The sequence below is a fragment of the Pleurodeles waltl genome, chromosome 7, assembly GCF_031143425.1.
Source record: "Pleurodeles waltl isolate 20211129_DDA chromosome 7, aPleWal1.hap1.20221129, whole genome shotgun sequence".
NCBI classification, from domain to species: domain Eukaryota; kingdom Metazoa; phylum Chordata; class Amphibia; order Caudata; family Salamandridae; genus Pleurodeles; species Pleurodeles waltl.
The window spans coordinates 1,056,239,341-1,056,383,519 of NC_090446.1; the positions used below are offsets into that span (position 1 = coordinate 1,056,239,341).

General features: G+C 46.2%; 1 long non-coding RNA gene across 1 annotated transcript; it reads right to left on the minus strand.

Moving 5' to 3' along the window:
- Positions 1-8,717: 8,717 nt before the first annotated feature.
- LOC138245912 (uncharacterized) lies at positions 8,718-105,454 on the minus strand. The gene is made up of 3 exons (XR_011194187.1): positions 105,299-105,454; positions 9,905-10,058; positions 8,718-9,270 (listed from the first exon to the last, which is right to left on the minus strand). It is a non-coding gene; the product is annotated as an uncharacterized lncRNA (long non-coding RNA).
- Between the last annotated feature and the right edge of the window lie 38,725 nt (positions 105,455-144,179).

Here is a 144,179-nt window from a genome sequence, read left to right on the forward strand (position 1 = left end):
ATATCTTGAATCCGCTGAGGCGGAGGAAAGGCTCGACTCAATGTTGTATCCAGTACTGCCCCTATGAACAGGAGGCGCTGAGAGGGCTCCAGGTGAGATTTGGGCACGTTCACCGAAAAGCCCAGGTCGAACAACAACTGGGTTGTTGACTGCAGATGATGCGACACAAGCTCCGGGGACTTGGCTTTGATCAACCAGTCGTCCAAGTAAGGGAATACTGCTATCCCCTTCCTTCTGAGCTCCGCCGCAACCACTGACATCACCTTTGTGAAGACTCGAGGTGCTGAAGTAAGACCAAACGGGAGGACCGCAAACTGATAGTGCTGCGACCCTACCACAAACCGGAGATACTTCCTGTGCGACTTGAGTATCGGGACATGAAAGTAAGCATCCTGCAAGTCGACAGACACCATCCAATCTTCCTTGTTCAACGCCAAAAGCACCTGTGCTAGGGTCAGCATCTTGAACTTTTCCTGTTTGAGGAACCAATTCAAGATCCTCAGATCCAGGATTGGTCTCAACTGACCATCCTTTTTGGGAATCAGGAAGTATCTTGAGTAACAACCTCGACCCTTTTCCTGCTCTGGGACCAACTCTACCGCGCCCTTTGAAAGGAGGACTTGAACCTCCTGTTCTAGCAACAGGAGGTGTTCTTCTGAACAATAAGATGGGCGGGGCGGGATGAGGGGCGGGAACTCCCGAAAGGGAAGGGCGTAGCCTTTTCCCACAATGCCGAGAACCCAAGTGTCCGTTGTGATAGACTTCCACTTGTGGAGAAAACGCTGTAATCTTCCCCCTACAGGAGAGGAGTGAGTGGGAAACGGTGGAAGCCTAAGGCTGCTTCCCCTGCTGCACCCCTCCAGAGGACGAGGAAGAGGCAGAGTGCTGTTGAGAGGCTCCTCTGGTACGGACCCCACCCCTCCCCCTCCCTCTAAATGACCTATAGGGGAGGGAAGAGGCGGGTTGCTGGAACCTCCCCCGAAAGGAAGAGGAATAAGAGCCACGCCCAAATCCCCGAAACCTCCTGAAAATTCTAGAAGAGGCAGAGGAAGAAGGAGCTTGCAGTCCTAACGATTTGGCTGTGGCTCTGCTCTCCTTAAATCGTTCCAAGGCTGAATCTGCCTTGGCTCCAAACAGTCTGTCCCCATCAAACGGGAGGTCCAGCAGGGTCGACTGCACATCCGCAGAGAACCCTGAGTTTCGGAGCCAGGCCTGTCTTCTTGCCACCACAGCCGTGCCCATCGCCCTGGCCACCGAGTCGGTCGTGTCCAGCCCAGACTGGATAATCTGGGTCGCGGCAGCCTGGGCGTCCGAGACCACATCCAAAAGACCCTGGGGAAGCTCCGTGAATGAAGACGAAATATCATCCATCAGCGCATGGATGTACCTCCCCAGAATGCACGTGGCGTTGGTGGCCTTCAACGCCAAACTGCATGACGAAAATATTTTCTTGGACTGCGCATCCAGTTTCTTGGAGTCTCTGTCTCCAGGCACCGTCGGGAAGGAACCAGGCGCTGACTTTGAGGAACAGGAGGCTTGCACCACCAAGCTCTCCGGCGTAGGGTGTCTAGAGAGAAAGCCAGGGTCAGATGGTGCAGCTCGATACCTCCTGGCCACAGCCCTATGAACGGCCGAGGAAGACACCGGCTTCTTCCACACCTCCAACACCGGATCCAGCAAAGCCTCATTAAATGGCAAGAGAGGCTCAGCTGCAGCAGAGGCCGGATGCAATACCTCTGTCAGCAAATTCTGCTTTGCCTCTGCCACCGGCAAAGGCAGGTCCAAAAAGCTCGCTGCCTTCCTCACCACAGCATGAAAGGAAGCCGCCTCCTCCGTATATTCCCCTGGAGATGAAAGGTCCCACTCAGGGGAAGTGTCCAGCCCACTGGCTGTATCCAGACCATGCAGTCCGTCTCCAGAGTCCTCAATCTCTCCCTCCTCTAGGACTCGCTGGTACTCTTGCTCTTCTAAAAGACGGAGAGCACGCCTCCTCGAATGAAGTCTCTCCTCGATACGCGGAGTCGACATGGCCTCCGCCGACGTCGAAGAACGGCGCCGATCTCCAGAAGCATCTGACGCCGCGTCCGGCGCCACAGGCAGCTTCGGCGCCGAGGCAGGAGCCGGAGGACGAGGTCTTGGAGCCGATGGACCAACCGGAGTCACAGGGCAAAATCCTGACTTCGACGGAGGGGCAACCTCCGGGGCCGAAACATCCGAAGCCACCGGAGCGGCCACCGACGCCGGCACCGGCGCCGAGCCCACATTCCCAAAAGGGAGAAAGGGCATAAAGGGTGCCGGCCGAAGAGGCGCAGGATCACCCAACGAAAAGGCCAAGGGCCCCGAAGGACCAGCCGGAGCAGCTCCTGGAGCCATCTGCTGAAAGATGGTATACATCGCATTAAGAAACGCGGTACTATCGGCTCCAGGAGTGGGAAAAGCCGGATACTGGGGTGCCTGGATCGAGGGCGACCCCGACGCCGGCCTCGACGTCTGCGACGCCGGAGAAAACACAAGAGGCTGCACCACCTCAATCACTGACGCCTGACCAGGTGAAGTCGGTGACGCCGGAGAGGGCAACGGCGTCGATGGATGCGGCGTGACCGTGGGGCTGACCTCCCAAGTCCTCCGACGCCGAGCCGAAGGTGACCTCGAACGAGACTCCTTGCTGGAGTGACGTCGTGAGTCTCTACGGCGCCGGGAGTCTCGATGACGCCGGTGAGACCTTGGCGAAGAAGACTTCTTATGATGTTTCTCCTTCTTCTTTGACTTTGCCATGAATAACTTGGCCTCGCGCTCTTTGAGGGCCTTCGGATTCATGTGTTGACATGAATCGCAAGTCGAGACGTCGTGGTCGGAGCTCAAACACCATAGACAGTCGGAGTGAGGATCTGTAACTGACATCTTGCCCCCACACTCTCGACAGGGCTTGAAACCCGACTTCCTCTGAGACATTGTTACCGCAGAGAAGACTACGCAGCAGACAATACACTGTAACCACGAAGGAAACAGTAACTCCCTCGAAGATAACCGTTTCGAATGCACGGAAAAAAGGGAACTGTCATCGGCACGTCGGCGAGGACTTCTTATTGCCTGTATGACGTCAGACGGCGTCGCGTGGGCTAGAGTGACGTCCTCGTCGACGTGCAGAGACTAGTAAGAAGATTTCCGTCAAATGCTGGCGCCATGGGAGTATTCATCAGGTGAGGAATCCACAGGTAGTTGTATCCATCAGAACAATTAATTAAAGTGACTGCTGTGTATGTTTAGCTATAGTTGGTCGTTGCACTCAGGGGAGGGCCAAAGTCAGGAAAAGGCATTATGCATGCATGCCAAGACCAATGAGGAGAAGGAATAACGGAGCAACATGGGAGCCAGCAAATCGCTGAAGCCCACTACAGTAGATACAGCATGTCTCTGTTCGAGACAGCACATGCGTGCCGCCTAGAGCCAACACCTAACAACTGCAGGGGCAGTTATGCAAAGGTTCAAATGGTAGACTCATAAGTCTGGTAAGTACAATGTTGAGATTCCAAGATGGTGCAGAGGGAACTGTGGATGGATGTACCCTTTTAAGGCCTTCCAAAAATGACTTAATTACTGCTACTTTAAATAATACGTGTTGCCTGTTCTGTAGATATGCAGCTAAGTGCAGTCGCACTGAAGTATGCACTAGACCACAGATGTGCAAATTAAGTAAGATGAACAATAAATGTTTTGAGCAGTTGCACTGGAAGGGTCAATGTGTTTGTCACAGCAGTAGAAAACAAATCTTTTCCACTTACCCACATAACATGCTCTGGTTGTAGGTTTACATGCCTCCTTGAGAACGGTCATACATTCTTGTGGAAGGTTAAGGTACCAAACTCTAGGACCTCCGGAGTCAATCGCAAGGTAGAGTTGCTTTGGGATGCCTGATTTCTCCATGGTTCTGATGAGAAGATAGAGGTTGAGGGGACGCTTCTTGTGTAGCACTACTGAGAGTTTGAGTGGTTTGGTGAACCATGGTTGTCGAGCCCAAGTAGGAGCTACTAGAATGAGGGTAAATGTTGTTGGCCTGAGCTTCCGAACCACAAATGGAAGAAGAGGGAGAGGTGGAAAATGGTAGACAAATATTCCTGACTAGTTCATCCATAGAGCATTGCCCTGGGGTAGGGGGTGTGGGTGCCTCGAGGCAAAGTTTGGGTACTCTGCGTTGTTTGTGGTTGCAAACAGATCTATGTGTGGAAACCCCCATTTATGAAAGTATGAGAGGATGACTCGGGTGGAGTTCCCATTTGTGGACTTGTTGCTACACCCTGCTGAGGAGGTCGGCAAGGCTGCTGTCCATGCCTGGGAGGTGTTCCACTAATATGTGATTGTGGTGACGTACTGCCAAACGCCAAACCTTCCGAGATAGGCGTGATAACTGTAGAGACAGTGTCCCCTCCCTGTTTTTGTAGATCAAACATGGCTGTTGTGTTGTCGTAGGGACTACTACAACTTTGCCTGTTAGGTGAAATTAGGAAAGCTTTCAATGGTTTTGGGAATGAGGAAGTATAGAGAGTATACTCCTATGCCCTGTTGTTAAATAGGAACAGCTTCTATAGCCCCTTTTTGAAGGAAAGCCTGTACTATTGTTTTTTTTTTTAGCACATTCAAATGTTCTATGAAAAGTTTGTGTTTGTGTGGTGGGATGTTTGGACGCGTTTTGATAAGCTTTAGGCAATAACCATGTTGGATAATATTCAACACCCACTGATCCGTTGTTAAGTTTTAGTTTTACCAAGCTGGAAAGAATTGTTGTAGACGTCCCCCCCAACAAGTGTTAGGTCAGGGTGAATGGAGAGAAACTCACTGTTTAGAGGTGGAGGGAGTGGCGCGGGTGGAGGAGCCTTTCCCATGACCTTTCGAATTGTTACTCTATATGTACCTTAGTAAAAACACCTTGAGGGGGAGGTTTGACACTGCTGTCTAAACTAAGAGGTAGAGGCATCTGATGACATTGGTATGGTGCCATTTATACATGAGGTGCCAAAAGGAAGGGAGTTTGAAGTGCCCAAATAGATTTAGCAACTTCATGATCTTATTCATTTTTTCCTAAAAGTTTGGTCCACTTGTTGGCCAAACAGATGTTTCTGGTCAAATGGGGGATTTTGAAGTCCAGGTGTGTCTATGTAATAAAACACTTGTGTTAACATCCCTAGCGCTGTGTCAGCTGCATCGAGGGCACATCTAATGGAATGGATGGAGATTAATATACCATCCTGAGCAATTTGCTGCCCTTTTTTCCCTATACTTCTCAGGGAGATGCAGGAGGAGTTCCTCCATTTCATCTTAATGGGCTTTATCGTACCTTGCCAAGAGCCCTTGGGTGCTGGCTTTGCGCCAGTGATTAGCTGCTTGGACTGCAACCCTTTAACCATATGCATCAATCAACGTAGATTCTTTATCAGGTGGAGAGGCATCTGCTGATGTTTGGGAATTTGCCCTTTTCTGTGCATTTGATACTACTAAAGAATCTGGAGGTAGCTGGCCCTTGATGTATGGAGGGGTGCAAGGGTGCAGACTTATATTTCTTGTCCACCCTTGGTGTAATGGGTACATGTACTGGATCTCCAAGGCATGGCGTGCCATTCCTTTTAACATAGGCAGATACTGACATGCCCTTGTGGTAGAAGATGTTTTTGAAAAGAAATTCATCCTATATAGGATGTTTATGCAATGGGGCATTTTGGTATGCAGCTGTACTAGCTATAACTTACTGGTATGATGTTGCACCATCCAGGGGTCAGGCTTTAGCTGGGTAGAGTGCCAGGTTATTATCTCCAGGGGAGTCAATATCATAAGTGCCTCATGGATCTGTGGGTGGCTGCTGTATGTTACCTTCGTCTCCCTGATCCCCTATGTAGGATTGTGGGAAGCCTACAGGAGCAGCATCGTATATGAAAGAGGTGGTGGTGAGAGAGGAAGAGGAGATGGTGGAGGTGGCAGAGAAGCAGGCAAAGGTGGATGAAGAGGACTAGTGGCAATGTCCTTTTTCTACTTAGGAGGTATTGGCAGCTCAACAGCCTCCTCAAAATTAAGCTGGCACTTTGATGGAGTAGGTGCCTACTGCACTGCCTTTGCCATAATGAGTCCAGGAAAAGGTTGGATGTGTCTTTTCTTTTATTTTGGGTCGTTCATCTCTGCCATGGTTTCTAGGATTGGTTCTGATGCTAAGACAGAAGTTTTTGATACTGAAGTTGGTCGGTGTTTCGGTACCAAGTTGGTCAGAACCAAAGCGGTGCTGACTGGATTGCTCGAAGTGGAGGAGGTATATGTTTGGCTTGCACCAAAATTGGTCAGCTCAGTACAGCAGGGGTGTGTTTTGGCTTGGCTTTCGGTGCTGGGCCAGAGGGCGGGCATCCTTAGCTGGTGTTTGGTGCCTACCGTAGCCTGTTGGCAGTGGTGGCCCGGGAGCCATAATGTCGGTTGGAACCGAATGTCCCTCTTTAGGCTTGACAGGAGCATTTGTACTCACTGCGCACTGTCCCAAAGTAAGATCTTTGATCTGCATACCAAACTCTACTTTGGAGTCCGAGTCTGGGATGGAAAGGGCTTCCTCTTCTGCTTTCGAGGCCTTGTGCAGTTCCCCTTCCTGTTCACCATAATGGAGCCTGAAGATGTCAGGGGTCTCCTTGAGGTCTTTATGCTGCATCTCCTTTTGTTGCGCTCTGCGAACCTGCAAAGTTGTCTTCGATCGAAAAGACTGACAAGTCCCACAGTTCTCTGTCATGATTGGGAGACAGGCACAGGTTACAAACCTGATGGAGATCTGTGTACGGATATTTTGCGTGGCAGCTGGGACAGAAGTGAGGACTCTATTCCATTATCAGTGCATTGTAGGTCAAATCCTATGAGAAAGAAGACCCAAACAGGCAAAGCCTGAAGGCAATGAATGGAAAATGTCGCTTTGAAGAGTGACGGATTTATTGTATTTTCAAAGAGTGAGATGGAAACGTGAACGAAAATACCGATGGGACTAGTGGTGTAAAACAGACCGATGGGAGCCTGAAAAACTGTCTCGAACCGGAGCACTGAAGAAACACATCTGAACCCGATGGCAGAAAGAAAACAGTTAAACAATGGAGTTGATGACCGTGCACACTATCAGAGAGGAGGAGTTACTATCTTGTGACTCGATAAACTTCTTCAAAGAAAAACAACTTGATCACATTCGGACCCAACACTTGATGGCAGGAGTATGCAGAGCATATGTATCTACAGCCACACATGCCATCAAACCTGATTTTATTAGGAGTTGGAACATTAACTATTGCCAGATTGATGATGGCGAAAAGTGGAAATTGGGGACTACGTCCACGCATGAGGAATGGTGGAGTGAAAACACAGAAGCATATGAACCTGCACTTCAGATATCTAAATTGTGAGGCTCAATTGCCAAATTCCAGAGCATTTGGGGGAAATGAGTTATTAAGTAAATGAATGACTATTCTTTTTGTAAGGAGAATCTTCTGTTTTTTTTTTCTTTAGCATCCTATGGTGCTTTACTGTATATGGTCCTAACTAAAAAAAATATTGAGTCCTGAAAACTAACGCAGCCATGCTATGCAGCTAAGTAGAAATGTTTTGTCCATTAATGTACTGCTTCCAACATAAAGCCAGTGCAAACTACTCTACAAGTAACTGTATTGTTTGAAGCTGCATAAGTGTACATCTAGCAGTGAAAGCAAGCTATTTATAAAACACATGCTGCCCATCTACTTTCAAATTACCAGCCAATAAGGCCTCTATGGACGGTCTTAAAAGGCTAATTTCTCCTAGTAACCACCTATAACTTAATGGAATTTTAATGTTGTCGGTGCATTATTTAGGGCACACTCTACTCATAAAAGTGGTCACAATTACCTTTTTGGACCACATCCTTTGATTGACTTTCACAATAGAGCCACTTTATCTTCTGCACAGACATTACTGAATGGAGATTTGGGTATACCAAGTGGCCGAAGTGGGACCGACTGTTCTGAAAACATTGTTACACATATCATCTGCTTCTGCTTCCAAGACACTGCTTATGAAGCAGTTGATAAACAGCTACACATACTGTTTTTGCACCTTGTAGTGCTTTCGATTCACATGTGACCACCCCACCTCCCTGGATGAAAGCCTATGGAACACGTGTGGCATTTGTTATTTATTTTCAGTTCACAGGCACACTGCTTCAACATTCATATTTCCACTTACCAGCACGGTAAATACGAAATCTAAGGGGAAGCTCTGTGTTCTGGTACATTATGGCTCTCATAGGTATGTGTCAGTCACCTTGAACCCGAAAGCCATTCTTCAAGGAATAAATACAAGTTCTTACATCCCAAGTCCCACAGTAGATGCCAGGAGTGTGCAAAGTCTGTGATCCACAGCTATATATTATGTAAACACCTAGTTTTATACGCAAGGCTCAATATGAGCAGAACTGACAGCATCTGTATTATGTAAACTATTGCCATCTTTTTTGTATTTCCTCTTCAGGGTAATGTTTTTGTGTGAGAAACTGGAATGGAAGGGTGTTTGCCTACAACTCAATCCGCACAGATAAGCAGGCTTCCGTCGGGTAAAGTTGTGATAGTTGGCCTAAAGAGCAAAGCATGTCTCCAAGAAAAGGCAAATAGGTGTGCACAAAACAAAACAATAATACCACAATCGAATAAGTAAATAACTTGAGGTCCACATCAGGTTTTACAAAAAAATGTAAATTTAATGGGAAGAAATAAAATAGAAACGAAGCAAAATTGTTACATAGTTCAAAACATGCGACAATAACTAAACTAACATCAACAAACATTTCATTGCAAAAGACATTGCATTTAAATTTAACAACCTAAAGAATACTGAAACATGCTCAGAAAAACGTTATCTTAAAATTTGATATAAAAAAGCAGCTTCTCAAAATGAATTTGAAAAACAGAAGCACACTAAAATTCATAATAATTCGGAATCATGAAAAAAAATGAGAAAAAACGTTTCCTTATAACTCAGAAACAGAATGACAAAATAGTAACAACTGATAGCAATGAAACTTTACGGTACAAGATACCAGCTTAAATTTCAGTGGCAGACAACGTTAAATACACCCCAGTGAATAACATTACAAAATAAATATATAATACAATGGGAAAAACTAAACGCGATGAAACAGTAAAAAGAACAAAGGAATGCCTTTACGTTGAGCAGGGCCTACCTCCAGGCTCTGTGTTCTGGTCTGCAGAAGGCTGGCTAGCCATAATATGTTTCCTAGGCCAAATACAAAGATAAAGTTAAATATTTTCCAAGAAATGGAGTGAAGGAGCAGAAGGAGAAATCAACCTAAAAATGTTTTACAGGCAAGACCCCAGTGGCTTCTGACCCAATGAATACGAGTCATTGGTCACTAAGATATCTTATATCACCATTATTTGCAATGGCGCTTTCAGGATACATTTGCTACCGTCTTCCCAGAGCCAGGGACTCTGACGACTAAAAATAAAAAATACACTACATGCAGGTCCAGTTTACACTACAACTGCATGCAGCATACTTCGGGGTTCCAGCACTCAGGTTTATTGGATAAGATATGCAGTAAGGGCAGCAGTATCCTCTAGACCAGTGTTTCCCCAACTGTGGGTCACGGGCCGATTTCTGGTGGGTCATAAAAGTGCAAGCAATAAAGATGCCTTTAAATTCTGAACTTACCTTGTCACAGTTGCTGCACTTCAAAGACAGAGGTGTAGTGTCAGTGTGGTAGCTGCTTATATTTATCTACTAATGTGTTGTGCCCATGCTAACTCTGCTGTTCCATCCCATAGAATGTAATACATCTAATGTGATGTCATATAGAACCAAGCATGAATTATCCATACAGACGTGAAAGAAAAACCACTAAAAGCACCTGTATTCCATTTAATATACAGACGACGAATTGAGAGTCCCAGAATATGTTCCAAATTGTTCTTCTTTATTATTTCTTCACTTTCGCTCCAGCCAAGCCAATACGTGTTTCATCTGGCTTATATTTCCCCTTGACTTCCTCAGGACTTTTAAGGCTGTCAATAGTATATACAAAAATATCTATTATCTCTCTTCCTATTCTCTGTTCTATTTCATACATAAACACAACTATAAACCCTCTTATTGGTGCATACAATTTAATTATAGAGTGCCAGGTGGAAATCAAACAAACTAGTGATCTACACAAATTGTTGTGAATAGCCGATTATTTTCCAGTGTACTTAGATCAATACCCTTAGTGATGTGTCAAAACTCCATGTGTTCCAAACATGAACACACAAGTGAAGTCCCTCACCCCAACCTATTTTGTGTCAGTTTCCTTAGTGCTCCTAATATCTAAACTGCTGTATATAGAATTGTGCCTGCTCATATGGAATTCCCAAATTCCTTTTTCTCTATAAGATCAGTTCCAACATAAATTAAATTCCTCCTGTTCCAATATCGTTCCTATATAATTGTGAATCATGTTAATAGATTATTATCTCTAATATTATTTTCTAACTCAAATTCTACCATTTATTATATCCTCATTTGTATTCACTTGCTTACGCCTTACTAATTATTTGTCTGAGTGTTATTACTATTAGCCTGGAAGCAAACTTTCGAGCGCATCCTGTAAAGGATGGCAATGCTCTAGTGATCCCAAAGACCAAGCTGTATCTGTGCCCAACTGTATGGTTTGTAACGTTTCATCAATATTATTGAATACTGTCTCCATCAGCATACCTAAAATGTTTGCCTGCACTACTAGCCTAAAGAAAGTGCTTGGCAGCCAGTTATATGGACTCATTGCTGTGGTGTTACCCATTTGGTAATAATCAACAGCCGCTGAAACCCCTATCGTCTATGAAGGTTGAATAGACCTGCTCACCCTTTGATGATATGCTTTAGTGATGTCGCGCAATCACTGCTGAGGATTTGAATAGTTCAGTTCAAAATCTTTATTCAGCTATACCAAGAGTAAGCCATAAAAGTGCATAATGGAATACAATAGAGCAATAAAACACGAAACAATAAGCTCATAAAACGTTAGAAGTAAAAAAAAAATATATATATTTAAAATACAATTAATACTTAAAACAAATTTTAGTGCAGTAAAACTTTTCCTGACATGAATTGCTTTTAGCATATAGTTTGCCACCCTGTTGCATACATTCGGGGAGTCTAAGGCTAACAGGAGTTCCAGTGCTTCCTGATAAGTTCTTATATTAAGTGCATTAAAAAGCGGCTTAAGATAGGTGATTCTAAGATGTTCATAGAATTTACAGAATAGGACAAAATGCAAAGTGCTTTGTTTGCTAACTGTATCACAAGGGAATCTATCTGACTCTAGAAGGCAATGCCTAGTTTGAGGAAATGCTACTAGGTGGTGAGCTATACCCAGTCTTAGTCTAATTAACACAAACCTATGCTGCATGTTGGTGACCATGGAAAGATAGCCAAATCTACTTACATCCAATGCGTAAAAAAATAAAGACCAACAGTGGTTTTAGTGGAGTCAGTTAGCTTCCTTACGTCAGCCTTAAATACCGTAAGTGTCCTTGATACATTTTTTTTTTTTTTAAATGACAGCACGTCCTCTGGATTATGTTTTTAAAGGAGGATTCAATAAAGGCTACCCAAGGTATACACATGGTGTTATCCAGTTTTATACAGTCTAGTATAAGATCTTTAGTAAAAAACCAGTGGCTTCCTTAGACCATATACTATGCCATGGGAGCAGGGGTCTCACCTGTAGCACATCTTCTAAATATTGTAAACCCATTTCTTGATGCGTAATCCAATTAAGGGCTGATGTGGGTAGACATAACATACATTTTAGAAAACAATTCTCCTCTAATTGTAGGGGAGCACTTTTGGTGTAACCCCACACCCCGGCACCATACGCATCTGTCGAGACAACTCAAGCCCTGTAAATGTCCAACATGGTGCCTACGGGGCGACTCCCTAGTTTACTAGCAAATCTGAATAAAGCACCTGAATTTCTTCTACGTTTGTTCCTACCCGAACAAACCAGCTGGTCCCACTTTCTGTTGCTAGAAAATAATACCCTCAGATAGTTAAAGCAGTTGACAGTACTAATCTCCATATTCTTAATGTAAAAAACCTTCTGCATGTCTTTACCTTCTTGCCACAGGCCAAAGTAAATATTTTGGATTTACTGATTATCATACCCTTAGATGACAAACTGTTTGATCCACACAAACTTCTGGAGCCCCATGGGTGTTCTGGAGATCAGGACAACATCGTCTGCATAAAGTAGGGCGGGCACCGGGCGTCCGGCTACATACGGGGGATTGGTCTGTAAACCCTGCAAATGTTTATCCACCCCATTAATGTATAGAGAGAAAAATAACTAGGCGAGGACGCAACCTTGGCGGATACCTCTACCTATCTTGAAAGAGGTGGTGCATTCTCCAAGTTGGCCGAAACTGACTTTACATGTAAATCTCTATACAGGAGAGCCAAAAAATGTATGATACATCTGGGGGCGCCTAACTCAATTAGAGTAGGCCAAAAGAGAGCATGTTCTACTAGGTCAAAAGCACTACTGAGGTCTGCAAAGCAAAAATATAGAGCACCTTCTTAAGCCTTGGTATACTTTCCTATAATTAGGTCTAGGTTAACACATTGCTCTATGGTTACTAGACCTTTCCTAAAACCAAACTGAACCGGTGAGAAGACCTTATTTTCTACGACCCAGTCATTTCATCTTTCCAATATAATTCTACTACATGCTTTCAAAGAGGAGTCCAGCAAAGAAACTGGTCGACAGCTTTTAGGGACGGCCTTATCTCCCTTCTTGTATATAGGTATAATAATGGATGTATACCAAGTCAGCGGGATATCACCAGATATAGCCAAATTGAATATTCTAGTCAAAATTGGTACCCAAAAAGAGATGTTATATTTAAAGACATCCACTGGAACACCATCTGGTCCTGGGGCCTTACCTTCAGCACCAGCTAAGGTAGCAGAGTGAACCTCATTTGTAATGATCTCTAAAAGGTTTACGTTGACCCAGCTCGATCTGCCCGGTTATATCTACCGACCCAGTCCCCTCCTTGAAAACCTCTGAGTAGTGGGCCACCCATGTTGCAGTCTACACTGGATCCCAGATCTGATGGCATCCATTCTGAAAGGAAGGGGGTACTAATGGTTTCCAAAAACAGTTTGGTATTCTCAGTCTCTGTTGCCAGGTCCAATTTGGACCATGCCTCTTCCCTTAATTCTTTTTTCCTTTGTTACTGCGTCTTCTTGTATTTTATTCTAAGAGACTTAATTACTATCGGGTCTCTAGGGGATGTCTGCAGGGCTAGTTTAAGATTCCTGCTTGCTTTCGTGCAGGCCTGGTCGAACCACACCTTTTTATGCAAAGATAGTCTATGTTGTGGGTTGTATGTCATCAGCCCCTGTATATGAGCAGTGATTGTACCAAAACATCTTAATAACATAGGTACCTCAATAGCCTCCTGTAAACGATAACCAATTTCATGCTGGCAGCACATATAACATCCCGCAGAATATCAGCAGGCACAATGTCTTCCCACTTCCGTCTCACCCCCGTTGTTCTATGCACTTCGATCCGATTTGAGGTAGTGTAGAACACATCCCTTGGTCCCCAGAAGGACATAGGGAGGATAATCGGATCATGATCACTAAGAAGGGTCAGCAAGAAATAGGGTGTGTCGCTACCATTTAGTGCAGAGGATGACAAAATTATGTGGTCTATAACGGAGGATGAATTGGGATCCCCTATGAGTTGGAATAATTTTGTCAGAAACACCATGCTTACGTTCCATAAGCGTTGTCATAAGTGGACAACATCAAATTTACGGCTTCTCCACACTCATTGTGACAAAAATGATCAAATCCTGTCCCATCGGGGTTAGTAAATCCACAGGACTGAGGGGAGGTGCATGTGCATGGCTGGATATTAAAGTCCCCCGGCCAAATAATAATGGGATTGGAGCTGTTGAATTTTAGAAACTAATTTAGGCTTTGATTCAGGGAGGGGGCAACCCTACATCGGGTGGCGTCAAATATATTATAGTAGTTAATTATGACCACATCTGCCTTATTCTTGTGTTTAAGCCACAGAAGTTGAAAGTGTGTGGTCTCCATAAAGGTCTTTTTAACCACTACAGGAAGTTTATTGGAAATAAGTACCATGAGCCCCCCTTGGCCCTCCCAGATGGTGATGGAGTAGCTGGCAGGTGTGAGGTAAATCCATTCACATAGGCAGGTGAGGTACACCAGGTTTCTTGGATGCACGCCACATCTTGTTACTGATTAATGAACCCCACTCTTCAGTCTCAGTTTTGCCACATAGGCCCTGCACATTCCATGTAGCAAGATAATAGCGCCCAACGGTGAAATCGACAGGCTCCTAACTCCATAATTCTTCCGTGCCATAGCTTACTGCATTTGGAGCTACTTCAATTGGTTCTACATCCCCATTGTGAGTTGTATCCCTAATGTCCATGTCATCCTTGTCCTGCTGGGCTAATAATAGCCTGTTAGGGCTCGGATCCATCTTATGTATGGTTGTTTCCTCTGTCCTCAGCCTCATCCTCTCACAGTCTACAGACCCCTTGCTGAACAGTCAGTCATTATTCGACAATAAGAAATGGTTTCTTACCTGTAACTCCAGTTCTCTCGTAGGGGTATTTCCATGATAGTCATAAGCACTGAATAGTTCCGCGCGCCTGCGGGGACCCCGGAGCACTGTTGTGTAGTATATTCTTAAGTGCAATCATCAGCTCCTTGACAAAAAGGTCTGTGAAAAACACTTAAGAATAACAATGTGCAGCCTATGTGAACAGCTACACAGGCCAAATTGTTAGAAGAAAAAAAAAACTGTTGTAGTGTAAATTTCACGTTTAAACCTCTATTTATTCTATAAATACATAAATAAATACATTCTCATATTTTATTTACACCTCTCATGAGAATAAAACAATGTAGGGCAGTGTAGCCCATAGGCTGCCATTATACAGAATGAAAATAGAGCTGTGCCTTTAAGAAAGTAAAGTCTTCCTGTTTCCCATCATGCACAGCAAAAGGCAGTTGCCTCAGTTCTTTTTTGGAGGCTATTAACCTGACATGAAGAAAAAACAAAACATTTGTTGGAGTACCAACCTCCATAATATTCATGTTCTATGTCAACTCCACCGGGGAGGAGGGAGGGTTGCTTATGACTATCATGGAAATACCCCTACGAGAGAACTGGAGTTACAGGTAAGAAACCATTTCTTCTCTCGTAGGGGATTTCCATGTATAGTCATAAGCACTGAATAGAGTAGCAAGCCCATCCCCATAACCGCGGTGGAGTAGATATAAGAATACTGAGAAAAACATGAATCATGCAAACAAATTCTTGAGCAAAGCCTGCCCAACCTGAGCATCTGCCCTAGCGTCTGTATCAAGGCAGTAATGCTTAGTAAAGGTATGGACCGACCTCCAAGTGGCAGCCTTGCATATTTCTGCCAAAGGGACATTTCTCATCAAGGCTACAGTAGCTGCTTTCCCTCTGGTAGAGTGGGCTTTTGGCCTACCACCAAGGGATTTGTTTGCTAACTGATAACATAACATTATACATGAAACAATCCACCTGGATAAAGATTGTTTAGATGTACCCAAACCTGTTCTGATTGGGCCATAGTTAATAAAAAGCTGTTGTGATTTTCGTAAGCTTTTTGTCCTGTCCAAGTAAAATTTCAATACTCTCTTTACATCCAGAGAGTGCAGAGTTCTCTCAGCAGGAGTAGCTGGATTCTGAAAGAAAGTCGGTAATGAAATTGTTTGGTTCACATGGAAGTCGGAGACTACCTTAGGTAAAAATTTTGGATGAGTTCTCATTACCACTTTTGCAGAATGAAAAACCGTGTAGGGTTCCTGAGCGCAAAGGGCCTGGATTTCGCTGACCCTACGCGCTGAAGTGATTGCCACCAGAAAAGCAGCTTTCCATGTGAGATGTTGCAGCGATGCCTTATGTATTGGCTCGAATGGCGGCAGCATCAGACGTGATAAGACAACGTTCAGTTCCCATGGAGGAGAAGGCTTTCTAATGGGGGGAAAAACCTTCTTTAAACCTTCTAGGAAATCCTTAATAATCGGAATCCGAAAAAAGGAAGTTTGTGAAGGACTCTTTCTGTATGCTGTGACAGCCGCCAAGTGAACTTTTATTGACGACAGTTGTAAGCCCGATTTTGCCAAACTTAACAAGTATGGCAGGATAGATTGTTCTCCACAGGAAACCGGGTCAATGTTGTTGTGTAAACACCAAATGCAGAATCTCTTCCACTTGCTTGCATAGGCTGATCGTGTGGAAGGGCGCTTTGCTTCCTTCAGAATTTCCATACAATCCTGAGGTAGGTTCAAGTGTCCATATTGCACTAGCTCAGGAGCCATGCTGCCAAACTCAACGATGAGGGGTTGGGATGAGATATCTGCCCTCTGAACTTCGTGAGAAGGTCCGGACGATATGGTAGCCTGATGTGTGGTTTGAGTGACCGGTGAAGAAGGTCTGGGAACCACCACTGGCGTGGCCACTCCGGAGCAATTAGGATCATTTTGGTCTGAACATTGGACAGCTTCTGGAGGACCGCCGGAATCAGGGGAAGCGGTGGAAAGGCGTAAAGAAATGCTCCTGACCAGCTTATCCACAGGGCATTCCCCAGTGTCCCTGGATGGTAATATCTGGAGGCGAAGTTTTGGCATTTTTTGTTTTCTGGGGTTGCGAATAGGTCTGTAGAGGGGGTACCCCAGAGTGCGAAAATGGAATGAACGACGTCGTCGTGTAGTACCCATTCGTGGTTCTCGTCCATTACCCGACTGAGGGCATCCGCTTGAACATTCTGGATGCCGGGCAGGTGAGTTGCCACTAGTGACAGGTTCCTGGCTAGAAGCCAATGCCAGATTGTCTGAGCCTCTCTGGATAAAATTCTGGACCTGGTGCCTCCTTGTTTGTTCACGTAGTACATAGTGGCCACGTTGTCTGTCTGGAGAAGGAGAGTTTCCGTTCTCAGAGAGGGAAGGAAGGCTTTGAGCGCAAGGTGGACTGCGCGAAGTTCCAGCAGGTTGATGTGATAGAGACTCTCTCTCTGTGACCACTCGCCTTGGACTCGAAGATGTTCCATGTGCGCCCCCCATCCGATCAGTGACGCATCTGTTACGATGGTTTGAGATGGGGGCCGTTGTTGGAACGGAATCCCCACCAAGAGATTGCTGGGTAAACACCACCACTTGAGGGATTGTAGGGTGTGAGGAGAAAGAAGGACTTTGTTCTCCCAATCGTCCCTCAGTTGACACCACTGATCCTCCAGGTTTTCCTGCAATGGTCTCATATGGAGGCGAGCATTGGGAACCAGATGGATACAAGACGCCATCGAGCCCAGTAGAGAAGCTATTATTCTTGCAGTGGCTTGAGGTCTTTCCTGCAGTTGTTTGCACTTCTGGAGAATCGATAACCGTCGTTCCTCCGAAGGAAACACCTTTCCTAGCCTGGTATCTACAATGGCCCCTAAGTAATGCAACCTCTGAACAGGTGTTGCCGTAGATTTCAGGAGATTGACTTGAAGACCAACAGTTGTAGAGTCCATTCGAAATGTTGCTGTGTCTCGAGACAACTGGAGGCCTTTATGAGCCAATCGTCTAGATAGGGGTAGACGAATATTCGCTGTTTCCTCAAGTGGGCGGCTACTACCGCCATGCATTTGGAAAAAGTTCTTGGCGCTGATTTTAGGCCGAAAGGTAGAACTGCAAATTGGTAATGGCGTTTTCCGACAGTGAACCTTAGGAATTTTCGATGTTTCTTGGTTACTGGGATGTGAAAGTAAGCGTCGCAAAGATCTATCGCACATAGCCAGTCGCCCTGACGTAGATGTGGATAAATTTGGTGTAAGGCTAACATCCTGAATTTTTCTTTGCGAATCCATTTGTTTGCTGTCCTCAGATCTAAGATGGGACGAAACTCTTGTTTGTCTTTTTTCGGTACAAGGAAATATCTCGAATAAATCCCCTTCCCTTGCTGGCTGATGGGAACGGGTTCTATGGCTCTTTTTTGCAATAGGATATTGACCTCTAACTGTAGAGCTTCGAGATGGCGGTTGGCTGTTTTGGGTGGAACAGATGGTGGAGGACTGGTGAATCTGAGAGCGTAACCATGTCTCACAATATTCAATACCCAGGCGTCTGTTGTGATGCGTAGCCACTCGTCCAGATGATTTGAGATACTTCCCCCTACCGGAGTGGATAACGGAGGAGGGGGAAGCAAAGATTCAGGGCTTAGACGTGGGAGCCTGTCGAGTTGCCTGAGTTTGAGGTGTTGAACGACCCCTTGTCGACCTTCGCTGAGTAGAGAAACCCCTTTGATACTGCTGTTGTTGCTGTTGCTGGGGGCGCGAAGACATCCAGTGTGGCGACTGATACCGGTGGGTGAAAAGTCGTCGTTGATATGGCCGGAAAACCTTTCTTTGTTCTTTCGGTCTTTCCATCCCTACCGCTTTCAAGGTATCTAGTTCAGCTTTCATTCTAGCCATCTCGTCATCGGCATGAGAACCGAACAAGGTGGAGCCCGAGAAAGGCAGGTTTTGTATTCTCTGCTGCGCTTCAGGTTTGAGTGATGTAAGTCTCAACCATGCATGCCTTCTGAGCGCTATCCCGTGTGCATAATTGTGTGCGGATAGCACCGAAGAGTCAGCTGCAGCACTTATAATTTGGTTAGACACCATGGATCCCTCACCCACGACCTCCAGGAAATCTTCCCTTTTATCCTTAGGAAGATGTTCCGCAAACTGTATTAAAGAGTCCCAGAGGGCACGATCGTACCGCCCTAATAACGCAGTAGCGCTGGCTGCCTTCATCGTGACGGCTGCAGTAGAGCATACTTTTCGTCCTGCAGCATCTATCTTTCTGCTCTCTTTATCTGGAGGTGAAGAAGAAGATGGTGAGGTTGAATGCAGTTTCTTTGCCGCTACTATGACCACCGAATCAGGAACTGGGTCCGACCTCAAGAATAGAGGATCTTGTTCTGGTGGACGATATTTTTTAATAAGTCTGGAAGGAGCAGACTTTGTTGCGGCCGGTGCAAGGAAAATATCCATTGCTGGTTCAAGGAGACCTGGAACCAGTGGAAGCAAAGGTCTGGAAGATGTCCTGTGATGCAAGGTCTCGAAGATCACTGACGTCGATGGGGCAGGTACCGCCAGCGGGATGTTCAGCTTGGTTGCCCCTCGTACTAAGACCTCCTGGAACGTATTCACATCATCTATGGGGGACACTCTCGGGGACGGTGAGTCCGATAGGGTTGGAGAGTAGTCCCGTGTAGACGAAGAAGAACGCCTGTGATGTGAATGCTGAGATCTCTGTGGGTCATGACGGTGTCGAGAGGAAGAAGAGCGTCTAGAGGAATGTCCCGAACGTCTTACAGACCGCGTTGGAGTCCTCAAAACAGACTCTACAGGCGGAGCCGGAAGAGGCGCCGTAGGTGTTACCGGCGTCTGTGGCAATGGTGATTGTCGAGGAGAGAGTTGTGGAGACGCTGGAAGGAGGATGATTGAAGCCGAGGATTCTGAGGTTGTATAAACCCTCCTAGGTCTTTTTGATTGTCTCGACGTCGACACACTCCTCGACGTCGAAGTACGGTGACGGCGAGTGTCCTTCGCCGTCGATTCTTCTCGCCGTTGAGAATCTCTCGACGACGACCCTCGACGTCGCCGTGATGACGGTGAACGTCTACGACGTCGAGCACCCCTCGACGTTGATCGATCTCGCCGTTTCGACGGCGAACCGGATTCAGATCTCCTCGACGTGGAACGTCCTCGCCGTGTCGACGGTGACCCAGATCTCGACGGCGAAAGTCCACGCCGTCTCGACGGCGAAATCGTCGTCGACGGCGAGCGATGTCTCTTTCTCGCCGGCGAACCACTCCTCGACGGCGAGCATGTTGGCGCCGTTCCTTGCCTCGACGTCGACGCCCTCGACGTCGTCGGAGACCTGTGCCGTTTTTGAGCCGGTCTGGTCGGAGTTATAGAGGAACCAGTGTGAGCCCTGGTAGAAGACTGACCTTCTCCTCGCTCTGTGGTAGAATGACCACTTTTCCTCCTGTCCTCTTTCGCCTGGAGTCGGATCTTCTCCCTGTCACGAAGGGTCCTTCTGGAGAAGGTTTTGCAGATGTCACACGACTCCGGTTTGTGGCTGGATGGAAGGCAAATTATGCAGACCCGATGTGGATCTGTTTTGGCCTTTTTTCTGCCACAAGAAGGACATTTGTCAAACAGTGAAGGCATTTCTGAAGTAGAAAAACCTCAAAATTCTGTCAGAATCTAACAGAAAAAAACAGAAAATTATCACTCAATGTTAAAAACGTCGAGTGAAAATGAAATTCAAAAGATTTTAAATGAATTTCTGTCACAAAAGGATTTTGTGAGGTAGAGCTCAATGCTTCAGGGTCCTGTCAGAAAGGAGCCGGAAAAAAGAACTGAGGCAACTGCCTTTTGCTGTGCATGATGGGAAACAGGAAGACTTTACTTTCTTAAAGGCACAGCTCTATTTTCATTCTGTATAATGGCAGCCTATGGGCTACACTGCCCTACATTGTTTTATTCTCATGAGAGGTGTAAATAAAATATGAGAATGTATTTATTTATGTATTTATAGAATAAATAGAGGTTTAAACGTGAAATTTACACTACAACTGTTTTTTTTTTCTTCTAACAATTTGGCCTGTGTAGCTGTTCACATAGGCTGCACATTGTTATTCTTAAGTGTTTTTCACAGACCTTTTTGTCAAGGAGCTGATGATTGCACTTAAGAATATACTACACAACAGTGCTCCGGGGTCCCCGCAGGCGCGCGGAACTATTCAGTGCTTATGACTATCATGGAAATCCCCTACGAGAGAAACTTAATATCTAATATTTATTGCTTAGTAGTAACAGGGCGGTAGAATGTGCATTATTGGTGGGATCGGGCCTGGGTACGCCAATATAGACTGTGGTGGCATACAGGGCACGGATCTTGCCCGGTTGCAAATGTCTATAAAATAAGCCTGGTGGGAACAGTTCCGGGGAGCTTCTATCTTGGGGGCGAAAAGAGGCCCTGCACAAGATATCCCTCACCACGCAAGGGTTTCTGAAATTAATAATTAATCTCCCCCATGATCTTTCCCTAGGGGGCCTACCCACCCTACTCTCCGGGTTAGGATTATCTGGTGGGCATCATTAATTGAGAAAAGATTGTTCTGCGCTAACCAGTGCGTAACCTTGTTCTTTAGATCACCTGGTTGCTCACTCTGATCAGACCATAGAGGGGGGACCTTGGTCATGATAATAACATAGGGACAGGACTCAGGGGGTAGATTAAGAATAGGCAGTTCTTCTCTTATACGTAGGTGGGTGGAGCCCTAGTTTTTTAAGGGGGTTCGAGGAAAAGTGTCCTGGTGCTGCATATCGGTTGTGGGTTATCTGGAGCGAAGCCCAGTGGTCTGTTCTTAGAGGCTATGTGCCACCCACTAGGATGATCAATATTTTGGGCCACCCTTGGCTGCCTAGGATGCACTTATTTAGGGCCTCCCTTACTTGCCCTTGAATAGGGGCCCCAGGGTTAGTGCTCAATACATCTAGGGTATCCTCGAAAATCTAGGGTATCTGTGCCCTGTGATACATGTGAGTGACCTGTCACACTAAGCATAGTATTCTGTACCACAGGGTTCTTATGGTTAGGGGACAGCATTGGCAGGGGGGGATTTCTGGCAGATCTCCAGAATTGTTCCCACCTCCTCTTCCAATTTATCCAGTTTAGTAAGGATAGGTTTAAGCAGAATATCGAGGATGAGTGTGAGATCTTTCCAATCAGTATATACCATATTTTCACCCAAGGGAGAGCCCAGGTAACTATCAGCCCCCCTTCTGCGTCGTTTCTTTTTTTTTATAATGGGTGACTGACTTTGGGGTTTGGGGTTTTTACTTGTGGGGGGTCATTGGATCTATCTGGGAATCTCCATTTATCAGAGCCACTGTGTCAGCTGAAAGGTGAATAACTGATGTATATTCATGTGGTGCTAAAGTTCCCCCTAATGCATCTCCCAAACCTGCTGATCCCAGGGATAAGCGTCTTTCCACAAGGTAAATTTCTTTTGAGATGACCCCTACTGCTCTAACTAGGAAGGAGTCAATTGCCGTGCGGCCGGGTTCCGTATCTACCTTCTGTTCCCCCACCTTCCTCTTGCCCATAATTGGGTTACAGATTTACCGCCTCCTTTAATAGTCGTGTGTTATCTTTGGCTTTGTTACCCAAAACGCCCAAGTTTGTGGTATTGATTCTGACCTGGTTACAGTTCTGTTCTTGCCACACTATATACTAGGTAACAGGAAGGTTTAAAATGTCAATGAATATTTATAGTTATAAAACAAAGGAAAAGGTTAAAAACCAAGAGGGTGGGCCCATCCCAGCCTCTGTCAGGCACAGACGGGCCCGCTCTTGGCCCGTGCGTGTTCCGCGCAGCGGAAGCGCGAGTCCCAATTAAGGCATCTTTGGTGCTTCGGAGCCTCCTCCCTCAGGTTCTGTTGGGAGGTGCGGTTAGGCCCAGCCTTTCACCCCGTGTCCAAGTGCAGAGTGAGGGAGGGATTTGAGTACTTTTATTATGTTAATGCCCATTATGACATTTATAGTCTTGCTCATTGTGTTCCACTTGCATGTTTCTCTATCTGGAGGCATTTTGCAAGGCAAAGTATTTCTTGAACATTGATGTGCTGCAGCTGGGATGAGTGGATCAGTCTTGGTTTGACTTAAAAGACAGACAGGTGTCTCATCAAGAGCCTTGCACTTTCTCGCAAGTCTTGCTATGTCTATTTGTGGGATAGAAATCTCATCATCAAGCCAAAAAGGAAACATAACCAACGTGGAAACTGGAAGTCTGCATTTCTGATGCTCTGTCAAGGAGTGAAAACATCCTAGATCATACAAGGAGATTCTATTGGCACTGCCTCTGTGCTCAATGATCTGGTGTATAAATCTAATTCAGGAGTGCTTGTAGAGGCTGGGTTATTGGTTATCCTTATGACTGTTGTGTCATATTCATCCAAATCACATCCCCCACCATCATCCCCAGGATGCTGATTCTTTAGGGAGTTAGAGGGCCTTTGAGAAGCTACTGGCACCAATAGTTGGGGCAGTGCTAAAAAAATGGTAACAAAGCTAGAGACTGTTGAGGGGTTGATTTATGGGCGTTACAGTGAGGGGCTACAACCAACATACCACTTGCAGAGGATAGTTGCACGCTAATGCTATACTCATATCCTGCAATGTCAGGAGATACAAAGGAACCTGAATTGTAGGAGCACCTACATGTGCCGGTATGCTGGTGAATGCTTGCATTGAGGATATCTTTGCGGATCACAGCTTTGATGCAAATCGTCATCATATTAATCATTTTTGGATGACATTGATGAGAAGTTGGTGCCCACGGTCATCCTGATTGTCATCTTTAATCAACACTCCAATATCAAGCATTGTCTATAACTTCCTGATCCTCATGTCTAGCCACAGGCTCTTGCAGAAGCAAATCCAGAGGGTGTTATGTCACCCTGATTGAAGACACACTCAAAGACTGAACAGGAAGCTTAAAATAAAGTTTAGACTAGTTTGTTAATCTTACACAATGCATTTGAATAAAACATTTAAAAGTCCTACATTTTTTGCAAAGATTTATCAACCAAGGCCAATCTGCACAACTAAAAATGTCATGTTTACCAACAGGTTCATGTCTGCTTGATGAGACATAGCATTATACTTTAGAAATACGTTTTAAAATCCTCAGCACCAGATCTAAATTATTAAACAATCCACCAGTACATGTATGTATGAACATTTACCATTAAAAACACCCACTTTTAAATTTCCCTTATATTTTATTTTTTTTAACTTATCTGCCAATATTGAAAATGAGAACATGACACAAAAAAAAAAAAAAAGTCTGGAAACCTATCCATAGATGGGCACTAGGACGTTCTGAAGGCCCTGCAGAAACTGGTGAGAAAGAACAAGATCAAACTGTAACGGAATACCCAGCAACTGACTGTGCAGGAACAGATGTTTGGACTGATGACGCTCCTATAACCAGCCGTATAATAAATGAATGCCGATTAATGAGTGGAATAACCAGGGGCGGCTCCTCCATTAGGGCGGAGGAGTGTTGCACCCCTTCCCCCCACCAGCAGCAATAGCTGAACAACTTTTACTATAAAACTATAATAAACCCTGTTTATTATCATTTGATAGTAAAAGGGGTTGGGCCATGGGGCTGTGATGGGGACAAGAGGGAGTGCTCAGCACTCCCCCTCAGTACTCATGTATGTTTGACCAGCAGTCTCAGGCCGGCCAAACACACGCAGGGCTCTCTCCAACGCAGCAATTCAGGCACTACGTTGCTGGGTTGGAGATAGAAGGCTGGGCGCTCCGTCCAATCCTGACGCTGTTTTCATGCTGCTAGTTAGGATTGGACACAGGGCAGGCTGGGAGCCTATGCCAGAGTCCAGTGTAGGAGCAGATGGTTGCAGCGCAACAAAAAGTTTTTTGTTTTTTTTATTACATTTCTTTTTGTTTTTTTTGCCCCCATCCCCCACCAAACTACCACCCACACCCACCACGCAGCCCCTTTTCCGTCCCGCGAGCCCCTGCTGGTGATAGCATCGGGAGGTGTAGAAGACAGCAGTGCATACCCACAAAGAGAATGGCACTGGAAATTAGGCAATCAGTTATGCAAGCATAAGCATGGCAGACAAATGAATAGCTGCTGAGGAAAGAACTGCAGTGCTAGATCTGAAGAACCTAGCACCAGCTGCACCATCCCATAAAAGGTTCCACCTGAAGTGATCATCTATCCTGAAGCTACTGCAAATGCAGCAAACAAGCTGGCAAATGACATATTGCTGGCGGAGAAGAACTCAATTTTGCAGTTGATGAGAATGGTGAAGGAGTGTTAAGTTTAAAAAAAAGGGTTTTCTGTCAAATGTAGGAAACCAAGCTCTTGTTAATCTTGTGTGTATGCTTTAAGGGTTCATGTACTATGAGATATGGAAGGCTGAACTCAGTTATTTATCCTTTGGCCCATAAAAAATGTTTTTAAAAAAATGACTGAATCTTAAAGGCAGGCTCAAGGGGTTCCATGACCACAGCAGTCGTCTGCTTAGTGGCTTATGTTTACATGGCATCATGTCTAACAGCTTTTTCTTCAAGAGCAGGATTGGAAGGAGGAGCAGATTTTTCCTACTCGGGGAGCACTAAGGCTAAGCATCTGCCTTGCTCTTCCACAGTCTTCTTTGGAAAGGACACAAACAACAAACTACTTACTTTCGGTAACAGTCATTCTGATGGATACTCTATCCTGTTTTAGATCTTCACCCTCATCTTACAGCGTTCCAGAGAAGGGTCTACTTTCTCACCAAAAAAGGAGAGAGTCATCAAATGACATGTCCATGGATGCCTTGATATCCCCAGAGAAGCCTGTCTATCTCATCTAGGTGTGGCATTGAAGCACCACAAGCATGTCCATTGCTTGATCCAAACAGTTAGTTGTGTCAAAGTCAGATCATATCATGAATTTTGCTGCATTCTGGCCGTTCTGCATGGTTTGGGCCAAAGAGCCCCAAAGACTCTCTGGAACTGCTTGCAGGATCTCACCAAATAAATCCCATAAAGCATGATTGAAGACTCCTAGAAGGACACTGGCACAGACTAAGCACATATTACAAATATATTAACTGGGGGCCCAAAACATGGCTTTGCCTAATAACAGAGGTTTGGTAGATGTATGGCCAGCCTGAAAAAACTCTGCCAAGACATTAGCTGTCACCTCCGTTGCAGAGAGCTGCAGGTCAAGAATCTCCGAAGCCTGTGTCATGACCACAGCAAAAACACCATTCTCCTCAGCCGCAGCACCAGGTTGAGAGAAATGCAGGAAGTGTCCAGACCACTGCCATCCTATATTTCAGTATACCACCTATCCTCATGGTAGAGGCGAATTTGCCTTCATCATAATCATTACTGTAATCAGATTCAAAGTGTTGATTTAAGGTAAGAGCTCTGCTGCACAGTAAAGGCAAGATATTAGCTTCTAAAGAATTGGTTTAAGCTGCAGCCCGAGAGGGCTCGGAGTGTGACCTTGGTTGAGTCAAAACCTGCTGTAAGTCAGAGACCACTCTAGGTAACAGCTCCTTATCTGGCACGCATGAGAACGGAACCGGCAAAGGGATTGGTACAGAAGTTGGCACCAAAGTCGGTGCACAACCCAATGAAGGTTCAAGATGCACACACAGTGCCAAGGTTGAACCCACTTGCAGGAAGACAAATGGAGGAATCTGCAGATCGTTGGGGATCGAAGGCTTTCCACTGGGAGCCAGATGTGTGCTAAATGTGCAACATGACCTCCCTAGAGAACTCTACTTTCTGCAATGCCACCTACGGACTCAAATTTGGGATGCATCCTCAGGAATACAGGAGCAAGATCGAGAGGTATATGCCAACACCCTGGTGTCCACTCTGGAGTTCAAGAACAGCAGAAAGGGGCAGATTCCCACTTCTTTTTAGACTTACCTGAAGTTTTTAACCTCAGTCTTTGACCTCTACGAGAACCTGCAGCTGGAACTACTTTGGGAACAGGGCCCTCCTTTCAACTTCGACCAGTCATGCTGCAGAGCCTTCCAATGCTTTGTGACAGAGCTTCGTCTTGTGGTCTCATATGGCCTTCGGTTTCATCTGGGCACAGATGTTCCAGGTCTTAGAGTCATGCTCTAAACCCAGGCATACCTCATGAGGATCTGTGTCAGACATTCATTTGCAACAACCCCTACATGTTTAAAATCCTGTTGCTTTGGGAGGTGACATTGTGCCTTGCACACTAGAAGAAAAACACTTTAGGGGAAAAAAATCACTTGCCTAAGACAAGAGGAGTAAGCTGGACCTGCATCTGAAGAAGAACATATGTCCGTACACCTGCATGGCACTTATTTATGGGCCACTTGTCACTCCCAGAACAGTAAGATGTCAGCGTGAAACCACAGAACGCCATTTACCAACATACAGAAGTACTGTTTGAGTTTTCTAGATCCAGACTCATGCCTGGGAGAATATTCAGAAGGTGAGTATTATAACGTTAGAAAAATCTATCAAAAAGACAATTTTTTTTAACTGTAGCTTGGATGGAGGCAAGGAAAGTGTGTATGCTCATCTTTCATCTCTATTTTTCTTTTGCTGTAAGTACAATATTTCTCCAAGAGACTGATGCCTATTCTAGCATTACGGAAAGTGTTTGAAGTAAAATGAAATTCTCAAAAGAGGAACACCCAGTAGAGCCACACACCTTTTCTTAAAAAACGGAAGCTAGTACACATCAAAGTAGAAAGAATTCATAATTATCTCATTCTGGAGCAGAGCTGTAAAGATTCCCTCACACAGAACATGAGGATGCAAATCTCGCAGTTGAGTGGAGCTCTTTGTCTCTGCCTCACTGGAAAGATTTTGGGTCACAATGGTGTGGAGAGACTACAAATACGCGATATAGCAATTTATAACACTAATGGAGTTTATGTATACACTGCTATGCGAAAATGGAATAGTAAGAATTCCTAGCCGGACGAATACTAATAACCTTTCTATGGTGTTATGGACCTCCGATCACAATTAAAAATCTGGTTATTCACTAAGGTCTCGTCCTCACTTTGGGTCACTTCCTCAGGCCCTCCGCCAAGTGGGAGGAAACATTTTGGGTAGCAGTTATGCTTTATAAAAGATTTAAATACATATTGATCGTGAGGTCAGAAAGTGCAGCACAGTGGAAATGTATGGTGCAGTAGTTTTGTTGCTGAAACTGATTCAATGACATATTGGTGGCATGCAGTGATTCATGGGGTCGCATCAAACCAAAGATGATATAAAACGTTACCATGAGTAGCAACACTGAAATAAATTCAGAGGGCCAAAACAAATGGTATTTATGTGCAGCACATAAAAAAATTATTTTGATCATAAATGTTGCAGGAAAAACGTTTCTAAGAGCACTCGACAATATACAAGACCTGTGGTGCAAATAGACTGACAGTTACACAGTGAAGATCGTGTGGAACTGTCATTTAACAGTATGGACAAGCAAGTAAATGGAATCATGATCACTAACCTATTACACACACTGTATGTAAAACCTGGTGCTCATCTCAGATCCCAACTCCCTCACCAGCATTTAGCCCAAATCAAATGTTCCTAAATTGAAATTACAATGCTGTGGAACATAGTATAACAAATGCAAAAATGTATCGGCATTAACCAAAATTATGAGCACTATGGCCCACAGGGTTAGTTCCAATAAAGGCAAAATAAGTGTTCCAAAAACTGCCAGTCCAAAAGTGCAAGACAATGAAACCATAAAACCTTCAGAAAATGTGAGGACTTGTTCTTAACTTATTTGCTAACTTATTATTGGGTATTATACATCATAACTTATTTGGGGTGCCCCTCGTGTATCCTACCAGAAATCAGAAATTCAAGCAACACTCCTCCTGCTTGCACACAGATATTTCTACATTTTAAGAGGCACTCAGAGTAAAACAAAAAGTCTGGGGAAATGTTAGCGTTTGTTGAAGCCTCCAGCAAGAAGCAGCCAGGATGTGCACCGTTCTGTGCATTTAAAACTTACAAGAAAGAAATGTTGTCACAGTGAGAAAGAATGCAACAAGTTTCACAAAATCTTGAGGTTTTTCCTCAAGAAATGTCACTTAATTTAACTTATGTTATCAGCTATAGGATTGTCACGTGGTAATCTTTATTCTTTTTGCCCTTTTTTTGTGAAACAATCCCTCAGCACGGCTGCTACTGACTGATCATCAGTGGCTGGGAAAAAAAAAAACTAAAGTCAGGTATATGCAATTTGCTAGGGAAGGAAAAGCTAACACTCTGTCGAGTACAAAACGTATGCATTCTGAGAGATATTGTCCCCATATATGTCTCCTCTTGTCCGAATTTAACAAGTTGATGTGCTCAAAATACCTTAAATTACTGCACATAGTACCCACTAACACCAGAAGACAGAGGACTCATGCTGTTATCTTTGTATTACAAACATGCAGGTGGTCTGGCAAAAGCTACTGGTCTAAATTTCGGGGAGTACGCGAAGTGACAACTATGGTGTTCAACAGCCAATGAGTGAAGAGTGGTGGGTAAAGGGTGGGGAGGCAGGAGTTCTTCCTTTGATATTGGTCCGATTGTCCTTTTTTCTTATTTTGTATTATATAAAATTCCTCCCAGGTTGTAGGCAGTGGGTTTGTAAGCTTTCCAAATAACAGAATAGTTCCATAAAGGCACATGTATCCAATTGGGCTTTGGAAATGATGGCTACTAGGGTAAAGGGGTTGACGCCAGAGGCCCCAGTTTGAAGCGAAATGCTTTATTTCGCTAAAAAACAAATTGCACTTCAAAGCTTTAACTACTTGCTGATGGGATATGTACAAGAGTTAAATCTATAATACTTACAATATGTATAATCGGTCATCAAACTTGGTAGTGTAGGGCAATACTCTTCCCTTACCAGGACAGAATGTTGTCGAACAGAGGGATTAATGCTGATTTTTCGTACAGGGGTGGGGAAGCTGAAAACAAAGGTTAATAGGCCTCCTCTTTTTTGGTTGCTAACTAGCCTCATCCACATATTGCTTTCCAGAGTTCGATCCACCTGAAAGCTGCTATAGCTTTTGAAAGCATCCATGCGCTCTCAAAATGTCAACCACATAGCCCGACCTTTGGTGTAGAGCAATATTTTGGTAAACCTACTTTCAAAATCCATTAAAAAACAAGCTATACTTCCTTACCAAAGAGCGACACGTTCTATACTTTGCATAATTGCATTTGCCTACAAGCAGAGCAGAGTAGGTTTTCTGATCTGAAAACCTTAATGACCTATTGAAAAGCAATGTGGAACTTCAAATTAGGGAACAATAAAGGTGCCAGCAAACCCACTGTACTAAGTCAGTACCTTCCTGATTCAAGGTAGATCAATACCATTGCGTTGGGCTTTTCATCAGTAGATCACTAGGCAGCTCTTCCTTACCTTTACCCACTGGGTTCGATGGCAGAGATATTGGTTCAAGTTTCTCAGCGCTAAGTAAGACAATGAAGTTGAGCCGGACTTGATGGGAGGGAGGCAATCTAGGGCAGGGAGGGCGTAGGGGTATCTAACATGACTGAGCCGACAGAACAGGTGCTACTTTCTCAAGTATTACTGGTCTAATAGTTGATGGAATCTGCAGAAGGCATGGGTTGTTTACCCAAGACATAAATGAGGGACAGCATCCCTCACGCCTTTATGTTTGCAAGTGTTATTATGATGGCCTCGATTCTGGAATGCTAACAAGTAACGGAGGCAGGGTTCAAAACTGATCTGTGGCGTAGGAGCTCAAAGTAGTATTAGAATTCTGTTAAAACCAGGAGTCAAATGCTGTAGCAAGGAACTGTTCAGATTTCAAGATGATGTTTCACAAGTGTTAACAGTTGTGTGTAACAGCTGTGTATTGAATAAAATGGAAAACACCGGCAAACAATCAACCTATTTCTACTAGAAAATCTTGGAATGTTATACCAAATGTGGTATTCATAATGTTGGCAAGTCCTTACTGCACAAAACAATCAAAGTTGTAATTATGATTCTCTAAAATTGATATGTAGGACCACTTTCAATTTTACAAATGTGCATTAAATGCAAAAAGGTTGATCAATTTTGGAGCAAACTGCAGAAACGGTCCACTTTTTGATCAAAAATAGTGGTAAAAAAGCACCACTTTAAGAGCCTCCACTGTGGAAATACTAGACCTGAATGAAAGTACTCTGACATTACTACAGTGTGTTTTAAACTTGGACTGCTTAGCATATTATGGAAAATCACAGCACTAATTGCAATTTCATGACTGTGCATTTAAGCCAGAGAAGTACTAAGGCTGTTTTCCAAACCATTAAATTGGGAGTCCCTTGGCAGGGCAACCTTTTTAAGGAAACGCCGATTCACCAAGAGTTTCTAATGATAGGTTTTAATGTCACAATCCTGCAAAAGAAGATTCTAGACAAAAATGTAGTTGAGAGGATTCCGATTATCACAAATTCAACAACAAGTGCAGAACTGATCAGGCTTGTTCCAGAAGCACTGACCCAGGTTGGGCTGCATACAAACTTCACAAATCATGCTAATGCTGATGGGCTGATTCTGCTACCTGTGGTGACATTTCAAGTACTACGCAGTCTACCACGTTGCCCATAAGAGGATCCACTTTGCTGCACTTTTCAACTAGTCGCACATCATTTCTTTTTATACCTTAACAGGACCAATTTCCACCTCAACATTTGCTTTCTGCTCCTGTGCACAGGAAATTAAGAACATGTCATCTTCCTGGGGAAGAAGTCTTCAAGCATCAGCACCAACAATGTTGGGTGCATTCCTTAACTTAGGAAACTAAGGGCCTCATTCTGACCCGGCCGGCTGAAGCACCGCCAACAGGCTGGCAGTGCTTCATTTCGTATTCCGACTCGCACAGTCGGGTCCGGCGGTTTTCCGCCGGATTTCCCCCGGCTGGGGGAATCCGCGCCACCATGGGGATTCCGACCCCCTTCCCGCCATGGCGGGAACTGGTGTCGTGGGGCCCCCTAACAGGGCCCCACAAGGATTTTCACTGTCTGCATTGCAGACAGTGAAAATCGCGACGGGTGCAACTGCACCCGTCGCACCCCTGCAACTCAGCCGGCTCCATTCGGAGCCGGCTTCATTGTTGCAGGGCCTTTCCCGCTGGGCCGGCGGGCGCTCTTTTGGCGGTCGCCCGCCGGCCCAGTGGGAAAGTCGAAATGACCCCCGCGGTCTTTTGACCGCGAAACGGTCTTTCGACGGGGTAACTTTGGCGGGCGGCAGAATGACCCCCTAAATGAGCTTCAACTGGCTAAAGCTCATGGCATAAACAAGCGCTGGCAAAACAAATAGGTCCTGCCTGTGCGAGGGCTATTGGGTTTGCAAATGTCTTCAGCATGGCTTAATGTATAAAATAAGTGCTATGATGCAGCCAGCACTGGCAGAGACAGTTTTTCCCTGCAAGTGGAGGGTTCCTGCTTGCAACGACAACAAGAAGTGTGGGCAAAGGGCACACAAAACAGGTGGGAAGGAATGGGCAATGAGATGGGGGAAAAAGCAATATGACGCAGCAACACATTTTTCCTTATGATGCGTGGGATGTGGGTAGGGAATAACAGACAATAGGAGGGTGGGAAGAGTGGCAGAAGGGCCCTAATCATGATGTAGCAATCTGTACTAGCTCCGCACAAAAGAAGGCAAAAGGAAGGCAGAACTCTCTGGAAAATTTCAAGGCAGAAAATAAAAGTGACAATGAAGCCAACAAATAGGAAGTAGTGGGTAGGCTCCAAGCCCTTTGTATAACGCAATATCTCACGCATGCAAGAGTGCATGCAAAACCTAAACAAGCTTGGCAAAGCCAACAAGTCTTGACTATGTGATGCTATTGACAGTTGTAATGTGTTTTAGCTATGTTGTACGCCTCTGTGGCTGCAGTTCAGCATGTTAAAAGTTAGTGGCATGGAGTGAGGTAGAACAGCGTGGGTTAGATTGAGGTCAAGTGCAGTAGATCTGAGTAGATTGGGGTAGACTGTAGTGAAGTAGAGTGGGTGAGATTGGAGAGGGGTAGAGAGATAGATTGGGGTAGAGTGTAATAGGGTGGGGTGGAGTGGAGCAGGATATATTGGAATGGGGTGGGACAGATTGGAGGGAGTGGGATTAACTGGAGTGGGGTAGAATGGGCCACAATGGAGTGGGGTAAATTGGAGTAGACCGGAGTATAGTGGGGTAGGTTGGAGTGCAGTAGATTTGGGTGAATGGGGTAGACTGGGGTGGAGTAGACTGGAGGGGGTAGAGTGGGATAGAGTGGAGTGGTGCAGTGAGATGGGGTGGGGTAGACTGGACTGAGTAGGCTGGAGTGGGGCATCCTGGAGTGTGTGAGAATGGAGGGGTGCAGGGTAGAGTGGAGTGGGGGAGATTGAAGTGGAGCAGGGCAGGGTGGGGTGGACATGAGTGGGTGGGAGACTGGAGTGGGATAGATTAGGGTTAGGTAGAGGAGAATGGGATGGGGTAGTATGAGGTGAGTGGGTAGAGTGGAGTATAGTGGGGTAGATAAGATTGGAGTGGAGTAGAGTGCAGAAGGGTAGATTGGGTTGATTTGGGTGTACTGAGGTAGAGTGGGAATGGAGTGAGATAGATTAGGGTGGAGAGGGATAGATTGGGTTGGAGTGGGGTAGGTTGGGATGGATTGGAGGGGGTAGATAAGAGTGGATTAGATTGTGGTAGACTGAAGTGATGTAGATGGGAGTAGACTGGGGTAGTCTGGAGTGGAGTAGATTGGATTGTAGTGGAGATTGGAGATAAGTGGGGTAGACAGGAGTGGAGTACACTGGAGTGAGGTAGATTGGAGTGAAGCAGGTAGGCTGAAGTGTAGTGGGGTAGACTGGAGTGACAGGGGGTAGAGTAGAGCAGAGTGGGGTAGACTAGAGTGCAGTGGGGTAGATTGGAGTGGGGTCGACTGGGGTAGAATCGAGTGGGGTAGATTAGAGGGGGTGACATTGTGTAGACTGAAGTGGGAGTAGATTAGAGTATATAGGTAGACTGGGGAGGATATGAGGGGAGTAGACTGGAGTGTAGAATATTGAGTGGAGTACATTGGAGTGAAGCGGAGTAGATTCAAGTGGACTGGATTGGAGTGGGGTACATTGGAACAGAGCTGAGTAAATTAGAGTGGAGTAGAATGGGGCAGATGTGAGTGGAGGATTGGAGTGTGGTAGACTGGAGAACAGTTGAGTGGGGTGGAATGGATTGGAGTACATTAGGGTGGATTGGAGTGGGTTAAACTGTGGCAGACTGGGGTATATGGAAGTAGAATGTGATCCAGTGGAGTGGGGTAGTTTGCAGCGGAGAGGGAGTACAGTGGAATAGAGTAGACCTAGGTAGGCTGAAGTGGGGCAAATTGAAGTGGAGTGTAGTGGAGTAGATTGAGTGAAGGGGGGGGTAGAGTGGAGTGTGGTAGACTGGACTGGAGTGGGAAAGACTGGGTAGAGTATAGTGGAGTGGGGTAGACTGGAGTGGAGGGGGTGGACTGGAGTGGAGTAGAATGGTCGTGGAATGGAGTGGGGTAGATTAGAGAGAGTTAGGCTGTGGTAGATTGAAGAAGGGTCAGTTGGTGTATACGAGAGAAAATTAGGGTAGATTAGATGGGAGTAGATGGGAATAAAGTATATTGGGGTGGAGTAGGGGGTAGAGTGGAGTAGGGGTAGGGTGGAGTGGAAAATGGTGTAGACTGGAGTGGGGAGGAGTAGACTGGAGCAGTGTAGGGTAGTTTGGAGTGGGGTACAGTGGAGTGGATTGGGATGCACTAGAGTGGGGTAGACTGGAGTGGATTGGGAATAGATTGGAGGAGTGTGGGGTAGTTTGTAGTGGATTGGGATGGAGTGGAATAAAGTGTGGTATATTGGAGCATGGTAGGTTGGAGTGCAATAGACGGACGTTGGGTAGATTGGAGTGGATTGGGGCAGTTTGGGGTGGACTGGGGTAGACTGGGATGGGGTTGGGTGGAGTGAAATGCAGTAGACTGGGTACGGGTAGACTGGAGTGGCACAGACTGAAGTGAGAAGATTGGAGTGGTAGATATGAGTGGGGTAGATTGGAGTGGGGTAGATTGGAAGGGTGTAGATCGAGGTAGACAGGAGTGGGGTAGATTGGAGTGAAGTAGGGTATGTGGAGAGTTTGGTGGAATGGAGCGGATGGAGTGGGGTAGATTGAGATAATTTGGAATGGGGTAGACTGGAATGGGATAGACTGGACTGTTGTAGACTGTTGGAATAGACTGGAGTGAAGTGGAACAGAGGGGGTGGAGGGGTGGGGTGGGGTAGGCTGGACTGGAATGGGGTAGATTGGAGTGGAGTAAAATGAGCTAGACTGGTGTGGAGTGGACTAAGGTAGATTAGAGGGGAGTAGATTGAAGTTCAGTGTATTGTACCTTTAGCAGTTAGGCCACATCCCTTGCACCCAAGTGCCTATGAATACAGAGCATCTGAAAGCCCTTTCAGTGGAATACATGAGAATGAGTTCACAAATCAAGGGAGAGTACCCTAAAATGTTAAAAGGAAAGGGGTAGATATATACCTAGAGAATGGGGGATTCTCTTTTGTGCAACCTACTTAAGAGGGCTATGGGTTTACGCATCAAGAATAACAAATACACCCAAAACAAAGTTATACAATATAGAGCCATATCACAAAATAATTCAGACCATGTGTACTATATAGCTGTGTATAAAACATGTTTTTGTATTCATGAAATACAATCAAGCAATCATGCTTATATTAAAAAACATCCAGCAAATTCTCCATATTCATCACACTATCAAACTTTACAAATAAAACTCTCCTGTCCGTGAATACAAATTCTTCAAAAAGACAAATTCATATACAACAAATAACCATACATATAAATCACAAAAGGTATTTTTCTATATGCACTAGTCACGTGGCGTTTCGGGGGTACTTAAGATGGTTCACCCCACCTTCTTCAGGACACAATATAGTATATTATACACAAGTTCTAAAAATACGAAAAAAACTTCAGTTAGGGTTTTAGGTGGTTGTCAGGCCATGATGATTTCAGTCTTGGCCTGGAGGTACTGCACCTTGCCACCACCTACCAGGTGTCCCAAATACACCACAGTACCCTGCCCAATCTGGCGCTTGCTGGCCTTGATTGTCAGGCCTGCCTGTTGCGGGGCCTGAAGCACCTCTTGGAGGGGATGCAGGTGTTCCTTCCAGCTGGCACTGTAAACTGCTATGTCATCAAAGTAGGTGGCACAGAAAGCCTCTTTGCCAACCAGGAATCTGGAATCTGCCATATATAGGGGTACTTGTTAAAACACTCATCTTCATTTACAGATACGCAACCTGGAGAGGTAGTGGTACGAATTGATGAGTAGTTGTCCGTTCTGCAGTAAGTCTCCTATGGAAGTCTTCTTTAAAACGTATAGTGAATGAGGGCTTGAGAGCGGGAACTCGGATGTGGAGTCAGTCTGGGGGAATTGAGTTAATTTAGTCCCCATCTATGAGTTGGAAGTGACAGGTGTGACCAATTAATAATGGGAACCTAAATCTGAATTTAAACTGACTGAGGTGTCCCTTTGTTTAACTTTTATTGCTGCAAGAAGTCTTAATTCCTAGAGTCTTCCTATAAAGACCAATTTTAACAGTAACCGCACAGAAGAAATCAAAGTGGCCTGAAGGTCTGAAAAGGTAATTGTGGCCACATGTATCTAGGAGGTGGACACGTGGTTGTTAGTATATAAAGAAGGAATATAAATGTATGTGTCCCAAAAGAATAGGTGGGATTGAGTTGGGAAGTTTCGCTGCCTCTACTATGCTATCTTTTAAGTAGGATATGTATATTAGGGAGTTAAGATTGTTCTCAGTAACTATACTGAGTTATAAATATTTAACATGTGGGAGGTTGCTTAAAAGAGCAATGATTTGCACTAGTGCATTATCGAGCTGTAATGATAAATGTGTGGATTGTGGAACACTGGATTAGTGTACTGACTGTGATTTTTTCACATTTTTCGCACTACATGCCACGAACAGATGTACACGGGGTAAGCGACATTTTCTATTCAATGGCATGTGTAGCTGCAGATACACATGCTATGCATAGACTAAAAAGCAGTCCTTCTCCCAAAACAGCAGTGGCTAGCCTGTAGGAGTTGAAGTAGTTTTAAATAAAGTTCTAAGTACAGCTTGACCAACATTGGCCTGTTGCTTTGAAATCTGTCTGCCACTGGTATGTTACCTAGAAAAGCCATGGAGGCACCTTTTTTCCTAGTTGAATGTGCTTTAGGGGTTAGTAAAACTTGTCTTTTTACTTACGATCCATCTAGCTAATCCTTGCTTAGAGATAGGATTTCCTTTATGTGGCTGTTGAAAAGCTCCAGAAAGCTGTTTAGTTTTTCTAAACTTTTGTTCTATCAACATAGTACATTAGAACTCTTAAGATCAAGAGTATGAAGAGCTCTTTCAGCAGTTGAGTCTGGCTGTGGGAAGAAGACTAGCGATTCCACTGTTTGGTTAATGTGAAAGGGAGAAACTACCTTTGGAAAAAAAATTGGATTTGTTTCTAAGTACTACTTTATGTTTGTGTACTTGGAAAAATGGTTCCTCCAGAGTGAATGCTTGTATTTCACTAACTCTTCTAAATGGAGTAATTGCTACTAAGACAGCAACTTTCCAAGTGAGAAATTGAATATCACATGAATGCATGGGCCTCAATGGTGGTCCCATTAATCTTGTGAGTACAATATTGAGATTCCATTCTTGGTGGAATAATACGCTTAAGTCCCTCCATAAAGGCTTTTATGACAGGGACTCTAAAGAGAGAAGTATGTTGTATGGTTTGTAAGTACGCTGATATATCAGTAAGATGAATTTTAATAGAGGAAAAAGCTAAATTTGCTTTTTGTAGATGAAGCAGGTAGCATACAATATCTTGTATCGATGCTTTAAGTGGGTCTATATTTTTGGGCTGCCAACAGTAAATAAAACATTTCCACTTGTTAGCATAGCATTGTCTAGTTGTAGGTTTGCATGCTTGTTTTGGAACTTCCATACATTCTAATGGAAGGTGTAAATATCCAAATTCTATGAATTCAGGAGCCAAATCGCTAAGTTGAGAACATTGGGATTGGGATGCCTGATTTGACCCTTGTTCTGTGTTAGCAGGTCTGACCTGTTTGGAAGTTTGCGATGGGGTACTACTGACAGATCTAGGAGTATTCTGTACCAATGTTGTCGTGCCCACGTGGGAGCTAAGAGTATCATGGTGAGAGAGGTGTGACACAGTTTGTTGACCAGAAATGAAATTAATGGGAGAGGTTGGAAAAGCGTAAGCAAATATCCCTGACCAGTTGATCCATAAAGCATTGGCCTTGGACAGAATGTGTGGGTGTCTGGATGCGAAGTTTTGGCATTTTGCGTTTTCCCTTGTTGCAAAAAGGTCTATGTCCGGTGTTCCCCACATTTCAAAGTACTGTTAAAGTACCTGAGAGTGAATTTTCCATTTGTTGCTGTATCCTGCTAGCTGATTGTGTATCCCTGGGATGTATTCCACTAGCAAGTACATTTTATTGTGAACTGCCCATTTCTATATTGTTTGGGCTAGAAGGGACAGTAGAGATGAATGTGTTCCTCCTTGTTTCTTCAGATAATACATTGTTGTCATATTGTCTGTTTTTATCAAGACTGTTTTTTACCTGAGAAGAGGTTGAAAAGCTTTTAAGGCGAGAAACACAGCTAACAATTCTAAATGGTTTATGTGATAAGTTAACTCTGTTGAATTCCATTCCCCTTGTATGGTAAGGTTGTTGAGGTGAGCTCTCCAACCTGTCATTGATGCATCTGTTATTGTGGTCTGAGGCACAGGGTCCTGAAATGACCGCCCCTTTTTAAATTGTTGTGATTCCACCATTGGAGAGATTTGTGAGTTTGGCGATCTAACACTAGATCCTGCAATTGACCCTGTGCTTGAGACCATTGCTGTGATACACTGTTGTAGTGTCCTCATGTTTAATCTTGCATGCAGTACTATTGCTATGCATGATGCCATCATTCCTAATAGTTTCATGATAAACCTTGCAGTGTAACATTGATTGGGCTGTATCTGTGATAAGTTTTTGAAAAGCCTATATCCTTTGTGATTTTGGATAGGCTAAGGCTTTTTCAGTATTGAGAATAGCACCTAGGTAAGGTTGAACCTGTGCTGGTCGAAGATGAGATTTCTGGTAGTTGACTGTGTACCCTAATGTGTGTAGGGTTTCTATTGTATATTGAGTGTGTTGCGGGCATTGTATAATGTTGCTTGATTTTACTAGCCTATCGTCTAGATAAGGAAAGACATGTATGTGTTGTCTTCTTAGGTGAGCTGCTACTATAGCTAGACTTTTTGTGAAAACCCTTCGAGCGGTTATGCCGAAGGGAAGAACCTTGAATTGGTAGTGCTTTCCTGCTATTACAAACCTTAGGTATTTTCGATGAGCTGGATGTATGGGGATATGAAAGTAGGCATCTTTGGGATCTAAGGCAGTCATGTAATCTTGTCTTTGCAGTAGGGGAATTACGTCCTGCAGAGTTACTAAGTGAAAATGTTCTGACAGGACATGTAGATTTAGAGGTCTGAGATCCAGAATGGGTCTGAGAGTACCATCCTTTTTGGGTATAAGGAAATATAGTGAATATACTCCTGTTCCCTGTTGAGATTTTGGGACTGATTCTATTGCTTCTTTTAGCAATAACGATTGCACTTCTTGCTGTAACAAAATGTTGTGTTCGGGGGACAGTCTGTGAGAGTGAGGGGGAATGTTTGGAGGAGGAGAAATGAGTTCTAGGCAGTAACCATTGCAGATAATTGAAAGCACCCACTGGTCTGCGGTGATGTTTTGCCATTGAGAGTGGAATTGCTGCAGTCGGCCCCCTACAGGAGATGTGTGGGGTTGTGGTATACTGAGGCAGTCACTGTTTTGGGGGAGTGGTGACACTCTGAGGCTTGAAATTTGCCTCTGAAGTGTTGACCTCTGAAAGAGCCTCTAAATGATCCTCTTTCTTTGATACTACATCTGGCTTGGTTTAGCTTGTGAGGTGAAAGCCTCTGTAGATTGGGGCTTAAAACCTCCTCTAAACTGCTGTTTACGAAAGGAGCCTCGGTAAGGTGTAGTGTATAGGGCTCCCGTAGCTTTTGCAGTGTCAGAGTCCTTCCTGAGTTTCTCAATAGTTGTGTCAACCTCAGTTCCAAATAGACATTGTAGGAAGTTGGCTCTGTATGCACTATTTCAAAGTAAGGAATAGTATGCACAGAGTCCAAGGGTTCCCCTTAGAGGTAAGATAGTGGCAAAAAGAGATAATACTAATGCTCTATTTTGTGGTAGTGTGGTCGAGCAGTAGGCTTATCAAAGGAGTAGTGTTGAGCATTTGTTGTACATACACACAGGCAATAAATGAGGAACACACACTCAGAGACAAATCCAGCCAATAGGTTTTGTTATAGAAAAATATCTTTTCTTAGTTTATTTTAAGAACCACAGGTTCAAATTCTACATGTAATATCTCATTTGAAAGGTATTGCAGGTAAGTACTTTAGGAACTTTGAATCATTACATTAGCATGTATACTTTTCACATAAAACACAATAAGCTGTTTTAAAAGTGGACACAGTGCAATTTTCACAGTTCCTGGGGGAGGTAAGTTTTTGTTAGTTTTGTCAGGTAAGTAAATCACTTACAAGTCTCAGGTTTGGGTCCAAGGTAGCCCACCGTTGGGGGTTCAGAGCAACCCCAAAGTTACCACACCAGCAGCTCAGGGCCGGTCAGGTGCAGAGGTCAAAGAGGTGCCCAAAACGCATAGGCTGCAATGGAGAGAAGGGGGTGCCCCGGTTCCGGTCTACCAGCAGGTAAGTACCCGCGTCTTCGGAGGGCAGACCAGGGGGGTTTTGTAGGGCACCGGGGGGGACACGAGTTCACACAAAAAGTACACCCTCAGCGGCACTGGGGCGGCCGGGTGCAGTGTAGAAACAAGCGTCGGGTTTTCAATGTAAATCAATGAGAGATCAAGGGATCTCTTCAGCGTTGCAGACAGGCAAGGGGGGGGCTCCTCGGGGTAGCCACCACCTGGGCAAGGGAGAGGGCCTCCTGGGGGTCACTCCTGCACAGGAGTTCCATTCCTTTCGGTGCTGGGGGCTGCGGGTGCAGAGTCTTTTCCAGCCGTCGGGAAAGGGAGTTCAGGCAGTCGCGGTCAGGGGGAGCCTCGGGATTCCCTCTGCAGGCGTCGCTGTGGGGGCTCAGGGGGGACAACTTTGGTTACTCACGGTCTCGGAGTCGCCGGAGGGTCCTCCCTGAGGTGTTGGTTCTCCACCAGTCGAGTCGGGGTCGCCGGGTGCAGTGTTGCAAGTCTCACGCTTCTTGCGGGGAGTTGCAGGGGTCTTTAAGTCTGCTCCTTGAAACAAAGTTGCAGTTCTTTTGGAGCAGTGCCGCTGTCCTCGGGAGTTTCTTGTCTTTCTTGAAGTCGGGCAGTCCTCAGAGGATTCAGAGGTCGCTGGTCCCTTGGAAAGCGTCGCTGGAGCAGGTTTCTTTGGAAGGCAGGAGACAGGCCGGTAGGACTGGGGCCAAAGCAGTTGGTGTCTTCTGTCCTTCCTCTGCAGGGGTTTTTCAGCTCGGCAGTCTTCTTCTTCTTGTAGTTTCAGAAATCTAAATTCTTAGGTTCAGGGAAGCCCTTAAATACTAAATTTAAGGGCGTGTTTAGGTCTGGGGGGTTAGTAGCCAATGGCTACTAGCCCTGAGGGTGGGTACACCCTCTTTGTGCCTCCTCCCAAGGGGAGGGGGTCACATCCCTAATCCTATTGGGGAATCCTCCTTCTGCAAGATGGAGGATTTCTAAAAGTTAGAGTCACTTCAGCTCAGGACACCTTAGGGGCTGTCCTGACTGGCCAGTGACACCTCCTTGTTATTCTCATTATTTTCTCCGGCCTTGCCGCCAAAAGTGGGGGCCGTGGCCAGAGGGGGCAGGCAACTCCACTAGCTGGAGTGTCCTGCGGTGCTGGCACAAAGGGGTGAGCCTTTGAGGCTCACCGCCAGGTGTGACAGCTCCTGCCTGGGGGAGGTGTTAGCATCTCCACCCAGTGCAGGCTTTGTTACTGGCCTCAGAGTGACAAAGGCACTCTCCCCATGGGGCCAGCAACATGTCTCGGTTGTGGCAGGCTGCTGGAACTAGTCAGCCTACACAGATAGTTGGTGAAGGTTTCAGGGGGCACCTCTAAGGTGTCCTCTGGGGTGTATTTCACAATAAAATGTACACTGGCATCAGTGTGCATTTATTGTACTGAGAAGTTTGATACCAAACTTTCCAGTTTTCAGTGTAGCTATTATGGTGCTGTGGAGTCCGTGTTTGACAGACTCCCAGACCATATACTCTTATGGCTACCCTGCACTTACAATGTCCAAGGTTTGGCTTAGACACTGTAGGGGCACAGTACTCATGTACTGGTGCCCTCACCTATGGTATAGTGCACCCTGCCTTAAGGCTGTAAGGCCTACTAGAGGGGCGACTTATCTATACTGCATAGGCAGTGTGAGGTTGGCATGGCACCCTGAGGGGAGTGCCATGTCGACTTACTCGTTTTGTTCTCACCAGCACACACAAGCTGGTAAGCAGTGTGTCTGTGCTGAGTGAGGGGTCCCCAGGGTGGCATAAGATATGCTGCAGCCCTTAGAGACCTTCCCTGGCATCAGGGCCCTTGGTACCAGGGGTACCAGTTACAAGGGACTTACCTGGATGCCAGGGTGTGCCAATTGTGGAATCAAAAGTACAGGTTAGGGAAAGAACACTGGTGCTGGGGCCTGGTTAGCAGGCCTCAGCACACTTTCAATTCAAAACATAGCATCAGCAAAGGCAAAAAGTCAGGGGGTAACCATGCCAAGGAGGCATTTCCTTACACAACCCCCCCCCCAAACGAAAGAGGATGAGACTAACCTTTCCCAAGAGAGTCTTCATTTTCTAAGTGGAAGAACCTGGAAAGGCCATCTTCATTGGCATGGGCAGTCCCAGGTCTGTGTTCCACTATAAAGTCCATTCCCTGTAGGGAGATGGACCACCTCAACAGTTTTGGATTTTCACCTTTCATTTGCATCAGCCATCTGAGAGGTCTGTGGTCAGTCTGAACTAGGAAGTGAGTACCAAAGAGGTATGGTCTCAACTTCTTCAGGGACCAAACCACAGCAAAGGCCTCCCTCTCAATGGCACTCCAACGCTGCTCCCTGGGGAGTAACCTCCTGCTAATGAAAGCAACAGGCTGGTCAAGGCCATCATCATTTGTTTGGGACAAAACCGCCCCTATCCCATGTTCAGAGGCATCTGTTTGCACAATGAACTGCTTGGAGTAATCTGGAGCTTTTAGAACTGGTGCTGTGCACATAGCTTGTTTCAGGGTGTCAAAGGCCTGTTGGCATTCTACAGTCCAGTTTACTTTCTTGGGCATTTTCTTGGAGGTGAGTTCTGTGAGGGCTGTCACAATGGATCCATATCCCTTCACAAACCTCCTATAGTACCCAGTCAAGCCAAGGAATGCCCTGACTTGGGTCTGGGTTTTTGGAGCTGCCCAGTCCAGAATAGTCTGGATCTTAGGCTGGAGTGGCTGCACTTGGCCTCCACCTACAAGGTGTCCCAAGTAAACCACAGTTCCCTGCCCTATCTGGCATTTGGATGCCTTGATAGAGAGGCCTGCAGATTGCAGAGCCTTCAAAACCTTCTTCAGTTGGACCAGGTGATCCTGCCAGTTGGAGCTAAAGACAGCAATATCATCAAGATAAGCTGCACTAAAGGACTCCAACCCAGCAAGGACTTGATTCACCAACCTTTGGAAGGTGGCAGGGGCATTCTTTAAACCAAAGGGCATAACAGTAAACTGATAATGCCCATCAGGTGTGGAGAATGCTGTTTTCTCTTTTGCTCCAGGTGCCATTTTGATTTGCCAGTACCCTGCTGTTAAGTCAAAGGTACTTAAGAATTTGGCAGCACCTAATTTGTCAATCAGCTCGTCAGCTCTAGGAATGGGATGGGCATCTGTCTTGGTGACAGAATTAAGGCGTCTGTAGTCCACACAAAACCTCATCTCTCTCTTTCCTTCTTTGGTGTGAGGTTTGGGGACTAAGAACACTGGGCTAGCCCAGGGGCTGTCAGAGTACTCAATTACTCCCAATTCCAGCATCTTGTGGACTTCCACCTTGATGCTTTCCTTAACTTGATCAGACTGTCTGAAAATTTTGTTTTTGACAGGCATGCTGTCTCCTGTGTCCACATCATGGGTACACAGGTGTGTCTGACCAGGGGTTAGGGAAAAGAGCTCAGCAAACTGTTGTAGGACCTTCCTACAGTCAGATTGCTGTTGGCCAGAGAGGGTGTCTGAATAGATCACTCCATCCACTGAGCCATCTTTAGGGTCTGATGAGAGGAGATCAGGGAGAGGCTCACTCTCAGCTTCCTGGTCCTCATCTGTTACCATCAACAGATTCACATCAGCCCTGTCATGGAAGAGTTTTAGGCGGTTTACATGGATCACCCTCTTGGGGCTCCTGCTTGTGCCTAGGTCCACCAGGTAGGTGACCTGACTCTTCTTTTCCAGGATTGGGTAAGGGCCACTCCATTTGTCCTGAAGTGCCCTGGGAGCCACAGGCTCCAAAACCCATACTTTCTGCCCTGGTTGAAATTCAACCAGTGCAGCCTTTTGGTCATACCAACACTTCTGGAGCTGTTGGCTGGCCTCAAGGTTTTTGCTTGCCTTTTCCATGTACTCTGCCATCCTTGAGCGAAGGCCAAGTACATAGTCCACTATGTCTTGTTTAGGCTCATGAAGAGGTCTCTCCCAGCCTTCTTTCACAAGAGCTAGTGGTCCCCTTACAGGGTGGCCAAACAGAAGTTCAAAGGGTGAGAACCCTACTCCCTTCTGAGGCACCTCTCTGTAAGCGAAAAGCAGGCATGGCAGGAGGACATCCCATCTCCTTTTGAGTTTTTCTGGGAGCCCCATGATCATGCCCTTTAATGTCTTGTTGAATCTCTCAACAAGGCCATTAGTTTGTGGATGATATGGTGTAGTGAATTTATAAGTCACTCCACATTCATTCCACATGTGTTTTAGGTATGCTGACATGAAGTTGGTACCTCTGTCAGACACCACCTCCTTAGGGAAGCCCACTCTGGTAAAGATACCAATGAGGGCCTTGGCTACTGCAGGGGCAGTAGTCGACCTAAGGGGAATAGCTTCAGGATACCTAGTAGCATGATCCACTACTACTAGGATGTACATATTTCCTGAGGCTGTGGGAGGTTCCAGTGGACCCACTATGTCCACACCCACTCTTTCAAAGGGGACCCCCACCACTGGAAGTGGAATGAGGGGGGCCTTTGGATGTCCACCTGTCTTACCACTGGCTTGACAGGTGGGACAGGAGGTGCAAAACTCCTTAACCTTCTGGGACATGTTGGGCCAGTAGAAGTGGTTGACTAACCTCTCCCACGTCTTGGTTTGTCCCAAATGCCCAGCAAGGGGAATATCATGGGCTAAGGTCAGAATAAACTCTCTGAACCCCTGAGGCACTACCACTCTCCTAGTGGCACCAGGTTTGGGATCTCTTGCCTCAGTGTACAGGAGTCCATCTTCCCAATAGACCCTATGTGTTCCATTTTTCTTGCCTTTGGACTCTTCAGCAGCTTGCTGCCTAAGGCCTTCAAGAGAGGGACAGGTTTCTTGCCCCTTACACAACTCCTCCCTTGAGGGTCCCCCTGGGCCCAAGAGCTCAACCTGGTAAGGTTCCAGCTCCATAGGCTCAGTTCCCTCAGAGGGCAGAACTTCTTCCTGAGAAGAGAGGCTCTCTTTTTCTTGTTGTGTTGCAGCTGGTTTCCCAACTGACTTTCCTTTTCTCTTGGTAGGCTGGGCCTTTCTTCCAGACTCCAGCTCTACTTTTTCACCCTGTGCCTTGCACTGTGCCCTTGTTTTGACACACACCAGTTCAGGGATACCCAGCATGGCTGCATGGGTTTTCAGTTCTACCTCAGCCCATGCTGAGGACTCCAGGTCATTTCCAAGCAAATAGTCTACTGGAATATTTGAGGAGACCACCACCTGTTTCAGGCCATTGACCCCTCCCCACTCTAAAGTTACCATAGCCATGGGATGTACTTTAGTCTGATTGTCAGCGTTGGTGACTGGATAAGTTTGTCCAGCCAGGTATTGGCCAGGGGAAACCAGTTTCTCTGTCACCATAGTGACACTGGCACCTGTATCCCTCAGGCCCTCTACACTTGTCCCATTAATTAAGAGCTGCTGCCTGTATTTTTGCATGTTAGGGGGCCAGGCAGCCAGTGTGGCTAAATCCACCCCACCCTCAGAGACTAATGTAGCTTCAGTGTGACACCTGATTTGCTCTGGGCACACTGTTGATCCCACTTGGAGACTGGCCATTCCAGTTTTAGCTGGAGTGGAGTTAGAAGTGGTATCTTTCTTGGGACAGGCCTTGTCTCCAGTTTGGTGTCCAGACTGACTACAGCTACGACACCAGGCCTTTTTGGGATCAAAGTTTTTTCCCTTGTACTCTGAATTGTTTTGTGAAGAGGCTCTGGGCCCACCCTCCTGTGCAGGTTTTTGGGGGCCTGTAGAAGACTCTTTACTATTTTTGTTTTTGGCTGTCTCACCACCTTTCCCCTGGGGAGGTTTTGTGACCCCTTTCTTTTGGTCACCCCCTGTGGAAGTTTTGGACACCCTAGTCTTGACCCAATGGTCCGCCTTCTTTCCCAATTCTTGGGGAGAAATTGGTCCTAGGTCTACCAGATGCTGATGCAGTTTATCATTGAAACAATTACTTAATAGGTGTTCTTTCACAAATAAATTGTACAGCCCATCATAATTACTTACACCACTGCCTTGAATCCAACCATCTAGTGTTTTTACTGAGTAGTCTACAAAGTCAACCCAGGTCTGGCTCGAGGATTTTTGAGCCCCCCTGAATCTAATCCTATACTCCTCAGTGGAGAATCCAAAGCCCTCAATCAGGGTACCCTTCATGAGGTCATAAGATTCTGCATCTTTTCCAGAGAGTGTGAGGAGTCTATCCCTACACTTTCCTGTGAACATTTCCCAAAGGAGAGCACCCCAGTGAGATTTGTTCACTTTTCTGGTTACACAAGCCCTCTCAAAAGCTGTGAACCATTTGGTGATGCCCTAAGTGCGCCGGGTATGCCCAGACGTGGGTCCCGGGCTCACTGTGCCACTGGATTCAAGCTAGCCTGGCTGATGAGGGGTGAAACCCCGAAACCGGTCCCAGGATGCTTGTTTCCGGTCCAGGGAGAACCTGGCTGGCAGTTCGGGCTGGACTGTTCCCATGAGGAACAGGGTCAAGACTGATTTGCATATGGCTGGGTTCAAACTGGGGTGGCATGGTGAGCAAAATAATGGATGGATTAAACCCAGATCTGTGACTGGGGGTGAATGTTTGATTGGTTCCGCATTCCGTCCATCCAGTTACGCTATCCCACAGCGTTTGTGTTTTGCTTTGCTTTTGCCGCCCTAAGTGCGCCGGGTATGCCCAGACGTGGGTCCCGGGCTCACTGTGCCACTGGATTCAAGCTAGCCTGGCTGATGAGGGGTGAAACCCCGAAACCGGTCCCAGGATGCTTGTTTCCGGTCCAGGGAGAACCTGGCCTGGCAGTTCGGGCTGGACTGTTCCCATGAGGAACAGGGTCAAGACTGATTTGCATATGGCTGGGTTCAAACTGGGGTGGCATGGTGAGCCAAATAATGGATGGATTAAACCCAGATCTGTGACTGGGGGTGAATGTTTGATTGGTTCTGCATTCCGTCCATCCAGTTACGCTATCCCACAGCGTTTGTGTTTTGCTTTGCTTTTGCCGCCCTAAGTGCGCCGGGTATGCCCAGACGTGGGTCCCGGGCTCACTGTGCCACTGGATTCAAGCTAGCCTGGCTGATGAGGGGTGAAACACCGAAACCGGTCCCAGGATGGTTGTTTCCGGGCCAGGGAGAACCTGGCCTGGCAGTTCGGGCTGGACTGTTCCCATGAGGAACAGGGTCAAGACTGATTTGCATATGGCTGGGTTCAAACTGGGGTGGCATGGTGAGCAAAATAATGGATGGATTAAACACAGATCTGTGACTGGGGGTGAATGTTTGATTGGTTCCGCATTCCGTCCATCCAGTTACGCTATCCCACAGCGTTTGTGTTTTGCTTTGCCCATGGGGAGAGTGCCTTTGTCACTCTGAGGCCAGTAACAAAGCCTGCACTGATACACAAACAAAACAATGGGGCACACCAAACAGAACAGTATCTCTACTTAAGAGATAATCAAATATTTTGAAGAGACCAAATGACATATCATGATCAATTTCCCTAAAAATGCTTGTTTGATTCTCTTTCTTCCTTAAATGAAATAAACGATCATAATTCAGACCAGAAAATACTGTATATAGATAAACAACTAACCAAAAAAAATTATATGTCCATACAGGTATAAATTTTAATACACAGAGAATAATTCTTCTTATATACATAAACATATACATATATATACAAAACATAAAAACAACAAATGAATAGCCATCAGCCGACACGATTTTCGTCCTGACTGGACTTCTTAAAGGCTGAGAAAATCACAACAAGCAACAATAAATACATTACAAACATATATATACAATTATTACACAAAAAATGAAAGCATATGTACATTTTATCCTATTATTGTCCAAGATAACCTAACAAAAATGTTCTTTTGGTCAGTTCGGTGTCCAAAATGTTATCATATTTATAATATTAATTTAAATCTATACGAAAGACTGCAAAGGAAGAAAAGAGAACCACCACCACATAGTCTTAGTGGCAAAGCGTTAGTTAGTGTCCAAAGATATAGCATAGAATACTCCCCATATCTTCAAGAATTGGTACATCACCTCCATAGCCAAAGTTCAACATACCACATGCACACCCAAGTGTAAAAAGACTTCTCTTTTGTTGGCATTTTACCATTACATATCCAAAATTTATATCTCGTCAAAAATAGACCGCTTTATGCCTAAAGTGACCCCTCCTTATACCTTGGTGTAAAATAAGTTGTGTACCTTTGCTCACTTCTATGCCCATTATGTTCGTGTCACATCTACCACACTCTATGGTAAGAGGGGAGAAAGAAAGGCCATTCCATTAGTCACCTTTTACTTTATCCTAGGTATTCCTCAAAAATGTGAGAGTTTTTCATAATAATGCCATTACTGACCTGTTTCAAAATCAAAGTCAATCACATCTTTTCCTTCTTCATCATCAATTTAAAGCAATGGACATTGCTAGTTTCATCTATTAGTAAATCGACTGGAATACAAAACAAATGCAATATCTCTAATAACCTTTCTACTAAATCAAATAGCCTTTAATTCCTATCACCATCCAATCACCTAACAAAGTTTATATCCATGTTTCCATAATTTCCAACAATGAAACATACATTTTACTATAGCTCCATTTTTTAAATACTTGCACTAAATACCATTACCAAATTCATACTGTTCACTTACCTAGCCACCCCTCTTCCTAGGCTTTCGTTTTGCTTTCCAAACCCGTTTGTTGATATATCTAGGCAAAGCCCGTCGAGGGAAAATTATGCCTCCTGTGTGCCTTCCGTGAGCCCAGACATCAATGTGAGCCCTTCGCCGGCACTGATAAATGCCGCGTTAGTTCTTAGAAACAAGATTGTTCATAACCGTGACGGAGGGAATCGCGTGCCCCCCGTGAGTCCTCCGATCATTATGTCCTGCCGGAAATCCTCGCGCCGGCATTTAAAATGCCGCGTTGATTTTCAAAGCAGAGTACTAAACATTAAAGATGGACTTACGCCTGTCCGACCAGACTATGGCGGCCATCTTAAAGTGGTGCATTGATCAGGATAGAATTAATGGACAGCAAGGGTGGACTATTTGTGTGTATATATGGCGGCCATTTTGATGTCAAAGTTCCAGTCTCTAAATAAATTAGATCCAAACTCATGCCAAAACGGCAGCCATTACTGAATGGCAATTCAAATGCCTCATGTCATTTTGCTAGTAGACCACTCCAAATAGACAGGAGAGGTTTCGATGAACAAATTATATATATTTCCAAAAAATCACCATCAATAGTAAGCCGGTACATTATTGAAAGTGTTTGGAAAAGTGTCAATTAAATCTATTTGCCAACAAAAGAGATCACTTATCCCTTAGTTTTTAGCCATCACATTCCATGAATTGCAACATAATTAATGCCCTCACGTGTATGCAGACGTATCAACATCAATGCTCATGCAGTGAGAGGAAATGAGGAGTCCCCCCAGTGTATAGAAAAACTAGGGTGAAAGAAGGAAAAATTCTCCCACCAAAATAAAACATGGTAATACACTGTATATCACCAGAGTCAATTGCTCATACATATGTATGTTATTCTACATCAATAGTATACCCAGTGGATACATTCAAAGGAAATGATACAATTCATCATCCAAATTCATGCCCATTTCGATCGTTCGTTCGATCGTTCTCAATTTAATGATCCATTTTGCCTCATTTTTTCGCAAATCCAATGTTCTATTGCCACCCCTAACATTTGTCGGGATATGATTTATACCCATATATTTTACTAATGGGACCTCAGTTCCTGGATGTTTATCATTGACATGCCGTACTAATGGTGATGCTGTATCATAATTTCTTAAGGCTCTGATATGTTCTTGGATTCGTTCCTTTAAGGGCCTGATTGTACTGCCCACATATATCTGGCCACATATACATTCCAATATATATACCACAAATTTTGTATTACAGTTGATAAAGGTGGATATTTTGTATTTGTCACTACCATTATAGCTGAATTCAGAAGTTTTATTTCTTAAGGCTCTGATATGTTCTTGGATTCGTTCCTTTAAGGGCCTGATTGTACTGCCCACATATATCTGGCCACATATACATTCCAATATATATACCACAAATTTTGTATTACAGTTGATAAAGGTGGATATTTTGTATTTGTCACTACCATTATAGCTGAATTCAGAAGTTTTATGCAGTGCCATATATGCCAATAGGGCATTAATTATGTTGCAATTCATGGAATGTGATGGCTGAAAACTAAGGGATAAGTGATCTCTTTTGTTGGCAAATAGATTTAATTGACACTTTTCCAAACACTTTCAATAATGTACCGGCTTACTATTGATGGTGATTTTTTGGAAATATATATAATTTGTTCATCGAAACCTCTCCTTTCTATTTGGAGTGGTCTACTAGCAAAATGACACGAGGCATTTGAATTGCCATTCAGTAATGGCTGCCGTTTTGGCATGAGTTTGGATCTAATATATTTAGAGACTGGAACTGTGACATCAAAATGGCCGCCATATATACACACAAATAGTCCACCCTTGCTGTCCATTAATTCTATCCTGATCAATGCACCACTTTAAGATGGCCGCCATAGTCTGGTCGGACAGGCGTAAGTCCATCTTTAATGTTTAGTACTCTGCTTTGAAAATCAACGCAGCATTTTAAATGCCGGCGCGAGGATTTCCGGCAGGACATAATGATCGGAGGACTCACGGGGGGCACGCGATTCCCTCCGTCACGGTTATGAACAATCTCGTTTCTAAGAACTAACGCGGCATTTATCAGTGCCGGCGAAGGGCTCACATTGATGTCTGGGTTCACCGAAGGCACACAGGAGGCATAATTTTCCCTCGACGGGCTTTGCCTAGATATATCAACAAACGGGTTTGGAAAGCAAAACGAAAGCCTAGGAAGAGGGGTGGCTAGGTAAGTGAACAGTATGAATTTGGTAATGGTATTTAGTGCAAGTATTTAAAAAATGGAGCTATAGTAATATGTATGTTTCATTGTTGGAAATTATGGAAACATGGATATAAACTTTGTTAGGTGATTGGATGGTGATAGGAATTAAAGGCTATTTGATTTAGTAGAAAGGTTATTAGAGATATTGCATTTGTTTTGTATTCCAGTCGATTTACTAATAGATGAAACTAGCAATGTCCATTGCTTTAAATTGATGATGAAGAAGGAAAAGATGTGATTGACTTTGATTTTGAAACAGGTCAGTAATGGCATTATTATGAAAAACTCTCACATTTTTGAGGAATACCTAGGATAAAGTAAAAGGTGACTAATGGAATGGCCTTTCTTTCTCCCCTCTTACCATAGAGTGTGGTAGATGTGACACGAACATAATGGGCATAGAAGTGAGCAAAGGTACACAACTTATTTTACACCAAGGTATAAGGAGGGGTCACTTTAGGCATAAAGCGGTCTATTTTTGACGAGATATAAATTTTGGATATGTAATGGTAAAATGCCAACAAAAGAGAAGTCTTTTTACACTTGGGTGTGCATGTGGTATGTTGAACTTTGGCTATGGAGGTGATGTACCAATTCTTGAAGATATGGGGAGTATTCTATGCTATATCTTTGGACACTAACTAACGCTTTGCCACTAAGACTATGTGGTGGTGGTTCTCTTTTCTTCCTTTGCAGTCTTTCGTATAGATTTAAATTAATATTATAAATATGATATGTATATAACATTTTGGACACCGAACTGACCAAAAGAACATTTTTGTTAGGTTATTTTGGACAATAATAGGATAAAATGTACATATGCTTTCATTTTTTGTGTAATAATTGTATATATATGTTTGTAATGTATTTATTGTTGCTTGTTGTGATTTTCTCAGCCTTGAAGAAGTCCAGTCAGGACGAAACACGTGTCGGCTGATGGCTATTCATTTGTTGTTTTTATGTTTTGTATATATATGTATATGTTTATGTATATAAGAAGAATTATTCTCTGTGTATTAAAATTTATATCTGTATGGACATATAATTTTTTTTTGGTTAGTTGTTTATCTATATACAGTATTTTCTGGTCTGAATTATGATCGTTTATTTCATTTAAGGAAGAAAGAGAATCAAACAAGCATTTTTAGGGAAATTGATCATGATATGTCATTTGGTCTCTTCAAAATATTTGATTATCTCTTAAGTAGAGATACTGTTCTGTTTGGTGTGCCCCATTGTTTTGTTTGTGTATGATTAGAACGGGTTTATTCAAAAACCCGGTTCCACACATCAGGGCAACGATGTGTTTCAATGTTTGAGCACCCATAAGCTTCTTCCTACACAATCAGAATGTGCATTGATTTCAACTAATGAGTTGCCAGTTATTCTTTATTACAAAGCCTGCACTGGGTGGAGATGCTAACACCTCCCCCAGGCAGGAGCTGTCACACCTGGCGGTGAGCCTCAAAGGCTCACCCCTTTGTGCCAGCACCGCAGGACACTCCAGCTAGTGGAGTTGCCCGCCCCCTCCGGCCACGGCCCCCACTTTTGGCGGCAAGGCCGGAGAAAATAATGAGAATAACAAGGAGGAGTCACTGGCCAGTCAGGACAGCCCCTAAGGTGTCCTGAGCTGAAGTGACTCTAACTTTTAGAAATCCTCCATCTTGCAGATGGAGGATTCCCCAATAGGATTAGGGATGTGACCCCCTCCCCTTGGGAGGAGGCACAAAGAGGGTGTACCCAACCTCAGGGCTAGTAGCCATTGGCTACTAACCCCCCAGACCTAAACACGCCCTTAAATTTAGTATTTAAGGGCTTCCCTGAACCTAAGAATTTAGATTTCTGAAACTACAAGAAGAAGAAGACTGCCGAGCTGAAAAACCCCTGCAGAGGAAGGACAGAAGACACCAACTGCTTTGGCCCCAGTCCTACCGGCCTGTCTCCTGCCTTCCAAAGAAACCTGCTCCAGCGACGCTTTCCAAGGGACCAGCGACCTCTGAATCCTCTGAGGACTGCCCGACTTCAAGAAAGACAAGAAACTCCAGAGGACAGCGGCACTGCTCCAAAAGAACTGCAACTTTGTTTCAAGGAGCAGACTTAAAGACCCCTGCAACTCCCCGCAAGAAGCGTGAGACTTGCAACACTGCACCCGGCAACCCCGACTCGACTGGTGGAGAACCAACACCTCAGGGAGGACCCTCCGGCGACTCCGAGACCGTGAGTAACCAAAGTTGTCCCCCCTGAGCCCCCACAGCGACGCCTGCAGAGGGAATCCCGAGGCTCCCCCTGACCGCGACTGCCTGAACTCCCTTTCCCGACGGCTGGAAAAGACTCTGCACCCGCAGCCCCCAGCACCGAAAGGAACGGAACTCCTGTGCAGGAGTGACCCCCAGGAGGCCCTCTCCCTTGCCCAGGTGGTGGCTACCCCGAGGAGCCCCCCCCTTGCCTGCCTGCAACGCTGAAGAGATCCCTTGATCTCTCATTGATTTACATTGAAAACCCGACGCTTGTTTCTACACTGCACCCGGCCGCCCCAGTGCCGCTGAGGGTGTACTTTTTGTGTGAACTCGTGTCCCCCCCGGTGCCCTACAAAACCCCCCTGGTCTGCCCTCCGAAGACGCGGGTACTTACCTGCTGGTAGACCGGAACCGGGGCACCCCCTTCTCTCCATTGCAGCCTATGCGTTTTGGGCACCTCTTTGACCTCTGCACCTGACCGGCCCTGAGCTGCTGGTGTGGTAACTTTGGGGTTGCTCTGAACCCCCAATGGTGGGCTACCTTGGACCCAAACCTGAGACTTGTAAGTGATTTACTTACCTGACAAAACTAACAAAAACTTACCTCCCCCAGGAACTGTGAAAATTGCACTGTGTCCACTTTTAAAACCGCTTATTGTGTTTTATGTGAAAAGTATACATGCTAATGTAATGATTCAAAGTTCCTAAAGTACTTACCTGCAATACCTTTCAAATGAGATATTACATGTAGAATTTGAACCTGTGGTTCTTAAAATAAACTAAGAAAATATATTTTTCTATAACAAAACCTATTGGCTGGATTTGTCTCTGAGTGTGTGTTCCTCATTTTTTGCCTGTGTGTATGTACAACAAATGCTTAACACTACTCCTTTGATAAGCCTACTGCTCGACCACACTACCACAAAATAGAGCATTAGTATTATCTCTTTTTGCCACTATCTTACCTCTAAGGGGAACCCTTGGACTCTGTGCATACTATTCCTTACTTTGAAATAGTGCATACAGAGCCAACTTCCTACATTGGTGGATCAGCGGTGGGGTACAAGACTTTGCATTTGCTGGACTACTCAGCCAATACCTGATCACACGACAAATTCCAAAAATTGTCATTAGAAATTGATTTTTGCAATTTGAACTGTTTTTCTAAATTCTTAAAAGACCTGCAAGGGCCTTGTGTTAGATCCTGTTTAGCATTTCTTTTAGAGTTTAAAAGTTTGTGAAAGTTTGAATTAGAACCTAGAACTAGTTTTAGTTTCTTAAAAAGTATTCCAACTTTTAGAAGCATAATGTCTAATACAGATGTGAATGTGGTGGAACTCGACACCACACCTTACCTCCATCTACAGATGAGAGAGCTAAGGTCACTCTGTAAACTAAAGAAAATAGCAATGGGCTCCATACCTTCCAAACTACAGCTCCAGGAGCTGTTGGCAGAGTTTGAAAGAGCCAACCCCTCTGAGGATGGCAACACAGAGGATGAGTATAGTGACTTGGAGGGTGATTCCCCCCCACCAGTCCTATCTAGGGAGGACAGGGCCTCTCAAGCCCTGACTCCACAAATCATAGTCAGAGATGCTGGTTCCCTCACAGGAGGGACCAACCTCTCTGAAATCACTGAGGATAACTCCAGTGAAGAGGACATCCAGTTAGCCAGGATGGCCAAAAGATTGGCTTTGGAAAGACAGATCCTAGCCATAGAAAGGGAAAGACAAGAGATGGGCCTAGGACCCATCAATGGTGGCAGCAACATAAATAGGGTCAGAGATTCTCCTGACATGTTGAAAATCCCTAAAGGGATTGTAACTAAATATGGTTCACAGCTTTTGAGAGGGCTTGCGTAACCAGAAAAGTGAACAAATCTCACTGGGGTGCTCTCCTTTGGGAAATGTTCACAGGAAAGTGTAGGGATAGACTCCTCACACTCTCTGGAAAAGATGCAGAATCTTATGACCTCATGAAGGGTACCCTGATTGAGGGCTTTGGATTCTCCACTGAGGAGTATAGGATTAGATTCAGGGGGGCTCAAAAATCCTCGAGCTAGACAGGCCGGTAGGACTGGGGCCAAAGCAGTTGGTGTCTTCTGTCCTTCCTCTGCAGGGGTTTTTCAGCTCGGCAGTCTTCTTCTTCTTGTAGTTTCAGAAATCTAAATTCTTAGGTTCAGGGAAGCCCTTAAATACTAAATTTAAGGGCGTGTTTAGGTCTGGGGGGTTAGTAGCCAATGGCTACTAGCCCTGAGGGTGGGTACACCCTCTTTGTGCCTCCTCCCAAGGGGAGGGGGTCACATCCCTAATCCTATTGGGGAATCCTCCATCTGCAAGATGGAGGATTTCTAAAAGTTAGAGTCACTTCAGCTCAGGACACCTTAGGGGCTGTCCTGACTGGCCAGTGACTCCTCCTTGTTATTCTCATTATTTTCTGCGGCCTTGCCGCCAAAAGTGGGGGCCGTGGCCGGAGGGGGCGGGCAACTCCACTAGCTGGAGTGTCCTGCGGTGCTGGCACAAAGGGGTGAGCCTTTGAGGCTCACCGCCAGGTGTGACAGCTCCTGCCTGGGGGAGGTGTTAGCATCTCCACCCAGTGCAGGCTTTGTTACTGGCCTCAGAGTGACAAAGGCACTCTCCCCATGGGCAAAGCAAAACACAAACGCTGTGGGATAGCGTAACTGGATGGACGGAATGCGGAACCAATCAAACATTCACCCCCAGTCACAGATCTGGGTTTAATCCATCCATTATTTTGCTCACCATGCCACCCCAGTTTGAACCCAGCCATATGCAAATCAGTCTTGACCCTGTTCCTCATGGGAACAGTCCAGCCCGAACTGGCAGGCCAGGTTCTCCCTGGACCGGAAACAAGCATCCTGGGACCGGTTTCGGGGTTTCACCCCTCATCAGCCAGGCTAGCTTGAATCCAGTGGCACAGTGAGCCCGGGACCCACGTCTGGGCATACCCGGCGCACTTAGGGCGGCAAAAGCAAAGCAAAACACAAACGCTGTGGGATAGCGTAACTGGATGGACGGAATGCGGAACCAATCAAACATTCACCCCCAGTCACAGATCTGGGTTTAATCCATCCATTATTTTGCTCACCATGCCACCCCAGTTTGAACCCAGCCATATGCAAATCAGTCTTGACCCTGTTCCTCATGGGAACAGTCCAGCCCATGGGGCCAGCAACATGTCTCGGTTGTGGCAGGCTGCTGGAACTAGTCAGCCTACACAGATAGTCGGTGAAGGTTTCAGGGGGCACCTCTAAGGTGTCCTCTGGGGTGTATTTCACAATAAAATGTACACTGGCATCAGTGTGCATTTATTGTGCTGAGAAGTTTGATACCAAACTTCCCAGTTTTCCGTGTAGCCATTATGGTGCTGTGGAGTCCGTGTTTGACAGACTCCCAGACCATATACTCTTATGGCTACCCTGCACTTACAATGTCCAAGGTTTGGCTTAGACACTGCAGGGGCACAGTACTCATGTACTGGTGCCCTCACCTATGGTATAGTGCACCCTGCCTTAGGGCTGTAAGGCCTACTAGAGGGGCGACTTATCTATACTGCATAGGCAGTGTGAGGTTGGCATGGCACCCTGAGGGGAGTGCCATGTCGACTTACTCGTTTTGTTCTCACCAGCACACACAAGCTGGTAAGCAGTGTGTCTGTGCTGAGTGAGGGGTCCCCAGGGTGGCATAAGATATGCTGCAGCCCTTAGAGACCTTCCCTGGCATCAGGGCCCTTGGTACCAGGGGTACCAGTTACAAGGGACTTACCTGGATGCCAGGGTGTGCCAATTGTGGAATCAAAAGTACAGGTTAGGGAAAGAACACTGGTGCTGGGGCCTGGTTAGCAGGCCTCAGCACACTTTCAATTCAAAACATAGCATCAGCAAAGGCAAAAAGTCAGGGGGTAACCATGCCAAGGAGGCATTTCCTTACAGACATTCTCTATCAAAGGGCATATTGAGCACCGCCTGCTGGATTTCTAGTTTGAACCCTGAAGATCTTAACCATGCATGCCTATGGATTGTTATGCTAGTGTTTATGCTTCTAGCTGCTCTATCGGCTGTGTCAAGAGCAGATCTTATTTGATTATTGGTAGCTGCTTTTCCCTCGTCAACAATCTGTTGTGCTCTCTTTTGATGTTCTTTTGGTAAGTATTGTAAGAATTCCTGCATTTCATCCCAATGTGCCCTGTCATACCTTGCTAACAGGGCTTGGGAATTGGTAATACGCCATTGATTAGCTACTTGTGTAGCTACCCTTTTACCATCTGATCAAACTTTCTGCTTTTCTTGTCAGGGGGAGGGGTATCCCCAGAAGATTGGCTATTGGCCTTTTTTCTTGCAGCCCTGACTACAACAGAGTCTGGTGGTACCTGTTGTGTGATATAAACTGGGTCCGTTGGCACAGGCTTGTATTTGTTGTCTATTGTGGGGGTTAAAACCCTAGCCTTAACAGGGTCTTTAAATATGTGATTTGCATGTCTAAGCATACCAGGCAGCATTGGTAAACACTGGTAGCATGAGTGGGTGGAGGACAATGTGTTGAAAAGAAAATCCTCTTCCAAAGGCTCAGCATGCATCTGAACTCCATGGTATGCTGCTGCTCTCGAAATGACCTGTGTATAAGCTGTACTATCCTCTGGTGGAGAAGGTTTGAACGGATAGAGGTCTGGGTCATTTAGTGGAATGGGATCTGGGTCATACAAGTCACAGGGGTCAACTGTATCTCCATGTAAATATGTATGAGAATGTGTTGGTGAGGGCAATGGTGGTGGGGTAGTAGGTGGTGGAGAGAAAGAAAGTTGTGGTGAATGTGGTGGAGAAATCTGTAAAGGTCATGGTTTCTCCTTCCTTTTAAATATATTTGCTTGTGGTAAAGCAGTGTCAAGAGTCTCTTAATACGCCAGCTTTCTCTTGGTGTGTGGAGGAGGTGAAGCAATGATTTTCACCGTCTCCTTTTGGATATGTACCCTTCTTTGTTTGGTGTCCATGATTTCAAGGATTGGCTGAATATCAGAGTCCTCAGAAAGATATTCTCATGTTTTAACTCTTTTAGAGGACTGATCATCAATTGTCTTTGAGCTGTGTTGTAATTAGCTTGAAAGTCCTTGTTCCTCTGAGTAACAAGATTTTTATTGACTCTGAAGTGGTGGATAATTTTTTCGGTCCTGAAGATACAGCCTGTGGTTTCGGCTCCGAAGCTGGACGTTGATTTTTCGACTCAGAAGAGTGTGGACGTCGGCTCAGATGTGGAGCTTTTAATAGACTTGCTTGACTCTAGGAATCGAAAAAGGTGTGGCCTTTTTCGGTGCCGAACCTGAAGGTGGGTCGCTGACAATTTTCTTTCGGGTGGAACCATGGCTCTCTGGCAGTAGTGCACCCAAGGCCTTTATAGGTCTCTTGGAAGTGGGCATAGCGGCAGGTGTACTCACATGCTGAGCTGCAGTGATCGGTTGGCTGTCTTCATCCAAGTCTGGTTCGGAGTCGGTGTGGTGCCCTGAATGGAAACAGCCGCCTGTGCCTGCTCTTCTTCCAAGGTGTCGGTGGACTCTGTATGCTTCGACAACATTTCGAGTCTCCTAGCTCTCCGGTCACGCAGTGTCTTTTTCGACCAGAACGACCGACAAGCTTCACAGTCTTCTACTCGATGTTCAGGAGAGAGACAGATTACATACCACGTGTTGATCGGTGCAGGGGAATTTCGCATGGCATCGAGGACAGAATCAGCATGGAGTCCAAGCCATCAGGCTATGTCATGGTAGGCCTGAATTGGCCCGAGTAGGGTGCGAGTGCCGAAAAGGGCATTTTCTGGTTTCCGACTGTACTATCGGCTCGATTACAGATGGAAACGCGATCGAAACAATACAGACAATAGAATAAAGTTAGTAAAAAGTTTCCTACTCGAAAGTCTCTGAGCAAGAGGATACACGTCCGAACCCGACAACGGACAGAAAACAATCCAACAAAGGAGTCAATGCCCATGCGCACTATGACCGAGAGGAGGAGTCATTGGATTCTGTGACTCCAGAAAATACTTCTTCGAAGGGAAAACAACTTGTAACACTCCGGGCCCAACACTAGATGCCGGACCCAATGCATAGCATTTGTATACGCAGCTACACATGCCATGAACATGTATGTGGCATATAATATATTATATTTATATCCGAGCGTGGACCCGGAAATCCACATACATAAGACATCACATCTTTAAAATAAAAGGAGATGCTCGGACAACGTTTGTAATTGCATACGTTGTTTTAATAAAAAACAAAGCCTCCTAACAACGCGTTTCAGCCATAGCCTTGATCACATATGGGACGGCTATTTGATTTGTATATTAATTATCATTTCATACACAAACAAACAACGGATTAATCACAAACATCTCTACAATAACACGAAAAGGCAGCGGCCATCTTGGAATATCAAGTACCTACTTGTGTTTGCACATTCTCTTAAGGATATCCTCACCTATATGGACAATATATAGTTGTTAAACTTTATATACCTTAATCACAATTACCTGCATAATCCTGCTCTCAACATATTTTATTTCTATAATTATGTTTTTCTTATATTAATTGGATTATGCAGTAATGTTTAAATACACTTATATTGTCAAAGTCACATTTTCACCTTATATTTGCATTTTATATTCTCTCTCCGATTATGCCTACTCCCCAAGTGAGCCATACTCTACTCCAATTGTCCACAAACACATTGACATCCTTTCCTTAAAGTAATCCTATTCTATTTACAAAATCAAAATTACCTTGCCACGCAACACTAACTCTGACAAATCAAAAGAACCGAACCCCAAAACATAAAAAAAGAAGAATCATAAACACCTAATGTGCATCCAAAAAACTCAATAATCAGAGGTCCTAAAAAATCTTATGTCCAACTATACTTATTTCATTTAACCCAAATGTACATTCATTTCTTCACTCAAGTTTAAACCCAAAGGGCTCATGGTATTCAATTTAATGATTAATTTAGATTCCAAAATCCGCAACTTTCTCTCTCTGTTCCCACCACGTATGTTTTGCTTAATCTGATCAATAACTACAAAACTAAGTAGTCTTTCATCCACTTTGTGTGTTGTATGGAAACGTCTGGCCATGGGATAATTATGATCATCGTTGCAGATAGCTCTTATATGTTCTAAAACTCTCTTTTTGGCCTTATGTATTGTGCTCCCCACATAGAACTTATTGCAGGGGCATTTCAAACAGTATACACAGAAATTTGTGTTACAATTGTAATGGCCTTTGATCAAATGTGTCCTATATCCATTATCAATTGGCACCTTCGTGTAATTACTACTATATTTACAGGCCTTACATCGAGTACACCAATAAAAACCAACCGGATTGCCTGAGGGTATTTTTCTACCTTCAATATTTGTGGTAAAACTGTCTTTTAAGGATCTCCCCTTACAGAAAGTAACCAATGGCATGTTCGTAAATTGTGTATCTAAAGTAGAGTCCGTCTGTAGAATATGCCAACTCATTGTAAGGATTTGTTTTAATACGAATGCCTGATTTGAATATGTAGTTATGAATCTCAAACTTTCATCTGATTTTTGTTCATCCACCCTTGCATATAAAAGATCCTCTCTTTTGAAATTGTCTACCTTATATTTGGCTCGTCGAATGGAGTTATTGCTATATATAGCCCCTTTCCTTAAATCTAGTACACATTATCAAACTTTCCTATTGATAGTCTTCCCAAGTACTGCAAATGCGTCTGGCTCTTAATATTTCTCCATACAGAATGCTCTCTACCAGCCTGGGTGGATGTGCACTCCTAGCATTAAGTAAACTGTTCCCAGCTGTAGTTTTCCTATATAGCTTTGTGCTCAACATATCATCCTGAACAGTGATCTCTACATACAAAAATTGGATATGCTGGTTGCTGTGTTCTTCACTCAGATGAAGATTGTACTCATTTTCATTCAAAGCTGCCACAAAAAACTTATGGCACACTGCTCATCACCTTTCCAGATCACAAAAATGTTGTCAATATACCGACACCACATCACTACTTTCTCCTCATAATCCACAATATTGGTGGATACCTGGTCCTCCCACCACCCCATAAACAGATTTGCATAACTAAGTGCAAAGCACGTACCTATCACTGTCCCCTGCACCTGTGTGTACACCTGATCATTAAACAGGAAAACATTATTTTTGAGGCAATAGTTAATCATATCACAAACCAGTTCAGTATGTGACAGATATGATAATGATCTGGCTCTCATGAAGTGTCTAACAGCCCTAAATCATGTTAAAATCATGTATACAGACTTATAACATCCATTGTTAGGAGCAAATACCCTTCCTCCCATTGGAGACCATCAATCAATTTCAGAAAATCAGTAGTATTTTTAACATATGACAGAAGACCTTCCACAAAGGATCTTAAAAAATAGTCTATATATCTTGAGGTATTTTCAAGCATATATGTATATACACGCATATTGGGTGAATTTCATTGAGGATTTTCCTTGTATCTGTCTTCAGGAGACCTGGACATTAAATCCAGTCCATCTAAATGGGTACAAGACATTTCATACACCAGTTGTACAGACTAATCACGGCAGGCCAAAGGGAGGCCTATGCACATATATCTCAAATAAGGCGTGGCTACACAACCCAAAAATGCAAATCACGAAAACCTATTATCAAATGATTGAGTGCAATTTGGATCAGAACACGCACCTAGTACTTATCAACTTCTATAATAATGCAACGCCTAGAGAAGTCCTCAAAATTTTAACAGAGATGGGTGAGGACCTAGAGAAAATATGTACGAGTAATAGACGTGAGACTTTTATTATATGGGGGGGCGACTTTAATGTACATCTTTGCAAGGAACCCACAGGAAAGGTGTGCGGTTGGGATACCGAAGACATCGGCATAGGGCTGCACTTTTCACATACCATCCAAGAAGAGGCAATGAACTCAGTGGCCCAAAAACACAATCTGTCTCTTGTAAATGAATTATTTTTCAAAGAACTACAGTTTAAACCAACCTTTAATGGAAGGGGTGCCAACACAGTTATCGATTATATTTTAATGTCAACACATTTTGCACACTATTTTACTAACTACATAATCCACGACATCGCAATAATTGACCGTTTTCCTCAAAGCCTGGAACTTTCACTAACTCCTGCCACACAGGCTAAACCCGGAGAGGTAATGATGGCAAACGATATTGTACTAGCCCCGGGTAATGGCTACATACTGAGATGGACTCAGACCGACCCACAGGTATTATTAAAAGATATATTACGTGAACATACCCAAGTGTTCCTTGATTGCCTCAGTGATGATACGGCCCCAGGAGAATGTTTAAGTGCTTTCCAACAGATAACCTATGCCGTAAAAGAAGCCCTCACTACTAGGACGGGAGGGGCAGCGGGTAAGAAAAGGGAAACCGTCTGGTTTGACCACGATTGTACGAAAGCGCACACGAGATTAAAAAAAAGCCCTAAGTGCCCCCATAAGATGTCCGACTGAAATACGTACCTGTAGACTGGCATACAAGACAGCCATAAAAAAGAGGAAACTCGCCTTGAGAGGAAAGTCATGGGACAACTTACAAAGAGCTAGTCTAATGAAAGACAATGCCCTCTTCTGGAAAATAATAAATACTCCTGTTCTAGGTGACAATGATACCCCTAGAATGGAAATTGCAATTTCGGAAGAGGACTGGATCATGTACTTTTCTAAGATATATTGCCAACCTAATGACAGAGTTCCTCTGGACCCTTTAAAGGTTCCAGACTTTGAGGAAGATCCACACCTAGCAGTATCACCTCAGTTTACCTTAGAGGAGGTAGTGGAAGCTATAAACACAAGCAAAGCCGGGAAAGCGCCAGGGCCCAATGGTGTTCCAATCGACCTATATAAAGCTAACACCCACTTATGGGGCCCTTTATTGACGCAGGTACTGAGGGCCATTTGCACACAAGGCCCACCATCAACATGGCGTCATTCTATCATTATACCCATATACAAAAAGGGCGATCGCCTTAACCCAGCTTGTTATAGGCCAATTTCTCTCCTCGATACATCAGCCAAATTAGCGGGGAGAATAATTTTAAATAGACTCCAAACATGGGCGGAAGGAAATAACATCCTATCCCCAGTGCAGTATGGCTTCCGCACAGGACTAGGTACAGTGGAACAGGCTCTGAATTTAACTATCCTAGTGGGGAAGTATATGAAGACCAGAGAGGGTAATTTGCACCTGGCCTTTATAGATTTATCCTCAGCATTTGACTGCGTTTTGTATGAGAAGTTATGGGATATTCTAACAAGTATGGGGGTCGAACCAACAATAGTCCATTTCATAAGGGATTTGTATACTGCGTGCAGAGCAAGAGTAAGGTATGGGATGGGATGAGAGGGGAATGCACTAAGGGCCTGATTCTTACCTTGGCGGTCGGCGGAGAGGCGGCGGTCGGACCGCGAACAGACCGGCGGTCCAAAAAATGGCATTCTGACCGCGGCGGTCACCGCCGCGATCGACCGCCACTTCCCCACTCCGACCGCCACCGTCATGACCGACGGGCTGGAGTTCGCACACTCCGGCCCGGCGGTCGACCCAAGACCGCCAACCGTATCATGACCCTGCTTACCGCCGCGGTTTTTGGCGGTCGGGAACCGCCATGCGAACCATGGCGGTAGGCACTATCGGGGCCAGGGAATTCCTTCCACGAGTCCTCCCCCCACACCCTCCACCCCCCTGGCACCCCCCAGAGGTGGTACGAACCCCCTGCCCCCCCCACCCCGACATGCACATACACGCACCCCGACATACACGCACCCCCAACATGCACATATGCACACCCCCTACACACACACATACACAACGGGGGCACATACCCGCACACATACATGCCGACATGCGCACCCGCCGAACTACACACATTGCCCAAAGGCACAGCAGCACCCCCCGCCCGCATGCACGCACTCACACACCCCCTCTACACACCCCCATGCACGCACACATCACACAACACGCCCCCACCCCCTCCCCTCACGGACGATCAACTTACCTTGTGCGTTGGTCCTCCGGGAGGCGACGGGAGCCATAGGGACGTGACCGCCAACAGAAGACCGCCAACAGAAGACCGCCACACAGAAATGTGGGTCGTAATTCTGGGGGCGGTGTTCTGCTGGCGTGGCGGTGGAGGTTGACCAGTCTCCACTTTCCCGCCGACCGCCAGTGTGGCTGCTGGCGGTATTCCGGCGGAACGCTCCCAGCGGTCGGAATATGCGTAGCGGCATACCGCCGCGGTCGGCGGTCTTTACCGCGGCGGTAACTCGGCGGTCTTGCGAAAAGACCGCCAAGGTCAGAATCAGGCCCTAAGTCTTTTGGCATATACAGAGGGGTGCGTCAAGGCTGCGTTCTCGCACCACTTCTATTTTCATTATACATAAACAACCTAGAAAGTGAATTGATAAGCAAATGTAAAGACCTTCCACAAATAGGCAATTGCCCAGTTCCTGCACTCCTTTACGCAGATGATGCAGTACTCATGGCCAGGACACCGCTAGCCCTCCAGAAACTCCTAACCACTTGTATAAACTACATGACAGTCCTGGGCCTCACAGTCAATTGCTCGAAAACTTTCATAATGAACTGTGGCAGGAAACTGAGCAAGTCCTATAATATCACTATTCACAAGGATAAGGTGAAGATAGCTCCCACCTTCTCATACTTGGGCATAATGTTCGACAAACAGGCCACTTGGGCACACTGCGTGAAAACAAAAAAAGATCAGATCATTAAAACAACGGCGGCCTTGAAGATCTTTTCCAAAAAACTAGGGGGGATTTCCACGTCAAACATGGTAAAAATCTACAAAGCCAAATGTATCCCGGCGGCCACTTATGGAGCATGTATCTCGGGGTATACGAACTACCATGCGATTCAGTTAGTGGAAAATGACTTCCTCAGATACCTGCTAATGGCACCAAATAGCACGTCATCATATATTAGCCACGCGGAACTAGGGGTCCACTTTGTAATTGATTTGATTAAGATACAGCCTCTATTATTATGGCATAAAGTGTGGACCTCTGAGTACACTGGATTAAACAAGGCCATACTATCCGACTGCATGAGCCTAACACACTCGCTTAGAGTTCCCTGGCTGAGATATATTATGACCTTTTTTAAAAATATGGGTTGCAAAGACTATTACTAAAACCCACAATCACTGGAAAAAATAACCAGGAGAGAATTGAGGGCTGTGACACTGAAGCACTTGGATGAACAGAGATGGGAAGTGGAATCAAAAAAATCTACAGTAATGTCTAACCAACTAATTCTGTCGACGGATGCCGTCCAGCCTTACCTAGTAAGCGTGGTAAAACCCCGACATCGATTTGTTCTTACAAGATTCCGCTTAAATATCTTCCATCGGCTAGTAACCTTTCCGATCATGAGTGACTGGAGTAGTTTTAAGAGCAGGTCCATGTGATGCGAAAGCTCCCCAATCCACAATGCATGTGGTCCTCTTTTGTAAATTTTATGATATACCAAGAAAACGTTTCTTATTGCCTTTTTTAAGATCGATTAATTTGCGTCAGTGCAACGACGCGGATTTTAGCTTACAGATTTTATCCTCTATTGGAATGTGTGGAATTTTAGCAAACTTTTTATGTACAGTACTCTCTGTAAGGAAGTCTATGGGTGTACTGGATTAATTTTATTTGAACATTTGGAATCTCTGGCAAACTCCTTACTCTCTAGAAAATACTGTAATAGAACTTGATTTTGCACTGATGTAAATTTACCAAGTTTTATATACCTGTCCTTGAATGTATTTAGGATGTGCTTTATTACCTTCCCTCTTTATCTATAATTTTTCTTATACATATTTATTACTAAATGTGTTACTATTTGATACTTTTATGGCTTGTTGAAAGTCGAATAAAGTCTGTTTGATGATATACAGATCTATCTAACTAGATCCATATATATATATATATATATATATATATATATATATATCTTCTCTCTCATGTTTTTTATATATATATATATATATATATATATATATATATATATATATATATATATATATATATATACACACACACACACACACATACATATATGGAAAATATCACTCACCCAGTATACATCTGTTCGTGGCATGAGACGCTGCAGATTCACATGCTGTGCATATATATATATATATACACACACACACATACATATATGGAAAATATCACTCACCCAGTGTACATCTGTTCGTGGCATGAGACGCTGCAGATTCACATGCTGTGCATTATCCTGCCATCTAGTGTTGGGCTCGGAGAGTTACAAGTTTTTCTTCTAAGAAGTCTTTTCGAGTCACGAGACCGAGGGACTCCTCCCTTTCGGCTCCATTGCGCATGGGTGTCGACTCCATCTTAGATTGTTTTCCCCGCAGAGGGTGAGGTAGCAGTTGTGAATATAGTAAATGTGCCCATGCAATGGAGTAAGAATGTATGTACATAATGTGTATAAGAATAGTATTTATTTACAAATTTACAATTTTCATTCAACTTATAACAGCTACAGGCTCCCAGGGAGGTGGGAGGGTGCATGTGAATCTGCAGCGTCTTATGCCACGAACAGATGTACACTGGGTAAGTGACATTTTCCGTTCGATGGCATGTGTAGCTGCAGATACACATGCTGTGCATAGACTAGTAAGCAGTAATCTCCCCAAAAGCAGTGGCTTAGCCTGTAGGAGTTGAAGTTGTCTGAAATAATGTTCGTAATACAGCCAGTCCTACTGTGGCTTGTTGTGTTGTTAACACATCTACACAGTAATGTTTTGTGAATGTATGAGGTGTAGACCATGTGGCTGCCTTACAAATTTCTATCATAGGTATATTCCCTAAAAAAGCCATTGTGGCGCCTTTTTTCCTTGTGGAATGCGCCTTTGGTGTAATAGGTAGATCCCTTTTTGCTTAAATATAGCAGGTTTGAATACTTTTCACTAACCATCTGGCAATGCCTTGCTTGGATATAGGATTCCCTGCATGAGGCTTTTGGAAGGCTACAAATAATTGTTTTGTTTTGCGAAACTGTTTTGTTCTGTCAATGTAATACATTAGTGCTCTTTTGATGTCTAACGTATGTAAGGCTCTTTCTGCTACTGAGTCTGGTTGTGGAAAAAAGACTGGGAGTTCCACTGTTTGGTTTAGGTGGAATGGTGATATAACTTTTGGTAAGAATTTGGGATTTGTACGGAGAACCACTTTATGTTTATGTATTTGTATAAAGGGTTCTTGTATAGTAAATGCTTGTATTTCACTTACTCTTCTAAGAGATGTGATAGCTATCAGGAAGGCTACCTTCCAAGTTAAGTACTGCATTTCACAAGAGTGCATGGGTTCAAATGGTGGTCCCATGAGTCGTGTTAATACAATATTGAGGTTCCACGAAGGGACTGGTGGTGTTCTCTGGGGTATGATTCTCTTTAATCCTTCCATAAATGCTTTGATGACTGGGATTCTAAAAAGCGATGTTGAATGTCTAATCTGCAGATATTGCTGTGAGATGTATTTTAATAGAAGAGAATTCTAGTTTAGATTTCTGTAAGTGTAACTTACAATGTTTTTTGCGGAAGCATGTAGCGGTTGAATTTGATTATTGTGGCAGTAGTAAACAAATCTTTTCCATTTGTTTGCATAACAATGTCTTGTAGTAGGTTTCCTAGCTTGTTTAATGACCTCCATACATTCTTGTGTAAGGTCTAAGTGTCCAAATTCTAAGACTTCAGGAGCCAGATTGCTAGATTGAGCGATGCTGGATTCGGGTGTCTGATCTGTTGTTTGTGTTGAGTTAACAGATCTGGTCTGTTTGGTAATTTGACATGAGGTACCACTGATAGGTCCAGCAGTGTTGTGTACCACGGTTGCCGAGCCCAGGTTGGTGCTATGAGTATTAGTTTGAGTCTGTTTTGACTCAGTTTGTTTACCAGATAAGGAATGAGTGGGAGGGGGGGAAAAGCGTAAGCAAATATCCCTGACCAACTCATCCATAACGCATTTCCCTTGGACAGAGGGTGTGGGTACCTGGAAGCGAAGTTTTGGCATTTTGCGTTTTCTTTGGTTGCGAATAGGTCTATTTTTGGTGTTCCCCAGCGTAGAAAGTAATCTTGTAGGATCTGTTGATGAATCTCCCATTCGTGTGTTTGTTGGTGATCTCGACTGAGATTGTCGGCTAACTGGTTTTGAATCCCTGGGATGTATTGTGCTATTAGGCAAATGTGATTGTGAATTGCCCAATGCCAAATTGTTTGTGCTAAGAGACACAGTTGTGACGAGTGTCCCTCCTTGCTTGTTGAGGTAATACATTGTCGTCATGTTGTCTGTTTTGACAAGAATGTGTTTGTGGGCTATCAGTGGTTGAAATGCTTTCAATGCTAGAAACACTGCCAACAGTTCTAAATGATTTTTGTGCAGTTGTTTTTGTTGAATGTTCCATTGTCCCTGTATACTGTGCTGGTTGAGGTGTGCTCTCCACCCCATCATGGAAGCATCTGTTGTGATCACGTATTGAGGCACTGGGTCTCGGAATGGCCGCCCTTGGTTTAAATTTATAGGGTTCCACCACTGAAGAGAGAAGTGTGTTTGGCGGTCTATCAACACTAGATCTTGGAGTTGACCCTGTGCTTGTGTCCATTGTCTTGCTAGGCACTGTTGTAAGGGCTGCATGTGTAGTCTTGCGTTTGGGGCAATGGCTATGCATGAAGACATCATGCCTAGGAGTTTCATTACAGACCTCACCTGGTAGTGTTGGTTTGGCTGCATGTTTAATATTATATTCTGGAAGGCTTGTACCCTTTGTGGACTTGGAGTGGCAATCGCCTTTTGTGTGTCGAGTGTTGCTCCCAAGTATTGTTGTATTTGGGATGGTTGTAGATGTGATTTTTGGTAATATGTAGAGAACCCTAGTTTGTGTAGAGTTTCCATGACGTATTGTGTGTGAAGAAGACACTGTTGAGTGCTGGTTTTTATTAACCAATCGTCTAAGTATGGGAATACGTGCATGTGCTGTCTCCTTATATGAGCGGCTACTACTGCAAGGCATTTTGTGAATACCCTTGGGGCTGTTGTTATCCCGAATGGTAACACCTTGAATTGGTAATGCACGCCCTGGATTACAATCCTTAAGTATTTCCTGTGAGAAGGATGTATGGGTATGTGGAAATATGCATCCTTGAGATCTAACGTTGACATGTAGTCCTGTTTTTTGAGCAAGGGAATCACGTCTTGAAGTGTTACCATGTGGAAGTGATCTGATTTGATGTAGAGATTCAGCGTTCTGAGGTCTAATATGGGTCTCAACGTTTTGTCTTTCTTTGGAATTAGGAAATACAGGGAGTAGACACCTGTTCCTTTTTGATGGTTGGGTACTAGTTCTATTGCTTGTTTTTGTAACAATGCTTGGACTTCTAGCTGTAACAAGTCTAAGTGTTGTTTGGACATATTGTGTGCTCTTGGGGGCACATCTGGTGGGAAATTTATGAATTCTATGCAATAACCATGTTGGATAATGGCTAGAACCCATGCATCCGTAGTTATGTTTGTCCAGTTTTGGTAGTATGCAGTAAGTCTCCTCCCCACTGGTGTTGAGTGTTGGGGGTTTGTGACATTGAAGTCACTGTTTGGCTTGAGGTATTTTAGGGCTTTGGAATTTCCCCCTTGCTTTTGGGAATTGTCCACCCCTGTATGATCCTCGAAACCCTCCTCTTTGGTACTGCCCCTGATAGGTGGGTCTGGCTTGTGAGGTGGAAGGCTCTGGGGTTTGGGTACGAAACTCCCCTCTAAACTGTGGTCTTCTAAAAGTGCCTCTGCTTTGTGGGGAGTAGAGCGCGCCCATGGCTTTGGCCGTGTCTGTGTCCTTCTTTAGTTTCTCGATTGCTGTGTCCACCTCTGGCCCAAACAATTGCTCCTGGTTAAACGGCATATTTAACACAGCTTGCTGGATTTCTGGTTTAAACCCTGAGCTCAGTAACCATGCATGCCTGCGAATGGTTACCGCAGTGTTCACTGTCCGTGCTGCTGTGTCTGCCAAGTCCAGTGCAGACCTTATCTGGTTGTTGGAAATTGCCTGTCCTTCCTCAACAACCTGTTGAGCACGTTTCTGGTGTTCCTTGGGTAAGTGCTGTAGTATATGTTGCATTTCGTCCCACTGTGCCCTGTCGTAGCGAGCCAGCAGAGCCTGCGAGTTGGCAATCCACCATTGATTGGCTGCCTGTGCCGCCACTCGTTTGCCCGCAGCATCGAACTTCTGACTTTCCTTGTCAGGCGGTGGTGCGTCTCCTGATGATTGGGAGTTTGCCCTCTTTCTGGCCGCTCCCACGACCACCGAATCTGGTGTTAGTTGCTGTGTTATAAACTCAGGGTCCGTTGGGGGAGGTTTATATTTTTTCTCCACCCTAGGCGTGATAGCTCTGCCTTTCACTGGGTCCTGGAACACCTGTTTGGCGTGCTTGAGCATGCCTGGGAGCATTGGCAAACTTTGATAAGAGCTGTGGGTGGATGCCAAGGTGTTACATAAGAAGTCATCTTCTATTGGCTCCACATGCATTGCTACATTGTGGAAAGTAGCTGCCCTTGATAACACCTGCATATATGCAGTGCTGTCCTCTGGAGGTGACGGCCTTGCCGGTTAACAATCGGGACTGTTGTCGGAGACCGGTGCATCATATAAGTCCCATGCATCCGGGTCATCCTGTGCCATCCCCGTGGGTGTTGGTGACTGCATTGGGGTTGTTGTTACCGGGGACAGCTGTGGTGAGTGCAGTGGAGAAGGCTGTGGCGAAAACCTTGGTGGTGGTGTTTTGTCTCTTGCCACCTTTGCCTTTGGCTGCATTTCCGACTCCTGAAATGCTAGCTTTCTTTTTATTTTTATTGGAGGAAGAGTTTGAATTTTACTAGTCTCTTTCTGGATGTGCAGCCTCCTTTGAGTATGGTCTGGCTCTCCCATACTTAATTCCTGCTCAAATCTGTGCTCTTGCATTTGGCTGGAAAGTCCGTGCTCTTCTGTGTAGGAGCCTATTTTCGGCTCCGAGGCTGCCTTTTTCGACACCGAAGGTTTCAGAACAGTCTTTTTCGGCTCCGAGGAAACCTTTTTCACTTTGGGTGTGTCGAACTCTCGGTGCCGAGATGGTTCGGAGCCGGTATCTCGACCGGAGTCGGATGTCTTCGGCTTTTGGGAGGCCTTTTTTGGTGCCGATGGTTGGTCACCGTGTTTTCGGGTTAAGGCGTGGCCTGTTGGCGGTGGCATCCCCTTGGCCTTTATGATTTTGGAGTGAATTTTGGCCGGGGCAGTTTTACTCACAGTTTTTTGCTGTGCCGTCGGTTGCTCACTTTCGGGGTCGTCCGAGTCCGATTCTTGTATGGAGATTCTCTTCTCTTCCTCGACGTCAATCTGTTCGGCCGGTGTCGACGCCATCTGAAGTCTTCTGGCTCTTCGATCGTGTAGGGTCTTTTTCGATCGAAATGCCCGACAGGCATCGCAAGTATCCTCCCTGTGTTCCGTTGATAGACACAGATTACAGACCAAGTGTTGGTCTGTATAAGGATACTTGCAGTGGCAATTCGGGCAGAAGGGGGTCCGGTCCATGAGTTTCGACGATGGACGCGGTCGGGCCAACCAGGCCCCGCTGAAGAGTGGAAGCCCCGAAGGGCTGCCGGAGCACTTCTACAATCGGTGTTGATGTACTAACACTAAACCGGTACAGAGCGCGAACAATACCGTCGAATTTTCAATAATTAGCTAACTTTCCCGATTCGAAATATGGAGCGAAGAGGAACACGTCCGAACCCGATGGCGGAAAGAAAACAATCTAAGATGGAGTCGACGCCCATGCGCAATAGAGCCGAAAGGGAGGAGTCCCTCGGTCTCGTGATTCGAAAAGACTTCTTGTAACACTCCAAGCCCAACACTAGATGGCAGGATAATGCACAGCATGTGTATCTGCAGCTACACATGCCATCGAACATATATATATATATATATATATATATATATATATACACACACACACACAAACACATTCCTATCTACTCAAAAACCCATACCCACCCTAAAAATCCCCTTACCCCCCATACTCATCCCAAAACCTAATAATACCCTTACCACCCAATAACCATTACCCACCCTAACCCATATACTGTTCGTGGCATGTTCCGCTGCAGATTCACATGCTGTGCATATACTTCTGCCATCTAGTGTTGGGCTCGGAGTGTTACAAGTTGTTTTTCTTCGAAGAAGTGTTTGAGTCACGGGATCGAGTGACGACTCCTCTTCGGTTCCACTGCACATAGGCATTGAATCCATGTTAGTTTGTTTTCCCGCAGAGGGTAAGATAGGAGTGATAAGAGTATAAAGAAAAGAGATGTCCATGCTAATTGAATGTTAAATATATATCTATCTACATATGTACAAATGTTGTTAACTTAAACGACCACAGGATGCCGGGGAGGTGGGAGGGTGTGTGTGAATCTGCAGCTGAACATGCCACGAACAGATGTACACTAGGTAAGTGACATTTTCCATTCGATGGAATGTGTAGTTGCAGATACACATGCTGTGCATAGACTACAAAGCAGTTAGTCCTCCCATTAAAGCGGTGGTTAGCCTGTAGGAGTTGCAGTTGTATGAAACAATGTTCTTTGTACAGATTGACCTACTGTGGCTTGCTGTGTTGCTAAAATATCTACGCAACAGTGTTTAGTGAATGTATGTGGTGTTGACCAAGTGGCTGCTTTACATATTTCACCCACTGGTATATTTCTTAAAAAGCCATTGTAGCAGCTTTTTTTTCCTTGTGGGATGTGTTTTAGGAGTAACTAAGAGTTGTCTTTTGGCTTTAACGTAGCACGTTTAGATGCATCTTACAATCCATTTTGCTAATCCTTGTTTTGAAATAGGGTTACCTGTATGAGGTTTTTGAAAAGCTACAAACAGCTGTTTAGTTTTTCTGAATGGTTTTGTTCTATCTATATAGTACATTAGTGCTCTTTTTCTGTCTAATGTATATAGAACTCTTTCTGCCACAGAATCTGGCTGTGGAAAAAAGACTGGCAGTTCCATCGTTTGATTTATATGAAAAGGTGATACTACTTTAGGAAGAAATTTGGGGTTAGTTAGTAGTACAACTTTATGTTTGTGTACCTATATAAAGGGTTCTTCAATAGTGAAAGCTTGAATTTCACTGACTCTTCGCAATGATGTAATTGCGACTAGGAAGGCAACCTTCCATGTTAAGAATTGCATTTGACATGAGTACATAGGTTCAAATGGTGGGCCCATAAGTCGCGTAAGCACTATGTTTAAGTTCCAAGAAGGAACTGGAGGTGTTCTGGGTGGAATGATGCATTTTAAGGCTTCCATGAAAGATTTGATAACAGGAACTCTAAATAAAGAACTGTGCTGTATAATCTGTCAATATGCTGAAATTGCAGTAAGATGTATTTTAATAGAAGAGAATGCTAAATTGGATTTTTGTAAGTGAAGTAAATAGCATACAATGTCTTGTATAGATGTTATAAGAGGGGCAATCTGTTTAGATTGACAGTAATATAAAAAAAAAAAATCAATTTGTTAGCATAGTACTGTCTAGTAGGGGGTTTTCTTGCTTGCTTTATCACGTCCATACATTCTGCTGGTAGTTGTAAATACCCAAATTCTATGACCTAAGGAGCCAAACCGCCAGATTGAGTGTGTTGGGATTTGGGTGCCAGATCTGCCCTTTGTTTTGTGTCATCGGGTCCGGTCTGTTAGGTAGCTTAGAGTGTGGTACTACTGACAGGTCTAACAATGTTGTATACCACGGTTGATGTGCCCACGTTGGTGCTATGAGTTTCATATTGAGTGTGTTTTGATGCAATTTGTTTACTACAAATGGAATGAGTGGGAGAGGGTGAAAAGCGTAAGCCAATTGATCCATAGAGCATTGCCCTTAGATAGGGGATGTGGGTGTCTGGATGCAAAGTTTTGGCATTTTGCATTTTCGCTTGTGGCGAACAGATCTATGTTTGGTGTTCCCTATTGTTGAAAGTATTTTTGAAGTACTTGAGGGTGAATCTCCCACTTGTGTGTTTGTTGATGATTTCTGCTGAGAACATCTGCCAATTGGTTGTGTATCCCTGGAATGTATTGTGCTACCAGGTGAATTTGGTTGTGTATTGCCCATTTCGAAATTTTTTGAGCTAGGATGTAGAGTTGGGACAAATGTGTCCCTCCCTGCTTGTTTAGGTAATACATGGTGGTCATGTTGTCTGTTTTGATCAGGACATTCTTTTAAGTGAGAAGAGGCTGAAAAGCTTTGAGTGCTAGGAAGAGGGATAACAACTCTAAGTGATGTATGTGTAGCTGTTTGTGTTGGGCATCCCATTGTCCTTGGATGTTGTGATTGTTGAGGTGAGCTCCCCAGCCAATCATTGATGCATCTGCTGTAATTATGGTCTGAGGCACAGGGTTTTGAAATGGCCGCCCTTTGTTTAGATTTGTGGAATTCCACCACTGAAGGGAGATGTATGTTTGGCGGTCTATCAACACTAGATCTTGAAGTTGACCCTGTCCCTGTGACCATTGTTGTGCAAGGCACTGTTGTAAGGGCCGCATGATTAGTCTTGCATGTGAAACAATTGCAATACATGATGCCATCATCCCTAACATTTTCATGACAAATCTGTCAAAAGTGTACTGTTGACCTGTCTGTATCTGTGCAATTATATTTTGGAATGCTTGTATTCTCTGCGTATTTGGACTTTCTAGCACTTTTTGAATATTTAGTATTGCCCCTAAATACTGTTGTATTTGCGCAGGTTGTAGTTGTGACTTTTGGTAATTTATTGAGAAGCCTAGGGTGTGCAGGGTTTGCATTACGTAATGCGCATGGTTTTGACACTGTGTATGACTGTTTGATTTTATTAGCCAATCGTCTAGATATGGAAGACATGTATATGTTGTCTTCTTAGGTAGGCTGTGACTACCTCTAGGCATTTTGTGAATACTCTTGGAGCTGTTATTCCGAAGGGTAACACTTTGAACTGATAGTGCTTTCCTTGAATGACAAACCTGAGATATTTTCTGTTCGCCGGATGGATGGGTATATGAAAATACGCATCCTTTAGGTCTAATGTTGCCATTAAATCGTGTTTTTAAAGTAGTGGGACAACATCCTGGAGAGTGACATTTTCCGTTCGATGGCATGTGTAGCTGCAGATACACATGCTATGCACAGACTAAAAGGCAGTTCTCCCCAAAATAACGCGGTGGCTAGCCTGTAGGAGTTGGAGTTGTTTGAAATAATGTTTTTAGGACAGCTTGACCAACTTTGAACTGTTGCTTGGAAAGTGCATCCACACAGTAATGCTTTGTAAATGTGTGTGGTGTAGACAATGTGGCATCTTTGCATATGTCTGCCGTTGGTATGTTTCCTAAGAATGCCATAGAAGCACCTTTTTTCCTACTGGAATGTGCTTTAGGTGTTATTAAAAGCGGTTGTTTTATGTAATGTAGCATGTTAGAATACATTTAACAATCCATCTAGCTAATCCTTCTTTAGAGATAGGATTACCTTTATGTGGTTGTTGAAAAGCAACAAAAAGCTGTTCCGTTTTTTAAAACTCTTTTGTTCTATCCACATAATACATTAGAGCTCTTAAGATCAAGAGTGTGGTGGGCTCTTTCTGCAGTTGAATATGGCTGTGGGAAGAAGACTGGCAATTCCACTGTTTGTTTTATGTGAAAAGGTGATACAACCTTTGGCAAAAATGTTGGATTAGTTGTAAGTACAACTTTATGTTTGTGTACTTGGAAAAAAAGGTTCCTTGAGAGTGCATGCTTGTATTTCACTAACTCTTCTTAATGAAGTAATCGCTACTAGGAAAGCAAATTTCCAAGTTAGAAATTGAATCTCACAGGAATGCTTGAGTTCAAAAGGTGGACCCATTAGTCTTGTGAGTACAACATTGAGATTCCAAGCAGGAACTGGTGGTGTTCTAGGAGGAATAATAAGTTTTAGTCCTTCTATGAAGGCTTTGATAACTGGAACTCTAACAAGAGAGGTATGATGTATAGTGTGCAAATATGCTGATATGGCAGTAAGATAAATTTTAATAGTGGAGAAAGCTAAATTTGACTTTAAAAAATGAAGTAGGTAGCATACAATATCTTGTATTGATGCTGTAAGTGGGTAAATATTTTTCGATTGACAGTAATAAATAAATTGCTTCCATTTGTTAGCATAGCATTGGCTAGTTGTAGGCTTGCATGTTTGTTTGAGAACTTCCATACATTCTAATGGAAGTTTCAAGTATCCAAATTCTATGGCTTCAGGAGCCAAATCGCTAAGATGAGAGCACTGGGATTGGGATGTCAGATTTGTCCTTTGTTTTGTGTTAGCAAATCCGGTCTGTTTGGAAGTTTGTAGTGAGGTACTACTGACAGTTGTAAGAGTGTTGTGTACGATTGTTGTCGTGTCCATGTGCAGGCTTATGAGTATCATGGTGAGAGAGGTTTGACACAGTTTGCTGACCAGCAATGGAAGTAGTGGGAGAGGGGGAAAGCCTAAGCAAATATCCCTGACCAGTTGATCCATAAAGCATTGCCCTTGGACAGAGGGTATGGGTGTCTGGATGCGAAGTTTTGGCATTTTGCGTTTTCGCTTGTGCGAATAAGTCTATTTCTGATGTCCCCCACTTTTGAAAGTACTGTTGAAGTACCTGAGTATGAATCTCCCATTCGTGTATCTGTTGGTATGTTCTGCTTAGGAGATCCACTAGCTGATTGTGTATTCCTGGAATGTATTCTGCTAGTAGATGAATGTGATTGTGAATTGCCCATTTCCATACTGTTTGGGCTAGAAGGGACAGTTGAGATGAATGTGTCCCGCCTTGTTTCTTTAGATAATACATGGTTGTCATATTGACTGTTTTTATCAAGACAGTTTTGTGTTTGAGAAGTGGTTGAAACGCTTTTAGGGCAAGGAATAGAGCTAATAATTCTAAATGGTTTATGCGATAATTTAGCTGTTTTGAATCCCATTCCCCTTGTATGGTAAGGTTGCTGAGATGAGCTGCCCAACCTATCATTGATGCATCTGCTGTTATTGTGGTCTGAGGCACAGGGTCCTGAAATGACCACCCCTTCATTGAATTGCTGAGATTCCACCATTGAAGGGACTTGTGCGTTTGGCAGTCTAACAACACTAGATCTTGCAATTGACCCTGTGCTTGAGACCATTGCTGTGAGAAGCACTGTTGTAGTGTCCTCATGTTTAGTCTTGCATGCAGCACTATTGCTATGCAGGATGCCATCATTCCCAATAGCTTCATGATAAATCTTACAGTGTATTGTTGATTTGACTGCATTTGTGATATGAGATTTTGTAAAGCTTGTATCCCTTGTGTATTTGGACAGGCTAAGGCATTTTGTGTATTGAGAATAGCACCTAGGTAAGGTTGCACCTGTGCTGGCTGAAGATGGAATTTTTGGTAATTGAGAGAGGACCCTAATGTACGTAGGGTTTCTATTGTGTTTTGTTATAGTGTGTTGTTGACATTGTATAAAATGGCTTGATTTTATTAACCAATCGTCTAGATAAGGAAAGACATGTATGTGTTGTCTTCTTAGGTAGGCTGCTACTACTGCTAGACATTTTGTGAATACCCTTGGAGCTGTTATGCCGGATGGCAGAACTTTAAATTGGTAATGTTTTCCTGCTAACACAAACCTTAAGTATTTTCTGTGAGCTGGATGGATGGGTATATGGAAATACGCATCTTTGAGATCTAATGCAGTCATGTAATCTTATTTTTGTAGTAGTGTAATGACATCCTGCAGCGTTACCATGTGAAAGTGTTCTGAAAGGATATATAGATTTAGTGGTCTGAGATCTAGAATGGGTCTGAGAGTGTCATCCTTTTTGGGAATGAGGAAGTATAGTGAGTATACCCCTGTTCCGTGTTGAGATTTTGGCACTAATTCTATTGCCTCTTTTAGTAGTATCGATTAAACTTCTTCTTGTAATAAAACGTGTTCTGGGGACAACCTGTGAAAATGGGGAGGAATATTTGGAGGGGTAGAAATCAATTCTAGGCAATAACCATTGCGGATAATTTAGGGTACCCATTGGTCTGTGGTGATAATCTGCCATTGGGAGTGGAATTGCTGCGGTCTGCCACCCACAGGAGATGTGTGGGGTTGTGGCATGCTTATGAAGTCACTGTTTTATGGGGTAGTGACATTTTGTGAGGCCTGGAATTTGCCTCTGGCTCTGAAGTGTTGGCCTCTCTAAGAGCCTCTAAATCTCCCTCTGGTACTGTTGTTGTTGAACTTGTTTAGGCTGGGAGGTAGAAGCCTCCGTAGATTGAGGCTTTAATCCTCCTCTAAATTGCTGCTTACGAAAGGAGCCTCTGTAAGGTGTTGTGTATAGGGCTCCCATTGCTTTAGCAGTGTGAGTCTTTCCTGAGTTTTTCTATTGTGGTATCAACCTCAGGACCAAACAGGTGTTTCTTATCGAAAGGCATATTCAGTACTGTCTGCTTTATTTCTGGTTTGAATCCAAAAGAACATAACCATGTGTGTCTGCGTATGGTTACAGCAGTATTCACACTTCTAACTGCTGTATCTGCAGCATCAAGGGCAGACCATATCTGGTTATTACTTATTGCCTGACCTTCCTCAACAATTTGTTGAGCCCTTTTCTGATGTTCTTTTGGCAGGTGTTGTAATAGCTCCTGAATCTCGTCCCAGTGAGCTCTATCATACCTTGCTAGCAAGGCTTGTGAGTTTGCAATGCGCCATTGGTTAGCTGCCTGTGTAGGTACCCTCTTGCCAGCAGCATAAAATTTCCTGCTTTGTCAGGGGGAGGGACATCCCCTGAAGACTGACTATTGGCCCTTTTTCTGGTGGCACTAACAACCACTGAGTCTGGAGGTACCTGATGTCTAATGTAAGCAGGATCTGTAGGTGGAGGCTTATATTTCTTATCTATGCGTGGGGTTAAAACCCTAGCTTTAACCGGCTCCTTAAATATTTCATCTGCATGCTTGATCATGCCAGGTAGCATTGGGAGGCACTGGTAACATGAGTGCGTGGAGGATAAGGTATTAAAAAGGAAATCCTCTTCTAAAGGCTCACTGTGCATGAGTACTACGTGGTACGCAGCTGCCCTAGAGATGACCTGCATGTATGCAGTTGTATCCTCTGGTGGGGAAGGTTTTGAAGGATATAGGCTTGGTCATTAGCTGGTATGGGATCTGGATCTTACAGATCCCAAGGATCAACCGTATCACCATGAGAATAAGTCTGTAAGAGAGTTGGTGAAGGCAAAGGTGGTGGGCTACTGGGTGGTGGTGAAAAAGAAAGTTGTGGTGAATGAGGGGGAGAAGTATGCAGAGGTAATAGCTTCTCCTTCCGTTAAAAAATCTTTGCTGGTGGTGGAGCAGTATCAAGGTGTTCCTGAAAAAGCCAACTTTCTTTTAGTCTGTGGAGGAGGTGCAGTAATGATCCTCCCAGTCTCTTTATGGATATGGATCCTTGATTGTCTTTCATCCATGATTTCCAGAATGGATTGAATGTCAATGTCCTCAGAAATGTATTCTGATGGTTTTGATAATTTAGAGGACTGTTTATTATATGGTTTGGAGCTCTGCTTTAGGTGGCTCCAAAGTCCTTGTTCCTCTGGTTAAAAATACTTTTTCGGCTCCGAAGTTTGCAGTTTTTTGAGCCTGAAAATACAGCATGTTCTTTTGGCTCTGAGGCAGGACTTTGAGGTTTCGACTCCGAAGAGTGTGGACGCCGACTCGTCGGAAGTTGAGCTTTTAGTGGATGTGCTCGACTCCGGTAACGAAGTAGGTGTGGCCTTTTTCGGCACGAAACCTGAAGGTCGGTCGCCGAGTATTTTCTTACAGGTCGAACCATGGCTCTCTGGCAGTGCCAATTACTTTTTAGGAGTGGGCGTAGGGGCAGTCGTACTCACGTGCTGACCGGTAGTGATGAGTTAGCTATCTTCCTCAGAGTCGTCTTCGGAGTCGGTGTCCTGAATGGAAACTGCCATCTGCGCCTATTCTTCCTCAAGGTTGTCGATACACTCCGTACTTTAACGCCATTTAGAATCTCCTGGCTCTCTGGTCACGTAGTGTCTTCTTGGATCGGAAAGATCAACAGCCTTCACAATCCTCTTCTCAGTGATGGGTAGAGACACAAATTACATACGAGGTGTTGGTCTGTGTATGGAAATTTCGAGTGCCAGCGAGGTCAGAATCGGAATGGAGTCCGATCCATCAGGCTTCGACGTGGTAGGCCCGAACAGGCCCGAGATGGGTGCTCGCGCCAGAAGGGTGAAAATTGTTTTTAGACAGTACTATCAACTCGACTATAGATGAAAACGCATACGAAACAATACCGACGGTGAAAGAAAGTTATCTAGAGTTTCTGATTCAAAATCTCGGAGCAAGAGGAAACATGTAACAAAGGAGGTGATGCCCATGCGCAGTGTGACCGAGAGAAGGTGTCACTCGATCCCGTGACTCCGAAAAGACTTCTTCGAAGAAAAACACACACACCACTTAATACTTACCTGTACTTATCTTTAAAACATTTACCAAGCACACACCTTTACCATTCATCCCTTAACAAAATTTAAAAAAATACTTACCTTTAAAGCCTTTACCACGCATATATCTTTACCATTTATGCCTTTACAACAAAATTTGTTGTAAAGGCATGCGTGGTAAAGGTATATTCGTAGTAAAGGTATCCATGGTAAACGTGTATGCATAGTAAAGGCATTGCGGTAAATGCATTGTGTTGTAAATTCATCGTTGTAAACAATGTTTCCCAAAATTACAGCTTAGTTTATACCCCTTGCATAGGTGCCAACAGCATCTAGAGCACATCTAATGGTGGCACTAAATATGTGTAATCTCACCCAATAGTTTCTCACTTCTTGTTGCACTCAGCTGGGAGACGTTGTACAAGATCATCCATCCCATCCCACTGAGCTATGTTGTATAGGGAGAGCAATCCCCCTGAGTTAGCAATCTACCTGTGATTGGTGCTCCCTACAGCCACTCTTCACTGCTGCATCATCGTGTTTACTTTTATCAGGAACCTGGCATTTCCTGTTCCCTGTGCTGCAGTGAGTTGGTTTATACTTCCTCTGGACTTGGGGATTAAGTACGCTTGCTTTGATTGGGTCTTTCAAGATCAACAGGTGGTTTGAGCATAGACATTATCATAGGTTAGTATTGAACTAAGCTTTCTCTCCTTGGTAAATTTTCTACCAAAGGGTCATCATCAGGTGTTTCGTGCATATCTACTTTAAAGGCTGCCACCCTTTGGAAGACACTATGGTAGATCATAGTATCAGGCAGGGATGGCTCAATAGGTACATGATCTAGTTTAGTGTTCTAAAGATCAACACTGTAATCTTCCCAAGGGATGTTATGACTATGGCGGTAGTACATGGGCTCCCACAGCCCCTCTTCAGAGGAGTATGGGTTTAAACTCCTTGTGTCGAACATGTGTAGACCCAGTTACAGACTATGAGGTTGATGATGGACTGGACAATGCTGTGGTGGATGAGCCAGTCGCTGGTGGTGGATTAATGACTCAGTGCTACAAGTTTCTTCACTGGTGTCAATATGGCAGACTCCTCCAACTCGAGTCATCTCTTTGTAAAAGTGCTGAGTTTTCCAGTCTGGGGTTAATACCAATTTTACTTTGACCTTTGTCCAAGAATTGATGTAATTTCTTGGATAGAACCCTCCTGCTCCTCGGCAGTCATCCTCAATGATTGTTTCGGTGCCTGCTTCCTTTTCGATGCCGACAACTCCATGGAACCAGTGGGTTCCTTAACCTGTGCCTTACTCCTTCTGTGCCAGCATTTTCAGCACAAGGAATTGCAATGCTAAGAGCTGTGTTAATGCTAACTGGCTTTGACAAAGTCTTCAGCTTCGAGGGTTGTTTCCTGGTGCCATGCTTGGTCTTGTGGCTGGGAGCCTGATCAGGATTGACCGTCGACTCATCCTGTGTGTCAACCGGAACTAGCTGGATGCAGAGCACATGATGTGTGTTCTATAGTCACTGAGCTGCTTGGCTGACCCCGCTATAGGGCATGGCTTTGACACATCCTGTAACCATCTAGAATGTATTTGGGTGTGATGGCCTGAGTACTCACTGCCCTTGGTGTGGCCTTTGTTCTCAGACCAGGTCCCCTTCCAGAATAAGTGACAAGGGCATCGGAGAACACAGACAGCTGTTCTCTCTCACTCTCCTCAATCTCAAGGTCAAGGTCAGACTCTCCTGAGCTGATGGAATGAGAGCTAGATTTAAGCACACCTTCCTCCTTTTCTTTTCCTATTCCTCCGTGAAGACAGGTTCCTAATCTCCAGAAAACTCTGCCATGGCAGCCATCTCCAAGTTAGGAGTAAGGCATCAATCTCTTCAATACCTCAGTGTATTTTTTTTACTTAAACTGCAGGCACTTCGGACAGTCTTTCAGTGTGCTCAGGGGAGAAGCACAGTTTACAGACCTGATGATCGGTAATGTGTAGACTGTGTAGAAATGTTACTTACCCTTTAAGCATCTGGTCTTGGCAATTAGTGCTGCAGATGCAGATGCTGTGCATACTCTGGCCATCTAATGTTGGGCTTAGACGTGTGCAAGTAGTTTCTCTTCAAAGAAGACTTTCGAGTCATAAGGCATAGTGATTTCACCAATGACTGGTGATGCGCATGGCAATGGGCTCCTTTGTTATATTATTTTTTCTGCCAAAAGGGTGAAGGGAATAGAACAGGAAACCTAAAGACTAAGAAGATGATTGCAATATCCAATGGGTTTCAAGAAGGAGGGTGGGAGCATGTGAATCTCCAGCATTACGTGCCACTGACAGATACTTACAAGTTAAGTAACATTTTCTGTTTGTGGCATGTCAGCTATAGATATGCATGCTGAGCACAGACTGCAATGCAGTCTTCCCATAAGCAGTGACTAGCCCTAGCCTAGGATGATGCAGAAGACTGAAAACCTGAATGTAAGACAGCTGTTGGAATGCCAAATCATCCACACAGTAATGTTTAGTGAACTTGTGGGTGGATGGACCAAGTATCTGCTTTACAGTTGTGAACCATAGAAAGATTGCCTAGGAAAGCAACTGAGACCCCTTTAATAGGTTAAGCAGGGCCTGGGAGCTGCAGGCGAAGGTCTTTTAGCTTTAGCATAGCAAAACTGTAAAAATGTAATTAACCACATGCAATACAGGTTTTTGAGAGTGCGCTGCCTTTGGATGCCTTTGTGGTTGTGTCTTTCAAAAAGGCTTAGTCGTATCAATGCTATCCATGAGTACTCTTGACATCCAGAATATGAAGAGTGCGCCCCACTTTAGCTGTGGGTAGAACACTGGTAATCCTATAGTGTGATTCAAATGGAAACTAGGGCCAGATGTAGCAATTTCCGCATTTGCGATTCGGAAATTGTGAGTCAGTACGACTAGCAATTTCCAAATCGCAAATGCGGATGCAAAACGGTGTCTCAGACACCGCCTGCGATTCGCTATTGGGTCGCAAAGACCCACCTCATTAATATTAATGAGGTGGGTCGCATTTTGCGACCCCATAGCGAGTCCCTGCACTCACAGGGATGGTGGCCTGCTGAAGACAGCAGACCTCCATGTCTGTGACTGCTTTTTAAATAAAGCAGTTTTTTTTATTTTATTTTGCAGCCCGTTTTCCTTAAAGGAAAACGAGTTGCAAAACAAAAAAACAAAAAACGAAACCATTTGGTTTCGTTTTTTCAGAGTAGGTAGTGGTCCATTGGACCACTGCCTGCTCTGAAAAAACCTTTTTGGCAACATTCACAAAGGGGAAGGGGTCCCATGGAGACCCCTTCCCTTTTGCGAATGGGTTACAACCAGTGTGACACTGGTTGTAACTGCGAATTGCTTTGCGATCGCGGTCAATTTAGCATTGTGATGCAAGTCGCAAATAGGAAGGGGACACCCCTTCCTATTTGCGAGTTGCATTCACATTTTGCGAGTCGATGCTGACTCGCAAAATGTGAATGAACATTGCGATGAGCATTTGCATGGCGCAAACTGCTTCCTACATCTGGCCCAAAGAGTGATCCGAGCCTCCGGTCCTGACATAGAATTAAATGTATGTTTCGGCTTTTAAAAATAAATTTAGACAGGAAAAAATGTTTTCTATCCATATTTATCTGTAGAAATCAATAAAAACATAAATGCTTCCTACATTTGGCCCCTAGAAACTATTGTGGGAAGAAACCTGGAGTTTGTACTAAGGACATGCCTATCTGAGTGGACTTGGAAGAAAGGTTCTCCTAGGGTAAGAGTTTATAGCTCACTGACACATCTGAGGGAGGTGATAGCTACGTAGGAAAGGACCCTCCTTTTGGCATGGTTACCCCCACTTTGTGCCTGCTGTCAGGACCCCAGTGACTGTGCTCTCTCCCCCCTAAATTTGGTTGTTCCTGACTTTGTACACCCTACGGGTGCCCTCATGTAAGTTCCTAGTATATGGTACCTAGGTACCCAGGGCATTGGGGTACCAGGGGTTCCACATGGGCCGCAGCATGTAGTATGCCACCCATGGGAACCCATGCAAAATATGTCTGCAGACCTGCCATTGCAGCCTGCGTGAAAAAGTACATGCACCCTTTCACTACATGTCACTGCACCAGTTTACTGCCCTCCTAGCCCAGAGCGCAGGGTGTAATTACTTGAGTGTGAGGGCACCCCTGCATGAGCCAAGGTGCCCTACGAACTCCAGCTCCATTTTCCTGGACTTCGCAAGTGTGGGGAAGCCATTTTACCTGTGTACTGGACACAGCTACATAATGGTAACTCCGAACCTGGGCATGTTTGGTTTCAAACATGTCAGAATGATAGCCTAATACTGTTGCCAGTATTGGTTGTATGATTCCATGCACTCTGGGACATCCTTAGAGGACCCCCAGCTTTGCTTCTACCAGTTTGCAGGGTTTTCCCAGGCAGCTGGCGCTGCTACCATCCTACAGAAAGGTTTCTGCCCTCCTGCTGCTTGACCAGCTTAAGCCCCGCAAGGCAGAACAAAGGACTTCCTTTGGAAGAGGGAGGCAACACCCTCTCCCTTTGGAAATGTGTGCTGCATGGCTTGGGAGGGGTAGCCTCCACAAGCCACTAGTATGCTTTAATGGGCACATTTGGTCCACACCGGTTCAGGGACCCCTAGTCTCTGCCCTGGTACGAAAACTGGACAATGGAAAGGGGGAGTGATCACTCCCCTGTCCACCACCACTCCAGGGGTGGTACCCAGAGCTCCTCCAGAGGGTCCCAGAGTTCTGCCATCTTGATTCCAAGGTTGGCAGGGAACTCTGGGAGCATCTGAGAGGACTGGCCAGGCAGGTGACGTCAGAGGCACCCTCTGATAGGTAGCTACCTGGTTAGGTGACTAAGCACCATGTTTGGGCTACATAGAGTGTTCCTCTGGGGTGGGTCCTCAGATTCGGCTTGCAAGACTACAGCAGGACTCCTCTGCAACTTCTGCTTCGACTTCTGGCCTCAGTAACCGCAACTGGACCCTTCAGGAACCTACAAGCTGTAGATCCATGAGGAAGACTCTTCTGCAACACTATATTTGGAATTCCTGCCAACTTTGCAACATTTTCCCGGCTGTCCATCCTAAGACGTTTGCAACTCGTTAGCCTGCAAAAGAAGAAGGAGTCTCACTTGGGGTGAAGGCATCACTCCCCTGTAACTACAGGTACCTGGCTGCATCTATGACCGGCTGGAAGGATCTCCCCTCATACTGAGTGGCGTGGGTCCTGCATTACGTGTGGTGGTCCGGAGAGTCACCCTCGGTCCTCTCTACCTTCTGTCGCACTTTAGTGGTGGTAAGTCCTTTCTACTCCATCCAAGACAGTACCCCCATGCACTGCGTCCTTTAAATATTCCCCTTAAAGCCTGCCATTGGCTTTGGGAGGCTACCCCTACCAAGCAATGTAACACCTATTTCCAAAATGGGCTTGAGCTGTTCAAGCAGCAGGACGTCAGAAACCTGTCTGACGGGTGGCAGCAGCTTGGGCTGCCCAGAAAAGCCCCGAAGGCTGGTAGGAGCGATGCTGGGGGTCCTCTAAGGAGCACCCAGAGTGCACGGAATCATACATCAAATACAAGCAACAGTGTTACTAATATGTGGCTGAAAATAGGTGGTAACTTATGTCCAGTACACGCATAAAATTGCGTCCCCGCACTCACGAATTCCAGGAAAATAGAACTGAAGTTTGTGGGGGCACCGCTGCTAGTGCAGGTGTGCCCTCACACATAGGTACTTCCACCCTTCCCTCTGGGCTAGGAAGGCCTCCCATATAGGTGTCTTACAGGGACCTGTAGTAAAAAAGGGTGCATATACCCTTTCCTGTAGGCTGCAATGGCAGGCCTGAAGAACACTTTGCATGGGCTCCCATGGGTGGAATATTAAAAGCTGCAGCCCATGGGGATCCCCTGGTACCCAAATGCCCTGGTGTAAGGAAATGCCTCTGCTGATGCTAAGTTTTGATTGAAAGTGTGCTGGGACCCCGCTAACCAGGCCCCAGCACCAGTGTTCTTTCCCTAAACTGTACCTTTGCTTCCACAATTCGCACAGCCCTGGCACTCAGATAAGTCCCTTGTAACTGGTACCAAGGGACCTGATGCCAGGGGAGGCCAGGGAAGGTCTCTAAGGGCTGCAGCATGTCTTATGCCACCCTGGGGACCCCCTCACTCAACACATACACACTGCCTCACAGCTTGTGTGTGCTGGTGGGGAGAAAATGACTAAGTCGACATGGCACTCCCCTCAGACTGCCATGCCAACCTCACACTGCCTGTGGCATAGGTAAGTCACCCCTCTAGCAGGCCTTACAGCCCTAAGGCAGGGTGCACTAAACCACAGGTGAGGGCATATGTGCATGAGCACTATGCCCCTACAGTGTCTAACCAAACCTTAGACATTGTAAGTGCAGGGTAGCCAAAAGAGTACATGGTCTGGGAGTTTGTCAAACACAAACTCCACAGTTCCATAATGGCTACACTAAAATCTGGGAAGTTTGGTATCAAACTTCTCAGCACAATAAATGCACGCTGATGCCAGTGTGCAACTTATTGCCCCCTGAATACAAATCCGACTACTAGTGTCCGGCTGACCAGTTCCTGCCACAAACCAGACGAGTTGCTGGCCACATGGGGAGAGTGCCTTTGTCACTCTGTGGCCAGGAACAAAGCCTGTACTGGGAGGAGGTGCTTCTCACTCCCCTTGCAGGAACTGTAACACCTGGTGGTGAGCCTCAGAGGCCTCAGATGCTCACCCCTTTTGTTACAGCGCCCCAGGGCATCCCAGCTAGTGGAGATGCCCGCCCCTCCGGCCACTGCCCCCACTTTTGGCAGCAAGGCTGGAGGAGATCATGAGAAAAACAAGGAGTAGTCACCCACTAGTCACAACAGCCCCTAAGGTGTCCTGAGCTGAGGTAACCCCTGCCTCCATCTTAGTTTTGGAAGACTCCCCCAATAGGATTAGGGATGTGCCCCCCTCCCCACTGGGAGGAGGCACAAAGAGGGTGTAGCCTCCCTCCAGGACAGTAGACATTGGCTACTGCCCTTCCACACCTAAACATACCCCTAAATCTAGTATTTAGGGGCACCCCAGAACCCAGGAAATCAGATTCCTGCAACCTGAACTACAAAGAAGGACTGCTGACCTACAAGCTTGCAGAGACGACGACAACTGCTTTGCCCCAGCCCTACCGGCCTGTCTCCTGAGTCGAAAACCTGCAACCAGCGATGCATCCAATAGGGACCAGTGACCTCTGAAGCCTTGGAGGACCGCCCTGACCCCCAGGACCAAGAAACTCCAGTGAGCAGCAGCTCTACTGAACAGCAACTCTATCTTTGCATCAAAGAAGCAATTTTCAAAGAACTCACTCTTCCCGCCGGAAGCGTGAGACTTCACACTCTGCACCCGACGCCCCCGGCTCGAGATCCAGAGAACAAACACCACAGGGAGGACTCCCCGGTGACTGCGACCCCTTGAGTAGCCTGAGACAACCCTCCTGGATCCCCACAGCGACGCCTGAAGAGAGAATCCAGAGGCTCCCCCTGACCGCAACTGCTGTAACAAGGGACCCGACACCTGGACCAAGCACTGCAACTGCAGTCCACAGGACCTGAAGGAACCAGACCTCAGTGCAGGAGTGACGCCCAGGTGACCCTCTGCCTAGACCAGGTGGTGGCTGTCCCGGGATGCCCCCGTGCCTGCACCGCTAGAGTGACCCCCAGGCCCCTCCATTGTTGCCTATCTAAAACACCACACCATCTTTGTCCACTGCACCCGGCCGCCCCTGTGCCACTGAGGGTGTGTTTTGTGTGACTACCTGTGTCCCCCCCACCCAGTGCTCTACAAAACCCCCCTGGTCTGCCCCCGAGGATGCGGGTACTTACCTGCTGGCAGACTGGAACCGGAGCACCCCTGTTCTCCATAGGCGCCTATCTGTTTTGGGCACTTCTTTGACCTCTGCACCTGACCGGCCCTGAGCTGCTGGTGTGATAACTTTGGGGCTGCCTATGCCCAGGAACTGAGACTTGTAAGTATCTTACTTACCTCACGATCTAACCAATACTTACCTCCCCTAGGAACTGTTGATTTTTGCACTGTCTACTTTTAAAATAGCTTATTGCCATTTTCACAAAGACTTTATATGATATTGCTTTAATTCAAAGTTCCTAACTTACCTGTGTGGAGTACCTTGCATTTTATGTGTTTACTTCAAATCTTGAACCTGTGGTTCTTAAAATAAACTAAGAAAATATATTTTTCTATAAAAAAAACTATTGGCCTGGAGTAAGTCTTTGAGTGTGTGTTCCTCAATTATTGCCTGTGTGTGAACAACAAATGCTTAACACTACCCTCTGATAAGCCTACTGCTCAACCACACTACCACAAAATAGAACATTAGAATTATCTAATTTTGCCACTATCTTACCTCTAAGGGGAACCCTTGGACACTATTTCTTACTTTGAAATAGTATATACTGAGCCAACTTCCTACATTGGTAGCAGAGGTGGGATCTAAGACTTTGCATTTGCTGGACTACTCAGCCAATACCTGATCACACAACTAAATTCAAAAAATTGTCATTAGAAACTGATTTTTGAAATTTGAGCTATTTTTCAAAAAAATGTAAAAGTCCCACTACGGCCCTGTTTAAGTCCCGTTAGTATTTCTTTTAGAGTTTAAAAGTTTGTAAAAGTTTGCATTTAAGTTCTAGAAGTAGTTTTTAGATTCCTAAAAAGTATCCCAACTTTTAGAGAAATAATGTCTAGCACAGATGAGATGGTGGTGGAACTCAACCTCACCCCTTACCTGCATCTAGGGATGTCAGAGTTAAGGACTCTCTATAAGCTAAAAAATATATAAAGACTGGGTCCAACCTACCAAAGTTAAGCTCCAGGAGCTTTTGGCAGAGTTTTCAATGGACCACCCCTCTGAGGATAATCCTACAGAGGGGGAAGCTAGTGGCCAGGAGGATGATTCCCTCCCTCCTGTCATAGTTAGGGAGAACAGGGTCCCTCAAACCCTGACTCCACAAGTGATAGTCAGAGATATTAGTCCTTCCACAGGGGAGACCAGTAACTCTGGAAGCATTGAGGGCAGCCTCAATGAAGATGACCTCCTGTTAGCCATGATGGCCAAAAGATTGGCTTTGGAGAGACAGCTCCTAGTCATAGAAAGGGAAAGACAAGAGATGGGTTTAGCTCCCATCAATGGTGGCAGCAACAAATAGGGTTAGATAAAGTACTGATATGCTAAAAATCCGCAAAGGGGTCGAACAAAAATATGGTGATGATATCACCAAGTGGTTCACAAATTTCACTGGGGTGCTCTCCTTTGGGAAATGTTCACTGGAAAGTTTAGGGATAGACTCCTCACTCTCTCTGGTAAGGATGCAGAATCCTATGACCTCATGAAGGCTACCCTGATTGAGGGCTTTGGATTCTCAACTGAGGAGTACAGGATTAGGTTCAGGGGGACTCAAAATTCCTCGAGCTAGACCTGGGTTGATTTTGTTGACTTCTTTCTCAAAACACTAGATGGTTGGATAAAAGGCAGTGGTGTAAATGATTATGATGGGCTGTATAACTTGTTTATGAAAGAACATCTTTTACGTAATCGTTGCAATGATAAACTGCATCAGCATCTGGTAGGCCTAGGTCCAATTTCTCCCCAAGAATTGGGAAAGAAGGCAGACCACTGGGTCAAGACAACGGTGACCAAGACTTCCACAGGGGGTGACCAAAAGAAAGGGGGTCACAAAGCCTTCCCAGGGTAAGAGTGTTGATACATCAAAGGGAAAAAGTAATGAGTCTTCTACAAGGCCCCAAAAACCTGCTCAGGAGGCTGGGTCCAAAGCCTCTTCACAATCCTCATTTGGGTATAAGAGTAAAAGCTTTGATCCAAAAAAGGCCTGGTGTTGCATCTGTGCTCAGCATGGACACCAAACTGGAGACAAGGCCTGTCCCAAGAAAGGTTCCACAACTACTACTACTCCAGTTAGCAATGGAATAGCCAGTCTCCATGTGGGATCAACAGTGTGCCCAGAGCAAATCAGGGTTCAAACTGAAGCTACACTAGTCTCAGAGGGTGGGGTGGACCTAGCCGCACTTGCTACCTGGCTGCCTAACATGCAAAAATACAAGCAGCACCTCTTAATTAATGGGACAAGAGTAGAAGCCCTGAGGGATACAGGTGTCAGTGTCACTATGGTGACAAACTGGTTTCCACAGGACAGTACCTGGCTAGACAGACATATCCAGTCACCAATGCTGACAATCAGACTAAAGTCCATCCCATGGCAACTTTAGAATGGGGGTGGTCACTGGCCTGAAACAAGTGCTAGTCTCTTCTGCTATACCCGTAGAATGCCTGCTTGGAAATTATCTGAAGTCCTCAGCATGGGCTGAGGTAGAACTCAAAACCCATGCAGCCACGCTGGGTATCCCTAAACTGGTGTGTCAAGACAAGGGCACAGAGCAGGGCTCAGGGTGAAAACGGAGTGTTGGAGTCTGGAATAATGGTCCAACTCTCCAAGTGGAACGGAAAGAAGACTGGGGAACCAGCTTCAGCACAGAACAAGAAACAAAACCTCTCTTCCCAGGAAGAAGTTCTATCCCCTGAGGGAACTGAGTCCATGGAGCTGGGACCTTAAGGAGGTTGAGCTCTTGGGCTCAGGGGGACCCTCAAGGGAACAGCTGTGCAAGGGGCAAGAAACGTGTCCCTCTCTTGAAGGACTAAGACAGCAAGCAGCTGAGCAAGAAAAAGGAAATGTCAGTGGAACACACAGGGTCTATTGGGAAGATGGACTCCTTTAAACTGAGGCAAGAGATCCCAAACCTGGTGCCACTAGGAGTGTGGTAGTGCCTCAGGAATTTTGGGAGTTCTTTCTGACCTTAGCCCATGAAATGTCCCTTGTTGGGCATTTGGGACAAACCAAGACCTGGGAGAGGTTAGTCAACCATTTCTATTGGCCCAATATGTCCCAGAAGGTAAAGGAGTTTTGCACCTCCTGTGTCATCTCTCAAGCCAGTGGTAAGTGGCCATCCAAAGGACCCCTTCATTCCACTTCCAGTGGTGGGGGTCCCCTTTGAAAGAGTGGGAGTGGATATAGTGGGTCCACCTGAACCTCCCACAGCATCAGGGAATCAGTATATCCTAGGTGTAGTGGATCATGCTACTAGGTACCCTGAAGCAATTCCCCTTAGATACACTACTGCCCCTGCAGTGTCCAAGGCACTCATTGGTATTTTTACCAGAGTGGGATTTCCAAAGGAGGTGGTTTCAGACAGAGGTACCAACTTCATGTCAGCTTACTAAAAACATATGTGGAATGAGTGTGGGGTGACTTACACATTCACCACACCATACCATCCACAAACCAATGGTCTTGTTGAGAGTTTTAACAAGACATTGAAGGGCATGATCATGGGGCTCCCTGAAAAACTCAAAAGGAGATGGGATGTCCTCTTGCCATGCCTGCTTTTCGCCTACAGAGAGGTGCCTCAGAAGGGAGTAGGGTTTTCCCCCTTTGAACTTCTGTTTGGCCACCCTGTTAGGGGACCACTAGGCTCTTGTGAAAGAAGGCTGGGAGAGACCTCTCCATGAGCCTAAACAAGATGTGGTGGACTATGTACTAGGCCTACATTCAAGGATGGCAGAGTACATGAAAAAGGCAAGCAAAAACCTTGAGTCCAGCCAACAACTCCAGAAGATGTGGTATGACCAAAAGGCTGCTATGGTTGAGTTTCAGCCAGGGCAGAAAGTCTGGCTTCTGGAGCCTGTGGCAACCAGGGCACTTCAGGACAAATGGAGTGGCCCTTACCCAGTGCTAGAAAAGAAGAGTCAGGTCACCTACCTGGTGGACCTAGGCACTAGCAGGACCCCAAGAGGGTGATCCATGTTAACCGCCTCAAACTCTTCCATGATAGGGCCGATGTAAACATGTTGATGGTTACAGATGAGGACCAGGAAGCAGAGAGTGAACCTCTCCATGATCTCCTCTCCACCGACCCTAAGGATGGCACAGTAGATGGAGTAATCTATTCAGAAACCCTCTCTGGCCAACAGCAGGCTGACTGCAGGCACGTCCTCCAGCAGTTTGCTGAACTCTTTTCCCTAACCCCTGGTCAGACACACCTGTGTACCCATGATGTGGACACAGGAGACAGCATGCCTGTCAAGAATAAAATATTTAGACAGTCTGACAAAGTTAAGGAAAGCATCGAAGTGGAAGCCCACAAGATGCTGGAGTTGGGAGTGATTGAGCACTCTGACAGTCACTGGGCTAGCCCGGTGGCCTTGGTCCCCAAACCTCACAAAAATAAATGGCAAGAGAGAGATGAGGTTTTGTGTGTACTACAGAGGGCTTAACTCTGTCACCAAGACAGATGCTCACCCCATTCCAAGGGCAGATGAACTTATAGACAAATTGGGTGCTGCCAAATACTTAAGTACCGTTGACTTAACAGCAGGGTACTGGCAAATAAGAATGGCACCAGGAGCAAAAGAGAAAACAGCATTCTCTACACCTGATGGGCACTACCAGTTTAATGTGATGCCCTTTGGCTTAAAGAATGCCCCTGCCACCTTCCAAAGGTTGGTGAATCAAGTCCTTACTGGCTTGGAGTCCTTTAGTGCAGCTTATCTTGATGATATTGCTGTCTTTAGCTCCAACTGGCAGGATCACCTGGTCCACCTGAGGAAGGTTTTGCAGGCCCTGCAAGCAGCAGGCCTCTCTATCAAGGCATCTAAATGTCAGATAGGTCAGGGTACTGTGTTTTACTTGGGTCACCCTATAGGTGGAGGCCAAGTTCAGCCACTCCAAACCAAGATCCAGACTATTCTGGACTGGGTAGCTCCAAAAACCCAGACTCAAGTCAGGGCATTCATTGGCTTGACTGGGTGCTATAGGAGGTTTGTGAGCCCTGACTGGGTACTATAGGAGGTTTGTGAAGGGTTATGGGTCAATATGGACACCCCTCACAGAACTTACCTCCAAGAAAATGCCCAAGAAGGTGAACTGGACCGTGGACTGTCAAAAGGCCTTTGACACCCTGAAGCAAGCAATGTGTACGGCACCAGTTGTGAAAGTTCCAGATTACTCTAAGCAGTTCATTGTGAAGACAGATGCCTCTGAACATGGGATAGGAGCAGTCCTGTCCCAAACAAATGATGATGGCCTTGACCAGCCTGTTGCTTTTATTAGCAGGAGATTACTCCCCAGGGAGCAGTGTTGGAGTGCCATTGAGAGGGAGGCCTTTGCTGTGGTCTGGTCCCTGAAGAAGTTGAGACCATACCTTGTTGGTACTCACTTCATAGTTCAAACTGACCACAGACCTCTCAGATGGCTAATGCAAATGAAAGGAGAAAACCCTAAACTGTTGAGGTGGTCCATATCCCTACGGGGAATGGACTTTGTAGTGGAACACAGACCTGGGACTGTCAATGCTGATGGCCTTTCCAGGTTCTTCCACTTAAAAGATGAAGACTATCTTGGGAAAGGTTAGTCTCATCCTCTTTCGTTTGGAGGGGGGTTGTGTAAGGAAATGCGTCCGCGGCATAGTTACCCCCTACCTTTTTGCCTTTGCTGATGCTAAGTTTTGATTGAAAGTGTGCTGGGACCCTGCTAACCAGGCCCCAGCACCATTGTTCTATCCCTAAACTGTCCCTTTGCTTCCACAATTGGCACAGCCCTGGCACTCAGATACGTCCCTTGTAACTGGTACCCCTGGTACCAAGGGCCCTGATGCCAGGGAAGGTCTCTAAAGGCTGCAGCATGTCTTATGTCACCCTGGGCACCCCTCACTCAACACATACACACAGCTTGTGTGTGCTAGTGGGGAGAAAATGACTAAGTCGACATGGCACTCCCCTCAGACTGCCATGCCAACCTCACACTGCCTGTGGCACAGGTAAGTCGCCCCTCTAGCAGGCCTTACAGTCCTAAGGCAGGGTGCACTATACCACAGGTGAGGGCATATGTTCATGAGCACTATGCCCCTACAGTGTCTAAGCAAAACTTAGACATTGTAAGTGCAGGGTAGCCATAAGAGTATATGGTCTGGGAGTTTGTCAAACACGAACTCCACAGTTCCATAATGGCTACACTGAAATCTGGGAAATTTGGTATCAAACTTCTCAGCACAATAAATGCACACTGATGCCAGTGTGCAATTTATGTAACACGCACCCAGAGATGCCCCCTGAATACCAATCCGACTACTATTGTTAGGCTGATCAGTTCCTGCCAGCCTGCCACAAACCAGACGAGTTGCTGGCCACATGGGGAGAGTGCCTTTGTCACTCTGTGGCCAGGAACAAAGCCTGTACTGGCTGGAGGTGCTTCTCACCTCGCCCTGCAGGAACTGTAACACCTGGCGGTGAGCCTCAAAGGCTCACTCCTTTTGTTACAGCGCCCCAGGGCATCTCAGCTAGTGGAGATGCCCGCCCCTCCGGCCACTGCCACCACTTTTAGCAGCAAGGCTGGAGGAGATCATTCGAAAAACAAGGAGTCACCACCCACCAGTCAGGACAGCCCCTAAGGTGCCCTGAGCTGAGGTGACCCCATCCTTTAGAAATCCTCCATCTTAGTTTTGGAGGATTCCCCCAATAGGATTAGAGATGTGCCCCCCTCCCCACAGGGAGGAGGCACAAAGAAGGTGTAGCCACCCTCCAGGACAGTAGCCATTAGCTACTGCCCTCCCAAACCTAAGCACACCCCTAAATCTAGTATTTAGGGGCACCCCAGAACCCAGGAAATCAGATTCCTGCAACCTGAACTACAAAGAAAGACTGCTGACCTACAAGCCTGCAGAGACGACGGATGACGACAACTGCTTTGGCCCCAGCCCTACCGGCCTGTCTCCTGAGTCGAAAACCTGCAACCAGCGACGCATCCAACAGGGACCAGCAACCTCTGAGGCCTCAGAGGACTGCCCTGACCCCCAGGACCAAGTAACTCGTGAGCAGCAGCTCTGCTCAAAAACAGCTACATCTTTGCAACAAAGAAGCAACTTTCACACTCTGCACCCGACGCCCCCGGCTCAAGATCCAGGGAACAAACACCACAGGGAGGGCTCCACGGCGACTGCGACCCCGTGAGTAGCCCGAGACGACCCCCCTGGATCCCCACAGCGACACCTGCAGAGAGTGTCCAGAGGCTAACACCTGACCGTGACTGCCTGTAACAAGGGACCCGATGCCTGGACCAAGCACTGTACCCGCAGCCCCCAGGACCTGAAGGAACCGAACCTCAGTGCAGGAGTGACCCCCAGGCGACCCTTTGCCTAACCCAGGTGGTGGATTTCCCGACTGTGCCTGTCTGCACCGCTAGAGTAACCCCTGGGTCCCTCCATTGTTTCCTATCTAAAACCCGATGCCTGCTTTGCCCACTGCACCCGGCCACCCCTGTGCCACTGAGGGTGTGTTTTGTGTGCCTACCTGTGTGCCCCCCAGTGCTCTACAAAACCCCCCGACCTGCCCCCCTACCCTCCCCCCCCCAGGACGCGGGTACTTATCTGCTGGCAGACTGGAACCGGAGCACCCCTGTTCTCCATAGGCGCCTATGTGTTTTGGGCACCTCTTGGACCTCTGCGCCTGACTGGCCCTGAGCTGCTGGTGGGGTAACTTTGGGGTTGCTTTGAACCCCCAACGGTGGGCTGCCTATGCCCAGGAACTGAGACTTACAAGTGTCTTACTTACCTCACAATCTAACCAATACTTACCTCCCCCAGGAACTGTTGATTTTTGTACTGTCTACTTTTAAAATAGCTTATTGACATTTTTACAAAGACTGTATATGATATTTCTTTAATTCAAAGTTCCTAACTTACCTGTGTGGAGTACCTTGCATTTTATGTGTTTACTTCAAATCTTGAACCTGTGGTTCTTAAAATAAACTAAGAAAATATATTCTATATAAAACCTATTGGCCTGGAGCAAGTCTTTGGGTGTGTGTACCTCATTTATTGTCTGTGTGTGTACAACAATGCTTAACACTACCGTCTGATAAGCCTACTGCTCGACCACACTACCACAAAATAGAGCATTAAAATTATCTAATTTTGCCACTATCTTACCTCTAAGAAACCCTTGGACTCTGTACTTTGAAATAGTATATACAGAGCCAACTTCCTACACCTGGGTACCATATACTAGGTTCTTATATGGGGACACAAGTATGCCAAATGTGGGGTGAAAATAGTTCAAGTAACCATGTTTGAAGGGAGAGAGCATAATCACTGGGGTCCTGGTTAGCAGGATCCCAGAGAATGCAGTCAAACACACTGACAGCAGGCAGGAACTGGTGCTAATCATGCTGAGAAAGAGGGTACTTTCGTACACAACCTCCCTTCTCCCAAACAAAGGACAATAAGGCTAACCTTGCCCCGATGAGTCTTCATTGTGTAAGTGGAAATATCTGGATAGTCCAATTGCACTGTAGTGGTTACTCCCAGGTCTATGTTCCACTGTATAATCCATTCCCTGTAGGGATACGGGCCACCTCAACAGTTTGGGATTTGTATCTCATTTGTTTGAGCCAAAGAAGGGGCCTGTAGTCTGTCTGAACAAGGTAATTCGTGCCAAACAGGTATGGCCTCAGCTGATTCAAGGCCCAGACTACAGCAACAGCAAAGACCTCCCTTTCTATGGCTGACCAACGCTTTTCCCTGGGGTTCAAACTTTTGCTAATAAAAGATACAGGTTGGTCCTGGCCCTCAGTGTTAAATTGAGATAACACTGCCCCAAACCCTACCTCAGAAGCATTTGTCTGAGCTATGAACTGCTTGGAGTAGTCAGGGCTTCTTAAAATAGGTGTAGAGCACATGGCCTGTTTTAGATCCTCAAAGGCTTTTTGACAGCTAGCTGTCCATTAGCCTTTCTTGGGCATTCTATTTGAGGTGAGGTCATTAAGAAGAGCTACAATGAGGCAATGGTTCTTAACAAACCTCCAGTAATACCCAGTGAGGCCTACAAAGGCTCTCTCACCTGAGTTTGAGTAGTTTTGGGAGTCCAATCCAAAATGGTTTGGATCTTCTCTTGCAGTGGTTGAATCTGGCCTCCACCTACTAGGTGGCCCAGATACACAACCTTCCCCTGCCCTATCTGGCAATTAGAGGCCTTGATAGTGAAGCCTGCTTTCTGCAGAGCCTCCAAAACATTCCATAAGAGGACAAGGTGTTCCTCCCAGGTGGAGCTAAAGACAGCTATATTATCTAGATAAGCTGCACTATAGGCTTCAAATCCACGAAGGACTGTATTCACCAGCCTCTGAAATATGGCAGGTGCATTTTGCAGACCAAAGGGCATCACTGTAAAGTGATAATACCCTCCAATGGTTGAAAATGCTGTCTTGGGTTTAGCATTATCTGATAATTTGATCTGCCAATAGCATGCAGTCAAATCAAATGTGCCAAGATACTTGGCAGATGCCAGTGTATCTATTAGCTTGTCTGCCCTAGGGATAGGATAAGCATCTGTCTCTGTGACAGTGCTGATCCCTCTGTAGTCAACACAGAACCTCATTTCCCTTTTCCCATTCAGAGGGTGAGGTTTTGGGACCAGCATCGCTAGGCTAGCCCAGGGGCTATCAGAGTTCTCTATGACTCACAGGTCCAGCATATTTTGCACTTCTGCTTTGATGCAGTCTCTAACATGTCAGGTTGCCTATAGATTTAGCTTTTTATGGGCAAACTGTCCCCTGTATCAATGGTATGTTTACACCGTGTGGTCTGACCAGGTGTTAAAGAGAACAGTTCTGGGAACTGCTCTAGGAGATTCCTGCAGTATTTTTTGTGAGATTCAGAAAGACAGTCTGCCAGGACTACTCCATCAACTGAGCCATCAGCTGCAGTGTTGAAGGGGTCAGGGAGAGGGTCACTCTCTTCCTCCTGTCCCTTATCAGTGGCCATGAGCAGGGTCATGTCAGCTCAGTCATAGTAGGGCATCAAGCGGTTCACATGAAGACCCCTGAGGGGGCTTCTGGGAGTGCCTTTGTCTACCTAGTAGGTGGCCTCCCCCTTCTTTTCCACTATTGTGTGGGGCCCACTCCATTTGTCTTGGAGTGCCCTTGGAGCCACAGCCTCCAGGACTCATACTTTCTGCCCTGGCTGGTAAACATTCAGAACAGCCTTCTGGTCATGCCACTGCGTCTGCAGTTCTTTGCTGGCCTGAAGGTATTTAGTGGCCTTTTTCATGTGCTCAGCCATCCTGGATCTGAGGCCAAGTACACAGTCCACTATGTCCTGTTGAGAGGGCCTGAGAAGTTACTCCCTTCTGATAGACCTGCCTGTAGGCAAAAAGGAGGTATGGCAGTAGGACATCTCATCTCCTTCTGAGTTTTTCCAGAGAGTCCCATGATCATGCCCTTGAAGAGTTTTGTTAAATCTCTCTACCAAACCACTGGTTTGGAGGTAGTAAGGGGTGGTCAACTTGTAAGTATCACTACATTACTTCCACACTGTCTTTAGGTATGTAGACAAAGTTGGTACCTCTGTCTGATACAACCTCATTAGGAAAGCCCACCTTTAAGAAAATTTACAGGAAGGTTTCTGCCACTGCAGGCCACAATGGCAGGCCTGCAGAACACTTTGCATGGTCTCCCCATGGGTGGCATAATACATGCTGCAGCCCATGGGGATCCCCTGGTTTCCCAAATCCCTGTGTACCATATACTAGGGACTTACATGGGGGAACCTGTATGGCAAATGTGGGGAGAAAATGGTTCAAGTAACCACGTTTGAAGGGAGAGAGCATAATCACTGGGGTCCTGGTTAGGAGGATCCCAGTTAACACAGTCAAACACACTGACAACAGGAACAAAATGGGGGTAACCATGCCAAGAAAGAGGGTACTTTCCTACAGGTATTCACTGGTTTGCAGTGGAGGAAGAGCCTCTGGTGGTGGTGCTCTTAACTCTGCCTCAGTTGTTATTGCCTCTATAGGTTCCCCTGAAGAAGCCTCTATAATATGAAGCTGAAGGCTGCCTGGGCCGCGGAGTAGTTGTCTCTGCGGTTGTGGATTTGTAACCATCTCTGAATGAGGGGTGGTGAAAAGTGCCCCTCTGTGAGGAGGAGTGAAGAGCACCCTTGGCTTTTGCTGTGTCTGAATCTTTTTTTGTCAGCTTCTCAAGGGGGAGTCCAGGTGCTCCTTGTTGAAGAGCATATTAAGCACCACCTGCTGGGCCTCTGGTTTGAACCCAGAGAATTGAAGCCCTACTTGTCTCCTTATTAGAACACTAGTGTTAATACAGTGTGCAGCTGTGTCTGCAGCATCTAGGACACAGCGGATGGAATTGTAAGTGACTGCTTGCCCTCTGCAACTATCTGCTATCCTCTTTCGGAGCTCCTCCATCTCATCACAGTGAGCCCAGTCATATCTCGCCAGCAAGGCCTGTGAATTGGCAATACACCAATGAGGCTTGTGAATTGGAAATACACCAATGATTGGCTGCCTGGGCAGCCACTCTTGCCTGCAACATCAAGATTTTAACTCTCCTTATCTGGGTAGGAGTCTCCACTTTGCTCGGACTACTGACCCTTTTCCATGCAGTAGTGGACACTACGGAGTCTGGAGGGACCCGATATATAGCAGGTCAGAAGGAGCGGATTTGTGTTTCTTATCTACTCTAGGGGTGATAACCCTATAAAGTGGACAGGTTCTTTAAAAATTTCATTTGTATGACGAAGCATACCAGGGAGCATGGGGAGAAACTGCCTTTGTGTGTAGTTTTAGGGGTCTCAAACAGGAATCCTGTTTGATTGGGTCCCTATGGAACTCAACATTATGAAAGGCGGCTGCACAAGCCACTACTTATTGATAGTATGTGCTATCCTCTGGTGGTTAGGGTCATATGGGGTACAAGTCTGGGACACTGGTCAACATGGGATCAGGGTCATGTGTGTCCCATGAGTCTGGGTCCCTCTTTGTCCCACCCATATCTTCCCCAGTGTATACAGGGGATCCTTGAGGTGTAAATTCCCCTGCAGTAGGTGAGGCAGATGAATGAGGAAGGGAGGGAGGTGGAGGAAAAGCTGGGGGTGGAGGAGGAAGAGGCAGAGAAGTCTTGTGAGATATGGAGGAAGCCTTGTCCTTGGTAACCTTCTTTGCAGTGGAGAAGTGTCCAAAGCCTCTTGGAAGGATAATTTCCACTTGAAAAGGTCAGGTGCAAGCAGTAATATGCCCTGTACCCTCCTGGATAATGAGGCGGCGCTGTCTAGCGTCCATGTTCTTTAAAATGAGTTTCACAGGTGAAGGCTTAGCTGAAGACTGGCTGGAGTCGTCCTGCTTTGAAGATCTTGTCAGTGGGTTTCGGCACCAAAATATTTGGTCAGTGCACTCTGCTCCGCACCGAGGTGGTAGGTGTTCTTGGACCGAGGTGCCGGAGGTCGAAGCCGAAGACTGTGTTTTGGCCTTGGCTATTTTTGGAGCCGAGCCAGAGGGCAGAGCAGCCGCAATAGCTTTTCATCTCCGACCACTGCTTGGTGGCAGTGGCAGTCCAGTGACATCTAGAGGGGGCTTTTTAACAGTCTTGAGACGGGCAGGAGGGGCCACAGTACTCACAGGTTGTGCAGATGTTACCTTGTGGCTTTCAATGTCCAAATGGACAGAGTCATGGATGAAGAAGGCCTGCTCTTTTTCCAGCTCCTCCTGGAAGTCTTACCCCCCAAAAATGGCCGGGGTTCGCCTGACTCTTGTGCGCCATTTCCAACTGACAAGGTCTTCGGTCCCGAAGGGGCTACTTCGACTGTAAGGATTTGCAGGCATAACAGGTGGCTTCTTGGTGATCAGGGGAAAAGGAACAGGTCACGCATCAGATGTTGGTAGGTATGGGGGAATTTCAAGTGGCACAGAGGACAAAAACTAAAAAGCATCTGTTCCATTAGCTCAGCATATTCTTCGGTGCCACGTGGTGAGGAATAACCAAAGCAGGACAGGTCGCCCTGGAGGGTGCGCCGTCAGTGCCGGGACCGACGAGGGGATCAAACGCAAAGATGGGAATACACGACTGAGAACAATGCGATAAAAAGAAGATGGAAGAAAAGAGTTTGAATGAGAGCGCGTCGAAAACTGAATGAAGAGACACATCTGAACCGGATGGTGGAAAGAAAACAATCTAACAATGGAGTCAATGCCCAATGTGCAGTATCACCAAGAAGGAATCACTCGATCCTGTGACTCAAAAATGCTTCTTCAAAGAAAAACAACTTGCAACACACCAGACCCAGGCAGGGATAAGCAAAGCATATGTACAGCCAGACATGCCATCGAACTTCTATTTTCGACAAAACTGATAGAAAAGGGGCCTTGTCTGCCGTCTTCGGTTCAAGGTAGAATTATGCAAACACTTTACTTGAGACTGCCAGAATACCTCTTGCAAAGACGTAGGGTAATTGAGGATATCAAGGACATCCTCATTAACAGGCAAGCAGCCATCAACTCAATTTAATCAATCCTAAATATTAACAAACTCCAAACAACTTACATCAAACAAATTCTTTGCAGTGGTCTTCTACTAGGAAACATATAAAATGGTCCACAAATATGAACCTTTGTGAAATAGTTTTTATAGGGCTTAAAGTACTGCCAAAGTCTCTGCATCACTGCACCATTTTAAATGTACTGCAATCCTGTAGTCTGATATTGTACAATGAACATTTACCAAGGATGACCAAGAAAGTGAGGCCTCTTTTTTAAGTGGCATACCTCACAGTTGCAAGTCTTCAAAGTTTACATATGCCTCATTATAGAAAAAGCATAAAAAAATGTGAAATGAAAGTGAATTTAGCACTGTATGCTCAAATGGCTGAGATGGGGATGCGCAGGTCCACTGATCTGCAAATTCACAAACAGAATATTTTTGCTGCCTTCTATATATTTTCATTACAAATGTGTTAGACTTCAGAGGACCTATCTGGTACCATGCACCTGGTGTGTGCAAAACAGCCCAACACTGAAGCCAGTAATCAGGCCAGACAGTGTCAGCAGGGTGAGCTAATCTAACGTAGTCTGATCTTGTTTACTACTTGTTGCTTTGCTTATCTGTATGTGATGCGCAAAGGTGCACCAAAGTGTCATGTGGGTAGGGGACAACAGGATAAATGTGATTCGGCAAGTAGGAGTGGGAAGAGTTCCACAGAAAAGACTGCGTGCAAAGCATGTTATAGAGTGACTGTGCACTAAAATATAGTGTGAATACTAGAAAGACAGACAGGAGTGCCAGGACCTGAAGCACAAATTTAAGAATGAATCTGTGCTAGAAAGCGATTCTTTAATCCAGTCACATTGGCCCCTTTGCTAGCCCGGTAGGGAACATAACTGAATACTAGCTGAAAGTAAGGGGATGTCTGAGTGAACAATACCTTCCTCCCTTGCTGCCCTTAACTATACAAGACCAGTTAAAAGAATTTAACTAGGGGGTCTTCCCCCACTCCACTTTAGCCTACTTTCCACGTTCTCACAATCCTCCATTCACGGGATGAGTTGCTGCTTAAGGCTAGCAGACACCTAGCTTTCTGTGAGTATGCGTGAAAGACATAATGGGGGGAAGGAAGATCTGTTGTATAGCTATTTTAGCCATATTTTATACACGTTATTTTAGGTATCTAGGCCTGCAGCTGCTCCCTTTTATCTAGATACATTTTTGTCAGTATAGTTTTAATTTTCTAGCAGTACTCTATTTTCACAGTGCTGTTTTATTATTACTATCACACTGTCCTTTAGCCTAGGAAGACAGTATGCTCTTAGTAGACACTCTGTACTCTCTGCATGGCTACGGTCAGATAGGATTGCCGACAAACGTGGTATGCTGCGTCTCCAACATTCACAGAAAAACACACACTCATACGCGGGGACTATTCCTTAGGCCGACAGGTGTCACCAGGTGTGGAACTATACTCAGTACCCACAACCCAGGAGATCCTACTGCCCAAATCCAGTAGCCTTATTCATATAATGAGAACCTATGCAACAGATCTAAGCATAGTGAACCCCTATCAAAATAGACTTGTGCCCAGGCTATTTAGCACTACTATGGTAAAAGTAAGTACAGATTCCTAAAGCAGTGGGTGGGGCTCACTAATGAGGACGGAAACATTTTTTTCCAGGAAAAGTATCTTTGATATGGAATGTTTGAGTAATTTGAAAAGGATATTAAAGGTCTTGGCTTTCCCGCTGGGCTGGCGGGCGACCGCCAGAAGGCCGCCCGCCAGCCCAGCGGGAAACCCCTCCCCACGAGGAAGCCGGCTCCGAATGGAGCCGGCGGAGTGGGTATGTGCAACGGGTGCAGTGGCACCCGTCGCGTATTTCAGTGTCTGAAAGCAGACACTGAAATACAAAGTGGGGCCAGGCAAAGGATGGCGGGATGGGGTGTCAGAATCCCCATGGCGGCGCAGCAAGCTGCGCCGCCATGGAGGATTCTGCAGGACAGCGGAAAACCGGCGGGAGACCGCCGGTTTTCCTGTTCTGACCGCGGCTGAACCGCCGCGGTCAGAATGTCCTGAGCAGCATCGCCAGCCTGTTGGCGGTGCTCCCGCAACCCCTGCCCCGGCGGTCCTTGACCGCCAGGGTCGGAATGACCCCCTATATGTCCAGAAAAAAACACTACCTGTCTTACGGATAAAGGTGCCAGTCGATCTGCCGTAAAAAAAAAAAAAGAAAATCTTCACTCTTGGACTTGCCCGCAGATAGTCAGTTCTTCAAATCAACAAGTTTCACACAACGTTTCCAGTCCTGTTTCTACAACTCTTGGTCCTATCACAATCATGCATTTCTTCTAAGCCTACTTCTCTTACAAATCTGTTGGGCTGTGGTATTTTATGCAGTTAGAATTGCACTTTCTGCACTGCAGGTGGAGTTTACCTCAATGTACCACAGAGCTCCTTGCTCTGTTGTGCGAGACTGTCAATCTTGCTGATAACTTTGAAGGTGTTCGAAGATCTTTCTGAATTACTTGAACAAGTGCCTTCAACCTTAAGGTCTACATGTGCCAATAATGTGTTTCATTCATTTCTGAGCCTGTAAAAAAAAAAAGAGAAATTCATGAAGTAGCTACTACGAATTCTGCAATGACAAATCAACAAGTTGCACTGCAGACCATTCATAACTTGGCAGCCAGAATCACTCTCAACCTCATACACCAAACTCACATAACACCACATACGAAAGAGCTCCACTGTCTCCCCATACACAAACTACTCACCATACTTTCAAGGCATAACATTGAACGATCATATCTCAACAATAACATCTGCTTTCATAAACCTTTCAGACAACTCCGCTCAGATGGAATGACCTGCAGCTACACAAGAGCCTCCTCCTTACTTTTCGAAAATCCACAAGAAGCTGAAGACCTGGCTTTTCGAGTAGTCCCTCTAGGCCCTAGGTTTTGGCTACACTCAGACCTGCTCAGTCCCAGGATACCTTCCCGAGTGAAAGTGCGCTCTACAAATCTGCATAACATATCATCTGAAGCCTGAACGTGGAGCAGGAATTAGAGCAGTCATCATAAACCTTCTGTAACAGTTGATTGTCATATAAAATACACCAAGTTCCCCATCAAAAAGGTGGAATGATCAATATTTATTCAGTATTTGAGAGCCATCAATAAAGTAATTACCCCTAGCTTCCCTGTTGTAGATGTGTTATGCCTTTTCCCCCATACCCATTCATAGAGAGTCAGTTTCTCTTTGCTTTTTCTACATAGATCCCAACTGGTGTGAAGAAGACTTAAGAGTTTAAAGTCTCCCTTTAGGTTTTCCCATGCCTTAAAGATGTTTTGAACACTACACTTAAGTCCAATATGCTGATAATCTCCTCTTTTGTTTACTTACCAGTTTAGACCAGCGCAAGTGCAACTGTTTATCTTCTTGCAGAATTGACTAATAAAGGGCACAAGACTTAAAAGGAAACACAACAATTTTGTTCTCTTCGTGTATGATATCTAGGTCATGAGATATAAACAGTGCCATCTATCAAAAGACAGAATTGAAGCCATCCCTAAGTTATTCATCCAGTAACCATCTTCCTTGCATATGCCAGAATAGTAAGGCCTTTACATAATTATGTTAAAAAGACCACCACTGAACCCTCACGTCTTAGAAATAATGAATTATTGTTGACCGATACGTCGCATGTATTATATAAGTCAAGGTACTGAGAGTCACTATTTGCCAATGTTACATCTGCCCAGGTTGCGCTCACTGCCCTTACCAAAGCTTAAACCCTTGCTACAAAAAGAACGAGTTACTTACCTTCGGTAACGACTTTTCTGGTGGATACATTAGCTACCTGTGGATTCCTCACCTAATGAATACTCCCATGGGGCCAGCATTCGACGTAAATCTTCTTACTAGTCTCTGCACGTCGACGAGGACGTCACTCCAGCCCACGCGACGCCGTCTGACGTCATACAGGCAATAAGAGGTCCTCGACGACGTGCGGACGTCAGTACCAATCATTTTTTACGTGCATGAGAACAACCAGGCAATGCAATGAAAGAGCAAGGCAACATCCCATTACATTGTAAAAATACACAACATTGCATGAATAACTGTAAATCTTTTATATATATATATATAACTCTCTCTTTTTAAAATATATATATACACATCAAGTATATACACAAAGATATATACATGTATACATATATATAAATATAATATATACAACATCTATTGCACTCTCAAAGACCAAGAGGAGCGTACTCAAGGATTACTTGGTAAGACCAGAAAGGCAACGGGGAGGTGGGTGGGACCGTGAGGAATCCACAGGTAGCTAATGTATCCACCAGAAAAGTTGTTACCGAAGGTAAGTAACTCGTTCTTCTGATGGATACAACTACCTGTGGATTCCTCACCTAATGAATAGAGTCCCAAAGCAGTACCACGCCCGGCGGTGGGTGCCTAAATGGTCAAACCAAGAAATCCTGCAGCACTGACCGTGCAAAATGGCCATCCCTTCTAACCTCAGAATCCAAACAGTAATGTTTTGCAAAAGTGTGAAGGGACGACCAAGTTGCGGCCTTGCAGATGTCGACCACAGGAACACCTCTGGCCAAGGCCGAAGTGGCCGACTTAGCTCTGGTGGAATGAGCTCTAATGCCCTCAGGAGGATCCTTCTTTGCCAAAGAGTAACAGATTTTAATGCAAAGAACAACCCACCTGGATAGTGTTCTCTTGTGGACTGCCTTTCCTCTCCTCTTGCCCACGTATCCAATAAACAGCTGATCCTCCAGCCTGAAATCCTTTGTTCTATCAATAAAGAAGCTCAACGCCCTCTTTGGGTCCAGACGGTGCAGTCTTTCTTCCTCTTTGGAAGGATGAGGCGGAGGATAGAACGTGGACAAAATAATTGCCTGAGCCAAATGGAAAGGTGAAACAACCTTCGGGAGGAAAGCAGCCTTGGTCCTCAACACCACCTTATCCCCATAAAAAGTTGTATAAGGGGGCTTTACTGATAAGGCCTGCAACTCACTCACTCTCCTTGCTGATGTTATAGCTATCAGGAAGACTGTTTTTAAAACCAAATACCTTAAGGGGCAAGAATGCATAGGTTCAAAAGGGGACCCCATAAGGAAAGTCAGGACCAAGGACAAATCCCATTGCGGCATAACGAATGGCTTTGGAGGATATTTTTTTAGAAGACCTTTCAAGAATCTGATAACAATAGGGGATTTAAATAAAGATGGTTGGTCTGGAAGACATATGAAGGCTGACAAGGCCGATAAATAACCCTTAATGGTAGCCACTGCACAACCTTTCTGCGCTAGAGACAGAGCAAAAGACAAAACGTCCGATAGATGAGCATGCAAAGGATCAATCTGCCTCTCTCCACACCACGCAACAAATTTAGACCATCTATTAGCGTAGATAGATTTAGTGGAGTGTCGCCTGGCCGCTAATATAACATCCACTACCTCAGGCGGGAGAGAGAAGGAACTCAGGTTGCCCCCTTCAATCTCCAGGCATGTAGGTGCAGACTCTGGAGGTTGGGGTGTAGAACCTGCCCCTGCGACTGCGAGAGGAGGTCTGCCCTGAAAGGGAGACGGAGCGGAGGGCACATTGAGAGTTGGAGAAGGTCGGAGTACCATACCCTCCTTGGCCAATCCGGAGCTATTAGGATGACTAGAGCCCGGTCCTGGCGAATCTTCCTCAATACTCGAGGAATCAAGGGTATGGGAGGAAACGCGTAAAGCAACTGGCCGCACCAGGTTATTTGAAACGCGTCCCCCAACGCTCCCTGCATCGGATACTGGAGGCTGCAGAATAACGGACAATGCGCGTTCTCTCGAGTGGCAAACAGATCTACCCGAGGAAACCCCCACCTCTGGAAGATTAAACGGACTTGATCTGGATGGAGACGCCACTCGTGGTCTGCCGAGAATTGGCGACTGAGACTGTCCGCACGCACGTTCAAGACTCCGGCCAGATGGTTTGCTATCAAGCAAATCTGATGGTCCTTTGCCCAGGACCATAGTCGAAGAGCTTCTCTGCAGAGAAGGTACGACCCCACTCCTCCCTGCTTGTTTATGTACCACATCGTGGTAGTATTGTCCGTTAGGACCTGTACCGACTGACCACGAAGGGAAGGGAGGAAGGCCTTGAGAGCCAGACGTACAGCCCGTAACTCTAACAGATTGATGTGAAACATCTGTTCCTCTGGAGACCAAAGACCTTTGATCTCCAGATCCCCCAGATGAGCTCCCCACCCTAGAGTGGAAGCATCCGTTATGACTGTGGCCACTGGTGGCGACTGCTGGAACGGCTTTCCTTGTGAAAGATTGTTGCTTGCAATCCACCACTTCAAATCCACAGCAGCATCTCTGGAGATCTTGACAGTACCCTCTAGATCCCCTTTGTGTTGAGACCACTGCCTTCGGAGGCACCACTGAAGAGCCCTCATGTGCCAGCGAGCATGCGTGACCAACAGAATGCAGGAGGCAAACAGACCGAGCAGACGAAGGACCTTGAGGACTGGAACTACCGCTCCATTTCGAAACATTGGAACCAAATCCTGAATATCTTGAATCCGCTGAGGCGGAGGAAAGGCCCGACCCAATGTTGTATCCAGTACTGCCCCTATGAACAGGAGGCGCTGAGAGGGCTCTAGGTGAGATTTGGGCTCGTTCACCGAAAAACCCAGGTCGAACAACAACTGGGTTGTTGACTGCAGATGATGCGACACAAGCTCCGGGGACTTGGCTTTGATCAACCAGTCGTCCAAGTAAGGGAATACTGCTATCCCCTTCCTTCTGAGTTCTGCCGCAACCACCGACATCACCTTCGTGAAGACTCGAGGTGCTGAAGTAAGACCAAACGGAAGGACCGCAAACTGATAGTGCTGCGATCCCACCACAAACCGGAGATACTTCCTGTGTGACTTGAGTATCGGGATATGAAAGTAAGCATCCTGCAAGTCGACAGACACCATCCAGTCTTCCTTATTCAACGCCAAAAGCACCTGTGCTAGGGTCAGCATCTTGAACTTTTCCTGCTTGAGGAACCAATTCAAGATCCTCAGGTCCAAGATTGGTCTCAAACGACCATCCTTCTTGGGAATCAGAAAATACCTTGAGTAACATCCTCGACCCCTTTCCTGCTCTGGGACCAACTCCACCGCGCCCTTTGAAAGGAGGGCTTGTACCTCCTGTTCTAGCAACAGGAGGTGTTCTTCTGAACAATAAGAAGGGCGGGGCGGGATGAGGGGCGGGAACTCCCGAAAGGGAAGGGTGTAGCCTTTTCCCACAATACTGAGAACCCAAGTGTCCGTTGTAACAGTCTTCCATTTGGTGAGAAAATGCTGTAATCTTCCCCCTACAGGAGAGGAGTGAGTGGGAAATGGTGGAAGCCTAAGGCTGCTTCCCCTGCTGCACCCCTCCAGAGGATGAGGAAGAGGCAGAGTGCTGCTGAGAGGCTCCTCTGGTGCGGACCCTACCTCTCCCCCTAAAAGATCTATAGGGATGGGAAGAGGCAGGTTGCTGATATCTTCCCTGAAAGGAAGAGGAGGAAGAGCCACGCCCAAATCCACGAAACCTCCTGAAAAATCTGGAAGAGGCCGTGGAAGAAGGAGCTTGGAGCCCTAACGACTTAGCCGTGGCCCTGCTCTCCTTAAAACGTTCCAAGGCCGAATCAGCCTTGGCTCCAAACAGTTTGTCCCCATCAAACGGGAGATCCAACAATGTGGACTGTACATCCGCAGAAAAGCCCGAGTTACGGAGCCAGGCCTGTCTCTTTGCCACCACAGTTGTGCCCATTGCTCTGGCTACCGAGTCGGTCGTATCCAGTCCCGTCTGGATAATCTGGGTCGCAGCAGCCTGGGCATTTGAAACAACATCTAAAAGACCCTGGGGAAGCTCTGTAAATGATGAGGAAATGTCATCCATCAGAGCATGAATATACCTCCCCAGGATACAGGTTGCGTTGGTGGCCTTCAATGCCAGACTGCAGGACGAAAAAATCTTCTTGGACTGCGCCTCTAGTTTCTTTGAATCTCTGTCCCCAGGCACCGTCGGGAAAGAACCAGGCGCTGACTTGGATGAACAGGAGGCCTGCACCACCAAGCTCTCCGGCGTAGGGTGCCTAGACAGAAAACCAGGGTCAGTCGGAGCCGCCCGATACCTCCTGGCCACGGCTCTGTGAACTGCTGGGGAAGATGCCGGCCTCTTCCACACCTCTAACACCGGATCCAGCAGAGCGTCATTAAATGGCAAAAGAGGCTCCGCCGCAGCTGAGGCTGGATGTAGCACCACTGTTAGAAGGTTTTGTTTAGCCTCCACCACCGGCAAAGGCAGGTCCAAAAAACTAGCTGCCTTCCGTACCACTGCATGAAAGGAAGCAGCCTCCTCAGTGTATTCTCCCGGGGACGAAAGATCCCACTCAGGGGAAGTGTCCAGCCCACTGGCCGACTCCAGACCACGCAGCCCATCACCCGAGTCCTCTAGCTCTCCTTCCTCCAGGGCTCGTTGGTACTCCTGCTCCTCTAATACACGGAGAGCAAGTCTCCTCGAATGAAGCCGTTGTTCAATACGCGGAGTCGACAATGCCTCCGCCGAAGTCGAAGATTGGCGCCGATCTTCAGAAGCCACCGACGCCGCGTCCGGCGCCACAGGTAACTTCGGCGCCGACGAAAGAGCAGTCGAAGCAGATGGACCCACCGGAGTCACAGGCTGAAATCCCGACGTCGACGGGATGGAAATCCCCGGGGCCAATCCCTCTGAAGCCACCGGAGCGGCCACCGGCGCCGACACTGGCGCCGAGCCCACGTTCCCAAAAGGGAGAAAGGGCATAAAGGGTGCCGGCCGAAGAGGCGCAGGATCACCCAATGAAAAGGCCAAAGGCCCAGCCGGAGCACCCCCTGGAGCCATCTGTTGGAAGATGGCATACATCGCATTCAAGAATGCGGAACTATCGGCTCCAGGGGTGGGAAAAGCCGGATACTGGGGTGCCTGTCTCGGAGGCGACCCCGACGCCGGCCTCGACGTCTGCAACGCCGGAGAAAACACCTGAGGCTCCAATACCTCAATCACCGACGCCTGTCCAGGTGAAGTTGGAGACGCCGGAGAGGGCAACGGCGTCGAAGGATGCGGCGTAACCGTGGGACTGATCTCCCATGTCCTTCGGCGCCGATCCGAAGACCTGGAACGAGTCTCCTTCGAATGACGCCGAGATTCTCTACGGCGCCGGGAGTCTCGATGACGCCGATGTCTTGGAGAAGAAGACTTCTTGTGATGCTTCTCCTTCGATTTCGCCATAAACAGCTTCGCCTCACGTTCCTTGAGGGCCTTTGGATTCATGTGCTGGCATGAATCACAAGTCGAGACGTCGTGGTCGGAGCTCAAACACCAAAGGCAATCGGAATGAGGATCCGTCACCGACATCTTGCCTCCACACTCACGACAAGGCTTGAATCCAGACTTTCTCTGCGACATTATTACCACAGCGAAAGACTACGCAGCAAAAATACACTGTAACCACAAAAGTAACAGTTGCTCCCTCGAAGATAACCGTTTCGAATGCACGGAAAAAAGGGAACTGACGTCCGCACGTCGTCGAGGACCTCTTATTGCCTGTATGACGTCAGACGGCGTCGCGTGGGCTGGAGTGACGTCCTCGTCGACGTGCAGAGACTAGTAAGAAGATTTCCGTTGAATGCTGGCGCCATGGGAGTATTCATTAGGTGAGGAATCCACAGGTAGTTGTATCCATCAGAAATACTGGAATTTAGTATATGTTCAGTCAAACATGCCTTTGGGCTTCCCTAGATGCAGAGCGGTGACTGCACATCCACAGGCACCTCAATACAAGAACTTGTTAAATGCCTTGCTTCTTTCTGCTGCCCAAAATCGCAGTTATCAACGGCTCGGCCTGCCAAAAGTCTCATGATTACGTTGTTCAGGTGAGCAACCTTGCTGATTCTGCTGCTAAAGAAACTTCTATGCATTTAACTAGTGAAGCTGCTATGCATGTTACACAGACTTACTTGTTTCCTGGTCCCTCTTTTTAAAGGACTTGTCTTGGTTACAGGAGCATGCCCCTAAAGTTAAAAACAATAATGGATAAAGCCAGAGACCAGGAAGTAGTGTGGAGGTCTCAGAGGGTGTGTGTCACATTAAAAATTCTGATCCCCCACCTTACACAGTTGTTTGGTGGAGCTGCCCATATTTGAAGGGATGGTATGATTAGCGTAGCAGTAACCCAGAAGTCCTTCTGTCGACCAGAACTAATGCCACTTGTGTGCCTCTTTGTCCATCTACACTTGGATCTTATACAAACATTGAAATGTGCTTTGTTCTCTTATGGCCTTGTGACGATGGTTTCCAGGTGGGTGGAAACATATCCATACACCACAGCCGATGCTATAACCATGATTAACCACCTACTTCTTTGAATAATTTGGAATTCAACATCAGCCAGGGAACACGCTTCATTTCACTAGTACTTCAAGAAATATGCAAGGCTTTAGGGATCAATCAACACTTGTCCTGAGCTTAAGACTACAACAGCAAAATTCTGTTCAGCGTCCCAGTCGAAATGGCCTGATACCTTATCCTTAGCTTTGAGGTCAATCAGGGCAATTCCAACTCAAAGAACTAAACTGAGCCCCTCAACATAGCATTCGGATACCCTATGTTACCTTCAGATGCATCGGTTCATACTGCTAAGTTACACTTGCAGTTGAATATCAATACAGTTCTACAATACAGTCCAAAAAGTTATTAGCTGTTTCTAGTTTCTACTCTCAGGTTCAAGCTGTTTTACCTGACTTCCCATCCTAAAAGCGTGTCACACCTTACAGCCCAGTGACGGAGCCTTCTTCAAAGTACACCAGAGGAGGTCCCCAACAGCAGAGGGGGCCATATCAGGTCTTGCTCTTCACCAACACAGCTGTGAAGTGTAGCAGATTGCCAATGGGGTTTATTTTCCCCCATGGCATTGGTGTAAAGCCTTCACCAGAGGTCTGTCCATCAGTGTCCAGTACTTAATGTAAGAGGGTGGTTGCAGGCAGGGCAGATCAGGACTAACTTTTTGGGAAGAGCATTTATTATTGCTCAGACTGACCCAGAGCAACAGAGAGAAAAATATGGAAAAACTGTGACAGGTATGGCCAGTGGACCCTATCAAAGGCTTTCTCAGCGTCAGACAGGAAGAGCATAGCCCTACGGGTACGTTCAGTTTTATCCAAGAGATGGAGCAATCGCTTGGTATTATCGCTGCACTGCCTATGAAGTATAAATCCCGACTGGTCAGGGTCCACAAGCCCCGGCATATAATAGTTGAGAAGGTGTGCCAAAATGCCGGTAAACAGTTTGGCATCAATATTCAGGAGGGAGATCGGCCTATACGAGGCGTATTCCTCGGGATACTTCCCCGGTTTCGGGATAACAACAATAGCAGCGTCTAACATACTGGGCTAAAGCGCACCCGTCTGCCTAAAAGAGTTAAAAAGTCGCACAAGGACGGGAACAAGTTCCACACAGAAGGATTTATAGAAAAGTGCAGAAAAACCGTCGGGCCAGGTGAGTTCCCAATCTGCAAGCGAGCAATCGCAGATATAACCTCCTCAGCCCTTATAGGATGATCTAGCGAGGCAGAGTCCGTTGCCAACATAGGTGTGATTGCTATGTCCTCAAAGAAGGACTCTGGGGCTACGTCACCGGGCTTCTCAGCTATATACAGACTTCGATAGAATTCTGCAAAGACCTGTGCTATTTGGTCGCTCGTACATGCCTCCGCCCCAGAAGGGGATCGTACCATTTTTTATCAGTGACGCTGCGCGCTGTGTTCTCAACCTATGCGCCTGTAGCTTGCCGGCCTTATTGCTTCCTACATAATACTTTTGTTTGAGTCGGACTACCGCATATTCTGCCCTGCCCGGTCCAACCTCCTGAGCTGCTTACGGACCCTCTCGAGCTCTCGCCATATTCTGGGAGCGCCGGTGCGTTTATGCGAGCGCTCTAACACCCTCACCCGCTGCTCCAGGTCCCCCTGGAGTCAAAGCCTCGCCTTGTTATCCCTAGAAGAAAGCAACATCACCACACCCCTCAGGACAGCCTTGAGTGCCTCCCACAATGTTGCAATGCTTGTTATCCCGTTGTCATTAAAGCTAAGGTAATCTATTATTGCCCTTCGAATCGTCTCAACCGTTTTGCCATTCTGAAGCATCGAGTCTCTAAATCGCCATCCTGATGGACCAACCCTCTCCATGTCCATGTGAATCCCAACTGTAATCTGAGCATGATCCGACAAGGCCCGCGGCTCAATCGCCAGATCTCTAACTCTGGGGAGAAGCTCCTGGGATGCCAGAAAAAGGTCTAGTCTAGCATATGTTTTGGTTTCCCACACTCCTTAAGCCACTGCCGCCCAGAATCCGACAAGGATCCAGTCTGACCGTACCGTTGACCTGAACGATCCAGGTCCCCATCCATCACCAAATTAAAATCACCTCCCAGCAATACAGCACCATCCGGGGACTGCAGAATCGGCGTCAAAGACTGTCTCAAGAAGGCCTCCTGATGGGAACTGGGTGCATAAAGGGAAGCAATCGTGAGAGTGAAACCCACCAGTCAGATCCGCAAGGCCCAGAGCCTCCCCGGGACCTCATGCAATTTGGATATAACTTCCCCAGAGAATGTGCGTGAAAAAAGTATTGCCACCCCTGCATGCCTTGATGGCAGGGAGGACCAGAACTGCCTGGGAAACCACTTGGATCGCATAGAGGAGGTATCTTTAAGGACAAGGTGCGTCTCTTGCAGGAGGCATACATGACTCCCGGATCTCTTTAAAGTTGAGAGGATAGCTAGCCTCTTAGTAGGGTTATTTAACCCCCTAACATTTAAGCTTATCCATTTGATGGTCATAGCCTAGACTAAAGAAAGCAAGCCGGGGAGACAAAGCACCACCTAAGACTACCCACCACAGCATCATCTAGACCGCCTAGTGCAAGCAGGCCTGAGGATGCCTTCTCAGAAGACCAACATCACGGGGAAAACCAACAGCAAAAAAACAAAAAGCACAACAGGTGACACAAAAGTCCTCGATCATCCATCCTCGCGAGGTAAAGTCTCCACGGGGCAGTATAGTCCGCACTGTCAGTAACTCGGTCCATTGCCCCCGCCGCCCCGATCCTCTGCAAACGTCAACATACTATGACAACTGTGGCTTGCAGTACTCCCGGGCGCCCCCGGACACCCAGACTAGGCCGACGTGCCGGCCGCCACGCTGCTCGAAGTGGCTTCTCTCTCCGATCTCAGCTCCAAGGCCGTCGGGCGCTGCAACTTCCTTTTCTTCTCTCTTCTCCGCCACCGAGGAGGGCCCCCGCCGATAGAGCCACCCCCTCCCTCACCTCCTGGCCCGTGTCCTCAAGGCCCAGGACGCAGCCAGCCTCCGCAACCGATTTCACCTGCCGAAGCTGATCCTCCCAGCGGAAGACCAGGCATAACGGATGGCCCCACGAGTAGGACACATTGTGTGCCCTCAAGTGATCCGTAATCGGCCTGAACTCTCTCCGTCTCTGAAAAAGTCTGCGCTGATAGATCCTGGAAAAGCTGGACTTCATGCCCTCGGAATAGGACCGACGGGAGGTTACAGGCCCGCTGTAGAATCTTTTCTTTGAGGACAAAATTGAGGAGACAGGCTAAGATGTCTGGAGGCGGTCTCCAGGAGCCCCCGCGCGCCTAGCACGATGCACCCGATCCAAGACTACCTCCTGTGTCTCTTCTGTGCCAAGCAGGGAGCGAATCAAATCCACCACGTAGCCGGCAATATCCCCTTTTTCGTCGCCCACTGGGGCCCCCCATATACGGATATTTCGTCTCCTCGAGCGATTTTCCAAGTCCTCAACCGCCATCTGGAGGAGGTCCTGTTGCTCTCAGAGGCGGACTACCTCCTGTTGCAGGCCCGCGACCTCTTCGCCGCGAGGGATCTCACTATCTTCTAGCTGCGATACCCGTTCACCCAGGGAGGTGACCTCTCCTCGTATCTCCTTCACCTCCCGTGAGATGTCCCTTCGCAGCTCCTGGATATCCCCTCGGAGCGACTCAAACAGGGAGGTCAGAAAGCCCTTCGTCACTGAAGAACTCTCCTCTGGCTCCATCCCAGCTCGACTTTCCAAGGCCCTCGTCTTGGGTAAGTCCTCCATCATAGGCCCAGGCATAGAGCACGCCCCTGTCAACATGTCCCGCACTGAGCGCTCGCGTTTGGGCTTGGATGTCGCCATGGCGCGCCGGATTGATCTCACCTCACCAACTCAACTCCGTGGGACCACCAAGATCACTTTACCAAAGCCGGTCTGCGTGCACTACTCCCTCCAAAACTACGCCAGGGCACAGCTCCCAGCTGCCACCAGGTACTATGATCCTCTCCTTTCGCCCAAACGCAGAACTGCAGGCCAGGCTAAGCAAAATTTCAGGTGCAGGGGTGTACAACCCAGAAGTCCGGGAACCAGAGCCCCGTCATCCACCAGGTCCCGCACCTCACCACTCTCACTCCAGGGAGCCCGGTAGTGGAAGCTCCGCCGGTCACTGCCAGTCAAGCAGGGCTCCAGAAACACCTCACTGCTCAGGCACCACAAACATCCGGTGCCAGGCCCCACAGCTCACTTCGGTCATCAAGGGGCCCCAGGAGGGCTCCTCGGCCCTCAAACCCCGGAGCCCCGACTCCAAGGGGCCTCCAGTGGAAGGCCCGTCTCGCTGCCTGGGCAGCGCCCCAGGCCGCACCGCGGGCGCGCCCTGACTGCCAGGCCGAGCCTCACTCCTCCTGCCAACGCGGCACAACCCGACTCCGACCGGCACCGCCACGTCCAGGACACCCGGGGAGAGCCGCACACAACGGGGAAAGCCTCCAGGCCTCCCCCGGGCTGGCCACAGGTCACTTCTTCGGGCCAAGGCAGAGCGCAAAAAGGAACGTCTTAGCGCTCTGCCATCTTGACCACGGCCCCTAAAGTTCAGTTTAATAGTTAGCTATGTCCTTCGTAAAAAAAAATTTTTTTAACGTTTCCCAATAACCAACCAGGCGACAGCACCATTCAGAACCCTCACCACAGATGCTTCAGTCCCTCAGATTCTCTCACACAATGGGGAGAAGGAACAACAGTAAGGGGAGCCTCTTTGGGGAGGAGGGTGGCTCAAATGTGAATCTATGAAAAATACCAATACTGGAGAAGTACAGTTAAAGGTAACTGATTTTCTTCTCCGGTACTGGATCATTCATAGATTCACATGCTTGATTCAGAAAAGTAAGCAACAGCAGTTTGCAAATATACATACAGTGATATCCAAAAATGAGCGGATGGTGGGGACAAAATAGTTTAGTATTTGATGCACCTTATTGGAATAGAAGCCGTAAAACAGCTTGCCCAAACGTGGCATCCGATTTGTCAGCTTCATCCAGGCAATACTTGGTCAAAGTGTTTCTGCTGGACCACTTTGCCACTCTGCTGATCTGCTGAATGGAGACGCCAGCAAACAGGGCTGTAGATGCATATATGGCTCTTGTAGAGTGGGCTTGGCTCTGTATGTCAAGGGTCTTCCTGCCTTTACATGGAAGAAATGGATGGCGTCTGTAATCCATCTTCTAATCGTTGCTATGGAGGCTGGAAATCCCTCTTTCAAATTACTAAATGTTACAAGTAGCTGGTCTGAAATTGTTGTCTTCTATGTAAATAGAATTTAATGCATCTTTTAATATCAAGGGTGTGTAGAGACTGTTCCACCATTGTTTGTGGATCTGGAAAAATGTCTTTAAAACAATAGGTTCATTAAGATGAAACTCCAAAGGTATTTTCAGGTATGAATTTAGGGTTAGTCCTAAGAGAACACAGTCTTTCTTGAACTGCATGAAAGGCTTTTTTTATAGTAAATGCCTGTATCTTACCGACCCTTATAGCAGATGTTAACGCTAGTAGTAAGGCCATTTCCAAGTGAGACATTTTAAGTCTGCCTTGTGGGCTGGATCGAACGGGGCTTTCATCAGTTGACTTAATATGATGTTGAGATGCCAAGTAGGAGGTGGCTTCTTCACAGGAGTGAGAACCTTGAAAAGTCCTTTTAAGAACTGTTTGATGATCCTTGACCACAGAGGGTGATTTGTCAGTCCTCCTAAAACAAGAAATTGCTGTTAGACGTACCTTTATGGATACACCTGCAAGACCAGATTTTGCTAGGTGTAGCAGATATGGTAAAAACTGTTCAGGAGTTTAAGAAAATGGGTGTAAATTGTGTTGAAACATTTCCACTTCAGATTGCTTGCTGGTGGAGTCAGCTCTTGCCTTAGCCAGAATTTCTCTTTAGTTAGTGAAAATATTTAAATTTTTGAATTCAAGAGCCAGACCGATAAATGAAGAGACACTGGATTGGGGTGTAGGATCTGGCTCTTGTTCATTGTTAAAGTTAGACTGGGCGGCACCTGCATGTGGGGTTGCTCCGAAAGTAGGAGTAGCTCTGTGTACCAGATCTGTCTGGGCCATCTGGGAGCAATTAGGATGAACCTGCATGGTTCCCCCTTTGTTTTCCTTATTATCTGAGGAATTAAAGGTATCAGGGGTGTTATCAAATATTTTCAACCATCTTATTGGAAATCCATTTTCCCACAATCCTTCATGGTGATGCCACCTTGCATAATACTGCCATTTGCAGTTCTTCCTGGTTGCAAATAGGTCAAGTCGTAAAGTGCCCCCTAGACTGAAGGACCTGGCGAATGTTCCGCTCTCAGTGTTATCCCTTTGTGTATGGCCCACTTCCATATTTCCTGTGCAATGTTAGACCTTTTGAGCCCAATATTGCATGGAAGAAACCATTACTGGGGAGATTTGAATTGTATCTTTGAAAGATCCCTGTGTTTGTGTCCACTGTTTGTCCACTGTTTGATTGCAATGGATGCACATGAAGTCTGCAGTTTGGACTTAGAGAAATGCAGGACAACAGCATTCCCAGGAGCGATGTGTACATTCAAACTGAAGCAGAATTTCTTTAGCAAGTTATTGGGCCAGTTGCTGGATCTTTTTTTTCTAGTAAGACGGAAGCCTTCTCCACGCTGGTGTCTAGAACTGCACCCAGGAAGGTTAACTTTGTTTTCGGAGTGAGAGAACTTTAAAATATTCGGTGTAAGACCTAGTTTCCTGAACAGTCTGGGACAGATTCTTATGTGCTGGGGCCTTTTGAGATGTTGGGGCTTTGATTAACCAGTCATCCAAGTATGGGAATACCTGGACTCCTCTTTGTCTTAGGTGGGCTGCCATCAGTGCCAGGCATTTGGTGAATATTCGCAGAGCTGACTTTAACCGAAAGGGAACTACCTTGAACTGGAAGTGGGTGCCGCCTACCTGAAATCTTAAGTACCTTTGATGATTGGGATGAATGGGAATATTGAAATATGCCCTGGAGGTCAAGAGCTATTATGTAGTCCCCATGGTTTAGAAGATGTAAGATGTCTTTTAAGGTTATCATTCGAAATGATTATTTTTTTTTTTCTTAATACCTGTTTAATTTCCATAGATCCAATATCGAGCGTCAGACTTTTTCCTGATGAGAAAGAAACAGAAATAGAATCCCATCCCTTTCCGAGACTTCAGAACCTTTTCTATTGCCCCCCTTTTTAATCATAAGAGAAACCTCCATAAGTAAATGTTTGAGATGTAGAAGGGGTGGACCCCTGGGTGAGACGTTTGGTGGCTTGTAAACAAATCTGAGGGTATGCCCCCTGGCTATGACATCTAGAACCCATTTGTCTATTGTTGTACGGGAGCACTAATGTAGAAATTAGGAAATGCAACCTTCCAGAAGATGTGATTGAGTAAATGGGGTAGTCAGCACCGGTGGAAGGTCATTGTTTCCTTGTAGTGTCCATGTTGTGGACTGCTTCCCCCTGGTTGGCTAAGTTGCTGAGGGTGGTTGTCGGTATTGCTGGGCGTACTGGAAAAGATATTGCCCTTGATAAGGTTGATTGTGTTGCCTATACGGTTGAAATGCTCCTCAAGAGAAAGTGCTCCTGCCCCTGGCTCCTCGAAAGGGCTGCCTTCGTTTGTAGTGTTCCCAATGATCTGGCAGTATCAGTATCAGCTTTGAAGGCTTGAAGGTCATCGATGTGTTTTCCAAACAATGATTGGCCATTGTAAGGCATGTCTAAATTGTTCTCCTGAACCCCTAGTCTAAAAGATGTAGCTTTTAACCAGGCTTGCTTTCAGATTACAGCTGCTCCAGCCAACTGCCGAAAACCCGTTGAAAAAATATCTATGGCACAGTCTTATCTCTGCCAAGGCTCGTTCTCCCTCCCTTCTTGCTTCTTTAGATTCTTTAGGCAGAAGGTCTATGAAATAAGACGTCCGATCACATCTGTCTGTCAAATCTTTTCAGATTTGCCAGGGAATTAGCTGCACATTCTGAGTCCTGCCATCCTTGAGAATCGTTTCCTAATGGAATCAAGGCAGCACCCATTCCTATCTGGTGGTGTAGTGATAGGTGTAGAGGGGTTCTTGAAGTGCCTTTGAGCCGCATTACTGATAGTCTGGCTTGGGATGACCCACTAGGCAAGCTGGAGCATCATTTTGTACTTTATATTTTTTATCCAGTCTGGGTGTGACTGCCGGTATAGTGGCTGAGCCGGTAGGAATGGAGCAATTTTACTCAGATGTGTGCTCTGGAAGCAAAACCTCCTCTGTAGGTACTATAGTGAAGGACATGCTTGATGTAAGCATTAATGGTCTGAGGCTTTTTCAGGGCTACCATTAATAGTGATTCAGACAATTGTGCCGTCAATGGTTTCTTTCCTTTGTCAGAAATAAGAGCCATTTTTATTAAGGAAATCGTCGTTGACGGTAGTGTCATGGGTGAAGCCTTCGTCAACAAGGTTCTAGTAGACCATGATGGTAAAGCTAATGTTGATATCTAACTCACTGACGAGTCAGTTGACGGCAGTGGTTTTGACGTCATCAATGTTATTGTATAGGAGACGATGGCCGATGACGAAAGTGGAGAGGAGTTTATCACTGGTGACAATGCAGTGGTAAACGTCAACATAATGGTGGTGGATGTTGATGGCGCTGTCAACATTGTCGTCAAATGTGAGAACATTTTGGATTTAAAAAAAAAGCTTTTTAGAAGAAGGAAGGGATTTTGATGTTTTCTTAAGCGAAACTTCCTTCATTGCTGATGTTAAGGGCCATGAGGAGACCTTACAGTAATCCTTTGACTTCCTATGAAAAATGTCTTCATATTTTTTAGTCTCCAGATGGTGAGATTTTTTTAAGGGCCTTTCTGGTGTGTTCTGAAGGTTCACCTTCCTGTAATCTGTCTCTCTTGTGGGACTTTACAGTTTGTGAAGAGTGACTCTCCTCAGAAAGTGGTTGATCCTTTAAGTCTCTTTAACCACAAGAGTGGCCTTCCCTCCCTGTCCTCTAGGGTTTTCTGGGAAAATGTTCGACAGATCTTACAGTCCTTAACTTTATGCTCTGGATAGAGACACTAAATACACTCCTTAGGGGGTCCTCTGACTGTAATCTCATTTTGTCCCAAGTTTTACATGGCTTAAATAGAACCTTTTTGGGTATTCTGACATGGTCAGACGGTTTTAGGATGAAAGATGAGAAAATCATCTTCAAAACAGCTGCCCTGAAGAGCAAGCCAAGCAGAACTCAGGCAGACTCCATCACACGACAAGCAGTAGAAAATATGAGGGACCGGAGCCTCTGTGGTGAGGGTTCTAAAGGGTCCTGAAACCTGATTGGTCATTGGGAAACTTGTCATTTTTATTTTTAGAAAGGACATAGATAGCCTATTAAACTGAACTTTACATTCTTTTTGCAGCCTATTATACTGCTTACTATGATACCGTGGGACTCCCACTTTGACGTCAGGGAATGATTCAAGCATGTTAATCTTTGGAAAATCCAATACTGGATAACTAAATGAAAACTTAGGTTATCAACACATGCATTTATTTTCACAATATTTCAGAAACCTAAGCATAGCAACCTTACAGCATCACATTTCAAGTATGTATTTTAACCTCACCAACACTTCCCATAAATGGCTGACTCTATCCATGCACATTCAGGGATCCAAATACAAACTTGAGCACCTCACAGCCATACCAGGGGTATGAAGTGCTCTATACGTACTCTACCACATTACGATACAGCCTATCAATGGGTAATACATCTCCAGCTGACACCTTTGCAACCTTCTGTAATGGCTCACTTCCCAGGAAAGCCTTATTCGCGTCTTTTCCCCCACAGGGCATATAAAGAGAAAGCTGACCCCTTGGCCTTTATGTGAGGATTTTGTTACTTAACAACTATCACAAAAGACAATCCTTCTATGAATTATTTTAAGACCATGAGCTCCATTCTGATAGGGCCAGTAGTTGACAATACCTTTTTCACATCCAGGGAGTGTAAAGCCCTGACAGGTTGAGCTTTTTGGGTACGTATTTAAAGCAATTCACATGGAAACTAATTTTGGCAGAAAGGAAAGCTGGGTCTTAATGACTATTAGTGTGGAACACTCTTGGGTTCATGAGCACTGAGCAGCAGTCACAGTGGTGCTATTGCTACTTATTCCACAGTGTGCAGGAAAAGTTGATGATCTACCATGCAGAATCCCTTCCACAAGTTGCTGTTGGTGGATAGGTGCATTGGTACAGATGGGATGGAAAAGTCCCCCCACAAGGTGACAGTCATGCATCCCTGCCCCAAGTGCCCCAACTGCACAGACATGTGTATCCTTGGAAGTGAGTGCTTTCATGGGTGGACATGGATCACACACGAATCATGACCTAGGCCTAGACACCCGGTAATGCAGTCTTATTAGACCAGGAGGGGCACGCAAAGTGCTACCCTCAAAATGGTAGAATGCCACAGTCTTCGTTAGACGTTAGGTGAGACTGCTCCAGTGGTGAGAGCAGATCAGTTTTGTAGTCAGTAAGAAATATAGTAGCACAAATAGCCCTTTTTACCTTGTCATTGTACTTGGGCCTAGCAGCTAAATGATGTAGTTATACGGATTAAAAATAGCCCTTTACATGAGTAGGCCAGTAAAGTTCTGCTGCATAACTCACCCTTGTCCTACAAGGTGAAGAAGTGCAGCATCTGCAGCATGTGAGAGCTGCATATGCTTCCCGGAATGTAAGAGTCTGTGCATCGTACAGAACAAGGAGGCTGGTGTGTTACATTGTGGGAGCCCTGCGCCTGGAAAGACAAGTGGAGGTGAGGACTGAACCCCCCAGCAATGTGTCAATTGCTGCCATTCCTAGGGATGGGATGGGAGAATACACACATAAGGGGAGTAGAGCATCCTCTGTGCACATTAAAGGTCTCTTTGATTCCAATAAGTTACTAGTCAGAGGTGCTTTGGTTTATCCTACAGCAGGTTTAAGTTGGCACTGTAGGACCAGGGAATCACTGGGGGAGGGGAGCCCCTTAAATCTTTGTGAGGCATTTTTCAGTCAGCCAGGTGTGGTCCTCGGTTACTAACTCGGCCTGCTGAGGCTTGCACACAATGTATGAATTGATAGTTTGTGTGATTTTCCAATATTGTCAATTTACTGCAAATGTTTGGTCTCCTTACCACATCTGAAAGGTTGACTTGTTCTGTTGTCATAACTTTTGTTTCTAGGTTCGGGAGCAACCAGAGTGAGATTTTAGAATCCAGGCACTCCTTAGCGTATGCTATTTTCTCCCAACTTAGTTGGGCACTACAGCATACATTTGTTTGCTCCTGGTTTTCCTGTTAGGCTATGTTTGGCCCTTCGTGATATACAGCTATCAGTTTATGTTGTCTGGTTTATGCATAGTACAGTTCAAAGCCCAGTCCTGAGAGGAGAGTTAAGGTTTGATTTCATGGAGGGTAAAAGACACTTTCAATTGCCCTTCTTTCCTGGGAGTTCGCTTGGCATTACTTTGTGTACGGAGAACCGTGCCACGGAACACATGGCCATTAGCTAAGATGGCTTCACTACTGCGACTCACAATCCATGTCTAAAAGGGGCTGGTTATAAAAACAATCCAAGGCCAGTCAGGGGGCATAAAATGCAGCCAGTTGTACTTTGAACACTTGGAATCTACAGGGTCTAGGGAGACCATCCAAGAGGCACACCCAACATACAATTTACACTACAGGCGGTTAAAAGGCTACAAAAATAGAAAAGGCAGTTGTCTTTTCTGGACCATGAGGGTCACCTGCTCGGCCAGCACCCTAAAGATCCATTCATAATTCATGGAATCTTTAACGTCACTTCGGGCACAGATAGGAATAGATCACACCTCCCTATTCATAGAGCGGCTGTCAAGAAACTGGCCCATGGTAAGCTTAAGCCTTCTGTAGGAAGTTGGCTCTGTATGTACTATTTCAAAGTAAGAAATAGCATGCACAGAGTCCAAGGGTTCCCCTTAGAGGTAAGATAGTGGCAAAAAGAGATAATTCGAATGCTCTATTTTGTGGTAGTGTGGTCGAGCAGTAGGCTTATCAGAGGGTAGTGTTAAGCATTTGTTGTACACACACAGGCAATAAATGAGGAACACACACTCAGAAACAATTCCAGGCCAATAGGTTTTTGTATAGAAAAATATATTTTCTTAGTTTATTTTAAGAACCACAGGTTCAAGATTTACAAGTAATACTTCAAATGAAAGGTATTTCAGGTAGGTACTTTAGGAACTTTGAATTAGCAAAATAGCATATACATTTTTTACATAAAATCACATATAGCTATTTTAAAACTAGACAGTGCAATTTTCAACACTTCCTGGGGGAGGTAAGTGTTTGTTAGTTTTTGCAGGTAAGTAAACCACCTACGGGGTTCAAGTTTGGGTCCAAGGTAGCCCACCGTTGGGGGGTTCAGAGCAGCCCCGAATTTACCACACCAGCAGCTCAGGGCCGGTCAGGTGCAGAGGTCAAAGTGGTGCCCAAAACACATAGGCTTCAATGGAGAAGGGGGTGCCCCGGTTCCAGTCTGCCAGCAGGTAAGTACCTGTGTCTTCGGAGGGCAGACTAGGGGAGTTTTGTAGGGCACCGGGGGGGACACAAGTCCACATTGAAAGTACACCCTCAGCAGCACGGGGGCGGCCGGGTGCAGTGTGCAAACAAGCGTCGGGTTCGCAATAGAAATCAATGGGAGACCAAGGGGTCTCTTGAGTGATGCAGGCAGACAAGGGGGGGGGCTCCTCGGGGTAGCCACCACCTGGGCAAGGGAGAGGGCCACCTGGAGGTCGCTCCTGCACTGGAGGTCGGATCCTTCAGGCCCTGGGGGCTGCGGGTGCAGTGTCTTTACCAGGCGTCGGGTCTTTGAAGCAGGCAGTCGCGGTCAGGGGGAGGCTCGGGATTCCCTCTGCAGGCGTCGCTGTGGGGGCACAGGGGGTCAACTCTGGCTACTCACAGTCTCGTAGTCGCCAGGGAGTCCTCCCTGTGGTGGTTGTTCTTCACAAGTCGAGCCAGGGGCGTCGGGTGCAAAGTGCAAAGTCTCACGCTTCCGGTGGGAAACGTGTGTTGTTTCAAAGTTGCTCCTTTGTTGCAAAGTTGCAGTCTTTGGTGAACAGAGCCGCTGTCCTCAGGAGTTCTTGGTCCTTCTAGATGCAGGGTAGTCCTCTGAGGCTTCAGAGGTTGCTGGACCCTGTGGAACGCGTCGCTGGAGCAGTGTCTTTAGAAGTGGGGAGACAGGCCGGTAGAGCTGGGGCCAAAGCAGTTGGTGTCTCCGTCTTCTCTGCAGGTTTTCAGCTCAGCAGTCTTCTTCTTAGGTTGCAGGAATCTATATTGCTGTGTTCTGGGAGCCCCTAAATACTCGATTTAGGGGGGTGTTTAGGTCTGGGGGGTTAGTAGCCAATGGCTACTAGCCCTGAGGGTGGCTACACCCTCTTTGTGCCTCCTCCCTGACGGGAGGGGGCACATCCCTATCCCTATTGGGGGAATCCTCCATCTGCAAGATGGAGGATTTCTAAAAGTCAGAGTCACCTCAGCTCAGGACACCTTAGGGGCTGTCCTGACTGGCCAGTGACGACTCCTTGTTTTTCTCATTATCTTTCCTGGACTTGCCGCCAAAAGTGGGGGCTGTGTCCAGGGGGCGGGCATCTCCACTAGCTGGAGTGCCCTGGGGAATTGTAACACGAAGCCTGAGCCTTTGAGGCTCACTGCTAGGTGTTACAGTTCCTGCAGGGGGGAGGTGTGAAGCACCTCCACCCAGAGCAGGCTTTGTTTCTGTCCTCAGAGAGCACAAAGGCTCTCACCGCATGGGGTCAGAAACTCATCTCTCAGCAGCAGGCTGGCACAGACCAGTCAGTCCTGCACTGAACAATTGGGTAAAATACAGGGGGCATCTCTAAGATGCCCTCTGTGTGCATTTTTTTTAATAAATCCAATACTGGCATCAGTGTGGGTTTATTATTCTGAGAAGTTTGGTACCAAACTACCCAGTATTCAGTGTAGCCATTATGGAACGGTGACGTTCGTTTTTCGACAGACTCCCAGATCATATATTCTTATGGCTACCCTGCACTTACAATGTCTAAGGTTTTGCTTAGACACTGTAGGGGCATAGTGCTCATGCACCTATGCCCTCACCTGTGGTATAGTGCACCCTGCCTTAGGGCTGTAAGGCCTGATAGAGGGGTGACTTACCTATGCCATAGGCAGTGTGAGGTTGGCATGGCACCCTGAGGGGAGGGCCATGTCGACTAAGTCATTTTCTCCTCACCAGCACACACAAGCTGGCAAGCAGTGTGTCTGTGCCGAGTGAGGGGTCCCTAGGGTGGCATAAGACATGCTGCAGCCCTTAGAGACCTTCCCTGGCATCAGGGCCCTTGGTACCAGTTACAAGAGACTTACCTGAGTGCCAGGGTTGTGCCAATTGTGGAGACAATGGTACATTTTAGGTGAAAGAACACTGGTGCTGGGGCCTGGTTAGCAGGGTCCCAGCACACTTCTCAGTCAAGTCAGCATCATTATCAGGCAAAAAGTGGGGGCTAACTGCAACAGGGAGCCATTTCCTTACACCTTCTGACAGAGGATGGGACTTTGCAGATTGTTGAAAGGCACTATATCTATTGCAACAGGAATATTCCCACTATTCTGCTCTTCATTTGCTCCAATCTTGCATAAATCAATACTGCCCCCACTCCCAATCACGTCCAGACTGACAGCAGAATAACTAACAAAAACCTCCTCTGACTACAAATCTGCGGCAATGACCTTACAACTGGACAATCGAATAGTCCGGATAATCACATGGAGGTTGCACACACCTGCTAAACTGTTCCGGTACACGCTGGGGGAAGAGATTGAGCACTCTTTAAAATAAACAAACAAGGGCAGCACACATGACCCCCTTCCAATGTGGGAAGCTTTCAAACTATATATCAGGGGGATATGTAAAAAAACTAAAGTTGGAGTCTGCAAAGCATTACTGGTACAACTTTAAGCCTTTGATCAGGAGATAATCACTATGGAAGGAGCACCAGACACAGCAACTAAGTTAGCGCAAACACAGCCTCTCAATGCAACATTGTTCCCCCAACTCCTGCAAGATTTCTGGAACAGCCATGGCTGTGCATCCTCCAGGGTCACAATGTAGGAAGTTGCCTCTGTAAGCACTATTTCAAAGTAAGGAATAGTATGCACAGAGTCAAAGGGTTCCCCTTAGAGGTAAGATAGTGGCAAAAAGAGATAATACTAATGCTCTATTTTGTGGTAGTGTGGTCGAGCAGTAGGCTTATCAAAGGAATAGTGTTAAGCGTTTGTTGTACATACACAGGCAATAAATGAGGAACACACACTCAGAGACAATTCCAGGCCAATAGGCTTTTGTATAGAAAAATATATTTTCTTAGTTTATTTTAAGAACCACAGCTTCAAGATTTACATGTAATACTTCAAATGAAAGGTACTGCAGGTAGGTACTTTAGGAACTTTGAATTAGCAAAATAGCAAATACAGTTTTCACATAAATGACATAGCTATTTTAAAACTAGACACTAGTGCAATTTTCAACAGTTCCTGGGGGGAGTAAGAGTTTCTTAGTTTTTGCAGGTAAGTAAACCACCTACAGGGTTCAAGTTTGGGTCCAAGGTAGCCCACCGTTGGGGGTTCAGAGCAACCCCAAGGTTACCACACCAGCAGCTCAGGGCCGGTCAGGTGCAGAGGTCAAAGTGGTGCCCAAAACTCATAGGCTTCAATGGAGAAGGGGGTGCCCCGGTCCGGTTCCAGTCTGCCAGCAGGTAAGTACCCGCGTCTTCGGAGGGCAGACCAGGGGGGTTTTGTAGGGCACCGGGGGGGGGGGGGGGGGGGGGGGGGGACACAAGTCCACACAGAAAGTACACGCTCAGCAGCGCGGGGGCGGCCGGGTGCAGTGTGCAAACATGCATCGGGTTCTCAATAGGTTTCAATGGGAGACCAAGCGGTCTCTTCAGCGATGCAGGCAGGCAAGGGGGGGGGGCTCCTCGGGGTAGCCACCACCTGGGCAAGGGAGAGGGCCACCTGGGGGTCGCTCCTGCACTGGAGGTCGGATCCTTCAGGCCCTGGGGGCTGCGGGTGCAGAGTCTTTACCAGGCGTCGGATCTTTGAAGCAGGCAGTCGCGGTCAGGGGGAGCCTCGGGATTCCCTCTGCAGGCGTCGCTGTGGGGGCAACTCTGGCTACTCAGTCTCGAAGTCACCGGGGAGTCCTACCTGAAGTAATTGTTCGCCACAAGTCGAGCCGGGGGCGTCGGGTGCAGAGTGTCAAGTCTCACGCTTCCGGCGGGAAACGCAAGTTGTTTCAAAGTTGCTTCTTTGTTTCAAAGTTGCAGTCTTGGGTGAAAGGGGCCGCTGTCCTCTTGAGTTCTTGGTCCTTCTAGATGCAGAGCAGTCCTCTGAGGATTCAGAGGTCGCTGGTCCCTGTGGAAAGGGTCGCTGGAGCAGTGTCTTTAGAAGTGGGGAGACAGGCCGGTAGAGCTGGGGCCAAAGCAGTTGGTGTCTCCGTCTTCTCTGCAGGGTTTTTCAGCTTAGCTGTCCTCTTCTTCTTAGGTTGCAGGAATCTAGTTTCCTAGGTTCTGGGGAGCCCTTAAATACTAAATTTATGGGCATGTTTAGGTCTGGGGGGTTAGTAGCCAATGGCTACTAGCCCCGAGGGTGGGTACACCTTCTTTGTGCCTCCTCCCTGAGGGGAGGGGGGCACATCCCTAATCCTATTGGGGGAATCCTCCATCTGCAAGATGGAGGATTTCTAAAAGTCAGAGTCACCTCAGCTCAGGTCACCTTAGGGGCTGTCCTGACTGGCCAGTGACTCCTCCTTGTTTTTCTCATTATCTCCTCCGGCCTTGCCGCCAAAAGTGGGGCCGTGGCCGGAGGGGGCGGGCAACTCCACTAGCTGGAGTGCCCTGTGGTGCTGTAACAAAGGGGGTGAGCCTTTGAGGCTCACTGCCAGGTGTTACAGTTCCTGCAGGGGGAGGTGTGAAGCACCTCCACCCAGTGCAGGCTTTGTTACTAGCCCCAGAGTGACAAAGGCACTCTCCCCATGTGACCAGCAACATGTCTGGTGTGTGGCAGGCTGCTAAAACTAGTCAGCCTACACAGATAGTCGGTTAAGGTTTCAGGGGGCACCTCTAAGGTGCCATCTGGGGTGTATGTTAAAATAAAATGTACACTGGCATCAGTGTGCATTTATTGTGCTGAGAAGTTTGATACCAAACTTCAGTTTTCAGTGTAGCCATTATGGTGCTGTGGAGTTCGTGCATGACAGACTCCCAGACCATATACTCTTATGGCTACCCTGCACTTACAAAGTCTAAGGTTTTGCTTAGACACTGTAGGGGCACAGTGCTCATGCACTGGTGCCCTCACCTATGGTATAGTGCACCCTGCCTTAGGGCTGTAAGGCCTGCTAGAGGGGTGACTTATCTATACTTCATAGGCAGTGTGAGGTTGGCATGGCACCCTGAGGGGAGGGCCATGTCGACTTACTTGTTTTGTCCTCACTAGCACCCACAAGCTGGCAAGCAGTGTGTCTGTGCTGAGTGAGGGGTCCCCAGGGTAGCATTAGACATGCTGCATCCCTTAGAACCTTCCCTGGCATCAGGGCCCTTGGTACCAGGGGTACCAGTTACAAGGGACTTACCTGGATGCCAGGGTGTGCCAATTGTGGAAACAAAAGTACAGGTTAGGGAAAGAACACTGGTGCTGGGGCCTGGTTAACAGGCCTCAGCACACTTTCAAATCAAAACATAGCAAAGGCAAAAAGTCAGGGGGTAACCATGCCAAGGAGGCATTTCCTTACACAACCCCCCCCAAACGAAAGAGGATGAGACTAACCTTTCCCAAGAGAGTCTTCATTTTCTAAGTGGAAGAACCTGGAAAGGCCATCTGCATTGGCATGGGCAGTCCCAGGTCTGTGTTTCACTATAAAGTCCATTCCCTGTAGGGAGATGGACCACCTCAACAGTTTTGGATTTTCACCTTTCATTTGCATCAGCCATCTGAGAGGTCTGTGGTCAGTTTGAACTACAAAGTGAGTACCAAAGAGGTATGGTCTCAGCTTCTTCAGGGACCAAACCACAGCTAAGGCCTCCCTCTCAATGGCACTCCAACGCTGCTCCCTGGGGAGTAACCTCCTGCTAATGAAAGCAACAGGCTGGTCAAGGCCATCATCATTTCTTTGGGACAAAACTGTCCCTATCCCATGTTCAGAGGCATCTGTCTGCACAATTAACTGCTTGGAGTAATCTGGAGCTTTAAGAACTGGTGCTGTGCACATTGCTTGTTTCAGGGTGTCAAAGGCCTGTTGGCATTCTACAGTTCAGTTTACCTTCTTGGGCAATGTTCTGTGAGGGCTGTCACTATGGATCCATATCCCTTCACAAACCTCCTGTAGTACCCAGTCAAGCCAAGGAATGCCCTGACTGGAGTCTGGGTTTTTGGAGCTGCCCAGTCCAGAATAGTCTGGATCTAAGGCTGGAGTGGCTGAAGTTGGCCTCCACCTACAAGGTGACCCAAGTAAACCACAGTTCCCTGAGTTCCCTGCCCTATCTGGCATTTGGATGCCTTGATAGAGAGTCCTGCTGATTGCAGAGCCTTCAAAACCTTCCTCAGGTGGACCAGGTGATCCTGCCAGCTGAAGCTAAAGACAGCAATTTCGTCAAGATAAGCTGCACTAAAGGACTCCAAGCCAGCAAGGACTTGATTCACCAACCTTTGGAAGGTGGCAGGGGCATTCTTTAAACCAAAGGGCATAACAGTAAACTGATAATGCCCATCAGGTGTGGAGAATGCTGTCTTTTCTTTTGTTCCTGGTGCCATTTTGATTTGCCAGTACCCTGCTGTCAAGTCAAAGGTACTTAAGAATTTGGCAGCACCTAATTTGTCAATCAGTTCATCTACTCTTGGAATGGGATGGGCATCTGTCTTGGTGACAGAATTAAGTCCTCTGTAGTCCACACTAAACCTCATCTCTCTCTTTCCAGCTTTGGTGTGATGTTTGGGGACTAAGACCACTGGGCTAGCCCAGGGGCTGTCAGAGTGCTCAATGAATCCCAATTCCAGCATCTTGTGGACTTCCACCTTGATGCTTTCCTTAACTTGGTCAGAGTGTCTGAATATTTTGTTTTTGACAGGCATGCTGTCTCCTGTTTCCACATCATGGGTACACAGGTGTGTCTGACCAGGGGTTAGGGAAAAGAGCTCAGCAAACTGTTGCAGGACCTTCCTACAGCCAGATTGCTGTTGGCGAGAGAGGGTGTCTGAATAGATCACTCCATCAACTGAGCCATCTTTAGGGTCTGTGGAGAGGAGATCAGGGAGAGGTTCACTCTCAGCTTCCTGGTCCTCATCTGTTACCATCAACAGATTCACATCAGCCCTGTCATGGAAGAGCTTTAGGCGGTTCACATGGATCACCCTCTTGGGGGTCCTGCTAGTGCCTAGGTCCACCAGGTAGGTGACCTGACTCTTCTAGCACTGGGTAAGGGCCACTCCATCTGTCCTGAAGTGCCCTGGGAGCCACAGGCACCAAAACCCAGTCTTTCTGCCCTAGTTGAAATTCAACCATTGCAGCCTTTTGGTCATACCAAAACTTCTGGAGCTGTTGGCTGGCCTCAAGGTTTTTGCTTGCCTTTTCCATGTACTCTGCCATCCTTGAACGTAGGCCAAGTACATAGTCCACTATATCTTGCTTAGGCTCATGAAGAGGTCTCTCCCAGCCTTCTTTCACAAGAGCTAGTGGTCCCCTTACAGGGTGGCCAAACAGAAGTTCAAAGGGGGAAAACCCTACTCCCTTCTGAGGCACCTCTCTGTAAGCGAAAAGCAGACATGGCAAGAGGACATCCCATCTCCTTTTGAGTTTTTCAGGGAGCCCCATGATCATGCCTTTCAATGTTTTGTTGAATCTCTCAACAAGACCATTGGTTTGTGGATGTTATGGTGTGGTGAATTTGTAAGTCAATCCATACTCATTCCACATGTTTCAGGTATGCTGACATAAAGTTGGTACCACTGTCAGACACCACCTCCTTAGGAAAACCCACTCTGGTAAAAATACCAATGAGTGCTCTGGCTACTGCAGGGACAGTAGTCGACCTAAGGGGAATTGCTTCAGGGTATCAAGTAGCATGATCCACTACTACTGGTAAGTATAGGTTCCCTGAGGCTGTGGGAGGTTCAAGTGGACCCACTATGTCCACACCCACTCTTTCAAAGGGGACCCCCACTACTGGAAGTGGAATGAGGGGGGCATTTGGGTGTCCACCTGTCTTACCACTGGCTTGACAGGTGGCACAGGAGACACAAAACTCCTTGACCTTCTGGGACATGTTGGCCAATAGAAGTGGTTGACTAGTCTCTCCCATGTCTTGGTCTGTCCCCAGTGCCCAGCAAGAGGAATATAATGGGCTAAGGTCAGGATGAACTCCCTAAACTCCTGAGGCACTACCACTCTCCTAGTGGCACCAGGTATGGGATCTCTTGCCTCAGTGCAAAGGAGTCCATCTTCCCAATAGACCCTATGTGTTCCTGTTTTCTTTCCATTGGACTCTTCAGAAGCTTGCTGCCTAAGGCCTTCAAGAGAGGGACAGGTTTCTTGCCCCTTACACAACTGTTCCCTTGAGGGTCCCCCTGGGTCCAGGAGCTCAACCTGATAAGGTCCTAACTCCATAGGCTCAGTTCCCTCAGAGGGCAGAACTTCTTCCAGAGAAGAGGGGTTCTCTTTTTCTTGTTGTGTTGCAACTGGTTCCCCAGTTGTCTTTCATTTTCTCTTGGTAGTTTTAGCCCTTCTTCCAGGCTCCAACACCACTTTTTCACCCTGAGCCTTGCACTGTGCCCTTGTCTTGACAAACACCAGTTCAGGGATACCCAGCATGGCTGCATGGGTTTTTAGTTCTACCTCAGCCCATGCTGAGGACTCCAGGTCATTTCCAAGCAAACAGTCTACAGGGATATTTGAGGAGACCACCACCTGTTTCAGGCCATTGACCCCTCCCCACTCTAAAGTTACCATAGCCATGGGATGTACTTTAGTCTGATTGTCAGCGTTGGTGACTGGATAAGTTTGCCCAGCCAGGTATTGACCAGGGGAAACCAGTTTCTCTGTCACCATGGTGACACTGGCACCTGTATCCCTCAGGCCTTCTACACTTGTCCCATTAATTAAGAGCTGCTGCCTGTATTTTTGCATGTTAGGGGGCCAGACAGTCAGTGTGGCTAAATCCAACCCACCCTCAGAGACTAATGTAACTTCAGTGTGACACCTGATTTGCTCTGGGCACACTGTTGATCCCACTTGGAGACTGGCAATTCCAGTGTTAGCTGGAGTAGAGTTTGAAGTGGAACCTTTCTTGGGACAGGCCTTGTCTCCAGTTTGGTGTCCAGGATTATTACAGCTACGACACCAGGCCTTTTTGGGATCAAAGTTTTTACCTTTGTACCCAAAATTGGTTTGTGAAGAGGCTCTGGGCCCACCCTCCTGTGCAGGTTTTTGGGGGCCTGTAGAAGACTCTTTACTATTTTTCCCTTTGGATGTCTCAACACTCTTCCCCTGGGAGGCTTTGTGACCCCTTTCTTTTGGTCACCCCCTGTGGAAGTCTTGGTCACCCTAGTCTTGACCCAAAGGTCCGCCTTCTTTCCCAATTCTTGGGGAGAAATTGGTCCTAGGTCTACCAGATGCTGATGCAGTTTATCATTTGAACAATTACTTAACAGGTGTTCTTTCACAAATAAATTGTACAGCCCATCATAATCATTTACACCACTGTCTTGAATCCAACCATCCAGTGTTTTCACTGAGTAGTCCACAAAATCAACCCAGGTCTGGCTCAAGGATTTTTGAGCCCCCCTGAACCTAATTCTATACTCCTCAGTGGAGAATCCAAAGCCCTCAATCAGGGTAGTCTTCATGAGGTCATAGGATTCTGCATCTTTTCCAGAGAGTGTGAGGAGTCTATCCCTATACTTTCCAGTGAACATTTCCCAAAGGAGAGCACCCCAGTGAGATCGGTTTACTTTTCTGGTTGCACAAGCCCTCTCAAAAGCTGTGAACCATTTGGTGATGTCATCACCATCTTCATATTTAGTTACGATCCCTTTAGGGATTTTCAACATGTCGGGAGAATCTCTGACCCTATTTATGTTGCTGCCACCATGGATGGGACCAAAACCCATCTCTTGTCTTTCCCTTCCTATGGCTAGGAGCTGTCTCTCTAAAGCCAATCTTTTGGCCATCCTGGCTAGCAGGAGGTCATCTTCACTGAGGCTATCCTCAGTCATTACAGAGGTGCTGGACCCACCTGTGAGGGGAAACAGCATCTCTGACCATCACAGTTGGAGACAGGGCTTGAGGGGCCATAATCTCCCTAATTAGGACTGGAGGGAGGGGGGGGGATTCTCCTCCAAGTCACTAACTTCCTCCTCTGGGAGGTCATCCTCAGAGGGGTTGGCTTTGGCAAACTCTGCCAACAGCTCCTGGAGCTGTAGTTTGGTAGGGTTTAAACCAGCTTTAATATTTTTTAATTTGCAGAGCGACCTTAACTCCCTCATTCTAAGATGGAGGTATGGTGTGAGGTCGAGTTCCATCACTGTCTCTTCTGCATTAGACATTATGTTTCTAAAAGTTGGAATACTTTTTAAGAATCTAAAACTATCTCTAGAACTTAATTCAAACTTTCACAAAACTTTTAAACTCTAAAAGAAATGCTAACAGGGACTAACACAAGGCCCTAGTAGGACTTTTAAAAATTTAGAAAAATAGCTCAAATTTCAAAAATCAGTTTCTAATGACAATTTCTGGAATTTAGTCGTGTGATCAGGTATTGGCTGAGTAGTCCAGCAAATGCAAAGTCTTGTATCCCACCGCTGATCCACCAATGTAGGAAGTTGGCTCTGTATGCACTATTTCAAAGTAAGGAATAATATGCACAGAGTCCAAGGGTTCCCCTTAGAGGTAAGAGTGGCAAAAAGAGATAATACTAATGCTCTATTTTGTGGTAGTGTGGTCGAGCAGTAGGCTTATCAAAGGAGTAGTGTTAAGCATTTGTTGTACACACACAGGCAATAAATGAGGAACACACACTCAAAGACAATTCCAGGCCAATAGGTTTTTGTATAGAAAAATATATTTTCTTAGTTTATTTTAAGAACCACAGGTTCAAGATTTACATGTAATACTTCAAATGAAAGGTATTGCAGGTAGGTACTTTAGGAACTTTGAATTAGCAAAATAGCATATACAGTTTTCGCATTAATCACATATAGCTATTTTAAAACTAGACCCTTAGTGCAATTTTCAACAGTTCCTGGGGGGAGTAAGAGTTTGTTAGTTTTTGCAGGTAAGTAAACCACCTACGGGGTTCAAGTTTGGGTCCAAGGTAGCCCACCGTTGGGGGTTCAGAGCAACCCCAAGGTTACCACACCAGCAGCTCAGGGCCGGTCAGGTGCAGAGGTCAAAGTGGTGCCCAAAACACATAGGCTTCAAGGCAAGGCAAGGCAAGGGGGGGGGCTCCTCGGGGTAGCCACCACCTGGGCAAGGGAGAGGGCTACCTGGGGGTCGCTCCTGCACTGGAGGTCGGATCCTTCAGGCCCTGGGGGCTGCGGGTGCAGTGTCTTTACCAGGCGTTGGATCTTTGAAGCAGGCAGTCGCGGTCAGGGGGAGCCTCGGGATTCCCTCTGCAGGCGTCACTGTGGGGGCTCAGGGGGGGCAACTCTGGCTACTCACGGTCTCGCAGTCGCCGGGGAGTCCTCCCTGAAGTGATTGTTCGCCACAAGTCGAGCCGGGGGCGTCGGGTGCAGTGTGTCAAGTCTCGCGCTTCCGGCGGGAAACGCAAGTTGTTTCAAAGTTGCTTCTTTGTTACAAAGTTGCAGTCTTGGGTGAACAGGGCCGCTGTCCTCTGGAGTTCTTGGTCCTTCTAGATGCAGGGCAGTCCTCTGAGGATTCAGAGGTCGCTGGTCCCTGTGGAAAGCGTCGCTGGAGCAGTGTCTTTAGAAGTGGGGAGACAGGCCGGTAGAGCTGGGGCCAAAGCAGTTGGTGTCTCCGTCTTCTCTGCAGGGTTTTTCACCTTAGCAGTCCTCTTCTTCTTAGGTTGCAGGAATCTAGTTTCCTAGGTGCTGGGGAGCCCTTAAATACTAAATTAAAGGGCGTGTTTAGGTCTGGGGGGTTAGTAGCCAATGGCTACTAGCCCTGAGGGTGGGCACACCCTCTTTGTGCCTCCTCCCTGAGGGGAAGGAGCTACATCCCTAATCCTATTGGGGGAATCCTCCATCTGCAAGATGGAGGATTTCTAAAGGTTAGAGTCACCTCAGCTCAGGACACCTTAGGGCAGTGGTCTTCAAACTTTTTAATGCCGCGCCCCCCCAGTTGAAAAATAAAAATCATTGGGCCCCCCCTCAGAATTTTTCACAATTATTTTAGAAAGATGGCAATGTGTAAATAGGTCTAAACCTATTTAAACATTGCAGTTAAGTACTGTTACCTTTTTAAAACTGCAATAACATGCTTTTGCTTAAAACAAAGGCATGTTATCTGTATAATATTTCTTTTGGCCAGAGTTTGGCGCCCCCCCTCGGATCACTTGAGGCCCCCCAAGGGGGGCCCGCCCCCCAGTTTGAAGACCTCTGCCTTAGGGGCTGTCCTGACTGGCCAGTGACGACTCCTTGTTTTTCTCATTATCTCCTCCGGCCTTGCCGCCAAAAGTGGGGCCATGGCCGGAGGGGGCGGGCAACTCCACTAGCTGGAGTGCCCTGCGGTGCTGTAACAAAGGGGTGAGCCTTTGAGGCTCACTGCCAGGTGTTACAGTTCCTGCAGGGGGAGGTGTGAAGCACCTCCACCCAGTACAGGCTTTGTTACTAGCCCCAGAGTGACAAAGGCACTCTCCCCATGTGACCAGCAACATGTCTGGTGTGTGGCAGGTTGCTAAAACTAGTCAGCCTACACAGATAGTCGGTTAAGGTTTCAGGGGGCACCTCTAAGGTGCCCTCTGGGGTGTATGTTACAATAAAATGTACACTGGCATCAGTGTGCATTTATTGTGCTGAGAAGTTTGATACCAAACTTCACAGTTTTCAGTGTAGCCATTATGGTGCTGTGGAGTTCGTGCACGACAGACTCCCAGACCATATACTCTTATGGCTACCCTGCACTTACAATGTCTAAGGTTTGGCTTAGACACTGTAGGGGCACAGTGCTCATGCACTGGTGCCCTCACCTATGGTATAGTGCACCTTGCCTTAAGGCTGACAGGCCTGCTAGAGGGGTGACTTATCTATACTTCATAGGCAGTGTGAGGTTGGCATGGCACCCTGAGGGGAGTGCCATGTTGACTTAGTCGTTTTGTCCTCACTAGCACACACAAGCTGGCAAGCAGTGTTTCTGTGCTGAGTGAGGGGTCCCCAGGGTGGCATAAGACATGCTGCATCCCTTAGAGACCTTCCCTGGCATCAGGGCCCTTGGTACCAGGGGTACCAGTTACAAGGGACTTACCTGGATGCCAGGGTGTGCCAATTGTGGAAACAAAAGTACAGGTTAGGGAAAGAACACTGGTGCTCAGGCCTCAGCACACTTTCAAATCAAAACTTAGCATCAGCAAAGGCAAAAAGTCAGGGGGTAACCATGCCAAGGAGGCATTTCCTTACACACAAGGGCTATGTTTGCATCCAAGAAGCAAGAAGGAATCTCCCTAGCAGTGAAACTGTAACTTCCCTTTATCTGCAGGTAACTCAAGATGACCCGCTAGTGGATCCAGCTGTCCTATGGACATTGAAAGGCTCTCAAACACAGGTGGTGGTTCTGTGGTCCGCTTCGGGTCCCTCGTCTTCTAATCCACTTGGGAGACTATGGGCCCCTGCTGCAGCCAGTGGAACAGAACCCCTGTGCACCAAGACTGTTGCTCTTGCCAAGGCCTGTTGCTCTTCCTCCAAGGAGATCTTCAGACTCCAAGAAGCCCCAGCCTCCAGCACGCTGCAACTGCAAAATCAGCTTCCACTCTGCAGTGTGGGACTCCTGTTCTCTAGTGCAGTTGACGCTTCCCTGCATCTCCCTGGGTCTGCTACCAGTAGGTCACTTGTGGGGGATCCATCAACTCCAGCTGGTTTTTCCTCCTCCTGAAGGCCTCCCCTGACTCTCTTCCAAGGGCTGGGTAACTAGGACCTTACTGGGCCTAAAAAACTTACAACTCACCTTGCATCTACAATTTGCATTTGCCAAGGCTTGTTGGTGGCCCTGCAGGTTATAGACCTTCCTGCATGCCGGCAACCCACATTGGACAGCTCGTGGGAGACGTCAAGGAACTCGTGCATTCCCCTGGACTCTGCAGCTGGACTTCACCATCCTGTAGGAACTTCACCTCCAAATAGGTGGGCATTACCTACCTGCACTGCCTGGGCATGTGCGAGTAATCTGGACACTGTTCCCTTCTTTTTCAGGTTCCTTCCATCTGGAATCTATCTTTAGGTTCCACCAACCTGGTCCATAGGCTGCAACAGCAGCTGGACAACCAAAGCTTCCATTGACTCTGAGGGGTGCTGACATTACCTCACTCCTACGCACCTGAGTTCCCTGGTGTAGGTACTCCAGTCTTCTGGGTACCCAGACATGGGGGCATTCTCCAACCTTCTTTGTGACAACTGTTTTTCTCAGGGTCCGGAATCCATAAATTCCAACCGCGACTGCCCTGGTTAGCCTATGGGACACCGGGCTCAATAACTTTGCACCTGGGTGCCTGTGGTATTACAGTTACTTGCCTCTGGTATTTCCATACTCCCCCAGCCCCTGGGGTTGTAACATTTACCTTGATTGGTTCTTTCTTGTGTAAGGTTACTGCAACTTACTGTGGCATTGCAAATGCTTTATACTTCTCCTAGATAAGCTTTAGCTGCTCAACACAGCTACCCCTAGAAAGCTCTTATCTGGATACCTAAACACTATCACTAAGGGTCGCCGGGACTCAGTATAGGGTGCCACACCAGTTGTACACCATAAATTGAGTCAGCCTCCTACACTACTTACCTGCTTGATCTTGGCAGAGACACCGCAAACGCTCAGTTTGGCCTTGCACCAACCGATCACTTACACCATGACAAGCATAAACACTTCAGAGCGTATTCTCTACTCAGGTGACAGACCTCTTGCAGACAGAAGGCTACCCGCAGGGGGAGTTTCCCCAACTCATAAGCAGCCTGCTGAACTTTCTTTTCAACCTTAAGGGTTTGCCCAGGCTCTGTCACAGTTCTACACTAGCAAGGCCCCAGGCAGTCATGGGCTGCCCCTGGAGTTCTATGAAACATTCCAGGGTCTGTTGATCCCAGAGTCTGTATAAAAAGAACAGCAGAACACAATTGTTCCCAACTGAGAAAGACCTTGTGGTGATGTTATGTCAATTTTGACTGCAAGATCTTGGGAAAAATCCTAGCCAACCGTGTCCATGAGGCACTGCCCCCAACTTGTTCATCAAGATCAGACGAGGCTTGTGCTAGGCCAGTGCACGGTCCTGAATGTTCAATGTCTTTTTCCAGGCAGCACATGCGAAAACTGATGAGATGCCCACAGTTTCCATACCCATGGAGAAGGCCTTTCTCGGGCAACTTCGCACAAAACAGATATTGAAGTAGCATTATCTGATTGATTCAATAACTATATCAGTCACCGATGCAGCTGCAAGTGTGTTTTCAGAAGCCTGGCTGCTGCGGGGAACCACCATAACATGGTACAGGGAAATGTTAAGAGATCTCAAATGTAAGCTAGGGCCTCCATGACCTTCTGGTGCAGGCTTCCATTATCTCAAATGGGCCAGGTGGCTTTAGCCAAAATGGTGCGGTTGCCTCATTTTATATATATTTTTTGTGAATACTTCCTTACAGTTAATTTGCCATTTCTTTCAGGAGCATGCCACACTAGAGACTGAATTAGTTTTAAGGACAAAAAAAAGAGTGTTTGTGGCATGTAGTGCTGTGGATTCACATGCTCTGCATACTCCTGCCATCTAGTGTTGGTCCAGATGTGTGCAAGTTGTTTTTCTTCAAAGAAGTTTCTGGAGTCACCAGGTAAAATGTACCCCTCCTCTCAGTGATACTGCACATGGGCATCAACTCCATTGTTAGATTGTTTTCCTGCAGTGAGGTGAGAATGGGGTGTGATTTAAGTTTTAGAAAGAGATGTCGATGTATATGAAATTATAAAAGGATGCTGCAACAGCCACATGTGTCTGGGGAGGAGGGCAGGTGCAAGTGAATGTACACCACAGCATGCCACACAAGAATGCTTACACTGTAACAATCTGCCCAATGGCATGTGTGGCTGTAGATGCACATGCTCTGCAGACTGTAAAGAAGTGTCCTCCAGAAAGCGATGGCTAACCTGTGGGTGTTGCAGTTGTTTGCAAAAGGGTACAAAGCACTGCCCATCCTACATTTGCTTTTTGGTGTGCTAATACATCTACACAGTAATGTTTAGTTAAAGTGTGATCTGTCCATGTGACTGCTTTATAAATTTCCGTTATTGGCATATTGTCCAGGAAAGCCAAGGATGCTCCTATTCTACGAGTTGAGTGTGATCAGTGTTCTTTTAGCTTTAGCATAAAAAGTCTGAAAACCAGTAATTCAACTGACTGGTTTAGGTGGAAAAGGGAAACTACCTTTGAAAGGAACTTTGGGTTAGTGTAAAGACCTTCTCTGTGTATTGGCGGTGGGGGGTGGGGTTTCTTCCAAGATTAGTGCCAGGAACTCACCGACACATCTTAGTGAAGTGGTTGCTAATAAATAGGCTACTTTCCATGAAAGGAATTGAAGAGGTCAGTCATGCAATAGTTCAAATGGTGGCCCCATTAGTCTGATAAGTACAATATTCAGATTCCAAGCAGGAACAGGGGGCACTCTGGGTGGAATGCTTTAACACTGGTACTTTTAGACAATAAGTGCTGCCTATTTTGCAAGTAGGCAGCTACTGCAGCAAGATGCAGACACATTGAGGTGTTCGCTAGGCCACAAGTCTGCAACTGAATGAGAAAGGCAATATTTTGAACAGTTGCATTAAAAGCACTAATATGTTTGTCACAGCAGCTGAAAACTCTTTTCCACTTAGCGGCAGAACATGCTCCGTTTGTGGGTTTACATGCCTCCTTGAGAATGGTCACGCATTCAAGGGAGATTAGAGTATCCAAATTTTATGACTTCAAGAGCCAAATTGCGATGTTGAGTTCTTTTGATTTTGAATGTCCGACTTCTCCACTGTTCTGAGTGCTAAAATCTGTGTGAAGGCTTCTTATGTGGCCCTACTGAGAGATTAAGCACTGTGATAAACAATGGCTGTCATGCCCAGGTGGAGCTACTAGAATAAGGGTGAGAGATGTCTGCCTGAGCTTCCGAACCACAAACAGAAGGAGAGATGGAAAAGCATAGACAAATATTCTTTACCAATTCATCCACACAACATTGCCTCTGGATAGTGGGTGTGGGAGCCTGGAGGTGAAGTTTTGGGCATTTTACGTTGTCTGTAGTTGCAAACAGATCTATGTGTGGAAACCCCCACCTGTGAAAGTATGGAAAGACGACATTGGGTGAAGTTCCCATTAGTGGACTTGTGACTGCATCCTGCTAAGGAGGTTGGCAAAATTGTTGTCTGTCCCAGGAAGGTGTTCCACTAACAGATGAATGTAGCTTTGCATTGCCCAATGCCAATCGTCTGAGATAGATGTGATAGCTGTAGATATAGCGTTTCTTGGCTACCCTGTTCCTGTAGATAAAACACAGCTGTTGTGTTGCCTCTCCAGATTAAGACAACTTTGCCATTCAGGTAAACTAAGAATTCTTTTAGCACCAGGTGAATGGCTTGAATCTCCAGGTAGTTAAATGTGTAAGACTTCGGGACTGGAGTCCCAGAGTCACTGGATTGTGGGGTGCTGAAGGTGAGCACCCTATCCAGTGAGGGACTCGTCCACTGTGAGAATGATCTGGGGGAACAGGGTAGAGAATTGGCCACCCTTTTGATAGGTTGTGTATTCCTCCATTGCAGAGTGATTAGTGCAGCTGTCTACCAACACCAGTTCTTGTAACTGTCCCTGTGATTGAAACCATTGACTCTGCAAATATTCCTGCAGCGGCAGCATGTGTAATCTTGTATGAGGCACTATTTCAATGTAGGACACCATCTTACCTAAAATACGTTGAACTGTTCTGTTATGCATTGATTGGGGAGAACCTTGTGCAGAAGGGTTATGTTTTGAATCCGGATTGCACTTGGATGGGCTAGCCCTAGCTGTTTGAGAATAGCCCCTAGATATGGCTATATCTGTGAAGGTTAGCGGAGCGAGTTCTGTATTTTTTTTTATTTTTTATTTCAGGTATACATATACACAAAAATAAAACATGAATTATACCTAGGTAGCATCAATCGATTTTCTTTGGCTGGTGACACCAAAATAACCTTGCTCTCCATCTTAGTTCAGTGGAACATTAATTCAAGTCACTTTCCAAATTATAACCACACCAAGATTTCGGTCCTTTTATATATATTTTATGCATTACTATGTAGTATTCACACGCAATATTTTCATGTAACTACCAGCCTTCCTTGTTCATGGCTTGTGTCCTTTAAGTACTGCCATATAGCTGTAAACCCTTTTATACTCCAAACACGTTTTGAATATGCTTCCTCATATTTCTTCGTTCTTAGCATTTTATTCCACCAGTTCTGCAAGGTAGGAGCCACTGAACCATAACTGAAGTATTAATGATCGAGCTACTGCTAAAACAATTGCTATAAAACATTGTTGATGTTTTGCTGACTTTGTTTTTTGATGGGGCCGTGTAGTAGCTTCCGCCATG